Here is a 121,896-nt window from a genome sequence, read left to right on the forward strand (position 1 = left end):
CAGGCGCCCCATGATGACCATATTTGATAAGCAACAAGAACAAAAGAATCAGATACTTGGCCAACTGTGTAGACAATTAAACTTCTCCGTGAAGTCCAGATGAATGTTTATCCTGCCCACAAGGAAAATGCATGAGTTTCCCTGAATGCCTTTATAAAAAGGGTCATTCGAAAGGCTGAGAGGTCAAAGGGTGTGTGCGGCAGCCAGAATCTAGCCTCAAATTCCAGCGTTGCCACTTACAAGCCACGTGACTTTATTTATTTTTTATTTTATTTATTTTGAGAGAGAGAGAGGTTTTCCTTGCTTGTGGAATGGACTCGGAAACAACAGGGCCTAGGTTCTGTGGTTTTTTCAAGACCCATGTTCGTTGATACAGACAAAGTATGTGGAGGTGGGCTGGCCAAGCTAAATCCTCTGTAAGTGCTTCCGGCCGTTACAGCTTTATCAACATGTCAGTAATTATGAGTACGTAGTACACGGGCTCTGTGACATGTGTTTCGATTCTCTAAGGTCATTTGGCTCAGTTGCTATTCTCAGCAAAGTTCCAAACGGCAGGAAGTGCTGGGTAGTTAAGTCATATTTAGAAGCGATGCCATTACACATGCCTGAGTAATGCATGAGTGCTAGGATTTATCGAGTTGATCTTGATTTTTCTTGGTAGTGTGATTTCAAAAGATGCACATACACAGACACATGCATACATACACATCTCATGCATTCATTTGTGCAAAGTAGATTTAAAGAAACTGCGACTAGCAGATAGCACTCTGCTTGAGGAACGGAAAAAATGGTGCTCGCATACTGAAATGGATTCTCTCGTTCGATTCTGATTACTCTGTGGTTATAATGTAATTTTTCCTGATACAGTCTTCTCCACCAGGTTCAAGTTCACAGGAAATTGCATACCAGATTCCTTGACATAAAGCGCCATTTTGCGGGGCGCCTGGGTGGCTCAGTTGGTTAAGCATCTGACTTCGGCCCAAGGCATGATCACATGGTTCGTGGGTTCAGGCCCCACATGGGGCTCTCTGCTCTCAGCACAGAGCCCGCTCAGATCCTCGGTCCCCCTCTCTGCCCCCTTCCACTTGCACTCTCTCTCTCTGTCAAAAGTAAATAAGCATTTTTTTTAAAGCTCCATTTTGATCAAATAATCGGTTATTTTTGGTGCTTTGTAAGCAAAGCCCACAAAACCAATATTTATTGTGCAAAGCATATGTATGCAAAGTAGCAAATGAAATACAATTTTCTATTCTGAAAACCACTAAACGATTTCTTGTATAAAAAATAATTAATTATAATCATTTTTCCATGACTAAAATGTATTTTAATTGATTATTTGATATTAATACTCTGAGGTATAATTATTAATAGAACAATGCCCACCTGGAAAAATGTTTGCTGAAAATAATGATATTTTCTGAGCCCACCCAAATCTGCCAAATGCTAATGCTTTCATTCCTGTCTCAGTTCATTAACAACATCCATTTACGATTATCCTCAACAAAGTAGACTTGGAGGGAACATACTTCAACATAATAAAGGCCATATATGAGAAACCCATGGCTAACGTCATTGAGCTCAATGGTTAAAAATTGAGAGCTCTTCCCCTCAGGTCCGGAACGAGGCAAGGATGTCCATTTTCACCACTGTTTTGTAACATAATACTGGGAGTCCCAGCCACAGTAATCAGACAATAAAAAGAAATAAAATGCACCCAAACTGGTAAGGAAAAATTAAAACATTCACTATTTGCAGATGACATGATGCTCCATATAGAAAACCCAACAAACTACTAGAACTGATCAAAGAATTCAGTAAAGTTGCAGGATACAAAATCAGGGTGCAGACGTCTGCTGCATTTCTATACACTATTTATGAAGCAGCAGAAAGTGAAATTAAGAAAATAATCCCATTTACAAGTGCACCCAAAGCAATACAATATCTAGAAATAAACGTACTCAAAAGGGTGAAAGACCTGTACTCCCCAAACTATAAGACGCTGATGAAAAAAACTCAAGATGTTGCAAAGAAATAGTCCACGTTCATGGGTTGAAAGAACAAATACTGTTAAAATGTCTATACTACCCAAGGCAATCTACGCATTTTTTTTTCTCTTTTAAATTTTTATTTAAATTCTAGTTAGTTAACGTGTAGTGTAGAATTGGTTTCAGGAGTAGAATTTAGTGATTCGTCACTTACATACGCCACCCAGTGCTCACTATGCAATCTACGGATTTATTGCACTCCCGATCAAAATACCACGGCGTGTTTCAAAACTAGAACAAACAGTCCTAAAATTCATATGGGACCACAAAAGGCCTCGAATAACCAAAGCGATCTTGAAAAAGAAAAAACCGGAGGTATCACAATTCCAGATTTCAAGTTATGTTTCAAAGTGGTAGTAATTAAAACAGTAGGGTACTAGCATAAAAATAGACACACAGATCAATGGAAGAGACTAGAAAACCCAGAAATAGATCCACAACGATATGGCCAATTAATCCTCGACAAAGGAGGAATGAATATCCAATGGGAAAAGGACAGTGTCTTCAACAAATGGCGTTGGAAAGACTAGACGGCCACATGCAAGAGAATGGAAATGGACCACTTTCCCTCACTATGTGCAAAAATAAATTCGAAATGGATTGAAGGCCTAAATATGAGACCTGAAACGATAAAAATCCTAGAAGAGGGCACAGGCAGGGAGTAAGGCCCCTGACATTGGCCATAGCAACATTTTTCGAGACATGTCTCCCGAGGCAAGGGAAGCAAGAGCAAAGATAAACTGTTGGGATTACATCAAAATAAAAAGCTTCTGTACAGTGAGGGAAATAATCAACAAAACTTACAAGGCGATCTACTGGATGGGAGAAGATATTTGCAAATGACGTACGCAAGAAGGCGTTCGGCTCCAAAATATATAAAGAACTGACACAACTCAATATCCAAAAAACAAATACTCCGATTAAAAAAAATGGACAGAAGCTATGAGAAGACATATCTTCAAAGACATCCAGACGGCCAACCAACACATGAAAAGATGCTCAACCCCACTGATCATCAGGAAACTGCAAACCAAAGCCACAGTGAGCTATCACTTCACACCTGTCAAATGGCTAAAATCAAAAACACAAGGAACCACAGGTGTTGGCGAGGATGTGGAAAAAAAGGAAGCCTCTTGCCCTGTTGGCAGGAAAGCAAATTAGTGCAGCCACTGTGGAAAACAGTATGGAGGTCCTTCGAAAAGTTAAAAATAGAACTTACCTACCACCCAGTGTTTGTACTATTGGGTATTTACAAAAAAAAAACAAAAAAAAACACCCAAAAATATGAATTACAAAAAAAAATACAGAAATAGGGATATGTGCACCCCTATGTTTACTGCAGCATTGTTTACAATAGCCAAACTATGGGAGCACCCCAAGTGTCCGTCAACTGAAGAATGAGGACAATGTGGTATATACATAAATGGAATATTACTCAGCCATGAAAAAGAACGAAATCTCGCCATTTACAACGACGTGAGTGGACCCAGAGAGTATCATGCTAAGTGAAACAAGTCAGAGAAAGCCAAATACCGTATGATTTCACTCTATGTGGAACTTAAGAAACAAATGAGCAAAGGAAAAAAGAGAGAGAGAGAGAGGCAAGCTGGGAAACAGACTCTTAACTATAGAGAACACACTGATGGTCACCAGAGGGGAGGTGGGTGGAGGGGGGAAGTAGGGGATGGGGATTAAAGAGGGCACGTACCGTGAAGAAAAAAATATAAAGCTTAAAAAGTAAATTGTTCACATTTATTGTATTCAAACTCATTAAGTCAGCAATTTTATCTCCTTGGTAAGGACCAGCTCTGAGGGAGCGAGTTCCCAGAGCTCTAATTGCGTCGCAGGCAAGTTGATCATTTCAGAAATGGGAAAGATGGCCATCTGCCCTCTTTGAGGCTTAACACAGGGGATCCTAACATCCCAAACTGGGTTCTTCTCTGGGGATGGAGGTTGGAAAACGCAGTTATTCTGCGGGCCGAGCTGGGCCGGGGCTCGTGTCGTTTATTTGGGGCTCAGAGTGCCAGCCGCGTCAGGTTCCACGAGGAATGACCGTCGAGCCCGTTCAGAGGAACCCCGACGTCCACCCTTGGAGAATCGACCTATGCCTGTGCCCCCTCTTGCTAACGTACCTTGCTCTGCCCTCCTGCAGCTCTTTCCTCTGGACCAGAGACTCACTGTGCCTAGTGACAACGGTCCTCACCAGCACACTGACGATGAGAAAAATGGCACTCACGGAACGGCTGCTTGAAAGGGAAACATGGGCTTTGAATTTCCTTCCAAGGACAGGGGTACCAGGAAGTGCGCGCGTAAGCCTGGTCCTAAACACGTGGAGGTAGAACCTACACTTTAGGGGCGGTGAGGAGGCTGGTGCGGGGGAGGAGGATGGCAGTTGGGTCCTGCCCGCCTCCCACTCAGCATGCAAATTCTCTGCATTATACTTTGTTTACTCTGCTATTTCAACAGTCCACTTGACATTCGTATCTATTAACTTTACTTTTTTTTTAATGTTTACTTATTTTTGTGAGAGGGAGAGAGAGAGAGCACAGGTGGGGGAGGAGCAGAGAGAGAGGGAGACACAGAATCCGAAGCAGGCTCCAGGCTCTGAGCCCGTGAGCACAGAGCCCGACGCGGGGCTCGAACTCACGAGCGGTGGGATCATGACCTGAGCCGGAGTCGGACGCTCAACCGACTGAGCCACCTGGGCACCCCTAATTTTCTTTTTTTTTTAATGTTTATTTATTCATTTTGAGAGAGAGAGACAGTGGGGGAGGGACAGAGAGAGAAACCCAAGCAGGCTCAGCACTGTTAGCACAGAGACCAACGTGAGGCTCGATCCCACGAACGGTGAGAACCTGACCCGGACCAAAATCGAGAGTCGGACGCCCACCCTCCCGAGCCACCCAGGCGCCCCGTATCTATTAATTGTCTTAAATGTGAAAGTCTAGATCCTTTACACGAAGGAAAAATCGAAACCGCAAAAAAGCAAAACCGAATTTAAGCGTAGCCATTTAGCAAATGTAGCACAGTAAACCTCAAAAACAAGCACCCTTTACAATTCCCACGGCATTCTAAGTCTCTGGCTAAGGCAAGTCGCGGTGGAAATGCTGACTGCCTTGACTGAAACACTCCAGCTCTTAGTGTGAGTCCTTCTAACTGGAAAATACAGGTCCTTTCCTGAACCGATTGAAGCCTGCCAACTGGGCCCGCCTTCCTTATAAAGCCTCATGGATCCCCTATGTTCTCCTCCAGGATTAAATAAGGTGTGAATGGGTCATGAGCGAAGTCCGTGTGTGGACCTTCCCTCTGCTACGAAATAGGCCTTTTTATGTTTCAGGGCAATCAGTGCAGTTTACGCACAGCAGATGAGGCAGAAACAACTCCTCTGCCTTTCGCCCAGTGACCCCACATCCCCGTCGGGTAGGTTTGGTCTGTACTTGTGGCTCACTGTGCGGGAGAGGCTCCGGGAAGGTGCAATGAGAATCACGTCTTAAATGCACGCTAGGGGAAACGGGGAGGCGTTTGCAGAGTCCGAAACTCACTCTCCTGTGTCTTGGAGAAACGAGACTGTATAAAAGCTGTCCTACCCTTCAAAGGCCAATTTAAAAAATGCGTTTTAGAGCACAGCCTTTGCCGCCACAGCCTGAAGTGCTTAGCTTTTGTGACCTGACTCTCGTCCTGCCTCAACAAGGCTGAGTGCGGAGAACGTCGGGAAGGCTCAGCCTGTGAGATTCAGGGGTCATCCGGCCCACAGACTGTGAGTCATTTTTGGTCCCTACGCTTCCTCAGAGGCTTTTTTAAGGAGCCGTGCCCGCAGCCTTAAAAAAGAGGAGAGAAAACCCCAGTTGCGATCTCCGGGCCCTCATTAAGGGCTCCCTGTCAGAGACGGGTTAAGGAGAGGGGAATAGGGGGTAATTTTCCTTTAAAATGGAGAGGAGTTTCTTTGAGAAAGGAAATTCCCCGAGGAAGTTGTTTTAAAACAAATAACTGTTCGGGAGGAAGCCGGCAAAAGGTGGGAAGCGTTTCTCTTTGATTCCCCAGTCTGTGTATTTGGGCTGAGACGCAGACAAGATTTTATGCACATAATTAACAGAATGTTAATGAGCCTCCTGGAAGGACCCTGGTATTTGGCGCTGAGTATTGTCAACAAAAAGGTTTTTGGTGCATTTTTTAATCCCATCAAGGTGCCTATTGGGGGGGGGGGGGGCAGGGGGCGGGGGCGGGGCTGGGGAGGTGGGAGATCCCAGGGCCTGGGAATGAATTTGTGGCTTGACTTGGGCCCGGTGGACGGCAGAGTGATTTAGGAATTATCTCCACATCAAGGGGGTCTTGTAAAAGGTGCAAACGTCTCCTTCAAAGTCTTCGGGTGGCTCTATTTGTTTAACGCCACCAGGAGAGCAGGGGCTCCCCAAGTTGAGTGGGCCTCACCTGGGGGGGGGAGGGCTTCCTGCCGCAACTGGGCCGGCGCCCCTGCTGATGCCACAGGCCCCGGGTGGGGCCCAGCCTCTGCATTTCTGAGTGCTCCCGGAACACCCTTGCTGCTGGTCCGCGGGCCACTCTGGAGGCTCCCTGCTCTCAGGCACCAGGGGTGCTTCTCAGATACCCTAAAGCTTTCATGTTCCGAAAAGGGGGCGCGTTTACCATGTGCTGGATAAGGAAAGGATGCTGGTTCAGAGCCCAGAGAAAGCCTATCTAGCACCCCCCGGGGGAGGGGAAGGGGGTGGAGTGAGGGGTGGGAGGACGGAGAAGCCGGTGGGAGGGGGGAGGAAGGGGAAGGGGGGAGGGCGGGGAAGCCGGTGGGAGGGGGGAGGAAGGGGAAGGGGGGAGGGCGGGGAAGCCGGTGGGAGGGGGGAGGAAGGGGAAGGGGGGAGGGCGGGGAAGCCGGTGGGAGGGGGGAGGAAGGGGAAGGGGGGAGGGCGGGGAAGCCGGGGGGAGGGGGGAGGAAGGGGAAGGGGGGAGGGCGGGGAAGCCGGGGGGAGGGGGGAGGAAGGGGAAGGGGGGGAGGACGTAGAAGCCCGGGGAGGGGGGGCGGGGGAGGATCCCCGCGGAGGAAATCCACACCCGCAGCCCGGGTCGCGTGGCTGTCCTGTCTGCACCCAAGTGCTGCCCGGTGCAGGCAGACAGGCGGTTTAACCACAGGCTACACTGCAGGAAGCTGCAGCCGCACCGAGGAGAAACTCTAGTGGCTTGTCTCGCGGGCGTCCCCTCGTTCCTTCAAACCCACCTATGAAACGCCTCCCCTGTGGCCACGCCGCTCTCGGCTTTCGGGGACACGGCTGAACACGACAGATGAAGTCCTGGCCCCGCGACAAGGCAGAGCGGGTGGCCGTCCGGGTGGGTAGGGGCGTACCTGGTGCTCAGGAGGGAGGCCCGCGAGGGCGGCGGGACGGCGGGTGGCCGGAGCAGAGTGTGGCCGCCGGTGGCGAGGCGTCCACGGTGGTGCCAGCGACCGGAGCCACCGTCGTCCAGGGGAGAAGCGACGCCCGCCTGGGGGACGGCTCCCGGGGCGACCGAGTTCCGCGGGCGGCGGGGCCGCGAGGCGTGCACGTGGACAGCAAGGGCTGTCAAGGGGGCCCCGAGGTCCCCTGAGCCCAGGCACGCGCAGCCACAGCCCCAGAAGTCAGCGCAGGAGCCACGGCGGGACGAATTCGTTCCTTAGCGCCCCCAAACAAAGTGGCACAGTCCGGGTGGCCGGGAACAGCAGGAGCACATTCGCGGCAGCCTGGAGACGCGAGTCTGAAAGCCAGGGCCGGGCTCTCCGCCAAGGCCCCGGGTGGGGGGGATCCCGCCTCCCCTCGCCCGCTTTTGGGTCCCTGGGCTCTTCCCGAAGTCTCTCGGTCTCTGCTCTGGCTTCACGCAGACGTCTCCTCCGTGTGCCACCCCCCCCCCCCTTATATGAGGACACAGTCATGTTGGGTTTGGGACACCCCTCATCTTATTACGTCTTCCATGACCCTATTTTTTCCCCATTGTTTAAAGCAGGATCTATGCCCAATGTGGGGCTTGAACTCATGACCCGAGATCAAGAGTCGAAGGCTCCATTCAGTCGAATGGGCCAGTTAATAACCGTGAAATCTGTTGCCTGTGACACAGGCTTGGGGTCCCTTAAAGTGTGATGCCTTCCCCCCTGCCTCACAGACACGCCCGGCCCTCTCCTCTCGGGAAACAGGACCATTTCAGACATATTCCAGCTGCTGAATACGCTGTATGAAAAAGAAACGCAATGTAAATACACCCGAGGACGCCTTCCCAGCGATAGGCAAAAACCCACGGAAGGATTCAAGCGGGTTCTGGAGTTTGGGGGTGTTAAGTGTGAACGTGTCAATAGTCTGTGCCAGTCTGCTGCCGGGACCCTGCAACGGCTCCCCATCTGACCCAGAGTAAAAGCCAAAGTCCCTCCTAGGCCCTCTGGGCACGCTGTCCCACCTCTGTCCCCTGACCAGTCCCTCTCCTCCTCTGAGCCCCCTCCTTGGAGCCAACCCTGGTCATCCGATTTGAAATCGCAGCCCAGGGGCACCTGGGGGGCTCAGTGGGTTAAGCGTGAGACTTCCGCCTAGGTCATGATCTCAGCTTTCCTGAGTTCGAGCCCCACGTCGGGCTCTGTGCTGACAGCTCGGAGCCTGGAGCCTGCTTCGGATTCTGTCTCTCCTGTCTCTTCCCCTCCCCTGCTCACGCTCTGTCTCTCTCTCTCTCTCTCAAAAATAAATAAACATTAAAAAAAAAAAAGCCACCCACGGTACACTCAAAAAATGTGAACTTTAGTGTGTGTAAATCACACTTCAATAAAGTTGATTAAACATATGATTTTTTTTTAAGTAATAACATGCAATATGTCCCTATCCTATTCTACATCACAGGTGATCCTTCAGTTAAGAAACTTCTGAGATCTGTGTGGACAACCTCTCACTATAAAGAAATAAGGCTAACATCTACACGCAGGCACGAAACCCAGTCTTATTATTTTAGGATCGCTTGGTCACAAGAGGGAAGAATGTGAGGTCGTGCACAATTGCCATGGATAATTTAGAATTGCATTTGAGAATCACATTCATCCCTTTGACTTGATCTTGAAAAACTACATGTTTGGCTCAGGACGCACGCAGGAGAAAACCAGGTGTAGGCGTAGACTTCTGCTCATCATGGAGCATTTGGGGCAAAGGAGGAGGAAAGCCTTGAAGAAGTGTCCGCTTTCCAGAATTTAGACGCGCTTTTTAGTTGGTAGGCTGGAGACCTGCACAAAACTCAGCCGTGGTCCACTGAGCACGAACGCTCCTATCCAGAAGAAAAATACTTTGTCTCAGATCAAAAATTTTTTGTAGGGGCACCTGGGTGGCTCAGTCGGTTAAACATCCGACTCTTGGTTTCGGCTCAGGTCACGATCTCATGGTTTTATGGGTTTGAGCCTTGCATCAGGTTCTGTGCTGACGGTGAGGAGCCTGCTTGGGATTCTCTCTCTCCCCCTCTCTGCCCTTCCCCCACTCATGCTGTCTCTGTCTCTCTCAAAATAAATAAACTTAAAAAAAATTTTTTTTTGGTAAATCTTTTTCAGGGTTGGGGAATATCACTGTTATTTACATAAAAATAAATAAAGTTCAAGGGGCCAAATGTGTAATGGCGCTTTTGTTCTTTTTAATCCTTTCCCTTTGGAGGAAATTATTCTCGGTGAAGGTTCTCTCTCTCAGAAGAACGAGGATATTGGTTAACCGGTTCCATGAACCGGTTGTGAGTGAGCAGTGGCAGTGAGAATCTTGCTTGCTTGGGCACAAGCAAGCTGAAAAGTCCTGAGTTTATGCAGGAGACACATTCAGCGGACTCCCAACTCCACAACTTCTAGCAAAGGGGACAGACCACAGGTTCCTTGCTGGGAAGAGGCCCCAAATGTAGCACCACGTACGTAAGGGTCTGGGATAGCTGACTTCTTTAGGTGCTTGTCAGTTTCTCTTTTGACGTTTTGACCTGAAGCACTGAAATGCATCCCGGGTGCACCGTGGGGGTGTAGATCCAATTTTTCTTTTTTCCAAAGGATGGATGATCCACTTGTCTTAGTATCATTTCGTAAAGAGCTCATCTTCCCTCCCGCTGCCCCGAGGTGCTGCATTGGTCGCTCTAACTTTCCGTATGCACTTGGTGCACGTCTTGAGTTTCTGTTCTGTTCCAATGGTGCGTTGATGACACTCTGATTGCTTTATAGAGACTTTTAACAGGTCTTCGTGTCCGGAAGGCTTAGTCGCGTCCCCCACCTAAAATGTTCATTTTCAAGATTTTCCCGGTTATTCTTGTTTATTTTTTAATGTTTGTTTATTTATTTTGAGAGAGAGAGAGACAGGGTGCGAGTAGGAGAAGGGCAGAGGGAGAAGGAGAGAGAGAATCCCAAGCAGGCTCCACGCTGTCAACGCAGAGCCTGACGCGGGGCTCGAACCCACGAACCATGAGATCATGACCTGAGCCCAAATCAAGAGTCAGATGCTTAACTGCCGGGGCCACCTAGGTGCCCCTCTTGTTTATTTTTCCAAATAAGCTTTATTATCTTTTGTGTAGCTCCAGGAAAAAAAAAATTGCTGCTTTTCCCTTGGCATTACATAATATTTTGAAAGTTAACTAGGGAGTATTGACATCTCTATGTGAATCTTCCTACACAAAAATATTGTACATCTTCCCATTTATGAAAGCCTGATCTGGTGTCTCCCAGTAGGTATTTAAGGCATTTCATATATATACGGGCACGTATACATAGTTTATGCATATGTAATTGATATATTTATACATATATAATTTGTTTTCTAATTAAACTTTACATTCTGAGATTTTTGTAGAGTCACATGTGGCTGTAAGAAATGGTGCAAAGAGGGGCACCTGGGTGGCTCGGTCAGTTAAGCATCTGACTTTTGATCTCAGCTCAGGTCATGATCTCGCGGTCTGTGGGTTCGAGCCCCACCTTGGGTTCTGTGCTAGCAGCTCGGAGCCTGGAGCCTGCTTGGGATTCTGTGTCTCCCTCTCTCTTTGCCCCTCCCCTGCCTGCTCCCTCTGTCTCAAGAAAGAAAGAGAGAAGAAAGAAAGAAAGAAAGAAAGAAAGAAAGCAAAGAGATCTGTGTACTTTTATCCAATTTCACCCAGTGATAGCATCTTTCAAAACTAGGGTTCACTGTCCCACAACCAGACTATAGACATCGATAAAATCAAGATTCAGGATGTTTCCACCTCTACAAGGGTCCCTCCTGCTTTCGCTTTACAGCCTATGTCCCACCTGCCCCGCCCCCTCTGTAACCCTTGGCAACCACAAATCTGTTCTCCATTTCTATAATTGTGTCATTTCAAGAAAGTTATAAAAATGGAATCACTTAGTGGTGTTTCACACTTAGTGTAATTCTCTGGAGATTCGTGCAGATTATTGTGCGTGTGTGTGTGTGTGTGTGCGTGTAGTTCATGCCTTTTTATTGCTAAGACGTGTCCCGTGCTTGGATTGTTTAACCACTTACCCCCTGAGGCACATTCTGGTTGTTTCCAGTTGTCAGCGGTTCTAAATAAAGCTGCTAGGAACATTCCCGTACAAGTGTTGGTGTGGATGTAAGTCTTCATTTCTCTGGGTCCTATGGTAGTTGCATCGTACAGTTGTTACGATCGAACTGTTGCATCGAACTGTTTTCCAGAACAATGCACCATTTTAGATTCCCAGCAGCAACGTATGCGTGATCTCGTTCCTCCACATCCTCGTCAGCACCTGGTGTTGTCACTATTTTTTATTTTAGCCATTCTGATCGTGTGTGGTGCGACGTCCTTGTGGCTTTCGCTTGCAATAACTCAATGGCTGACGGCAGCGAACATCCTTCCATGCACTTACCTGCCATCTGCGTATCTCCTTTGGGAAAATGTCTCTTCGTGTCTTTCGCTCATGTTCTAATTGGGTTCTATGCTTTTTACTGTTGAGTTTCTGGTCATTTTTATACATTCTGGATATCAGTCTTTGGTCAATAGGTGATTTGCGAAGATTTTCTTCCGCTCTGCATTTTGTCTTTTCGTCCTCTTAACAGGTCTTTTACAGAGGAAAAGGCTTTAATTTTGGTGAAGTTCAACGTAACGATTTTTCTTTCCCTGGATTGTGTTTTTGCTATCGAGTTTAAGAAATCTTTGCCTATATTTTGAATTATTTTCTCGTAGGTTTTCTGCTAAAAGTCTTCCAGTTTTACGGTTTCCTTTTAAGGAACCTATTTGAGTTCGTTTCTGTGGACGGTGTGAGGCCAGGGTTGGGCTTCTCTGTTTCTGCCTGTGCTTGGCAGATCCCTCCAGTGCCATCGCTGTCTTTCCTCCGTTGAATTGCTCTTGAACCTTGGTTAAAATCAGCCGGGACATTTGTGTGGGTCTGTCTCTGAGTTCTTTAGTCCGTTCCATTGTTGTAGTGTCAGTCCCTCCATAGATACTGCAGAATCCCGATTACTGTAGCTTTATACGTCTTCCAGTCCATAAATGTGGATGTCTCCCCATTTATTTATGTATCTGCATCGTGTAGTTTCAGCATACGGATCTGATCATTGTTTTGTTAAAAAGTATTTAATTTTTTGGAGTGATTATAAAAGGCAAATAGAGACACTTTTATTTCTTCCTTTCCCATCTGAATATCTTTTATTTCCTCTTCTTGCTTTATTGAGTTGGCTGTATGTGGAACAAGAGGGGTGAGGGTAGACATTCTTGCCTTGTTTCCAAACTTTGAGGGGAAGCATTCAATTTTTCACCATTAAGCATAATATCAATGATGTGGTCCTTGGAGAGATTTTTAGTAAGGAAGTTCCCTCTATTTCTATTTTTCTGACAGCTTTTATCATGAATGGGTGTTGAATGAATGCTTTGTCTGCATTGATCGATATGATCACATAAGCTCAAACCTGCCAACATAGCTAATTAAATAAATGGATTGATTTTTTCAAATACGAAACCAGCCTTGAATGCCTGGAAGAAATCCTACATGGTTGTGATGTATTATCTTCATGCTTTGCTAAATTATATTTTGTTAAGGATTTTTGTGTCCATATTCATAAGGGATGTTGTTAGGTAGTGTGTTTTTTTTTTTTTTGTACTGTCTTTGTTTTTGGTATCAGGCTAAAACTAGCTTCATGAAATGAGTTGGAAAGTGTTCTTTTCTATTTCCTGGAGAAAAATATATAGAGTTTATGTTAATTATTCTTCAAGTAATTGATAGAATTCTCCAGAGAACAATATTGGTCTGGAGACTTCTTTTGGGGGGAGTTTTAAGATGGCAAATTCAATTTCTTTGATAGCTATGGGGCTATCAAATGATCTGTTTCATCTTGAGTATGGTAGTTAGGGTTTTTGGAGGATTTGGTCTGTTTCACCCAAGTTGTCAAATTTATGTGTGTAAAGTTGTTCATAGTATTATCCTTTCATCAGGTTCTGCAGTGACATCCTGTGTCATTTCTGAGATTAGTGATTTTTTTGTCAGTCTGACTAGGGTTTGTATTAGTCTTCAAAAACTCAATTCTTTGTTTCTGAGATTTTCTGTATTATTTTTCTGTTTTCAAGTTAATTTAATTTTTGCTCATCTTTATTCTTTCTTCTGCTTGCTTTGGGTTTATTTTCCTCTTTATTTCTTAGGTTCTTGAGGTGGGAGCTTAGGTTATTGATTTGAGACTTTCTTCTTTTCTAATAGATGATTTATTGCTATACATTTGCTTCTCTGGATTGCTTTAGCTGAGCAACGTTGTTTCCCACAAATTCTGATATGCTGTATTTTCATTTTCATCCAGTTCAATGTACTTTTTTCCACTGAGACTTCCTCTTTGGCCCGTGGATTTTTCACAAGTGTGTTGTTTTTGCTTCAGAGATTTTTCCGTCATGTTTCTGCTGTTGATTTTTAGTTTGATTCTACTGTGGTCAAAAATGAACTCTGTATGGTTTCAACGCTTTTACATTTTTTGAGGTTTGTCTCGTGTCCCAGGATGTGGTCTATCTTTGTCCATGTTCCATGGGCACTTGAAAGAATGTGTAGTCTTTGCTGTTGGGTGGCGAGTTCCACAAACGTTAATGAGAACCCGCTGGTTGAAGACACCGTTGGGGTCTCTTCTATCCTCAGGACTTTGCGGTCTGTTGTGTTGTCAGTGTTGATAGAATCATGCTGAGGTGTCCAAATACGATCGTGGATTTCTCTATTTCTCTTTTCACTTCTATTCATTTTTCCACATACTTTGCAGCAAACCAAGGAAATTTTGAAGATATAAAGATAAAAGCAGAAATCAATGACCGTAACAACAGAACAATAGAGAAAATCGATAAAACAAAGAATTGTTTGTTCAGAAGATCCCTACGTTGACAATTGACAATACAATCTCCAGGCCTGTGTGGTTGCACTGTTACATGCGCATGTTCATGATGTTAGGACTGCAGGTCCTCTTGGTGGACTGACTCCTTTATCACAACGTAACATCTTTGGTAATTTTCTTTGTGCTCATGTCTACTTTACGTGGACATTATCATGTCATATCATTATCATGACTGCCCCTGATTTCCTTTGATTAATCTTCGCACAACATACCTTTATTCCATTCTCTTACTTTCAAGCTGCCAATAGTCTAATATTTAAAATGAGTTCCTTGTAGAAAGCATAAAGCTGGTCATGTTTTAAATTCATTCTACCGCTCTTAATTGGTGTAATTAGGCCATTTACATTTAATGGAAATTATTTAAAAACAATTTTTTTTAACATTTATTTATTTTTGAGACAGAGAGCATGAACAGGGGAGGGTCAGAGGAAGAGGGAGACATAGAATCTGAAACAGGCTCCAGGCTCTGAACTGTCAGCACAGAGCCTGACGCGGGGCTTGAACCCACAGACCGCGAGATCATGACCTGAGCCGAAGTCAGACGCTTAACCGACTGAGCCACCCAGGCGCCCCATTATATTAGGGCTTAGTTCTGTCACTTTTCTTTTCTCTGTGCTCTCTCCTTGTTTTCTGTTTCTCTGGTTCCTTTTCCCTGCTTTCCTGTGAATTATCTGAACGCTTTTGGATTTCTAGTTTAACTATAGCATTGTTGAGTGGATAAACTTGCTTAGCTTTTTTAGTGGCTGTTCTAGGTCTTACATTATATACACATTACTGGCCTTTATACTAATTTGAGTGAAGTAGAGAGAACTTACCTCCCTCAAACTTCTTTCTGCTCCACTGCTTATGAATTAATCATCTTAAATATTTCCTTTATATCCATTTATAACCATATGAGACAATGTTATGCTTTTTTCTTCAACCGTCAAACATAATTTAGAAAACTCAAAAAGAGAAGGAAAGCCTACTATATTCACCCAGATTTGTCTTTCTGTGCCCATTCTTCTTTCTTGATGTCCTAAGTTCCTTCTTTATTATTTCTTTTCTTTTCAGGGAACTGTCTTTAGTGATTATTTTAGGGTCTGTCTGCTGGTGACAGATCTCTTTATTTTTCTTCTTCTGAACATGTTAATTTCCCATTCATTCCTCAGAGATATCTTCGCTGGGTATAAGATTCTGGGTTGACAGTTCTTCTCTTTCAACGTCTGAAAACATTGAACCACTTTCTTCTCACCTTTATGGTTTCTGACGAGAAATCGATTGTCTATTACTCTCATTGAGGAGCACTTGTCATTTTTCACCATGAAGCATGATACAGTAATGAAGTTAATATTCTTTTATTCTTATTTTCTGTAGAGTTTCTTTTAATCGAGGAATAAAATTTGAGTTTTTTTCAGATTCTTTTCCAATATCTATTGAAATCATATATGATTTTCTCATTTGAATTAATAATATGGTAAATTATAATAGTGTATCTCACAATACTGAACCATTTTTTTCCAAGTAAAATTCCGGCTTGGTCCCGTATTACTTTTATATTCTGTTTATATTTTAATGAATTTTACTAGATAGAAATTTATTTAGGATTTTTGAATCTATATTCATAAGATCAGTTCTTTATTTTTGATCTTTAGGTAAAGTATCTTTTCCAAAATCAACATTTTTCTCATCTCAAAAAATTTCTTAATGCACTGAATCAGTTTAAATAGCAAAAAGATGACCAATTTTATGAAAACATGTTAAAACTGTCAGAGTGCATTTTAGGAAGATAGTTGTTTGATTAACTCTTCTATTTGCTCTGCCTTTTTTTTTTTTTTTTTTTTAGTTTTTTGTTGTTTTTTTTTTAACGTTTATTTTTGAGAGACAGAGCGCAAGCTAGGGAGGGGCAGAGAGAGAGGGAAACACAGAATTCGAAGCACGCTCCAGGCCCTGAACTGTCAGCACAGAGCCCAACGCAGAGCTTGAACCCATGAACCGTGAGACCATGACCTGAGCCGAAGTTGGACGCTTAACCGAATGAGCTACCCAGTGGGCTGGGTTGAGCCACTCAACCAGGTGCCCCTGGTTACTACTTTATATATGTGTAACAAACCCCTCACTCCATGCAGATGCTCCGAATGTTTACTTTAGAGTTGTATGTAGTATGATGAAACATTCTTTAACCAGTGGGCTAGCCTAAGGACATGCCTTCCGTGGTGATGGCTGAGGCACAGAGGGCATGCCCAACCACCACGTTGTAACCCCAGCATGCCCGACGGGTCTGCCATGATCCCATCAGCCAGAGAAAATCACACAGCCCAGCAGAGTCTCCACCGAAATGAGAGGAGGTGCACAGGGACACAGCAGGGGCAGGAGGCGGGGAGGATAAACAGTTCTCTCTACCACAGAGCTCTTGTCCCTCGTAGTGGGAAGAACACTTAGAGATCAGATCCGTGTTCCAGGATGGGTGCTCATTGCTACGGGGGTGCCCTTGCTCCTTGGCCCCTTTCAGCGGACTGAAGTGAGAAAGCACATCTGGAAAAGAAAGCATGACTTCACATCCATGTTTTCAGTGTGAACGTGCCATTGAAGGTTCTGCATAGGCATTTGTCTACTTGTATTTTCTCCCTCACGCTAAAATCCTTGGTTTACAAGAACATTAATAAAATTACTTCTTTTTTTAAAAAGTTTATTTATTTTGAGAGAGCGCAGAAGTGGGGGGGAGAGAGAGAGAGAGATTGAGAGGGAGAGAATCCCAAGCAGGCTCCACACTGTCAGCACAGAGCCCAGTACGGGGCTCAAACTCATGAACTGGGAGATCATGATCTGAGTCAAAATCAAGAGTCAGAGGCTTAACTGACTGAACCACCCAGGCGCCCCTAAAATTACTTCTTTTTTATAACATGCATAAGATAATTTTAAAGTCATATTTCTAATGTCATTACGAACAACAAATTACTATGTAAAGTTTAAGATCTCTTTGCAATTCCTTTTTTACTAGACTATATTCCACTGTGCACGTACAATAATACAAACGCTCTGCTTTAAACGCCCGTGAATTAAACATTCTCTCTCCGGTTACATTATGAATGGGATATACAGTTAGGTTCCCTCATCTGAGTTTTCAATTTCAGGGATTTTTTTTTCTGTTAGTCGCGTGATAAAATTACATTGTTCGAAACTCGAGGGGGGTTAGAGGATCAAGGACTGCAGTCTCCCTTTCACACGAGGCTTGTGTTCCCCACGTGGCCACTACAGACAACCACCTGCCCACGACGTTCACCTGTTTCTTCCGGTGCTCGCCTGTCTTCTTCTCGCCTACAGTACACGAGATGGAGCATCCCATTTATTCTGTTTCGACCCTGGCCTTTTGTTGCCTGATGTGACCTTTCGGGGACCTTACTGTGTCGTGCACAGAGGTCTTCCCCCTCTTTTGGGAGCTTCACCTCCAGCGCTCCATTCGGGGAGATAGATTCCGGGCGCTTCCAGCCTCGCGCTGCCGCAAACAATGCTGCGGTTACAAACAATCCCGTCGGAGGGTAATTTATTGCTCTTTAGAATAAAATCGTGTTTTTAATCTGAAACCGACCCCAGCCCATCTCGCCTGTTAGATGAGATCATCTCTGAAACCTCATTGAGATGTTTCCTCCTGTATGAACAAGTACGTTGGTTTTATAGGATACTATTCATCCTGAGGCCTCAGAATGACTCCCCTGCTCTACACTGCTGAGCCCTTGCTGTGTCTGCGGGTTCGTTTTCACGGTCTTCTTATCCTTGGAGTGTGTATGTGTGTTTGCGTGCGCTCGTGTGTGTCTGTGTGGATGCTCGTGTCTGTGTCTGGCTTCTGTTTGAGTGTGTGCCCGTGCGTTTATGTCTGTGTGTGTATCTGTGTGTGCGCGCTCATGTGTCTGTGTGCACACTCCTGTATGTGTATCTGTGTGTCCTTGTGTGTGTGCACGCTCCTGCGTGTGTATCTGTGCGTGTGTTTCCCCACATGTGTCTGTGTGCACGCTCCTGTGCGTCTGTGTGCACGTATGTGCCCATGTCTTGTGCACGCTCCTGTGTGTATTTGCGCATGTGTGTGTGTGTGTGTGTGCACGCTCCTGAGTGTGTATCTGTGTGCGGAAGTTTCATGTGCCAAGGGCAGAGGTGGTGAGGAGGCTGTGGTGCTGGGGGGTGGCGGACCTATACTTTTCCCCCCAATACGGGGCACGTGTGGGGGCACAGCGGGTGTTCACGGGAGCCCCTGCTGCCCGCGGTCCGGTCCGGGCCCAGACGCTCCTCGGCCCCGGCGCTGCTTCCCCTTTCGTCCCCTAGAGGGCGCCGTAGGACAACGAGCCGCAGCTCACTGCGCTGCTGGGCTCAGGTCTCCTGGGAACAGGGAAATAATCTACACACGGGGGTGGGGGTGGGGGTGGGGGGTCTAGGGGTGGGGGTGGGGGTGGGTATAGGGTTTTTCAGTATTTTGGGTTGATTTCGGTTGGTCGTCTTCTCTTTTGTGACCGTGGATGGCCGAAGCTGTGTGAATTTTTCACATGCATCATGTCAAAGAAAGTGACCTTTTTCTAAAACTTTTATGGGGCGCCTGGGTGGCGCAGTTGGTTGAGCGTCCCAGCCAGGTCACGATCTCGCGGTCCGTGAGTTCGAGCCCCGCGTCAGGCTCTGGGCTGAGGGCTCAGAGCCTGGAGCCTGTTTCCGATTCTGTGTCTCCCTCTCTCTCTGACCCTCCCCCATTCATGCTGTGTCTCTGTCCCAAAAATAAATAAACGTTGAAAAAAAAAATTTTTTTTAACTTTTGTTAGAAATTGCGAGTTGACGCCCTCAAAGAAAAGTTTGGATTTTGTCAGACTGTAGACTTTTGGTTTAAATGCCCTGTGGCGGTGCCTGGGTGGCGTCTGACTTCAGCTCAGGTCACGATCTCACAGTTCGTGGGTTCGAGCCCCGCGTCGGGCTCTGTGTTGACAGCTCGGAGCCTGGAGCCTGCTTTGGATTCTGTGTCTCCCTCTTTCTGTGCCCCTTCCCCACGTGGCACTCTCTCTCTCTCTCAAAAATAAATAAACATTAAAAAATAATAATAAATAAATGGTCCCGCCATTTGCAACAGCATATATGGAGCTAGAGAGTATACTAAGTGAAATAAGTCAGAAAACGATGAATACCGTATGTGGAATTTAATTTACACTCGTATGTGGAATTTAAGAAACGAAAGAAAGGAGAAGACGGAGACAAAAACGGACTCTTAATTAGAGAAAACAAACTAATGGTCACCAGAGGGGAGGCGGGTGGGGGGGCGGGTGAAACAGGTGAAGGTGAGTAGGAACACACTTTTTTTTTTTCCTCTAAAGTTTATTGATTTAGAAGGAGAGAGGGCGAGCATGTGAAGGGGGCAGGGGCAGAGAGAGAAAGAGAATCCCAAGCAGCTTCCTCCCTGCCAGTGTAGAGGCTGACGTGGGGCTCGAACTCAGGAACCAAAGTGTGGGATCACGACCTGAGCTGAAATCAAGAGTCAGGCACTTAACCTACTCAGCCACCCAGGCGCCCCCAGGAGCACACTTATGATGAGCACTGAGTAGTGTATGGAGTTCTCGACTCACTGTATCGCACACCTGAAGCTAATATAACATTGTGTGTCCGTCACACTTGAATAACAATAAGTACAAAATCCAAAAAATTAAGATTTGTGACATCCTGAGTCACACATCTTTTTTAAAAGTGTTATCAAATTTTGGATCAGGTGAATTTTTACTCCAAGACGTGTTTTGCTTTGTGTGTGTGTGGTTTTTTTTTTCTCCCACAACTGTGGCCGGGAGAGGGGTTGTGGTGTTGTGTTTGCCTGTGTGCAAACTCACAGCCCAGGGGACCAGCACGCAGGGGGTAACCACGGCGGGTGCTCCCCTGCCCCGCGGGGAGCACTGCAGGCAGATGAGGGGTCCCTCTCTCCCCAGGCTCCCGCGGGCTTGGGTGCCAAGCAGGAACAATGAGGAAGGTTGTGTTGAGACAGGAGTGACAGAGAACCAGGCCACGGAGTCAGTCTTTCCAAGAGGGCGGCACCCAGGCGGCCCTGTCCCTCCCGCAGAAGCCAGAGCTGCACCGGGGCCCTCCGCAGCCACCCTGAGGCCCTTGCTCCTTTCTTGGCCTCCTCTCCTTCCTGGATTAGGGAGCCTGGTGGCAGGGCACAGAGGTGCTGGGCGGGAGAAGGGGGGAGCCCTGGCCCTGGCAGGTGGCCGTCAAAGCAGGAAACCAGCCTAGGGGGCTGGAGACCCGCAGGAAAACGCTTGCTTCGTGACCTTGTCCGTTTCTCTTGTCTTCCCCCCACTGGTGCCTGTATTCATCTTCTCCTGAGGTGAGCAGAATATGGGTTTTTAATTGAGATACACAGTTCTCATGCCATAAAACTCCCCCTTTCAGGGTGTGCGGTTCATGCACAACCATCTCCGCAATCGGTTGTGGAACATTTTCACCACCCCCAAAAAGAAGGCCCCCACCCCCTAGCGGGCATTCCTGATTTCCCCTCCCCCTGGCCCCTGGCGTCGACCAACCCGCTTTCCGTCTCTTCCAGTGTTCGGGGCTGAACTGTGTCCCCCTTCCATTGGTATGTTGAAGTCCTGACCCCAGGACCTCAGCACGTGACTGTATCTGGACACAGGGCCTTTAAAGAGAGGATTCAGTTAGGGGTGCCTGGGTGGCTCAGTCGGTGGAGCGTCGACTTCGGCTTAGGTCATGAACTCACGGTTTGCGAGTTCGAACCCCACGTCCCGCGTGGGGCTCTGTGCTGACAGCTCAGAGCCTGGGGCCTGCTCCGGATTCTGTGTCTCCCTTTCTCTCTGCTCCTCCCCTGCTCACGCTGTGTTCTCTCCCTCTCCTTCAAAAATAAATAAGCATTCAAAAAAATTTGTCTTTAAAAAAGAGGGGATTCAGTTAAAACGAGGCCCTTAGGGCAGGCATTCCTTCAGTCTGAATGGCGCCCTTGCAAGAAGGGAAATTTGGACACACAGAGAGACAGCAGGGAGGTGCACACGCTGAGAAAAGATGTGGGCACACAGCGAGAAGGCGGCCGTCCGCAGGCCAAGGAGAGAGGCCTCAGAGGAAACGAAGCTGCCCGCCGCGGATCCCGGACTTCCGTCTCCAGGGCAGTGAGAACACGACTGTCTGTTGTGTAAGCCCCCAGTCTGTGGTGCTCTGTTAGGGCAACCCCAGCAGCCTGATGCCATTCCAGTTCTCGACTTCGCACACGAGGGGAATCTGCCAACATGGAGTCTGGCTTCCGTCGCTCAGCCTCGTGGTTTCAAGGGTCATCGCTGTTGTGGCATCTGTCAAGTACTTTGCACCTTTTCACGGCAGGATAGGCTTCCGCTGTATAGAAAGCCCACATTTTGATTTTCCATTTATCACCTGATGGATGTCTGGGTGGTTTTCACTGTTAGGAATAATGCTGTTGCGAAAATCATTTGCAAGTTTTGTGTGAACACGTATTTTCAGTTATCCTGGGTGTGTATATATATATATATATATATATACCTAGAAGTAGAATTTCTGGGCCGTGTGGTAATCCTATGTTTAACTTTTCTTTTTTTTTTTTTCTTTTTAGGACAGAGAGAGACAGAGCATGAACGGGGGAGGGGCAGAGAGAGAGGGAGACACAGAATCGGAAACAGGCTCCAGGCTCTGAGCCATCAGCCCAGAGCCCGACGCGGGGCTCGAACTCACGGACCGCGAGATCGTGACCTGGCTGAAGTCGGACGCTCAACCGACTGCGCCACCCAGGCGCCCCCTATGTTTAACTTTTCTAAGGAACTGCCAGACCCTCCCAAAGTGGCTGCACCATTTTGGATTCCCCAGTAACGGACAAGGGTTCCAATTCTCCGTACCTCACTTCCAATAGCTGTGCTTTTTGCAAGCAGCAGGCACATTCTCACTGGTTGTACAGCCCGCTGTTGAATCCGAGTATCGGTTTTGTGGTCCGTCCGTGTTGGCATGGTTGAGACCGTCTAGGTGTGCATATGTGCACGTGTGTGCCCGCAGACCCGTGTGCATGCGTCTTCTCCCACGTAAGCAGATCATCCCCCCGGGTCGTGAGCGATGTCGTCATTCTAACACGTCACGCACAGAAATACAACCTACTTACGCGTAATTTTCGGTAGTTTTAGAAACACTTGACTCACTTATCTGGCTTGGTGGTCTCTTTCCACCCACGTTGAGGTTCACAAGGCCAGGGATTTGTACGTTCTGTCCACGGCTCGTATCCCTACGACCAGAGCACTGCCTGGCACACAGGAGGCGCCCAGTGAATATTTGTTGAACTGAATGTGTATTATGATGTCCAGGAGGGGCGAGAACGACTGATAAGCTGGTGGCCCCTGTGATGGTCACTTTAGTCCCAACAGAGCAGAAAATGAGTGGTAGTATTTCTCCAGCACAAGTCCAAGTGATCCAGCCGTTATGAGTGTCTTAAATGAAATTGTTCTAAATTTGATAATGAGGGACGCCTGGGTGGCTCGGTCAGTTAAGCGTCCGACTCGTGGTTTCTGCTCAAGTCATGATCTCCCGGTTCCTGAGGTTGAGCCCCGCACTGGGCTCTGTGCTGACGGTGCGGAGCCTGCTTAGGATTCTCTGTCTCTCTCTCAAAAATAAATAAATAAACTTAAACATTTTTGATAATGCAATAATACCATTGAAATCGCCTTGGGTCAACTTGACTCTATGCTTTTAAAGCAATTGTTCAGAGTGCTTGAGATCTCAGTAGATCTCTTCCCGCTGCGCCTGGGCTTTTGCAGGGTGACAGAAGAGAGGGCTTCAGAACGAGAAAAGCTCAGCGCGGAGCAGAGGGAGGTGTTACACGGGATTAAAGCATACGTGTACACGAACCCTCCATTTGAGGAGCGGTGATGTCTCGAACAGGGTCACGGAGTTCCACAAGAAGCAGCAAATGTTATCACGTTGGACCCAAACATCCTTCCTGGCGCTGCGTTGGCCCTCGGTGGGGTCTGGTCCAAACGTGACGGAAGGAAGCACGGCTCAGGCATGCAGACTGTCGTTTTTACCTCCCCCCCCCCGCACCCCGCTCACACACCAGCCACAGAAAACAGAACTCACCTTGAAACCCTGAGGTCTTGACGTCCCGCATGCTAAAACCAAGACGCAGCTTAAAAAGGGAAGATGTGACAACTACAATGGGATCGTACACTTAGGGGTTGAATTGTACCCACTGAAAACCCGCACGCGTGTGTCTGCACCCCCAGCGCCTAGCATGCGACCTTATTCGGAAATAGGGGTTGCTGAGGATCGAATTAGTGAAGACGAGGTCATGCTGGAGCAGGCTGGGCCTCTGATTCGCTGTCCCTGGTGTCCTCAGAGACCGAGATCTGGACGCAGACGCACACGGTGGGGGGGGGGGGGGGCACCCTGGGATGAGGAGGCAGACCCGTCACTACAAGCCGGGGAACGTCACAGGTGCCAGCGGCCCCCCAGACGCTGGTCAGAGGCCTGGATCAGTTTCTCCCCCAGCCTCCGAAGGAGCCAACCCCCGTCCACACCTGGGTCTCCGACCTCTGGCCTCCGGAACCGCGAGTCGGAACGTTTCTGTGGTATGTTCTCATTGTTCCCTGCCCGGCCCCCTCGATGCCCGTGTCCTGTTGCTGAAACTTGCAGCCCAGCCCAGCCCTGGGTCCGCCCCGCCGACCACCGTGTCCAGCGCGGCGGGTGATCAGGTGGCTCGGTCGACGCCCTCCACCCGATCAGGAGCCCCCGCTGCCCGGCGAGGCTTCTGACGCCCAAATCCGCTCCACGCAGAGGGCAATCCGAACGTCCTCTCTCCTCCTGAAGTTGCTGACCGCACGCCCTCGCTTGATAACGTGGCCTCACCCCCGTCACCCCGCAGAGGCTTCGAGTCTGTCAGTCACCTGCTCTGACACCTGTGCTCTCCTCCACCTCCCCGCCTGCTGTCCTCTCGCCAGCCCTCGGAAGCTGCCCCCTGGGACGCCGGGGACCTCCGTGCCGCTAAATCTCTGGGTGCTTTTTGGTCTGCGTCTTACGTTGGCACCTGGCGCCTGTATCCAAACCCCCAAGCTCTCTTCCAGTGACTTCTGCTGGCTTCGTCTTCTCACGGTCCTTGGACGTCTCCTCCGCATGCTCCCGCCCGTGCCCAAGCCTCCCGGGGACACCTCACACTGTCCCTCCTCAAGGTGTCCCTGTCACCAGGTAGGAAGTCTCATCGGGTGTCTCCTGCGCTTCCGACAAGGAGCATGGCCCCAGCTGCACGTGTGAGCGCTCCCTTCAGGGACCGGCACCCCCAGTGACACAGCCCCCCCCCCCCACAAGTGACACGGCGGCGCGGCCGGGAGCCTGGGACTCTGCTGGGCTTCCCCTCCCCTCCACGCCCCCGCCGGTGCCAACTCTTGCCACTTGTGCATCTGGACTCTGCGACGTGATAGCCCCTCTCCCCACCCCCACCCCCACCCCCCCACTGCCACCGCCTCTGTTCAGGCCGCTGCTCACCCGGACGAACCTCCCACCTCGGGTCCTCCGGCCTCTGAGCCAATCACTCACTACACACGGTCCCTGAGCGGTGTCTCTGGGAGGTGACCTCATCGGATCACCGCCATATTTAAAAACACTCCACGGGGCGCCTGGGTGGCTCGGGTGGTTGGGCGTCTGACTTCGGCTCAGGTCATGATCCCGCCGTTCCCGGTTCGAACCCCGCGCCGGGCTCTGCGCTGACGGCTCAAGCCCGGAGCCTCCTTTGGATTCTGTGTCTCCCTCTCTCTCTGCCCCTCCCCCATTCGTGCTCTTTCTCCCTCTCTTTCTCTCTCTCTCTCTCTCTCTCAAAAATAAGTAAACATTAAAAAAAACCCAAAAAACCACACCACGGCGTCTTGTTCCCCTGAGGACGGAGCCCACACACTGCAGCGCGACCTAGAAGACTCTCCGGTCTGGCCCCGACTGCTTCCCAGAACATTCCTCTGCCCTCCCCGTACGCAGCCTCTTGTAGGTCTCTTCAAACATGCCCTTCCGTCTCCCTCGAGCAGAACACATCCACTCCCTCCTTGTTCCCCACCACCTCCACCGTCACCTGGCTTGCGCGGACCTGTGCACTGGCACACCTGGCCCCCATCAGAGCACAGACTCCGTGACTGGGGCCCTGGTCACAGCCCCCCGCCTAGACCTTTCCAGAAAGGCCTAGTGTCTTCTGTTCAAATTCCGTATCTCCGCGCTAATTTTTTTTTTAATTTATGTATTTATTTCGACAGTGTGTGCGCAGGAGGGGAAGGGAGAGAGAGAGGGAGAGAGAGAATCCCAAGCAGGCCCTGTCAGTGCGCAGAGCCAGAGGTGGGGCTCAGACTCACAAACCGTGAGCCCCTGACCCTGGGCCGACATCGAGAGTCAGACGCTCAACCACCTGAGCCGCCCAGACGCCCTTCCAGGTTAGTTTTGCAATCCAGTTTTGGGCCATCTCCTTGGGTGCCTTAGTGCAACTTCACAAAACGGTGTAACACAGGCCACGTGAGAGTCACGTGAACAGCCCACCGCCTCAGCCCCCGGTGGGGGGGGGGGGGGGGGCAGACGACTGATGGGGCATCAGGGGACCCAGCAAGCCTCTGCATAACGGGGCCCATTCCCGGGCTCCACGCCCTGGGTGCCGGGCTGTGCCGAGGCCCAGCCTGCCCCTGCACCACCCACCCCCCTCACCTCCCCCCCCACCCCCCCCCCAGCCGCCCCCCTCAGAAGCTGGAGGCAGAGCCGGGAGAGACCCGGAGAAAAGCCAGTGCGCTAAAGCCGACTTTGGAACGTGACACGGCCCTGGGCGGAGGCCAGCGCCTCGGAAACGGAGCTGGAGTCCCCCAGACCGCGGCCGGGCCCGGAATCGGCCCCTGGGGCACCTGGCGGGCGGGCGCGGGCCTGGGTTCCCGCCGGGACGCTGCTCCTCGTTCTAAAGCCAAGGACGCCTCGTGCACCTCCTGGAGAGGCAGGCCCGGATCACGCGTCAGCTCGGCTCCCGGCTTCGCCTCTTGGGGACGGGAGTGTCCCGCCGGGGCCCAGGCCGGGATGTGCTCAGAGGTTCCGAGAGCACAGGCCGGGCCTGAGCAGGGCGGTCGCGGGCCCCAAGGGGACGTAAGGCACAAGCAAACCAAAAAGGCTGGCCCCCGGCCTCGTGCGTGGAGAGGGTCTGCCGGGCAGAACCCAGAGCCCGGAGCAGATTCTCTCTCTCTCTCTCTCCTGCATGTTATGCGCTCTCTCTTTCCAAACAAAAAAACAAGGGGCGCCTGCGGGGGGGGCTCAGTCGGTTGAGCCTCCGACTTCAGCTCAGGTCACGATCTCGCGGCTCGTGGGTTCAAGCCCCGCCTCGGGCTCTGTGCTGATGGCTCGGAGCTGCTGCGGATTCTGGGTCTCCCTCGCCCTCTGCCCCTCCCCCACTCGCTCTCTGTCTCTCTCTCTGTGTCGAAAACGAATAAAGATTAGACAAAATCTAAGTCAAATAAAAATAATAGAAAATAATAAAAATAAAAGCATTATAAATCTATTTTGGAGCCTGATTTTAGGTCCGTTTTATTTCTTTGCTTGCTTATTTCCCCAAGGCTATTGTAAAGGCCGCCATCCCCTGTGGTGCTTCAAGTCTTTCACGGGACGAAGAGAGAATCACGTTCAGTGTTCTTTGTCCCCGCTACTTTATTACGTGACAAATCTTTTTTTCATGGTTTTTTTTTTTTTTGGTTTTTTTTTTTTACTCTTTTCGAAACGTACGTATTTATTTCTAGGTTTTTTAAGCGGTCGCTACACCTCACGTGGGGCCGGAACTCACGACCCCAAGGTCAAGAGTCGCACGCGCCACCGACTGAGCCAGTGGGGTTTTTAATCCTCTTCTTACTTTATTACCTTACTGTTCTTTTCCTTCCGCTCCAGCGTAGACACACGATGGGACCCTGGTTTCAGGCGTACAGACGGCGGCGCGACAAGCCGTACCCGACGCCGTGCTCACCACGCCGCGGCTGCCGCCGTCACCTCACGGCGCCAAGACGACACCGACTGTCCCCGCGCTGTGCCTCCTACTCCGGTGACTTCTTCAGAAGCACCCGAGGACTGTGCCGTCTTCCACGCGGCCGAACCCCGCACGCCCCCCTCCGCCTGCCATTAGCGTCTTTGAAGCGTGTCATTTGGAGACGCTGGGGCTCGGGGCGCTGGCTTCAGGGACGAGTCACCCGTCTCCAGCAGCGGTCGCGACGCCCGGAGACACGAGCGACTCGAGCGCGCGTGGCACAGGCCCCTGCACGCTGCCGTCTAAGGGACTTCCGGTCCCCCCCCCCTCGCTTCTTCCCTTCCCCGGCCCGGGGGGCGGGGTCTGAGCTGAGCCGGGGCCGGGCCTCGAACCCGCAGACGCGCGGGCGCCTCGGAGGCGGATCTCGGGCCCGCGGTGCGAGCGTCGGGGTTGAGAAACGGGGCTCGGCTCCGCGCCTCGGAGCCAGTCCCCCGCTTTCCAGAACGTCTGCGGGGCTCCCTGCCCGCGCGGGGCGCTGCCGCCGGGAGGGGACCGGCCGCCCGCCGAGGTGGCCTTTGCCTCGAAGGACAGCGTCACGCGCTGACGACGCGACTCCCGCCTGCGGCGTGCCGCTCTCGGGACTCGGGGAGGGAGATGGCAGCCGTGTGTGTGTGTGTGTGTGTGTGTGTGAGAGAGAGAGAGAGTGTGTGAGAAAGTGTTATGAGTGTGTGTGATTGACAGAGCGCGTGTCAGAGTGTGGATGTGTGAGAGTGTGTGTGAAAGAGTGTGTGAGAGTGTGAGAGACTGTGGGAGTGTAGGTGTGAGTATGTGAGAGTGTGTGTGAGTGAGCCAGAGTTGTGAAATAGTGTGTGAGAAACTATATGAGAGTGTGTGAGAGGGTGTGTGAAAGAATGAGTGTGCACGAGAGTGCATGTGAGTGTGGGAGTGTGTGTGGGACAGTAAGTGTGTGAGAGACTGTGTCAGAGTTGTGAGACGGTGTGAGAGGGTGTGTGAGAATTTCGAGTGTATGTGAAAGAGTGAGAATGAGTGAGTGTGCGTGAGTGTATGTGTGAGAGAACGTGTGAGTGTGTGGTGTGTGAGTGTGAATGTGAGTGTGTGAACATGTGTGAGATTGAGTGTGTGCGAGAGAATTGTGAGTGTATGTGAAAAAGTGTGAGTGTGTGTGAAAGTGAGAGTTGTGAAAGCTTGAGAGTGTGTGTGTGTGAATGTGCATGCGTGTGAGAGACCGTGTGACGGAAAGCGTGGGGGGGGGGGGACACGAGGGACTCCGCATGAGGTGTGGGGGCATCGCCGTCTCTAAGCAGCGAGCGCTCCTCCCCCCACTCTCCCCCTCCCTCCCTCCCTGCTCTCCCCACCCCCTCCCCCTCCCCCCACCCCTCCCTCGTTCTCCCCCCTCCCCTCGCTCCAGCTCTCTTCCTTTCCCCCCTCCCCCTCATCCCCCCCACTCTCCCCCTCACTCCCTCCCTCGTTCTCCCCGTCCCGCTCTCCCCCTCATCCTCCCCCCTGCTGTATTCCCCCCTGCTCTCCCCCTCCCCCTCCCCTCACTCTCCCCCTCCCCCTCCCCCTACCTCGTTCTCCCCCCTCCCCCTCGCTCCAGCTCTCTTCCTTTCCCCCCTCCCCCTCATCCTCCCCCCTGCTGTATTCCCCCCGCTCTCCCCTCCCCCTCCCCTCACTCTCCCCCTCCCCCTCTCCCCACCCCTCCCTCATTCTCCCCCCTCCCCCTCGCTCCAGCTCTCTTCCTTTCCCCCCTCCCCCTCATCCCCCCCACTCTCCCCCTCACTCCCTCCCTCGTTCTCCCCGCCCCGCTCTCCCCCTCATCCTCCCCCCTGCTGTATTCCCCCCTGCTCTCCCCCTCCCCCTCCCCTCACTCTCCCCCTCCCCCCACTCTCCCCCTCCCTCCCTCCCTCTCCCCCCTCCCCCTCGCTCCAGCTCTCTTCCTTTCCCCCCTCCCCCTCATCCCCCCCACTCTCCCCCTCGCTCCCTCCCTCCTTCTCCCCGCCTGGCTCTCCCCCTCATCCTACCCTCTGCTCTATCCCCCCTCCCTCCCTGCTCTCCCCCCCACTCTCCCCTTTGTCCTCCCCCCCCTTACCCCTCCCCCTCCCCCTGAAGGACCCTGTCACTACGTTCTCCGGATTCCACATCCAAGCTGCTCCTTGGCTCCGTGTTAGGCAGGTGCCACGTTAACTTCCCGCTGGTGGCCGGCGGCTGACCTGGGAGGGTCACCTCTCCTTCATGCCCCCACTGAAAAGTGAGGTCAGTGCCATGCAGCTGCCGCTCGAACTGCTCGCAAAGCCTTGTTGTCGCAAAGAAAGGCGGCATTGTCGTCGATCTTGTTTGTCACACCCCAACTCGCCGCGCTCTTGCCGATCTGCGCCAACTCTCATGTTTTCACCTCACGGAATCGCCAGAGACACGCTGCACGTCGCTCGGCGCTTCTCAGTCCGACCGCCCTCCGGCCCGGCTCCCAGGGCAGGGGGAGGCCAGGCGGGTCCAGGCAGGGGCCACCGGCGTGGAAACCAACGGACTGACGGTCCGGCAGCCTGGGCATTTGGGCGGCCTGGCCTACAAGTGACCTCAGAGAATCGGCACGGATGGTTCACGGTGGACGAACTTACTCAGGCTCGGGAGCGGATGGAGGGAAAGAGCAAACGAGGAGAGAAACAGAGAAAGACGGAGGGAAGAAAAGGAAGGAGCGATAGGGGAAATGGAGGAGAGTACAGAACAAGGTTTTGACATTTGAAGTCAAGCTTATACTCTTTTGCGGTAATTATGTTTCTTGGTAGAGGTTTGTTTGTTTGTTTTCCGCAAAGTAAGTATACAAAGGCCGTGGGCCCGTCCTAACTCACCATGCTGTGTATTTCCTACAACTCAAAAGTTTGTCGCACTAATTTATAAAAATAGGAAGAAAATGTTTAAATCGTATAAGCTCGGGGCACCTGGGTGCCTCAGTCAGTTAAGCGTGTGGCTCTTGATTTCTGCTCAGCTCATGATCTCATCGTTCATGGGTTCAATCCCCGCATCAGGCTCTGGACAGGCATCGAGGAGGCTGCTGGGGAGTCTCTCTCCCTCTCTGTCTGCCCTTTCCTGGCTGATGCTTGCTCTCTCAATCTCTCTCTCTCTCTCTCTCTCTCTCTCAGGATAAATGAACTTAAAAAATTGTGTAAACTCAATTTTGAAAAGAAAAATAGAAATGGAACGGCCTTTCTAGAGACAAATGCTTTCACAACGTACATAAACTTCCCAAACTGGAGGAAATCTTCCCAGAATTTTTTCCAAACTTTGAGGTGACTTCCTTGGGGTGATTTTGAAATCCTAAGAATATTAGCTATTATGCCTGGACGTCTTTTTATTTCATTACTTTTTTTTTTAACTTTTATTTATTTTTGGGACAGAGAGAGACAGAGCAAGAACGAGGGAGGGGCAGAGAGAGAGGGAGACACAGAATCGGAAGCAAGCTCCAGGCTCTGAGCCATCAGCCCAGAGCCTGACTCGGGGCTCAAACTCAGGGACCGCGAGATCGTGACCTGGCTGAAGTCGGACGCTTAACCGACTGAGCCACCCAGGCGCCCCCTGGACGTCTTTTTAAACAGAAAAGGAAACGAAACACTGATACTCCAGTGTCTTCCCATTAGCAGTCAGATCCTTCAAGGGAAGGCCGTGTAGGTCAGTGTCGGCGTGACCAAAATTGTGTAGAGAGCCGAGGACGAGACGCCGCTTTCCCTCCAAGAGATGGGAAGCCGTGGACAGATGTCAGACTGCGGCTCAGCTGCGTGACTTCATGCAAGGACCTTCCGGGGTCTGCACCCCGGTGTCCTCGGGAAGAAAGAAACCATGCTTCTGACCGTGTCTAGACTTACTCCCCGAAACGATATCGACCCGACGGACGTGCACTTGGAATTCTCAGGCTCCACGCGTTAGCGAACCCTTCGTCCGGCTCAGCCTGGAAGCTGAGGAGGGGAGGCGGCGGACCACCCGGAGGAAGCGGTCTGAACCCCCACCCCCACCCCGCTCCCATCGGGCGTGTTCACGGGGGCGGCCGCGTCCAAACCTCAAGTCTGCCAGCGTTGGTGGTTCACAAATTCAGCTCAGTGAGTCTGGCCAGCATTTTTTAATCCAACAGAAGAGAGAAGAATGTGACATATGCTAAGTAACATAGAGCGGAAAGGAGAAGAGATTGCACTTCACACAGCAAGGGGAAGCGTGGTTTCGCTACCAGTTTTGCTTCAGACACACACACACACACACACACACACAAGTGCGTGTACTTCTTACTGTAGGTGGCGGCGGCGCCAGAGGAAATGAAAGGACAAGCAAAGGCACTCCTTCCAGGGACGAGGGGGCCGAGGAGGCAGGCCACCAGCCCCGGAGGGCTCTGGGAAGGCTGGGATCCCCAACCTCGGGGAGGTCTGTGTACCTGTCTTCAGGATGCGAAGAAGCCTTTGCTACCTGCGCACCAGTCGCACCAGAGAGAGAGGAGGAGGTGGGGCTGGGGGGGGGACCGCAGGGGGGACCTCGGAGGAAGGCGCGGTCCTGGGGGCTGGAGCCCTGGGCGGTTTCCTGGAGGCGAACAAAGTGCCTCCGATGGTGACCCAACCAGAAGTGCTCTACCAAAGGCAGTCGAGGCCAAAGGCAGAGGTCGCTTTCAACACAGAAATCGGGGCTGGGCAGGTGCAGAGGCGACGCTCGCTGTGTTGCTATGGCAACCTGGTAGCGCTTCCGCCTTCTGCAAACAGCGTCGCCGTCGCCATGCCTACCGGCACCTGCCACCCAGGCAACCCCCCCCCCCCCCCGCCTTGCATTGTTCCTGTGCCACAGAGCCCGGGGAGCCCCCCAGGCCTGCAGGGGGGGCTGGCAGCACCCCCACCCCCACCCCCGGCTGAGCGATTTGTTCTGCCAGCGGGCACAACTCAGCTCTGGTCTTTGTTGCTGTTCCGTGAGACGCTCGTCTAGAGGAGGGGGCAGGGCAGACAGAACGGGCAGACGTTCCTGTTCCCTTGGTGACAGCCCGAACCTCCGTTCGGGAGAGGGCGGGGCACTCGGGAGGGGTGCCCACACCTCCCGGCCGAACTACAAGACCCATGGAGGGGGGGGGGGTGCGTGGCTGGCCCCAGGCGCTGCTCCACGTGGAGGAAGGGCCCTCGAGGCTGCCTGGCAGACGGTGGCCTTGTGACCTGGTCCAGCTCACAACGGAGACGGGATCTCGGGTCAGATCCTGCTTCCTCTCCCCCACTACCTGAACTTGACCCTTCAGTCACCGAGGAAGTAAAGGGAGGTTCTTAGGGACAGGAGTGGCACGGGGAGAGAAGACTGTTCAAGAAAACCCAGCAAAAGCCAGTGTTCTCTAAATCCGTGGTATTTCCCCGCAAATATTCACCCCAGCCTCAGTAAGTTCAAGGGACCCTTTTGGACTAGAATGAGGATGATAATTAGGAAGCAACCTATGTTCAAAATGGGCAAACACGGGAACGGACGCTCCCCCACAGCGGATCTAGGGACAGAGACGGCACTCAGCGGCACTGGTCGTCGGAGGGAAGAAAATCAAAACCCCGGCGAGATGCTCCCTGGGACCTGCGAGGAGGGCTACAATTCTGCAGGTGACCACACAGAGCCTGGGCCGGGATGGGAAGAAACTAAAACTCGCATCTACCGGCGGTGGGGGTGTAAGTCAGCACGACCCCTTCGGAAGCCGGTCTCACGGCTTCTTAACCAGATAAACATACATTTGCCCAAGAGCCCCCTTTCCACCCCTAGGCCTTTACCCAAAAGAAATGATGTGCACATCACAGAAAGGCGTGCACAGGCGTGTTTACGGCAGCCTCAACCGTGACGACCCCAAAACTGGAAGGAACCCCAAGGTCTACTGAGTTGGGAACGGGGAACCCAAGGGTAGGGGGGCCGTCTGAAGGAACACTGCTCCGCGATAGAGGGGATTCACGCCGCACCTGCACAAGGCTGGTCCTCTGAGAGGAAAAAGAACAGACCAAAGCCTGCCTAGAGGAAAAGTCGCTTGCGTAGAATTCTAGAAAAAGGCAGGGGCACCTGGGTGACTCAGTGGGTTAAGCGTCCGACACTTGATTTGGCTCAGGTCACGATCTCAGGGTTCATGAGATCGAGCCCCGTATCGGGCTCTGTGCTGATGACTCAGAGCCTGCTTGGGATTCTCTCTCTCTCTCTCTCTCTCTCTCTCTCTCAATAAATAAATTTAAAAAAAAAAGAGAGAGAGTTCTAGAAAATACCAACTAATGTCTCAGCGGTTGCTTTGGAACGATGAGGGGAGAGAGCCAGAAGAGGGCGGGGGAAGATTCCCAAAGGGGCACAAGGAAATTGGGGGGTGTTGGGCATGTCAGGCGTTTTGCATGTGGGGACCGCTTCACAGGTGCATACAGAGCCCAGACTTACTGGAGTAAATGGGTTTATGCGGCTCACTGCCCGGCAAGGGTGCCCCAGAAAGCTGTAGGACACACAGAACCCCCTTTGCCTCCGCAGGTCCCCACCTGTCACCCGCCCTGTTCTCTCTAAAGGTGGCATTTGTCCTCATTGCCATGTGGCCACCGTGAGCTGATCTCTGTCATCCCAATTCCCAAACCACTCCTGGGGGGGGGGGGTCACTGCTCTCCTGCAGGGTGTAATCGGGCTGCCACTGCGGGCCGCGCCCCCCCCCCCCCAGCCGGCGGCCGCTCCCCTCCCCCTCTCTCACCGCCTGCTTCTCACAAGCCGGCCTTCTGTTCTTCTGCATTGTCCTTGGGGGCCTCGGCCACTCCTTCCGAAGCTGCCCCAGGACGCTGATGGCTCAGCGCCCCTCCCCGCGCCCTGACCTCTGTCCCGACTCCACATCACACCCAACAAGAGTCCCCAGCAGCCCCTGAAATCCCAGGGCCTCAAATCCGCCCATTCGCCTCTCCCGAGACTCCCCTCCCCTCCCCCCGTACATCTTGAGCAACGTCACGCCGTCCTCCAAATCCGAGAGCCAGGGGGGCTCTGACGCGTCCCCCCGCATCGACGGCCCGTCCCCAGGCCCGCGAGCCCCACCCGCCGGGGGTGGCCGTGCCAAGCCGCGGCCCCACGTGCGCGCCACCTGCCGCCCCAGCCCTCGGCCTGGCCCCCTGCTCCCTCACCTCCACCGGCAGGGCCGCGCCTCTGAAAGCCAGATCTAGTCCCTCTCCGTCCCGGCAAACCCTCCCGAGGCAGCCGGGCCTCCCTGTGTGTGAGAAGCTTCCGGAAGGATCATTCAAGAGGCGGTGCAGCCTCCCGGGCCAGAGGTTTGGCTTCAGTCGCTCCGAGGGGGGGGCTGAGGAGCTGACAGTTTAACCAAACGCCCGGTGCCCGATGTGGGAAGGGGGCTGAGGAAGGGAAGTGGGAAGGGCCTGGTGAGAAACCCCCCAGACGGTTTTGATTTGGGGATAAGTGGGGGAGGGGCGTGTGCCAGGGAGCTTGTGGGTGGAGCCCGGGGATGCTGCCCACACCCCTCCGGGCCCAGGGCAGCCCCACCCCTGTCACAGCAGGGCCCCTCCAGCCTCGGGGGTCAGTGTGCTGGAGAATGAGGGGTCCTGGGGCAGGATGAGGCCCCGAGTCCATCCGGGACCCACAAAGCCCCTTGTGACCGGCCCTCCTAACTTCCCACTGTGGTGCCCCCCAGAGAGGAGACGCCAGAGGGTCCCAGGAGCGTGCAGCTTTGCACACTCGTGTGCTCCGGTCCCGCACGGCCACCCCCCATCCGAACCCTGCACCTTTGTCAGCTTTCAACCGGCTGGGGACCCACGGTTGCCCAGTCGGAAGCTTCTGCTTGGATATGATTTCTGGGGCTGGGGGGGGGGGGGGATACGCAGAATGCCGCGGCCTCGACGGGGTGGGACCGCGGTAGTGATGGCATCGGGTGACGCCCCGTTGTGACTTTGGCCGCACCTGCTAACCTTCCCGCGCCACACTCTCTAGACTCCTAGCAGCTTTCCAGGCTTCTTCGAATCAGTTGTGGGTTTGTTTGTTTTTTTTTTTTTAATTTTTTTTTCAACGTTTATTTATTTTTGGGACAGAGAGAGACAGAGCATGAACGGGGGAGGGGCAGAGAGAGAGGGAGACACAGAATCGGAAACAGGCTCCAGGCTCTGAGCCATCAGCCCAGAGCCTGACGCGGGGCTCGAACTCACGGACCGCGAGATCGTGACCTGGCTGAAGTCGGACGCTTAACCGACTGCGCCACCCAGGCGCCCCAGTTGTGGGTTTTTTGTTCGTTTTTGTTTTTGTTTTTAGCTTAACTTATCTCAAGAGTCTAACTGGCTCGATCTCCACCACTTAGTGTGTCTGGCATTAGAAAGGACTCCCCCCCAATTTTGTTGACCAAATATGGGGAGTAAGAAGGACAACAAAGACGGCATTGGGAACATAAAGCCAGGGAACCCTGAATGTTCCAGCTGAGCGGCAAGATGGGCCTCACCTTTTCAGAGGACAGCGGAGGGCCATGCACGGGGCAGGACGTGTGTGGGCAGAAAAGGCCACCACAGGGCCTTTGTGGAGCTAACTGGATATCTTCCAAAGCTGACAGAAAGAAGGGAGATGAAGTCATGAATGGCAAACGGCGTCCCGCTCACTACCCAGCTCCGGGGCCAAAACAGACAAGCCCACACTTGTCACACACATGCAAATCTCTCCTGGCAAGCCAGCGAGCCCGGACGGGCGCTACAAAAAATGAGTCATCCTGATTGGAAACAACAAAGGAGAACAACAAGTCAAGTGGGTTTAGAGATAGAAATAAAGCCAAGCCCGGACAGAAGGTTCAACGCAAACACGTGCTGCGCAAGCGAGTAACTTGGGTCAAATCATTCCTTCGGCGGGCGTGTCAGGATACGAGCCGAGCCTCCTACTCGTAAAAAGGCGTGTGTAGAAGGTTCTACACATTACACACATGTGCAAACACAGAGACGCCCGCTGGCGGGCACACCCGTCTTCGGACCACGGCGCTCCGCGTGAGCACAAGGACATGAGGACAGGGCTGGACAGTCAGGGTTTCCGACTTTCACGGCCAAGCGAGCAGAGTCGTTTAGTATCTGTTGAGCCTCATCATTGAGAAGCTCGGTTTGTCTTTTGGATGTCTGTTTCATTTCATTGAAAGTGTGATGCCACAAAAACCACGATCCTCAACCGCAGATAATTTGAGACGCAAAGAAAATCTATAGAATAATTGGCCGAGCTGTGGAAGGAATAGTTGGTGAAAAATCGGTCGGGTCAGTGCGTCACGTCTAACATAACCTTCGCTAGAGGGACAAACGCTTCCCACGGAGGGCCGGAGATGGGCGAAGCCCACGGCGGTGGAGACGGTCCTTCCTTTACCATATTCGGCTGTTCCCGCTGTGGTTATTCCCAGCGTTCACGGTCTGTCCTACCCGGTGTCCCACAGGAAGTGCCCCCACCCTCTGGTGGCAGGTGGGGGCTGGGCCAGCAGGTGCCCGGGCCATCGTGAGGTTTCTCCAGAGAGCTTGTCCCTGCGCCCCGAGGCCCCGCGTGGACAGACCCCGGGAGGAAGTGTGGCCGGAGCTGAAGGGTTCGTCCCCCAGCCAGCGGGGTCGGCCTGGGCCCCGGGCTCTCCCACGGGGGAATTGGGTTGGAATGCTGGTAAATCGCAGCCTGGGAAGTCACACAACAGAGGGACAACAGCGTCGGGAGCGCAGCCAGGAAGAAGCCCACCTCGCCTGGACCGAGGACGAGGAGGTAAAACCAGACAGGAGGAAGTGAGGGTGCAGCGGACGCGACCCCGAGCTGGAGTGCGCCAGGCGGGCCAAGGGGTGCGCGTGCGGAAGGGGCCAGGAGGTGGCCCGCAGCCGGGTGGGGGGTCGCGGGGGGTGAGGGCCGTGTGGGCAGGGCACCCGCTCCTACGTGCTGGTTCCCGCGTGGCTTTTACCTTCCGAGTAGAAATGAGCCATCGGAGAGCGGGTTCTCGGCACCTGCCGGCCGGTGTCCCTGGAACAGAGCACCTGCCCGTACCCGCCTCCTGCGGTGGGAAAAGAGGCCCGGAAGCAGACACCGCTTCCCTTACGTCGGTGACCCCGTCCAGGGCACGGCCTCACAGGTGTGTGAGTGGAGGGCCAGGCGGCCGGACCAGCCCTCACCGTGTCCTGACTCACCGGCAGAGCTGAAGACGCGGGTTGTCCGCCTTTCCAAGAATTCACACGCGTCCACGTGGCAGGACTGTAAGTGCCTTCGGGGACGTTGCTGGGAGGTCTCCGGCCCCCTCGGGGAAGCGGGCCCTGAGCGGCCTTGCACTCAGAGGCCAGACATCGCCCTTGAGGGTGACAACTCGGGGGAGGAGGGGGAGAGCGGGACGTTCAAAGCTTGGCTTCGTTGAGAGGAACCCCAGAGGCCCATGACGCGCGTCAGTGTTTGGATCTGCCACGGAGGCCCGTCGGCCCTGGGTCTGGCGTGAGACTGCGGCTCTCCGCTGGCCAGTGAGTCTGGCCGGCTGCCCAGTCCCAGCCTCCCAGCACGGCCGCGCCCCCCTCTCTGCGAGCGACGAGGAAACAAGACGCTCTAGGGCGTTCCCAAACGGGGGTCCGTGAGTGCTGCCGGGGAACCCCTGACGGCCGGACGTCCGCGGTAACTGTGGCTCAGCACAGCTGGGGGCCAGTGGCAACGGGGGACCCCGGCAGGGTCTCGAAACCCTCTCACTAAGGAGCAGCCCGTTCTGTGGGGGCCGAGGAGCTTTACAGAGGCGACATCACCCTGTTCCTTGTGCCACAGCTGCCCTCGCGTTGATGGGACTCAAGCGCACGGCCCCCTGGGGCGCTGGGGGGACACGTTCCTGACCCCTCAACGGGGACTTTGATGTGGCAGGTTTGGGGCAGGGTCGGTGCTGCTGCCCACGCGGAGCAGGGCTTGGAGCAGAGTGGGGCACCGGCTGTAGACTCTGGCTGCACGTGAGGGTCCCCAGGGAGTGTCACCAAAACGCCTAAGTCAGGGGCGTCAGTCATTCCCGGACGTTCTGATTTACTTGGTCAGGACGGTGCCCTCACCCTGATTGTTTTTTTATGTTTACTTATTTATCTTTGAGAGAGAGAGAGAGACAACATGCACAAGCGGGGGAGGGGCAGAGAGAGAGGGAGACACCGAATCCGAAGCAGGCTCGCGGCTCTGAGCTGTCAGCACAGAGCCCCACGCGGGGCTTGAACTCACGGACTGTGAGATCGTGACCTGAGCGGAAGTCGGAGGCTCAACTGAGCCCCCCGCCCTCACCAACTCCGGTACAGACTCTTAAGGGTTCATCCTGTCCACACCCGGAACCCGCTGGAGGCAACTCGGCTCTGTCTGGTTCAGTAACGTGCGGGGTGCTGTCCCCAGTGTTGGAGACGGTTCATGTTACCAAAAGCCAGACGGCAGCCTCCCGGGATGTTCATGTCAGGAATTAACATCTCTCCGAACTCCTTCCATTCCCCCCAATTACACAGAAGACCCAAATTGGCAAGGTTTCTCCTCTGTAAACGATGAGGAGGAAAGACACAAAATTTGCATGGATTTTAAGTTGCTTCACTGGAGATACATTTCAATATCTGGTCCATGGAGGGGTGGGGGGGGGGGCGGGTTGCAGGAAGAAAGGGTTTAGTCCGGGATTCTGAAGGCAGAGTTGTGTTTTCACTGTTTTGTTTTTAAGTCTCCCGGGGCAGCCAGGGCCAACACGGAAGAGCTCTGAACTCCGGCCCCGAGAAGGAAAAAAAAATCATTTAATGGTACTGCCACTTAAAGACCATTTTAATGACAAAAACTACACATTATCACCAAGCGTATTTAAGAATGTGAGAAATCTTCTCTCTTCTGAGTCCTTTTCATGACAATTGGAAGGGAAACAGAAAAAAAATCCACAAGCCACCAAACAATGTAATGTTTGTTCCCCCCCCCCCCCCGTGGTATTTTGAATAAAGTGGCCTCACAGGCCTGCCAGCGATTTTAATCTCTGCTAAGTCCCTAGAGAAGCACTCTGGCCGGGTCCTGCCTGGGCCCACTCGGGAGCCAGGTGGCCTCCCAGGGGGCTGGTCCTCCTCCCTCCTCTGCTCTCTGTGTCTCTCTTCGCCCACCGACCCAGCCTCGATGCCCCCTGCTGCCCTCCCCGAGCTCTGACGCCAGTGCAACCGGTGGGGTCCCTGGTCCTGGCGGGCCAGGCCCCGCGCATCTCCAGCCAGTTGTTACAACAGGAGCCAGCGCCCTGTGCCAGCGTCCCCGGTCACTGTCCTTCATGAGCTACCAGACAGCCACCTGGGCTTGGGGGGGCGTGGGGGGTAGGGCATTGCGTGTTGGCCCTTGCCGTGTGATTTTTCTTGCTCTATTTTATCTTTAACGTTTTTCTGTTTATTTTTGAGACAGAGAGAGAGAGAGAGAGAGAGAGCAAGCGTGGAATCCGGGGAGAGACAGAGAGAGAGGGAGGCAGGGGATCCGAAACAGGCTCTGCGCTGAGAGCAGTGAACCCGATGCGGGGCTCAAACTCACGTGAGATCATGACCTGAGCTGAAGTCGGACGCTTAACGGACTGAGCCACGCAGGCGCCCCTCAAATTAACGGTTTTAAGGTGCCTAGTTCAGGGACATTAGAATAGTTATCATGTTATACACCTCAGCCTAGTTCTAAAACGTTTCCATCACCTCAAAAGGCAACCCCATCCCTATTAATCAGTGGCCCCCATATGTCCCTCCCTGGCCCTGCCAGCCAGCAGTCTGCATCCTGTCTGCCAATTTACCTATTTTGGATATTTTAAATAAAGGTCATCATAAGATATGTGGCATTTTGTGTCCAGCTTCTTTCACGCGATGCAACGATTCTGAACTTCATCCGCACGGTAGCAGGGATCAGAACTTCATTTTTTTTGATGGCTGATATGTTATTGTATGTTTGGACCACAATCCGTGTGTTCATTCATCCACTGATGGACGTTTGGGTTGTTTCCATCTTGTGCGCGTACATCTAGTAGGTTACGTACCTGTTTTCCGTTTTGAGGGGTATTTACCTAGGAGCGGAATTGTCGGGTATCGGTAAGTCTATGTTTAACATTTGAGGAACCACCAATCTGTTCTCCACATTGCTGAACCATTTCACTTTCCCAGCAGCAATATATGAGGGTTTGCCTTTCTCTATATCCTCACGAACACTTGTAATTTTTCTTTTCTATTTTTTAGAGTTCATCTACTTATTTTGAGAGAGAGAGAGAGAACGAGAGAGAGTGGGGAGTGGGCAGAGAGAGAGGGAGAAAGAGAATCCCAAGCAGGCTCCCTGCCAAGCACAGAGCCTGACACGGGCTCACGAACCGTGAGATAGTGACCCGAGCCGAGGTTGGACGCTTAACCGACTGAGCCCCCCAGGTGCCCCAGGAGTCATTTTCTGTGTTTATTGTTCCATTAAGTCACACCATTCCCTCCCATAGGTGCTTTCATGGGTCTGGATCCTGGCACTGGGAGGGTAGCCTGGGCATCCCTGGGAGGGGGAGCTGTGAGTGAGTCCAATCCCCGAGAGGGCACCACCACCCGGTGATAAGGAAACACAACTGGAGTCCCTTCCTTTTGCCCTTAATGTGTCTACTCCAGCCAAGTGTCACCGAAACCCAAGCTGGGCTGCCCATCACTCTGAAAGGCCACCACTCAAGAGATGAATGTCGACTGGGAAGGAATAGGAGCTTTACTCTGGAGGCTGGCCCCCTGGGGAGAAGGTGGACTCTCGTCCAAAGGCCAACTCCCAGTTTTCTGACTGGCCCAGAGATTTTTAGAGGGGTTTAATCAGTTCAGGGAGGGCAGTGGTCTGTGACATTTCTTGACTACGTGCAGACTGATGATGTCAGCTACAGAGTTATCTCGGTGCTCCGAGGTTGTGCAATGTCTAGTTCCTTGGTGCCTGGGGCGGGGCCTGGCGGGGGAGTGGGGGGGTAGGTTGGGCGGGTTGTGCAAGGAGGTCTGGTTTCTCGGTGCCCAAGGGTTGTGCAGGAGTGCTCTGTTCTTTCCGCAAAGGAGCGCGAGGTCTACGGATGCACAAAGGGATATCGGCAAAGTCATGTGCATGACCTTAAAGAAGAAAAACATTTTTTGCTAACAGATCGCCAGGCTGATCAGAAGGCCAACACAGATTCAAGTGGACCCGCTGGCCTCTGGGGCCTAGGGATGTTCTGGTCCTTCATTCCCCAAGGCCAACGGTCTGCAAATCCCAAAGAAAGTAAATGAGTTGTTACGGATCAAGGGCCGTAAGTCAGCAAGCGAGGAGTGTGTTCCCTTGAAGCAAGGTAACCCTTAAGACCAGACGCAGGGCTGCTATCAATCCCCACTGTTGATCTCACTGTTCTGTAACTATGGGATTAGGCGCAAAGGTCTGTCTTCTGTAGCTACTTCCTGCTGATCAGGAGGCGTAGGGATTTGGGAGCGGAAGTTGTTACAGAGTGGGCGAATCTCGTTTCCTGCGCTTGCTGCGAGGGGGACAGTAAGGGCATCTCCAGGCCATTACCGATGGCATGGGCTCCTGCTCGTCAGATGTAAAAAGTCAAACACCAACCAAAGAGAAAGGGAATGAGAAACACAGCCATGCTTACTACGTTATATTTCCTCTTGGAAGGAGTTGGATGTAGCCAGCTGCTAAAAGAATTTACGGAGAGGGCATCTATAGCTGTGATATGTTTACGTGAATTTTTCATGACTTCTGTTATATCTTTCAGGTAATTTGGACATAGACGGCACTCTGTTTTAATGAGAGCATGAAAATGGGCCTTCTTCAACTACAGTCAGCATACCAAGGGCCAGTTGGTTTTGGAGAGCCACCTTTCAAATTTGTGGGTGACTGTGTGGCAGATTTGGTTACAGGTGGCCACTGGATGCTCGGGTCAAGCCTCTAGTTGCAATTGGACGTAACAGAGGTAGTTCCTGGGGAGAATATGGCTAAGAGATCAAACCACCAAGAAGCTCTTTTCGTTTGATGTCTACTCTTAACGATATCCCAATTATGAGGAATTTCTGGCAAGTGGGAGAAGATGTCTGGGCATATGGGTGTCCCCAAGGGCATCATCCAATCCAACCATAAGGAAAGTGGGACCACCTACTGTCTCCACAAGTCCATTGTCAACCCAGTGGAGTGAGGTACACTCGGGCTTTTAAGTGATTTTGTCATCGTGGCCGCATCGATGGTCAAGGTGAGAGTTGAGTTACACAATTGCTGGGAGTCCATCCTATCGTTTCGCTGGTCACGTAATCACATGCCCGTGGGAGCTGTTACTGTCCCCACAGAGCAACAAGCACAACGACTGTCTATACGTGACCTACTGTGTCCATTTCTCTGAAGTTAACATCGAGTTGTCTAGCTTAGGGAAACGACATTCAAAGAGAGTTCATCAGAACAAGAATTTAACATCCCCAGAAGTGTGTTATTAAACCATAATAACCACTCTCACTTCCAACGATAGCCAAATTAAGATTAATTCATTTGAAAACAAGTCCAGTTTTAACAGACTTGGCCTAATTATTTATATAAGCTCAGCAAGAACAGTGATTGACCATGTAGATTCTTTAAAACTTGTTTTGCTGGAACTCTTCATAAGGAATCTCCGGATTGAACTTTTAATAGATTCTTGAGGCCAAAAGCCAAGTCAAATGCTTGCCATCACACTTGCCTGCAACACCTGTAAATTTGGGCAAATTCTTGTTCTTGAGGTCCCCAAATATCCTGAGGTTCCAGCACCTGCCAGGAAGTGACGCTCTTTACTCACCTGGTAAGGTTGCTAGAAACCCTGGAAACCAGGTATCAGGCCAACGTTTCCAAGGGGCTTTATTGGTTCCATGCTTCGTAAAGTCAACCTTAGTTCCCTAAAGCTGTCTGGTCATATGTGAGTCTATGAATGTCACTCTCAAATATGACATTCCAGTCAAAGCCTTGGTAAAGTCACCAATGTTCCCAATGGTGTCCTGTGACAAGGAGAACAGATTCTTCTTGAACTTACATAGGTAACTATAATCACCATGAAAGAAAGAATACTTCCTGAGAGTTTCTGAATTTCAGAGGACTCAGGTAGGGAGAAAAATTAAATGCTTCAATTTGTTCACAAAAGAACAATTTATCGTATTTCTGTAAGCCATAGGTAAGAGAACATTTCCTTGAATGTGGGAGAGAAAACATTAGAAAACCAGCAATATTTCAAGCACGACTCATAAAAATACCATCATCTTCCTCAATCCATTCAGCCCCATGTTACTAATAATTCTTGTTCTGTTTGAACGCAGTTTTTTCATAAATTCTGGAAACTTTCAGCTTAGTTTTATGTTCTTGAAGATCCCAAAACAATAACTATAACAAACAATAACTATAAATGACAAAAAAAAAAAAACCCTAAAAAATAGCCCCAGCTAAAGATCTGACGAGAGCTCGTTCTAATGCAGATGACAAGGAAATCGGGTTATTTCTGTGACACATGGCATTTCCATAATTCAAGTGGTGGCCTTACACCAGCACATACTAACACGTTAGCAACTGCACCTAATTCCTAAAACAGTGACGGTGTTTACCCATGCAATCAAACCCAAGGTCTATCATCGTCTGGTTGACAATGCTTCCCATGTCCTTTAACATACCAAATAAACAAGCCCAATGAGTCAAAAAGATTTCATTTAGAATCTGAATCTTGGGAATTTTGTTTTTAAAAAAAACAAAAAAAACAAAGGAGGCGATGGCGATCTGGCTGTGACATCTGTCACCGCATTGATCACCAGGGTTCATCTGGCTGAACTGGCGGGCGCTCTCTCAGTGGAAGAAGATGATCTTCCTTCCCCGAGACAGGAGGACTGTTCTTTGGTCAAGGGTATACTAGCTGTGCCCCCTGCTAGACCTCCAAACACGCCCTCGATGTCCGTTTGGGGGAGAACGTAGGGTAGTCAGGCTTCCAGGACCCCAGCCTGACGGTGGCAGGCTGCCTTTCTTTAAATAAATAAGTAAAACCTCAGAAAGTTGTGAAGTGCATGCCAAACGAGGATTACAGCTCATTGCAAAACTTAAAACTTAATCATTTGTTTAACCAAAGTAGCAAAAGAGACTCCAAAGGCAACTACCTAGGGTTACATAGTTGTGCGTAAAACTTGACTCCTTTAGGGGCGCCCGGGCGGCTCGGACGGGTAAGCCTCCAACTCTTGATTTCGGCTCAGGTCATGATCTCACGGTTCAGGGGATCGAGCCCCGCGCTGGGCTCTGTGCTGACAGCGCGGAGTCTGCTTGGGATTCTCTCCCTCCCTCTCTCTCGCCCCTCCTACGCACGCCTTCTAAATGACTAAATAAATACGCTAAGAAAAAAACCTCAGCTCCTTTAACACTGAGAAATTTTAGTTCTCTTTAGGAACCAAACATCCAATAAAGACAAAACATAGAAACTTTGGTATTCCGGCCGAAGAAAAGAGAAAGGCTTTGTTTACAATTTCTTATCAAGTGCAAACCAACAGTCCAAGGACACTTCGTCTTTTGAACCGAGAGAAAAGCCTCTACCAGTAGAGTTTTTGAAATTCATTCATTTCAATCTTAGTCCTGACCACACGTAAAATTCCTTTCCAACGCTTTCCCTTTGCAAGACTTCTACAACTTTCTTTTGCATTCAGATTCTGTTCTAAGCCTTCTCTCTAGATAACCGGTCTCATTTTAGGACAAAACTACTTCCTTTCACCTCAACAGAAATATATTCTCATTTCTTATACCTTTCTTACTTATCTCCTACTTTCCTTATCATTTCCACCAGGCTTCCCTACACTTAGCAGAATTTTAATTCTTGGAAACCTTAGTCTCCAGGGAAAACTAGTAACCAGCTGTGAAGTGTTTGTTTAAATTTTTTTTTTTTTACATTTATTTCTTTTTGAGAGACAGAGAGAGACAGAGCACAAGCGGGGGAGGGGCGGAGAGAGAGGGAGACACAGAATCAGAAGCGGGCTCCAGGCTCCGGGCTGTCAGCGCAGAGCCCGACGCGGGGCTCGAACCCACGAACCGGGAGATCATGACCTGAGCTGAAGTCGGACGCCCAACCGACTGAGCCACCCAGGTGCCCCTGAAGTGTTTGTTACACCAGGATTCTTTAGATGGCAAAGTTATGAATACATTTCATAGTTTTTAGGAACATGCATTTTTCATAGTACGATCTTTCAGTAAGGACCCAAACATTTTTATTTTCTCTGCAATAAGTCAAAAGCGGGTAATCCCTGGGGCTCTTGGGTGGCTCAGTCGGCTAGACATCCAGCTTCGGCTCAGGTCATGATCTCACAGTTCGTGAGTTTGAGCCCCGTGTCGGGCTCGGTGCCGACAGCTTAGAGCCTGGAGCCTGCTTCGGATACTGTGTCTCCCTCTCTCTCTGCCCCTCCTCCTCTCTCTCTCAAAAATAAACGTTAAAAACATTGTTTTAAAGCAGATAATCCATATGTTCAATAATTCATGTTTCAGCATTTTCAAGACTTAGCTATCCAATGAATTCAACCCAGTTTATAGTCTAGCAAAAACTCCAAGTTTTAGATTGCCAAAGATTTTGAAAGCTATCTTAATAATTACCCAGGAGAACTTCATGAGACAAAAGGAACCATCATTTGAAGCCACCTTTGCTGACAAATCGCAGTCGAAATAACATGAGCTTATTTGACTTTTAGTGATCCTTGGCAGAATAAAGGTTTTATATCCAATGCCAAGAACTCTAAGGACATGTCTATTTCAGTTAAACTAACAGCTTTGAACTAGCCTGAACATCAAATACGTTGCACCTGCGTCCATGACAGTCGCTCCGTTGTTCCCACTGTCTGTTGTGTCTGGGGCACCTGTGGGGAGATGTGGCAGTTTCAGTCCTGGGGGAGCCCCCGGGAGCCTCCGTGCTGATGTGGGACTTGCCTCGGTTTGAGCCGTATAAGGAAGTGGTCCAACAGCTTGAGGGCTCTCGGCTCCTCAACAGTGATGGTAGGAGGGTCAGGAGCTAATGATGCCAGGGGGATGGCACAGGGGGCCCGTGACACAAGCCACACCTGCAGTGGTGCAGGAACAGGAGTTGGGGAGGTGGCGGCAGAGGGGACAGGGGTGCCGCCAGTGAGGCGGGAGGGCAGGGGGGCGGTTAAAGTCTAGACGAACATTCCATTTTCTCTGTTTCCTGTCTCCCTTCCTGCAAAACAGGCTTTTCCTCCAATTGCTTTCCAGCTCTCTGCACCGTTTCTGGGAAATATGTCCTCGTGGACTTTCTTTGGGAACCAAAGGTGCATTCCCCATCCTCCCGGCCAAAAGCCCAGAACGAACACGAAAGACCCAGAATCATGACCAGCTGCAGCTGTTAGCATTTGCTTCCCCCCGTAAAGTGGGGGTGGGGGGCGTTTCACCCGCATACCTAGGCCAGGTAGTGTAACGGTAGAAAATAGTCACCCTTTTCGTAGTCCTGGGCTTTGGGTTATATTCTTCCCATGTGTTCAACATATGGCCCTATGGGCTGTTTGGTGGGACAGAAATAGAACCCGCATTGTACACAACCTTAACACAACACAATACAGCCCCCTCACACCCCAAAACAGACCTGCTCCAAGTTCCAAATATGGCGGCTACTCCGAGCGACTCACCTGGTCCAGAAGCAGCTCGGCCAAAGGCTCCTGTCCTGTCCCCTCAAACCGAAAGGCCAAACTAGCAGTTGGTGTGGTTGGTCTGGAATCAGCAGGCAGTTTCCTCAAGACAAGCACAGCAGCAGGGCCGGGCCCCCCAGGCTCCCTTCCAAGGCCAACTAAGCTCCAGCTTGTCTCCCGTGACCCTCAGAGCGACTAGGCTGGACGCAAAGAGTGAGCCCGGGCTTGCGGCCTGGCCTTCCGCTTCCTCTGCCCAGGCCCAGGCCCGCTCGCCCCCCAGCCCGGCTCGCCGCATGTGTCACCGAAGCCCATGTTCCGCTGCCTGTCGCTGTAACGGCCACCACTCAAGAGAGGAATGTTGACTGGGAAGGAATAGGAGCTTTACTCTGGAGGCCGGCCACCTGGGGAGAAGGCGGACTCTCGTCCAAAGGCCAACTCCCGGTTTTCTGCCTGGCCCAGAGATTTTTAGAGGGGCTTAATCAGTTCAGGGAGGGCAGTGGTCTGTGACATTTCTTGGCTACGTGCAGACTGATGATGTCAGCCACGGAGTTATCTCGGTGCTCCGAGGTTGTCCAAGGTCTAGTTCCTTGGTGCCTGGGGCGGGGAGCAGGGGGTCAGGTGGGTGAGCTGTGCAAGGAAGTCTGGTTTCTTGGCGCCTGGGGTGGGGTCGGGGGAGGGGGAGGTTAGGCGGGTTGTGCAAGGAGGTCTGGCTCCTCGGTGCCCAAGGGTTGTGCAAGAGTATTCTGTTCTTTCCACCAAGGAGCTCAAAGTCTACGGGTGCACAAAGGGGTGTCAGCAAAATCACGCGCATGTCCTTAAAAAAGAAAAACATTTTTTGCTAACAGATCACTGGGCTGATCACAAAGCCGAGGGGGCTTCAGACAGACCCGCGGGCCTCTGGGGCCTGGGGATGTTCTGGTCCTTCACTCCCCAAGGCAAATCTCAAAGACAGTCAATGAGTTCTGTTACAGATCCCAGGCCCTAAGTCAGCAAGCGAGGAGTGCGTTCCCTTGAAGCAAGGTCACCCTTGAGACCAGCCGCAGGGCTGCTAAAGGAGGTCAGCAGCTGTGCTGACGAGAGGCAGGGGTCCTGAGTTATTCCGCCACAACCCCGGTCCAGCCAGCTCTAAGGGACCAGCCAGAGCAGAGCGCTAACCTAGTGGAAGAAGAGTAAAGCCGCTTGGTAGGGTATCTCTTCACCGATTTCACAACTCCGAGCCCCCTGCCCTCCGTCCTCGAAGCCCATGGCACATACAAGAGGCAGCAGTCGGGAGCAGGCCTGCTGAGGTTCAAACCTCAGCTCCCGCCCCTGCTGCTGGATGACAGTGGGCAGGCGGACCAGCCTCTCTGGGCCTCAGCCTTGAAGTAAACTCTGTGTCACAAAGACGTCAGGCTAATTGCATGGGTTCATATAGGTACCGTGTCAGAGAAATAATTATTCTGCCACTTGTTAAAAGACGGTAAGGAAGACTTTATTTTATGCATCAGTTGCCCAAACTGTCACAACAGCAAGAGAGAGCAAGGTCAGCGCCAAACAGAACAAAGACGGCTGGGGTCACGGCAGAGGGGCGGGGTGGGGCTCAGTGCGTGGGGAATCATTGGGGAGACGTCACAGGGGTGATCAGGCATCGAGGGAGGGGAAACTCTCCAAACGGAGCAGGGCTGTTGCCACAATGGGGCTGGGCCGGCCAAGGACAGGGCCCAAGGACGAGGCCTCATTGAAAAGAGGCTCAAGTCCGGTCAAGGGGAAAAGTCCACCAATGAAAAGGGTGTAGGGACAGAGGTAGGGACCCCGTGGTCCTTCCTCGGGAGGGTGGAAGGCATAGAATTCCTCGGGTTTCGCGACCAGCTCTGCCACATAATAGACGTGTGTGGGCAACTTCTGAAACCTACCTGCCCCGTACCGAGCTCATGGGGGTCCCTGCAAGGCCCTGTGTGACCCGCCCCATCCCCGCGCGTCTCCTCTGGGCTCGCGGCCCAGTGGCACCCGAGCTTCCTTGTGGCTTGATCTCCCCGCTTGGCTGACCCCCCTGCCTGACCGCAGGCCCCCCACACCCGAGCGGCCAGCCCCCCGACTTCTCAAAGTCTCTGTTGGGACTCAGCGTCCCGGTGGTGCCGACCCGGCTACCCGATCCGCTGCCACAGCCTGCTGCCCCCCGCCCCCCTCGATGGACCCTTCGATCTGCTTTCTCTCTCCCACTGCATGAACCGCCTTCTAACACATCGGGCCATCTTCCTCGTTTGTCACCGTCTCCCACCACCAGGATCCAAGCCCTGCGGGGAGGCCAAGTCTCAGACCAGGGCCGGCCCGTGTTGGGCACGCGGTAAGTGGATGACCGGGGCTACGTGTGCCACAACCATGCGCGTCGGTGCCCAGCACAGAGGGGTGCTCCGCGGCCGAGCTGTAGTGGCAGCCGGCAGTCAGGCCGCCCTTCTCTGGTCAAACATGCCCGGGCCCCTCCCCCAGCAGCGTGTGAGGTCAAACCGCAGCCCCCGTCTCCCCCAGCCCCTGACGGACCCCCCTTCTGTCCCCGCAGCCCGCCCGCCCTTTCCACGGCCCGCTTGCCCGGCCTCCCCTCCCTGCCTTCTCACACCCCACGGCCTTCTCAGGACTGTCCTCTCTGCTCAAGTTGGAGCAGACTTGGCTGCTATTTCTAGAAACCAGAGAATCCTGAACATAGATTCTGCTTTCTCCTGTTTCTCTACTTAAACTCTTTGCGGGGTGATGAAGACCAAGGTTAGGAAGTCATTTTCGCTAACTTAGTACGTGGACTGAGCCCCCTGGATGTGCTCGTGTGTGGTTCCTGCCCAAATAACACTCGAACAGTCCCTTCCTAGAACTCGTGTTAATTACGGGCAGGACCCAATACCAAAGAAGCAATGTTAAAAATCCCCCGCGTCCTTCCCAGCATCCGTGGCCCCTCGCTTAGAGTCTTGTCAGCCAAAGGACATCGACTTGCGCGTTTCTGGTTGCTCCTGGCACGCCCCGTGAACGGATTTTCCAGTCACCAGCTTTCCTGCTGCTTTGTTGGGAAATCACCAGATGACCATCTTATCAGGCCGCCTGATACTTGCGGTAAAGATGAATGGAAAAGGTCATCGCAGAGTAAACAGGGCGAACGTTCCATCATGAGCTGGACTGCTAAAGCCTCCAGGGTGGCTCCAGCGGGGAGGTGACGCCTGACCTTGCAGGTGACAGTGATTTCTGCTTTTATTAGCTCACGCGCGCGCACCGGCAGGGAGAGCTGCTGGTGGCTGTAAGTCTGGGGTTTGGGCTGTAAGTCTGGGGTTTGTAAGTCTGGGGTTTGTAGCCAGAGATGACAAGGACCTGAGGGGAGGGCTGGGGACAGCCCTCAGGTGAGGAGCCACACACCTGTGCAGGACAGACGCCCAACACGAGCTCCTGGATTGTCACCTTCCCTTTAAGATCACCGGAGAACACCCACGTTCTGCAGTATGAGCTCAATATGAGTAACGGTACGAATAAATGAGTTTACGGGAGTGAAGCTCAAACGGGCTTCAAACCTTACTTAGCGGGGAGAGTCAGTAACAATTCTGTCAGTCCTGCCACTCGTGGAAAATCAGGAGGAGCTGATCCAAACTGCTCTATCCTTAGAATTAAGGATCAATTTTTTTTTTATTTGACACAGAGAGACAGAGAGAGAGAGAGAGAGAGAGGACCTTAAGGAGGCTCCACGCTCCGCACAGAGCTCCATGTGGGGCTCGATCCCATGACCCTGAGGCCATGACCTGAGCCCAAATCAAAAGTCAGACACTTAACTGATTGAGGCACCCAGGCACCCCAGAATTAAATATCGATTTAAAGATGAACCACTTCCGTGTTCGAATCCTCACATATTTAATTCCAGGTGCATAATGCGTGAGGTACTTAAGTTTAAATCTTCTTTGCCCGCTTACAGACACCCAGAAAAGGGGAGACAAGAGAAAATCAATCTTTTCGACCAAGATTACAGTGATGATGGAGAGCCTTCTGTTCTCCTTTGCTCCCCTGTGATCTTTCACCTTTTAAACTTTAATTTAAATGTGAAATAATTTTATTTTTATTTTATTTTTTAAATTTTTTTTAACGTTTATTTGAGACAGAGAGAGACAGAGCATGAATGGGGGAGGGTCAGAGAGAGGGAGACACAGAATCCGAAACAGGCTCCAGGCTCTGAGCTGCCAGCACAGAGCCCGACGCGGGACTCGAACTCACAGACCGCGAGATCATGACCTGAGCCGAAGTCGGCCGCTCAACCAACTGAGCCACCCAGGCGCCCCAATAATTTTAAATAATAACCTAAATTTTACTATTATATAGCCATGGAGTTGCTAAAATGCTACTAGAGATGTAGTACTTCTATTTATTATGATTTATAATATTTTTACTTGATCATAAGCTTCCGTAAGATACTAAGTTGTTTGAGAATAAAAAGAAAGGGAGTAATGACCTGTAGCCAAATCAGTTGATATACAAATAGAACGGACTTCCTGAGAATTCGGAGGGAGCTGAGGAAGCCACCTGAGAGGTTTTCTTCTCTATTTAACAGTCCCTCGTGTGTTGGTTTTGACGATGCCTTTAAGGGAGAGCCATCGTATACCTTGGCGTATACCTTGCCCCCCTGCCCCCGCCCCTGGCTCATGTTTTGGCAAGGTTTTTGTTATTTTAAGAAATTATTATGTGACCAGGAAACAGAGAGAATTCCGAATAAAGGCGATCCCTTTCTCATTTTGGGTTTATCGTGCACTGAAGTGATGCTTACTCACTCTTAAAGGAGCCAGAAGAGGTTCCCACAGAAGAACCCATAGAGGGACTTTAAATACTTACAGCCCGCAGAGGGAAGGTGCCCACCCCGGGCCCACACCGCCCAGTCTGTGGGAGGGTCATCTATTTATTTCTTCCGACACGATATTAAAATCGACATGGGGCAAGAATCTTAGTGAACCAGATGTCCCTGGAGAATCCAGAATTTGTGGCTATGAGGAAGGTGTCGCTTTGCATTTCCCTCCATCCAGGGATGAGAGGAGACATCAAGAGGTGATGTGAAGGCGCCTCCAGCCTGGGTGGTGCTGGCTCCTGCTGATGGGTGCAGATGGGTGGGGGGAGCAGGGTCATCCTGGCTGAGAGATGGGGCCACACAGCGGGTACATGCCCGTAACACCCTGATCCCGGGTGCCACGGGGAACAGCTCCGGGAAACGGTGCTCAGACAGTTTGTTCTCAGGAAACCCGTGGGCAGGTCCACCTGGGGTCACGGAGCTTGACAACCACAGGTGCGTTTGTCCACATCCTTGGTGACCGCTGGTGGGTGGGGCCCGGGGCCCCTCTGTTCACCCTGGTAAAGTCAACGCCTTTTGCTGGGCAAGTGGCTGAGGCTTTTTTTCTAGTATCAGATGAATATTTTCTTAAATACACTCAAAAAAATAATTTCATTTGTCTTCTTTTCTCTTAGATGCAAAATGCATAGTATAGCATCACAGCCAACGAGGACAAGAGTAAACCCAGTGATGACTGGAGAAGGTCGGAGGAACCCACTCCAGATTCCTCTTGGCTCCCCCGCGAGGAGGGCCTTGGGGCACCGGGGACAGGGACTCCTCACTTTTTCTTTGTATATCTGGTCTTTCAGGTCACATGTGGAATTTATAATGAAAAAAAAAGGCTGATAAAAAACACTTTAACTGAAAATTATTTTACTGCGTGATGCCCCACGTTCAGTTCCATGTGGCAGAACTTCCTGTCAAGTATCTGGGGTTGTTAGAAATTATGTGAGATGGCTTCCGGGCGCTTCCGGCGCTCCTGTGAACAAACTTGTGCCATGTCAACACAACCCGCTAAAACCATCTTGCTCGTGGTTCAATGATCTCAAAGAGCAGATCCTCGGAAGGTAGCCCGCTCAAGCTTCCCGAATCACATCCGGACGTGTCTCCCGGCGGCACCAGGGCACCATTCCTGGTCCACGTCTGCGAGGCTCTTCGCCAGTCCGAGCGCTGGGAATTCTTGACCTCTCGATTTGCTGAGCGAGCCAACACTCGACGTGCCGCACCAGACTCAGTCAGTCACGTTCTGGAAGCAAGAGGAGGCTCTCCGGCCCCAGTTGAAGGGACGACTTTCGTTGTCTGCAATTCCACGTGGAGATGTTAATGGTTCTATCAGAGCTAAAGAAGCTGGCGTACCTCACAGCAGGCAGGGCTCTGAGACACGGCCAGACAGCGTGACTGGACGTTCCGTGGAGCCCTGGGCACGTGGGGACATCCATCGCAGCAGGGTCAGGACACTGTGCAGGAGCTACTGTTCACACGTCTCCTGGAAACAGGCTTCCCCTTCCCCTCCCCCAGGGCAGCAGACACCCAGGACACCCTAGACAGAACGGTGACAGTGCGACAGCCAGTGCCCCAGCCAACCCTGGTCCTTCCGTTCCCATCTCCCCCATCTGCTATCCTATGCCCCGCCCCCCAACCTCTCCAAATGCTTCATGCCCTCTCCTCTCCCCTTGGGAAAAAAAAAAAGAAACCCAACAACTTACTCTGGAGCAAATGCCGCCCCCACCCCCTGCCTGGTGGTCTTGCCTGCAGAGCCTTATAAATACCTGTGTTTCAGGGCAAAGCTAGAATCTTCAGGCCAATCCCCTCCCCCACTCATGCTCTGTCTCTCTCTCTCTCTCTCTCTCAAAGGTAAATAAACATAGATCAATCAATCAATCAATAATTAAAAAAGGGGGGCACCTAGGTGGCTCAGTCGGTTGAGCGTCCGACTTCGGCTCAGGTCATAATCTCGCGGTTCGTGGGTTCGAGCCCCGCATCGGGCTCTGTGCTGACGGCTCAGAGCCTGGAGCCTGCTTCGGATTCTGTGTCTTCCTCTCTCTCTGCCCCTCCCCCACTCACGCTCTGTCTCCCTCTGTCTCAAAGGTAAATACAGATTAAAAAATAAATAAAATAATAAAAAGACTCTTCAGGCCACTGACAACAAGTGTGCCCACAGTGCATTCAGTGACGCGGGAGCCACAGGAAACAGGCCCCCTTCCCTGGTCCCCAGCTGGACACAGCCGCTCTGGGGTTCCGAAAGCACAGGGCCCTTTCTTAGGCAGCAGATCTTCGTGGAACTCAAGGCTCTCTCCCCTTGTGCCCCAGCTCCTCAGTGATTCCCCTCCGGGAGTGTGCTGGCAATTCCAGAACAAAGGGACGTGTGACTAAAAAATACACACGGGAAATGATACCGATGTGGTCGGTTCTATTTCGCCTGGACGTCCACACACTTTTCCCATTCTTAGGCATGGGGTCCCTTCATTTTGTGCTGTGTTGCTGACATCTTGGCCACATTTTCCTAAAATTCTGGCAAACATTCCGTTATTGGTGGGAGACTGGGTGTAATTTCTTCCAGACGCACTAGGCTCTCAGCACACACAGGCGTCCCTGGGAAAAGTGTGGGTGGCCGGAGATAGGTAGGGGTGAACAGCGGAGCCTGCGGCTAAAATCATCGCGGTCATCCAGTGCCGCGGCTGGGGCAGTGCGCTTCCCCAAAGGAGGAGGGGACCCCAGGCACCGTCCGTGAGCCAGCCATTGTCGTGTCTGCACCCCCTGGGCCAGTCCTGGTCTTGGAGGAAACTTTGTTCGAAGCTGCTGTTGCCTTGAGAGTGATGATGGTGTGGGAAGTCTGTGGCGTGGCCCCACAAAGCAGCAGGGCTTCCGCTCCGGGATCGGTGACACTGCGGGACACCCTGGTCACCGTGGGACACTGAGGGACATCGGGGACACCATGGGGCACCGTGGGACACCATGGGACACCGTGGGACACTGGGGGACACCCTGGACACCGTGGGACACTGTGGGACACCAGGGACACTGGGGACATTGGGACACCGTGGGACACTGAGGGATACCCTGGACACCATGGGACACTGTGGGACACTGGGGACACCATGGGACACCACGGGACACTGGGGGACACCCTGGACACCATGGGACACTGTGGGACACCAGGGGCACTGTGGGACACTGGGACACCGTGGGACACCAGGGACACTGTGGGACACTGGGACACCGTGGGACACTGAGGGATACCCTGGACACCATGGGACACTGTGGGACACTGGGGGACACCATGGGACACTGGGGGACACCATGGGACACTGGGGGACACCCTGGTCACCGTGGGACACTGTGAGACACCGGGGATACTGTGGGGCACCGTAGGACACTGGGGGACACCCTGGTCACTGTGGGACACGGTGGGACACCAGGGACACTGGGGACACTGGGACACCGTGGGACACTGGGATACCCTGGACACCATGGGACATGTGGGGCACTGTGTACACCATGGGATGCTATGGCACACCATGGGACACTATAGGATACCGGGGATATGTGGGACACTGGGGGACACCATGGGACATGCAGGACACCCTAGACACCATGGGACACCATGGGACATGTGGGACACCCTAGACATCCTGGGACACTGTGGGACATCCTAAACACTAGGGGATGCTGTGGGACACCTGGGACACCACGGGACACTGTGAGACACCGGGGACACCATGGGACCTGCAGGACACCCTAGATGCCATGGGACACTGGGGGACACTGGGGACACTGGGAGACGCTGTGGACGGGGAGGTAGAGAATTCCCATAGATGCAGGAGAGACTCTTCTCACTGACTCGTGTGACCACGCACATCAGGCTCTCTTTGCAAAAGGAGAGTATTTTTCCCACGCCCCGGTGACTGCCTGTGATACGAAGTTGCATCTGCTATTTTGCTCAAGGAAATAGAGGCAGAATCCTCTTTGCATCCAATCTGACGAACTACATCACAGAGTCAAAAACTTCCATGTCTCGGGTGTGAATACCGGCCGTTTTTGTTGCTTGGCAAACTAGACGCGGACGTCGGAAAGGATATCTGCTGAAACAACGCAGAGACAACATTGCTCAGCACCTGCTCTGAACAACACTGTCTGTCGCCAGGAGGCTGGAGGCTGTGCCCTCAGTCGTTCAGTCCATGGTCTTGTCCGACGGCCATTTCAAAACCTGATAGCCCTTCTGTTATTCCCGGTCTCAGCCATTTGGGATTTTTTAAAAATTTCCTTTTTCCTTGGCGAGTCTCGCTACAGGTTGCTCAATGCACTCGAGTCTTTTAAAGGAACCAGCTTGGGGCTCTGCTAATTTTCTCTGTTGTTTGTGTCCTGGTTCATGGACCTCTGTCGTGGTCTCTGTTCGTGAGGAGTTTTAAACCAATGTTCCGCAGAAACTCCAAGCTTCCTAAAACCCACCTTGAAGGAGGTTCCCAGAAGTCATGCTGTGCACAAGTCCTTGCTGTTTGCTCATGGTGGCCCCCACGGGGTTCAGCTGGCCCGTTTGCAGAAAGGTGGGGAACCAGAACTCAGGTGGACCTAGGTGTGATGCCCAGCTCAAGAGCGGGATCGTCGTGAGCTCTCGGCGCGAGCTCCTTACCCTAAGACCCCTTCTGCCTCTGGAACTAGAGGGAAGCTGGCTGTGAGGACCAGTGTGCCCGTGCGGCCAGCACAGCATCTCAGCCCCCCTGCAGGTCGGAGGAGCCAGGCGGACACGGGGGGGGGGGGAGCTCCCTGTGGGAGTCACGAGGGGCGGCTCGCGCAGGCTCTGGGACACCCCTGTGCGTCACCGCCAAGTGGAGACCGCTGTAGGGATGAGGCGGGGGAAGCTGACACAGCACATCGGTTTCCAAGTGTGGGAAGGTCTGGAGGAGCGAAGGGGAGCACAGTGTCATCCCGAGTTGCCCACCACGGCCACTGCAGGACGGTCGGGGCTACGGGGCTACAGCAGGCCACGGTGGCTGGGTCCCCCAGCTGCCGCCTGAGCAGGAGCCCAGGACCCCCCGCACGCCACTGCTGTTACTGCTGGGGTGCCACCAGAAGCTGGAGGAAACCGTCCCCCCTCCGTCCCCTCTTCAGCTGTCTGCAGCACGGCCACCCTCGACTGGGAGACGCGGCCCGTGTGATGCCTGAGGCCCGACGGAGGGGATGTTGCATACGCCGGGCGGGGATGGTTCTCAGCCCTGTCTGTCTGTCTATCTGTCTGCCTGCATACCCACTGGTATTTCTGTTCTAGTTCCAGCTGCTCTAACTGAATACCACGGGCTGGGGCAGGGGCGGGGGGATGATACACAGCAGACATTGATTATCGATTACCCTCGGCTCTGGAGGCTCCGAGTCCCAGATCCAGATGCCGGCAGAGTCGGCATCCGGTGACAACTCGCTTCCTGCTTTGCGTCCTCATGGGGGAAGGAGCAAGGGAGCTTCCCTGGGGTCTCTAAGGGCACACACGCCATTTGTGAGGACCCCATCCCATGACCTAATCACTTCCCTCGGGTCCTAATACCATCACACCCGGGGGCAGGTTTCAACGTGTGGATTCCGGGGAGACACAGACAGTCGGCATTCTCTCTCTACCACGTATCCCTCTATCGATCTATCGATCTATCTCCTCTCTCGATCTGTCATCTGAGGATGTCTCACCTACTCACAGAGTTGAGCTGTCAACGGGTCCTCATTCCTGCTCCATTGACTGTTGCTTGTAGGCGTAATGAGAACCTTCTTGAATCGCATAGTATGTCACAGACGAAGGAGTCCGTGATACAAGCATCAGCGTCCGCTCATTCATTCTACAAACTCTTGACATTCGCCACCCAGGACATAAAGACTAAAAAATGAAACACGGTGCTTCGCCCACAGAACTGGAGAGAGGGTGTGGGGCGCGGACGAGGTTCCCTTGGAAACATTCAGCATTCAGTACCGGCGAAATCGCGCAGAGTTTCTCAAGGAGACCACTCGCAAGTGTTCGGCGTTTTCAGAGACACTACTGAATGTGATTTCAAGTGTGTCTTCCTCTTCGGATTGAGTCGCATCACGTCAGGAGCAACCGCTCACACAACTGCTTCTCCAGCAACGTGCGTGGGTGCACGTGTGTGTGCGCACGCGTGTCTGGGTGCCTGTCCACGGGCACGTGAATCCACGCGTGCGTGCACGTGTGCCTGTTCAAGCGTGCCTGTGCGCGCAGAGGTGCAAACCCAGACAGGAAAAGGAAGGGTTCCGGGCAGCTGAGCCCGGCGGGCCCCCCGCAGACTCCACAAGAGGCCCGCAGCCCTCTCTCGTCGCCTCTTCTCCTCGTGTGGCGGCCTCCACCCACACAGAGACAGGCAAATAACTGGGAATCAGCCAGAAACAATGGGCAGTAACAGCCTCGCAGCAGCAGATGCCCTGGAAGAGGACCTTTAGGAACAAGGAAGGTAGCCAGGAAGTGGTCAGAAGGAAGGAGGGGAGAGGTGGGAGAGGAAGGAAAGTGGGATGAAGACAGTGGAAAAGAGCGAGCGAGTGAGGGCGCACCCCGGGGGAGGGGGACAGAGCCCGGCAGGGCGCCCCCAGCGTGCAGGGGATGAGCCCAAACCAAACCACGCCTCCCCCCCCGCCCCCCGCACATCACCTCCCACCACCAGGCACCCACCGCCAAAGACCTCATCAGGAACCTCAGGACAGGAGTTAACACAGAAACAGGCACAAAAACAGAGAGAGAGAGGTGGAGGGCAAAGAAAATCTTTAAAATGTTAGGTTACAGCCCAGCTCGAGCCCTTCTGACCAGTTGGGCAAATCTCTTCACCTCCAAATCCTTGTGTATAGAAATACCAAGAAGGGACTGTTTGTTTTTCTCCAGACTTCAGTTAAAATTTGTTCTCTTACATCTTTGTGCTTCCCAGAGTTGTATGTGTGTGCGCGTGCTAGGAGGGAACCGATGATCCTTTCCTGCTGTCATATATGTAAATGACCTCGGGGCACCTGGCTGGCTCAGTCGGTGAAGCGTCCGACTCCTGACTTCAGCCCAGGTCGTGATCTCACTGTTCGAGGGTTCGAGCCCCGCATCAGGCTCTGCGCTGTCTGTGGATTCTCTCTCTCCCTCTCTCTCTGCCCCTCCCCTGCTCACTCTCTACGTCTCTCAAATAAAATAAAGTAAAATAAAATAAAATAAAATAAAATAAAATAAAATAAAAGCTTAAAAAAAAACAAATGACTTGGGGCACCTGGGTGGCTCAAGTCAGTTGAGCGTCCGACTTCGGCTCTGGTCATGATCTCACCATCGGTGAGTTCAGGCCCCACATCGGGCCCTGTGCTGACAGCTCAGAACCTGGAGCCTGCTTCGGATTCTGTGTCTCCCTCTCTCTCTGCCCCTCCCCTGCTCATGCTCTGTCTCTCTCTGTCTCAAAAATAAAACATTAAAAAAAAATTTAAAAAGAACAAATGACCTTAAAAAGCACCCCAAGTCATGGAACATGTTATACACTGAATGATGTCCCCCCCAAATTCAGTGCTGTCCAACCACAGTCATTGCTCCTGGCAGATGGTCTCCTAAATTATGGCTTTTAACAGGTGGATTCACGCACTTAGACAGGGAGTAGTTCCTAATTAGTCTTGCATCTCGGGTACCCCCCCATCCAGTGGAAACAGGGTAGATATTTGCTGAACGGATGAATGAATTTTTCTGGGTCTCCTGGAATACTATCCTGCTCAAAGTAAAACGTTCTATAAATGTTTATTAGAGTTGGTTCATAAAATCAGGAAATACCGGACAAACGTGCACCATTTGGAGATGGTTTTCAGTACGAAACAGCGGGCGTCTGCGGTCCTCACGGCTCGCCCCCTGCCCCTCTGGGAACATCATGGCGTGTAGGGCTATGGAGTACGTGTTTCTGGGAAGCACTGATGATGACAGAGGTGGATGAGGGACCATCTGGGACATCAGTCGGCCGGGGGACGGCAGGGACTCTGGGAGAGGAGGGCTGAGGCAAGGCCCCCTCGGGTGGGACGTCCAGCGTTCCCGGCGTCATGGTTCCCGTGGGCACTCTGAGCCAAGTGGCGACACTCACCGGTGAGGACTTTCATTAGTTTGGTCACCATGTTAAGCTCCCTCCGCCACGAGGAACATGCAGCTGGGAAGGGGGTATGACCCCTAGAAAATGACTTTTTCTGAAATTGACACTTGGGGTCTCTTAGGACAGAACACGATTGGTACGTTCCTCGAGTACCGCCCTGTATTTCCTGCTATAGAGCAGTGGTTCCCAGACCCGGGTGCGCACCAGCTCCTGCTGGACCCTGTCTCACATCTGCTGAATTGGGGTCCCTAGGTTTGGGGTCTGGATCATCTGTATCTTGAAATGTTTCCCCCAGTATCTCAGATGTAGCCCGCTCGGCAAGGACGGCAGGCCCTAGGAACTGACCTATACGGTAAAAAACAATGGTTCTCAAAGCGCAGCCCTAAGATTTTGAGGCCCTGTGAGGGTCTTGGTTTTTATTTCTAATGCAGAAAGTGTTGGACGGTATAATCCACATGAACAAAAGTTATGCGGCCTCCCTGAAAAATGTTTAAGAGTATAAAGGAGACTTGAGACCAAAAAGTTCAGGTATTGATATAAAATTTCCTGGAGTTTTAGGCCAGTACTTGCTGATCTGAAAGTAATTCCTAAAGATTCTCTCCCATTGTTGGCAGGGGTCCAAATAACCCACCTGTCCCGGGGGGCGGAGGGGGGGGTGGTCCAATGGGGGAGAGGATGCCAATGCGAATTCTCCCGCTGGCTTTTATCAGGAACAGATACCGCCATGAAGCACATCTCTGCATCTTCCAGAAGCTGCATTGAAAGACGCTGCCCATCGCATTGCATATAATACAAATATATGCGGGGCGCCTGGGTGGCTCAGTCGGTTAAGCGGCCGACTTCGGCTCAGGTCATGATCTTGCGGTCCGTGAGTTCGAGCCCCGCGTCGGGCTCTGTGCCGACTGCTCAGAGCCTGGAGCCTGTTTCCGATTCTGTGTCTCCCTCTCTCTCTGCCCCTCCCCCGTTCATGCTCTGTCTCTCTCTGTCTCAAAAATAAATGTTAAAAAAAAAAATTTTTTTTTTAAAATTAAAAAAAAACAAATATATGCATCACACGAAAATTCCTTTTCTCCAAGGAAAACGTTGATCTCCTGTAACGAGCTCGTGTTCTTGTTATTGGATATCGAAATTACGTAATTCACGATTTTCCATTTTGTCTTTCCTACCGGGAAGCAAGGCGGTGCGTTTTGTATTCAGGACGTAAATCATAAATAATTCTGGAATAAGAAGGTAAAACACAGTCGACATTTTTAAGCTCCTCAGGGAACTAAAAGTGTAGCCCCCACCCCGGGTGTGCATTAAATGGTTAGAGAGAAAACCCTCAGAATATGGTAACCAAGATGGGCTTTGATTTTGCACAGACAAGTGCCAGAGACTTATGTGTTAGAACGAGTGGTGAGGTTTTCCGTCGTGGCAGTGATAGTTACCCTGAGCTGGCGACGCGCAGGGATTGTCCCAAAGGCTTTACACACACGTCGTCATAATCCTTACCAGGGTCTGCGATGGCATCTTATGACAAAGAAGTCTAACGAGACACGGCTGACGCAGGACACAATCAGGATGGAAATTCTCTGTTCGACCTTTACCCACGGGGAGGGCTCTTCTCCTGCACCACACTGGGGAGGCACTCGGTCTCTAGGCTGGACTTGGGGCCACCCTCGCAGGCCACGAGACCAGCGATGCGGGTCTGAACCGGGCCCCTCCGAGCACCCCACAGGTTACCAAGACACCTGCGTGCCTTACTCACAGCGCACACGGGTTCTTACTGTTCTTTGTGCGTAGACGTAGTTCAGGACTTGCTCAGGCAGGTATCTCCATGCTTAGAAACACAGGCACGAACGTATAGCTTCAGAGTAAGTTTTCTGTGACCAGAGCCCATAGATCATCCACCCTCGACGGAACTGCGCACTTTCTAGGGAAGCCACGAAACCAAAGGTTCTGGCGTTTGGCGTCTCCTTTTTCCAGAAACAAAGGAGATCGATGTAAACACCTCTCTTGAAATGCTCGGGTATGCTTTAAATACATGGGATTAAGTCATATTCGCTCAGTCTCCGGCATGTTACGTGCACTTGGCTTAGACAGTGGTGTCCCACGATCTGTCCCCACAACACGTAGTGAAGGCTCAGCCTCCGCAGAGGGGTTCCCTTGTCCCTGCTGTAGGACCGTGCGGTGTTGGGAGAATTTGACAATAATACCACGGCGTCTCCAGAGAGAGCGTGTTCCCAACTGTCTTACTTCCACGGACTCCTCCTTTTATTACTTTTTTCTCTGGGTATCCCAATATTCTTTTTAAAAAAAAATTTTTTTAACGTTTATTTATTTTTGAGACAGAGAGAGACAGAGCATGAGCAGGGGAGGGGCAGAGAGAGAGGGAGACACAGAATCGGAAGCAGGCTCCAGGCTCTGAGCCATCAGCCCAGAGCCCGATAGGTATCCCAATATTCTAAGGACAAACCACATTTACTAGGTGACATCATCCTTTTTGGTGATCGAATAGCTCTCGCCATTATTCAAACTGACCCTTCAACTTCTGATCGGTGTCACCTACCATTTTGAAATCACTTTCAGCAAAAGAAAAGTGTTCCAGTGAACGTACAGGAGTTCTTAGTCTGGGGTCCGTGAGCTTCCTAAAATACATGCAAATTTTTGTGGTCACGGGGTACATCTTGGGAGCGTATCTGGAATATAACGTGCGTGGGGTTTGTGACCCAACACAAAGTTAAGTATCATTGCCAAATAGCTTTCTTCCAATAACGTTTGATCACGGGGCACCTGGGTGGTTCAGTCGGCTAAACGTCCGACTCTTGATTTCAGCTAAGGTCACGATCTCACGATTTGTGAGTTTGAGCCCCACGTAGGGCTCCGAAAAAACCTGGTCATTGCCAGTAGTATTTAAAGCCAATGAACATCTACCAACCCCCCGAATCCCAGGCCCTCCAGGCAGGATGGGGGCAGCAACACGGGGGGACCACCTCACATGAACCTTGGTAATCTCTTCCCGACCAGCTTTTAATATTTAAAAAACAGTTTTTTTAATGTCTATGTTTTTGAGAGAGAAACACAGTGTGAGCGGGGGAGGGGCAGAGAGGGAGACACGGAATCCGAAGCAGGCTCCAGGCTCCGAGCCGTCAGCCCAGAGCCCGACGCGGGGCTCGAACTCACGGACCGCGAGATCGTGACCTGAGCCGAAGTCGGCCGCTCAACCGACTGAGCCTCCCAGGCGCCCCCAGACCAGTTTTTAAAATCCTCCCCCCAAAGAAAACACAAGGCATTGCATTTCTCTTTTATTTCAACATTAAGAAATTGCAGCACAGTGACTCCGAAAACTTTCTCAAAATGTCCGTAACAACACGACGAGACATCCAGTGTCATAGGTAGAAGTTCCGTGTCTTCGAGGGGCATCAGCCGGAGCAACATAAACGTTCTGCTCGTCTGCTTTTACAGTGAAGAACAAGGCACACAAAACTCTGTTTGACAAATGCCATTGGGAAAAAGGGGCACAGTACCAGACTGGGGCCGGTCAAGAGAACGGGGGCGGGGGCGGGGGCGGGGGGGGGGGAGGGGACCCAGAGAAGGAAGAGGGTGAGGAGAGGGAGAGACAAAGAACAGGGACACACAGACCCATGCACTGTGACCGTGACGGGACGAGGGACACGCACCCACATGGGCAGCCACGGAAAGGTGCTTCGAAAAGTCACCTACTTTGCGAAAGTCTTTAAAACGTTACTGAACTCAACAGAAACCTGGGTCTCTCGAGTCCTGGTATCTGCTCAGAGGACACGCGAGAGCAGTTAGCACCCTGCCCACGGGACCACCACTCACGCTCACTCCCGGGGCTGGTTAACGTCCAGAACCAGCGCTCCGTCCCCGACCGAGAGTCCACGGCCACGTCCCCGTGTCGCCTCAGCCGGATTGCCACCTGGGCCTCTCTGGTGCTGACGCGTTCATTTTCCACGAAAGACAACTGAGCTCTATGCATCCAGGCAGGAGTCGGAAAAGACAAGCCAGTCGGTGGGGAGGGGCTTTGGCTTTGCAAACTCCTCTGCTGGCTGACCTCGCTCCTGCCGGATTAAACGCTTCCTGTTTGACCAGGTTTGTGTCTAGTGAGAGAGAGCACGACAGAGAGAGTGGGGGCAGAGATCACAAGCACAATATAACACTGGCTTTTAAAAATGTAAGGCTTCCGTGTAAAATATAATGAAGACTTCCCACATTAAAGCCCAACGAGATAAACATTCAACTACTGACTTTCACACAAGTCAAAAGGTGAGGTAATACATTGCTCTTCTATGACCAGCTTTCTCTGATTACGACTTTTTCCCCCCTCTTTCTCAACCTTAGAGTTAAGCATAATCAGATGCATGGAGGGAGTGTGTAGAAATCAGCCTGGAGTTAGCAAGAAAGGGTATGGGCGGCTCCCAAAAGGCCGAGGAGTTTTAACCCTTTATTCAAAGGATAGGCAGAGATTTTCTCTTTTAAAAAAAATGAGTATACACAATTGTACAAAGCCACCGTGTCACCGATTTTTACCCGGTGATTAAAGCCGCTGGAAACGTAACATCTGCCCCCAGGGACCCCCCCCACTTCCTCCCTCAAATGAATTGCCCGCCTGGCCCGGAACATGTTGTTCTGCGTCCGTCTGTCCGCACACGGCTTTTTGCCTTCTCCCCTCCCCCCCCCTCCCCCCCCCCCCCCGCGGTCGGCCTTTCTGCAGCACAGAAGTCACATTGCAGGTAGTGCTTCCAGGAAACACAGCGACCTTCAGCAGAAGCTGACCTTCACCCCCGCTCACATCTTGTCCCGGCCTTTCAAGTCCACCCCCGTCGCTGTGCTCCAGGGACACGTTTGTGTGCGTGATGGGGTCTGTGCGTGTGCGTGTGTGGCCGTGACTCTGTGTGCACGTGGGTACGTGAGCAGGAACGTGGTTTTAAAAAATGTTTAACGTTTATTTATATATGAGAGAGGGGGAGGGGCAGAGAGAGGGAGACATAGAATCCGATGCAGGTCCCAGGCTCGGAGCTGTCGGCACAGAGCCCGACGTGGGGCTCGAACCCACCAGAGGGGAGATGGTGAGCTGCGCGGGAAGTCGGACGCCGGACCGGCTGAGGCCCCCGGCCCCCCGGAGAGCTAAGCGTTCGTGAGAGAGCTCTGTGGGTGTGGGTGTGTGAGCACGCGTGTGACTGTGCGTGGGCAGGCAGGCCTGGCTGGCCGAGGGCGCGGGGCGGCACAACAGGGCCCTGGCAGAGGCCTGCAGTGTGGACGGGCAGTTTCCAACCTCGGCCTCGCTCAGCGGGTAGCTTCTGGTGTTCCCACCCTTCTCCCCTCCGAGCTTGAAAATCAGGTTAACTTGAGTTTCCCAGCTTCCCAAACCCTAGATGCGTTCTGTTTCGGAGAAACGGAATCATAAATGCGGCCCCAAGGCCAGCTCTGCAAACAGCCAGCCACCCTCACGGGTGCCCTCCCCCAGGCTGTCGTCCACAGGGAGTGACACAGACAAACCACCGGCCCAGCCAGAGGGTCTCTGGGACCCACGGGAACCTTAGGGGTGAGGAACAGGAGGCATTTTCACCCTGAGCCCTAAAGGCATCTGGGGGGCCAAGAGGAGGCCAGAAGGCTCTGGAAGGCAACACCTGGGGGGCGGGGCCGACCAGGGCGGGAGAGGGAAAGGGGTGGCTGACCCAGCTGGGGGTACGGGGCAGAGCCTGGCCAGGACTTGGGGCCGGGGGGGGGGGGGGGGGGGGGTGGTCAGGGAGGCCGTGTCCTAGGCTAGCACCCCCTCCACCCCGGGCTCACAGGGGCCCAGGCAAGGCAGACGAGGCTGTGCGTGTGCCGCCAGGGTGCCCCGGAGGAAAGGCTATTTGCGCGGTCAGCCAGGGGCATCCGGTCCTGCCCACCGGGTGCGGCGGGTTCACAGGTGCCGGAGGGTGGCCGTGGGCGTTGGGGGTGGGGGGAGGGCAGGCTCACAGGGTGCGGCCACGCTTCCAGGAGGTGGGGAGGTCCCTTCCCCTGCTCACGGGCATCCAGGGGGTGGGCACAGGTGCGGGGGTGGGGGACCCCCAGGCTCACGGGCATCCAGGAGGCAGGCGCAGGTGCGGGGGGGGGGGGGGCACCTTCGGGTCCGCGGGGAGCCCCCACCCCCCACCCCCCCTCCGGCTCACAGCGTGCTCAGGTGCGGCAGCGTGTCCAGGGGCCGCGCGAGGTCGCGCGCGGCGGCCGCCGATTCCACGCCGCGCAGCCACTCGGTGCACCTGCGGACCAGGCCCTCGTCCACCGCCCGGGCCTCCTCCTCGTACTCCACGTCGTCGTACCGGTGCCGCTCGTTGAGCAGCGACACGCGCGGCGCCGGGCGGCGGCCGGGACCCGCGGGAGAGGGCGAGGGCGGCGGGCGGCAGGGCCGCGCGGGCAGCCGCCTCTGCAGGTGGCGCCCCTGGAGCAGCAGGACGGCCTCGGGGGACAGGCCGGGCGAGAAGCGCGCGGCGGCGGCGGCGGCGGCGGCGGCGGCGGCGGCGGGTCCTGTCCCCGGGGCCGCGTCCCCCCGCGGGGCTGTGGCCGGAGCGGGCGGGCCGGGCGGGGGCGCGCGGGGGGCCGGGGCCGGGGCCGCGCCGGGCCGGCGACCGCTTCAGGGCGGCGGGGGGCCAGGAGCCGGACAGCGCGCCCTCGGGGGGCCTCCTCCTGTCCGCGGCGGCGGGCGGCGAGGGCGCGGGCGCGGGCGGGGCGCGGGCGGGCGCTGCCCTGCGCGGGGCGCCGGGCCTGCGGGGCGGGGGGCGCGCGGCGGGGGCCCCCGGGGTCGGCGTGGGCGGGAAGGGCATGGTGCCACCGAGCCGGCGGGTCATCGGCGCCCTGGAAGGAGACGGGCGGCTCTCAGTCGCTGGGGCGCGGGGGCGGGGGGGCCCGGGGCGTCCCCGCGGGTGGCCGGGCTCGGCGCCGCGTGCCCCCCGCCGCACCCACCTGCGTCCGGCCGCGGCATCGCCGGCTCGCTCACGTCCCGGCTCCCGGGGCCCTCCCCTCGCTCGGGGACAGTCACCGGCCGCCCGAGTCCGGCCCGGGCGGGGACGCGCCAGCAGGAGGAGCCGAGCGTCTGGCTGGTGTCACGACCCGACTGTTGCGTGCGACCGGCCACGGAGCCGGAGCCGGGACGGCGTGGGGCGGGACCGGGCGGGACCGGCCTCCCCCGTCGGCCCCCACCCCCGACAGGACTCAATCAACCCGGGGCGGAGGCGGGAGGGCCGGCTGGGTCCCGAGTCCTGGGCGGAGTCCCTGCCGCTTGGAGGGAAAGTCCTGGACAACCGGTTGGCGCCTTTAAGAGGGTGGGAGTTGGGCCGCGGGGGACTCGGCCAGGCCAGGCCGCCCGACCCGCGCCCTGGTGTCAGAGGGGAAGGCCGGCCGCCCTCGATGGCGCTGGGGAAAAGGCATCTCGGGGGGTCCTCTTAGTTCCCCTTTTACAATGCTGATGCCACCGCTGAAAGGCGGTCCCCTGAAATTCGAGCCCTAGCTTTATCAACGGGCAAAACAGGCCCGTGTCAGTGATGCCATGACAATGACAGAGGAAACGGTGCACACGGAGGGATTCCTGGGCGCAGAGCTATGTACTTACTGCTGTAACGGTGGTTCGAGCGAGTGACACATCGTGACTGTCATCCCATATTCGAGGAGGAGACCTGGAGATGACGTCACACGGCGACACATCACAAGTCAAGGCACCACTCAAGGAGAATTATCCCCCAGGAAACACTCTTCCATGGGAGGTGCTTTCAGGCCTAACCGGGGACGGGACCAGGTTGTGCGGCTATGGCCCAGGTCAGCCGAAAGCATTCAAGTGTGGGTGAACTCCAAGTGCCCTGTGCCAGTGGTCGCCCCCCCCACCCCCACCCCAGCAGCACCTCCCGGCCGTGAGGGCACTGGCCGCGTCCCTGTCCCTCCTGCCCCCGTGTCAGGGCACCAGGCAAGAGCGGAACTCGGTCGGTGGCCAGAGCCGGTCTCCCCACAGCTGGGGGTGGAGAAGGGGGCTGAGGTCCCATAATCTCCACCTGCAACCGAAAACCACATCTACATACGTGTTCTCCACAAAATGTGCAAACGCGGCTTCAAGACAGGCTTCGATCTCTCAAACGTTCTCCCCGTCCCGCCGGGGCCTCAAGGTTAGCCTCCCGCCGCCCGCTGCTCAGGGGTCGGGATGTTTGAGGCAGGTTGGGTCATAAATCTCTGCCGCAGGTGCTGAACGCGCCTGTGTGTTTTATTCCAAGTTTCTGTATTTCTAGAATACAGATGCGGGACCGGGTAGGCTAGTGGTGCAGCGGGTGGACAGCGTCCCGCCGGGAGAGCCCGGGTGGGAGGGCGGGCGGACACAGTGAAGACAGGAGAGGACGGGGGCACAGGAGGACTCGGAGGGGAAGGTGACACCCAGGAAAAGCAGCAAACTGGATCCTCCCGAGACTGGAGCAGGGGCCCCAGTGGCATCCGTGACGGGGTCCTAATTCCGAAGTCCCACAGGACAGTCGCAGGTGAGCAGGCGGAGCTGGCGATCCCATAATCGCCTGCCTGTGTGGCTTCTGTCACCATTTCCCTTCTGCTAGGAACTGGGGGCTGAGTGGGATGGGGGAGAGGAGACAATCCCAGCAACAGGATTCCAGACACAACCACATCTGAGCCAGCACCTTGAGGAAGGGAAGGAAAGTCCTGGGCAAGGGTGAGGGGCTGTTAGCCACGTCCACATCCACCGTAGCAGAGATTAGGCATTTTCCTCCAAGAAGAGACAGTGAGATTCATCAGACCGCTGCACACGTCGGACGAGACTGTCCCTGGGGTTCTCCAGAACCCCCACATCCTGTCCCAGCCCAGAAGCATGGGGACTTGGGAAGCTGGAAGTCTCTGCCTGACCTCCGAGGAGAAAGTGAGTGCCGGGCGCCTGCCATCGCGTCACCTGCCCAGGTCAGAAGGGCGCTCCTCTCCTGTCTTTCCTCAAAGGCCCGGTAAGCACCCCTGCCGGGGGCGATGACTTCCGGTACCTGGTGGTGGGCTACTGGCCCCGGAGCGGCAGAGGAGTGAGTGTCCCCCACAGGACTCTGCTCTTCAGACTCCGCTCAAGCATCCAGGTGACAGCATCCCTGCTCCCTGCCAGCCACCTCTTCTACTCGAACCCTTCGGCCCCTGGGAAACTGGAGGCTGGAAAGAGTGGCCTGGCCTGGCGGGGACCGTGGGAGAGCAGCACGCGTCACCTGCACTGTCGCGGCCCGCTGGCTGTTACAGAATCCGTTATTACAGTCTGTGTGGTTGAATCGAGCCGCTGGTGACAGTTACCAGGAAGGAAAACCACACTAGGACAGCCAGCCAAACTTCCCTCCAGAATTGGGGACGCGACAGAAAAGCAACTACAGTCAAGAAGTAACAGCCAGCTGTAACTTGGTCATTTGCGTGGGATTTTGCGTGCTGGGCCCAGAACCCAACAGTGGGGCTGTAGCTATGTGTGAAACAGGAAAACAGGAGGACCAGAATCCTGGGATCGGGTTATCAGTTTCACACTGTATTCCTGGGGTCTCCGGACTCTAAAACCCACGAGTATGTTTCATCTGGAGGTCACAAAAGTTACCTCCACTATAAGCTGGTCGATTTGCAAGGTCAGTTACGCAAAAGCCCATATACGTACTCAGAACTGTCCGTATTTTTTGCCTCTGCTGTCTCACTTTCCAATTACGTCGATGCTCCTTTTTGAAACGTTACACTTGGCACACTGTCACATCAGCGTCAGGTGCACAGCACAGCGATTCGACCCGCCTGTGGGGGATGCTGTGCTCACGAGCGTCGCTATCACCTGTCACCAGACGATGCCATGACATTTGTTTGATTTTCAGATTCTGAACAAACGCGAACACGGTGTGGTCTACCATTTGAGAATTCATGGTCATTTTTTCTCCCACTGTTGTATCAGAGTTAAGTGTAGGAACGCGGACTTTTTGTTATGACAACCCTTGAAACTGTTTCCAGAACAAAGACGTATGCAGAAAATATTTAAATCACCAAAATAAAGAAGCAAGACGATATCCAGGCCCCACTAAAATCAGCCCAAGTGCTGTGCAGGTTTGAAGGGAAGGGAAAACCGTGCAGCCCGCGGCGTGCTGAGCCTGCTCTGTGGGAGGCTGGGGTCCCACAGGGATCCCCCCAAATCCTGAGTACAGACACACTGCGCTCACCAGCTCATCCCCACGGACGCTGCTGATTGAGGCAGCGCCGGCGATCACACCATGGTGCCCGGAAACCAGTCGCTATTTTAAGAAACTTCCTTTTTCTCACGAGCTCATCAGTGTCTCGGCTTTACCTCGCTATGACGACTTCGGCGCACGTTCAGAAAAATGTCCAAAGGCAAAGAGATCGATGCCCTGCTTTTCCAAATCACACCTTCTTCCCACATGCTGTGCTTTGGTCCCGTGTTTTGACTCAAATGACTTCACGCGAGGGGGCGGTAAATCGTCCAACAGCCAGAACCAACGTGGAGTCTGAATTTTAAACCGCAAGAGGTCTCCTTCTGGCTGTTACAATCCTCGTGGACCCCTGAGACACAGACAACTTGGTCGATAACCAGAAATACGCCCATTCCTTCTTCTCACAGTGGTCTGTTACCGTGACAGGGTCTGGGGGTAGAAAACATTCAGGAACCTGTTCAGACACTGTTTGCTTTAGAGTCCTTCTTCCGTCAACGCTAACATAATGATCCACTTTATCTGGATTTTGCTCCACTCAAACCTCGCGAGCTTTAGGAGAGAAGAACAGGAAGGACCTGTGTTTTACGGGCGACCGACCAAGATTTCCCCAGGAGCTTCACGACCAGCCACACGGAGACCTGCCGGGTCAGGGAGGCCCCAGAGCCCTCTCCCCTTGCTGCCGTGGGGCCTCAACGCCTCCCTGACACTCCGAGGACCCGCTTCTGTTTTTATGGCCCCTCTGGATGTTAACCTCAGTAGAAATTCCAAGTGACTTAAAAAACGTGTATTAACACATCTAAAAATGACAACAAACTCGTGACATTAACAATACACCCATTACGTTGGGGCGCCCGGGTGGCTCAGTCAGAAGAACACATGGCTCTCCATCTCGCGGTTGTGAGTTCAAGCCCCCCATCGGGTGTAGACATGAGTAAAAAAATAAACTGAAAAACGAACAATACACCCATCGCGTTAACATGTTTTTAATGAAAAATAACGGTATTTGCTAAAACCAACAAATCAGAGATGAGGGGTGGGCTCCGTGCTGCCGGGTTCTCATGTGATCACGCGTCCGCAGCCCCGTGACTCCGCCGTGCGTTCACGGTACCACGAGTGGGAGCACAGGGTCTTGGGATTAGCGCCAAAGCGGGCCCCAGCAGGGTGTCCGGGACCCCACTTTGAGAATCGCCACACTGCCTGCCGTGTTGCACCAGGAACCGGCCGCTCGGGATGGCGAGCCACAACGGTGGCTAGGGGGTGAGCTGCTTTGAAAGCGAGACTTCACACGTGGCTCTTTCTTGCAACAGCCTGGAAAAGCCCGAAGCAAATCAGAACAGGACGGTGCGGGGGGAAAAGACACAGGCTTCCCTTAAAACGATAGGCCTGAAGCTGACACCGCACCTGTTCCTTGCCGCGCTCGGCCTCGCAGAGAGGCGCAGTGGCATTTCAGAGGACCGTGGACACCCCGAAGGCTGGTTCACACACCGGGAGCTGACGGAATAGTTGGAGACTCACGGAACCGTTTGCTTTGCCTTGCCCTCTGGGGACAGCCCTTTGCCAAGGTCCCTGAAGGATCCCGGTGGTCACCGTCGCACGCAGGTTACCCAACCCCCCAGCCCTGTCACCGCGGCCGTGACGTGAGCCGCACGCACAGCCCCGCGCTGCAGCAGCGCGGGGTGGGCTCACGCGGACTCGTGCTCCGGGAGCCGTCAGGTGGGGCCCGGTGACGTGCAAGGTCGCGCAGAGAAGTGTGTTAAGAGCGGCCTTCCCTCAGTGTGCATGCTGGTGTCTCGGGCCGGCTCTGCCCCCGCGCGTCCTATCAAGCAAATAAACTATCTTCTATCAAGCAAATAAAGCATCTTCAGACGGCAGCGGGGTGGGGGTCCCAGAGGGGAGGACCCGGCCCTGGCGCACACGGCCACGCGGACGTGGAGCGCCCCCCCCCCCCCAGCTCTCTGCGGTGACCAAGTGGCCGACAATCCCGGCCAGGGTGACCCACGCCAGCTCATGCCCCTCCTCGGTTCAGCCAGAAGGCCCTTCGCTGCTTACGCCCGTCGATCTTAATGTTTGGGGACCCCTCTGCGGGGCCAACAGCCACTGCACCTGCCAGGCCAATCTGCTCTCGGGGAGGCGGAGGCGCTGGCCCGACACATGCCCGCCGGTCCCCCCCACCAGCGCTGGCGGAGCTGGGGGGACATACGCCCTGAGAACAGGAGGGGCGGCGGGGGGCACCGGGGTGACCCTCCCAAGGACAGGGCCCCGCCCACACACCCTGACCTGCACTCTCTGGGGTCATAAGGAGACTCCCCCTACCCTTCACCCCCCCCTCCAGCCAGGGCTCCGCCCCGTCCCACTCACCCTGCGGGCTGTAGCACCCCGCAGGTGTCCCCCCTCCCCCTGCAGGGCCCGGCTGTCATCCGCGGGGCGGCGGGTCCTGTCCAGCGAGCGAGGAAGTTAACAAGATGCACCTCACCTCGCCCGGTCCTTCTCCACCACCCCGCCCCCCACCCGCACGTGCCCGGGGGACGCCCGCCACCTCCGCCGCCTGGGCCGGGACGGAGGGCCACCCGGGAAGCCCGGCAGCTCCAGGCGAGGCAGCGCCCGCGCCATCTCGGTGGGCGGACCGACCGGGCTTCTGCTCTGTCCGCAGGCTGAGCCCGCACCTCCACAGCAGGAACGTCCGCCCGAAGTTCTGTGTTCCGTCCTGGGACCCTGTGCACGGACACGGCAACGGGGCCACGTCACCGTACCGCCACCCCAACGGGGGCCGCCGGCTCAAGGCCGATCCTTCTGGCGACGCAGACGGACTCTCTGTGGCTACCGTCATCTACCGACACCGAGAATAACCCACTTCTCTGAGCTCCACGCCTCCAGGTCACACCCCCGCCCCTCAGCGAGCCTCCTGCACAGCCCGCTTCCCGTGTGGTACACACCACGCCCTCCTCCCCTCCCTCCCTGCTCTGCACGCACCTCTGACCTCTGACCGTGGTGCAGCGAGCTGTCCTCTCCGCCCTCCCACGGTGTCCTGTGACTCTCTGTAACCACAACCGCCAAGGGACTGGGACCTCTTGGGGGGCCGGGGGAGGTGTCAGGCGGTCGCCCGTCACCGCCGCCTGGTGCTGTGTTCCCACCCTGACCTGCGGTATCCTTTAGGGCGTGGGGTCTGGCCCTGGCCTCGCTCCCGACCGCCAGCCTTCCCCAGTCGAGCTCCGATCCGCCCTGTCCCCCCCCCCGTGCCCCCCCCCCTGCAAAGGCCGGGGCATGTTTTCTGGGTTAACCACTGAAGAGCTAACTCTCCCACCACCCGCTCTGAGCCCACATCGTTATCAAGGATCGTCACACCAAGGCCAAGGGCCGTGCTGGCCCTTCCCCTGCGCTGCTGCCTGTGGGTCTGACCACGGATCCACACGTGGGGTGGGGGTGGGGGTGGGGGAACAACCTCAGAACAGGAGTGGGGGGCTGGGCTTCACCCCCCCCCCCACCAACCATTCTTCCAGCGCAGGGGTGAAAGCAGCTTCCTCCTGGGGCTGCCTCACCTACCCTCACCTACCCGACTTGCCCCGTGGACACTCCTCACACCTCTGGAACCGTCCCCCACGCCCCACCCTCCTCCTCAACTTTCTGGTGTGTTTTTCGGTCTGGATGACACCCTCTTCCCTGCCGTCACCATCACAGTCCTGTGATCTTGTGCAAATGTTCACAGCATTGTTAGGACAGAGACTGTCTCTCATTCATTTTTCTACAGAAACACTCTGTCCTGCCAGAACTCCATCAGTGTGCCCCCCACCTAAAACGTTATAAATTTGATCCAGAAAATATTCTTTGTCCAAGTGTGGATTTATTTCAAAGTTGTCAAGATTTATATATTATTTTATTACATATGAGAAGCAATTTTTAGCTTAAAGTAAAAACTTTCACATTTAAGGTGTTTTTAAAAAAAAGATACTTTAAAAACAGACATTTTTAAAAGAGCTTGCGGCACAGTCTTAAATATTCACATCTTAGATGCTGCTTAGAAAAGGTTAAAAAACCAGGGAAAAAATCATTTACAATTGGCAGAGATTAAAAGCTCCTAATCTGCGGGGAGAGCATGTTAACGACACATCATGAATTTCACGTTACGAGTGTTTAACAGTTTAATCGAGCGTGGCCTTTCCGCCAGCACACAAAACGGTCACGACGGTCACGGCAGCTGTAGGGGGAGTGATTACTGCATCGGGAAAGGCGTACTTCACCAAAAACACAACATCAGTCCTTCCAATGCTCTTTTCAAAGAATTTCTCATTTTCAACTTAAGAGAGAAGAGCAGCATTTAATTACTGCATCCCTGGTTGGGGGGGAAAAAAGAGGAAAAACAATATAATAACCTGCCTCAGTAGCAAACGTGGACAACACATTCCCGCCAAGAGACAGACACGTGAGGACCTTTTACAAGAGAACTCAGTGAAGCCATCAAAACATTTTCTAACTAAAACTCTGCTGAGTATCACTTGAAATCAGGAACTGAAATTTCAAAATAATGTTTTAACGTCTGAAATGGCATTTATTTTAGGAAATCTTTTCCAGCACACATGCTAATCTTAATGTAAAGAAATAAACATAAATAACCAAAAACAACCTAACAAAAGAACCAAGTTTTAAAACAATGAACTGGATTTTAAAAAGCAAAACGTTTATAACGAATCCTCAGAATTCAAAAAAAATAAAATTCACAAGACTTCGCCTTTCACATTTTCTTTCCAAAACAGTTTGTTTAAACTATCACTCGATGCTTTTATGCATTTAAAATTACTATTTGTATACGGATTGTTAAAAGCATGCACCAGTCAGGGCGCCTGGCTGGCTCAGTCAGAAGAACATGAGACTTTGGACCTCGGGGTTAGGAACTTGAGCCCCACGTTGGGTGTAGAGATTTTTTTTTTTAAAAACCTTACTAAATAAAAAAATTAAGGAAAGCACTCACCAGGGGACTAGAGCTGTGTGAGCAGATTCTATATGCTGCCCTCAAAGGCAGAGGGTTAATTAAGCACTTTCTAGTAGCCTGGCCATGGCTTTGAACTCCGTCTTACAGGGGTGGTTATCACTTCTAGGTGACCTGTCCTCTTGCTGAGAAACGGCACGACATCTCCCAGCTGGGGCCCCGAGGACAGGCGAGCTACCTATGGTCCCCCTGCTGGACAGCCTGCCCACCTGGGTTGACCCCGTTTGGCACTCATCAGAAAGAATCATCCGTTTGAGATGAATAAAAATCGTATTTCTACAGTTTCCTTCATTGTTCACATTAGGCATACGAGTTTGCTGTTTTTCATATGTAACCTGTTCCCAAATTTCACCCAGAAGCAAAGTTGTGCCTCAACAGAGTACTTTTCTGAACCGGTCAGGTTTAAGGTTATAATTAGGTTTTTCCCTCCACAACTAAATTAGTACATTTCTCTGGAAAAAAATGCAAGAAAATGGTAGTTACTCTTGACACATAAAATAAATATGTTTCTACTGGCTTCAAACAAACACCGATGTATCACACCTCAGTTTCTCACTAACTTCCTGTTTTTTTGTTTTTTTGTTTTTAATGTGGACTTTTGTTTTACCGGTGTCTGTCCATCCCATTTACCGAGTATTTGCAGCCAGGGAAGGATCAGGAATCTTTCGTCAAAATTTCCTAACTGTAAATGTTTAATTGGTAAAAACAGGAGGTTCCAACCTGGTTGCTACACATGTTCTGAATGGTTTTGCTTTATACGGCAAACTTCTATTGATCTTATTTAAAAAGTAAATAAAGTGGGGTGCCTGGGTGGCGCAGTCGGTTAAGCGTCCGACTTCAGCCAGGTCACGATCTTGCGGTCCGTGGGTTCGAGCCCCTCGTCGGGCTCTGGGCTGATGGCTCAGAGCCTGGAGCCTGTTTCCGATTCTGTGTCTCCCTCTCTCTCTGCCCCTCCCCCGTTCATGCTCTGTCTCTCTCTGTCCCAAAAATAAATAAACGTTGAAAAAAAAAATTATAAAAAAAAAAAAAAAGTAAATAAAGTAAATGGGAGGGGGGGCATGCGGAGAGAAAGCCTACGAAAAACAGCTTTTTACATCATATTTGAATGCGCATATCCTAAAATTCACGTAACTGTGTCAAGATCAGCAGAGGACCAGAAACGACAAGATGGAATTTGAACAGTCTCACCTTGCATACGGGATGTACGACAGGCTGTACCTGCAAGAAAAATTCAAAGATGCTGAGACGATGCAGACACCTGCCGCTCTTCTTCATGCCGAGGGGCCACACTCCAAGACCGTAACAAACAAAGCTGCACGATACTGTGCAGTAACCCTCAAAGCACAGCCCCAGACCAGTAACGGCAGCTTCAGCCGGGAACTTGTTAAACGGGCAAGTGATTGTTCCCCGCCCCCGCCTCCCGAACAAGAAACTCTGTGTTTTCAGGAGCCATCTGTGGGACTCGACCGCCCGCTACAGTCTGGGCCTGTTCCGGTAAGAAGGTCACCCTTTAAAGTCTTCTCGATCAAAAGAGTAAAGCGAGAATAAACGGCATTGCCCTTCAGGGATACATCAACCATCACGTACAGATGATGCCACAAAATGCAACCTCTTACAGAAAACAGGCCACGGCACGGGATTTACATCTTCCCACGGTTCCCCGAACAAGAGTGAAGCCATGCACAGAGAAGCGCAGGTAACACCCGTCGAGGCCGCGACCAGTGGAGGGGAACAGGGCGCAAGGAAAGACTGATCTCGCAGGGGCGACGTCAGAGAGGCTGAAGGCCACGAGCCCGGGCAGGGTGGCCTGACCCCTGCAGGGAGCGCACGAACTCAGCTCTGAAGAAGGAAAACCCTCTGACAGATACTGGATCTGTGACAAACACGGACGCGTGTGAGGAGGGGCGCAACCAACCGGATCACACACTCACCGCGGGGGAACTGGCCGCAGCCCAGACCCTAAAGAGGCTTCCCGGAGGAGGGGAGCGTGTGGCCGGGAGGGAAGGGCGAGGCCGGATACTCGGAGGGACAGGTCACCACAGGCAGCGGGAAGGCCGAGAAGCGGGATTTGCAACCACGGGCAGCGGACTCTGTGGAACCACGTGGGTTTGAACTCATTGGGTCCACTTAAATGTGGATTTTTTTTTTTTCCCCCAATAAATACAACTGGGAAATTTTTTGGCTGGAGATCTGCACCATTTTGAAAAAACCTGGCAGATGAAGCCCGCGGCCGAGGAATACCAAAAAGAATTAAGGAATAGGTATAATCGTAAGGCCACACTACGGGACACATACAGAAAATGCGTATTAACCGACTGTTTCTGTAACTGGCGAAGCTTCAACAGTAGGCTCTTGGTAGTTAAGTTCTGGGGCAAAAGTCATACAACAGATTTCCCACGGTGGGGGTTGGTGGGTGGGGGTTGGTGCCCCTCGTGCCGAAGGTCAACTGTATTCACTGGCGGTTCAGATGGGCCGTGCCAGATATCACAGGGCCACGTTCAGCAGAGGGAATTCTCCCTTGTAACTATCGGGCAACACGGAGCAAAGAGCCAGTATTCTCCCGGGCTTCTCCCTGACATGGCCTCGCTCGTACGCGTCCATCTGGTATTCCCTACATGTGCTGTCGTTTCTCTTTCTCAACGAAGAAGTAAGGGCATCATTGTGCAACAGCACCCCACCCCCCACTGGTGCGACCCCACCCCTCCCCAGTCGCCACCGAGCGACGTGTGGGTCCCACGGGACACTGCAAATCGCACTCATCTGACCTCTCAGGAGGTCCGTCCCCTCCAGGGCACATGCTTCGAACCATCACACGAAAGGCTAGACGTTCCCAGGCTCAAAGGCTCCATAAGAAAATGCTTATCGAGACTTAGGACATTTGAAGTTTCTCACCAGCCTAAGCAAGACTTACCAGGTCATCGACAAGAACTGCAATATGCAGAACAACAAGGCCAGGCCCTTCTTGTGCCACTAACAACAGCAAAAACAGACAAACAGCAAGTTAGGAATCTTTAAAAATATTTTTCTCGAACAGGTTTCAATTCCTCCCCTTCGAAAAGGCAGACAGCTTCATCTACGTTATTAAGTTTTACCGTGACAAATTTGAGACCCGGTAGATCCAAACTTTAAATCTCCACGAGGCGTCTTTCCTTTCTAAAGTCTCTGTATCAATTTAGACGCTGGGAAATACAGGGCACCGAGTGAGTGTCCCCGAAGTAACCACGCGAGGCTGCACGCGCCGGTGCTCTCCCGCCAGCTCTCCAAGCCGACGCCTTTACTAAAATCAACCCTGAAAACCCCACGGAGCTATCCGATCTCTGTCCTGGGTGGGATGTGCACCCTTTGCTCCTTTCTCTCTTGCTCCTGGAGTTATTTTTTGAAGAAAAACGGCATTTTACCGTGATCTTCTAGAATAACGTAAAATTAACAGTTTCGGTTTTAAAATGGCCTATTTTTAGAATTCCTTGTCCATTTTTATTTTTGCTTACTTCTTTATTCATTTTAACTTACTGCCTATAAATAAATAGGCTGTTAGACCAAGGCCAAAACTCAATGTTCCATACAGATATGCAAATTCTGTTTAAGAACATTCTTTTAGGGGCGCCCGGGTGGCTCAGTCGGTTAAGCCCCTGACTTCGGCTCAGGTCATGATCTCACGGTTTGTGGGTTCGAGCCCTGAGTCGGGCTCTGTGCTGACAGCTCAGAGCCTGGAGCCTGCTTTGGATTCTGTGTCTTCCTCTCTGCCCCACCCCCGCTCGTGCTCACGCTCTCTCTCTCAAAAATAAACAAACATGAAAAAAACTAAAGAACATTCTTTCAGTCATCATTGAGAAATGAGGTGTAAGAATTGTCACACAATTAAAGCTCAGTCCATTTTGACACAGAATATTTCTAGAACATATATGCTACTGTTTTTTTTTTTTTAATGTGTAGTTTTCTTGATAGCTCACGAACCACCTCAAATCCCTAAGTAGATGGGGGGCGCAAATAAATAAAGGGAATAAAGACTCAGGAGCACTGGAAAGTGTGCTGAACTTCAGGCTAATGGAGAGCTGTTCACCTTAACAGTAACAGGTATATTGAAGTTCTTTTGCCTGCCCGCCCTTTTTTTTTAAGCGATTTTACATCTTCTTAAAAATTAATTAATTAAAGTAACCTCTGCACCCAACGTGGGGCTCAAAGTCACAACCCCAAGATCAAGTCGCACGCTCTTCTGACCAGGCCGGCCAGGTGCCCCCTTTTGTTAATTTGTTTTGGTTTGTTTTCTTGCCCTTTCTTCTCATTAGTTTTGACATCTTGCGACTCGAAACGCACTCCCTCATCAGCGGCCTCCTCTCCGCCGTAGGGGATAGGATGGCCCGGCTCGTGAGCACCGCAGACGAGAGCAGACAGACCCCAGCAGGAGCCCCTGGGAGCCCAGGAGCCGTCAGGGTCAGGTCGGTGTGCTCCAGAGGCAAGCAGGAGCCGGCCTGTGTTGGATGGCGGGGTTCATCGCGAGTGTAGCCACTAAGCTCATGTCACGATACACAATGTTAGGGACACCCAACCTCTGTGGGCTTCAAGAAGCAGACTTTGAGCTCCTTTGGGACAGCAGGGTGAGCATGACGGTGAGGGGCCAGTTAGCAGAAAGCAGGCGCAGCTGACATACTTACCCAAAGAGCAGCGCACAATGTAAGTATGAAACACAACTATAGGAAAGGAAAGAAAAAATTGCAAATGTGAGTCCTTTCAAAACCTTAAAAAAAAATCATAAACTAATCTGCATCATTTGCATGCATAATAAAACTAGAGGACAAGATCAGAGCCGCGGCCAAGTCTAGCCGCATTCCACACTGTGTGCCAAGTTCATCCTCCCCTCGAGTCCGTGACTGCAGTGTTCCCAGGCAAACTGGAAGCTCCTAGTGAACAATCCGTTGATCAAATCAACGGAAAGGATGCTTGAGGAATGGCTTAGTGGTATCAGCTGTTCTTTTAATTTGATCTTCAATTTTTCCAATTCTTGTATAGTTAACATCTATGTTCTATTAGTTTCAGGTGTACAACGGAGGGACTCAACCCTTCTACACACGACTCCGTGCTCGTCACGACACCCACCCTCTTAATCCCAGACAACAGCCGTTCTTACGCGCGCTTGTGTTCGTGTCTGGTGACAGAAAATCGCCAACAGAGAGCTTAGTACGACTGGGGACGCCCAGTAATTCTACTTTACTTAACTCTACGGAAGGAATCTACTGTAATGATTCCCATGCAGAAGATGACAGCACCACTCCACATCCCTGGGTCCCCCAAGGGGCAGGTGACAGCAACAGTGACAAGCAGGAGGCTGGCGGACAGAGAGCCCTAGGCTTTGACGCTTCGAGTGCTAAATCAGTCATTCGGTCCAGACTCCAGTAATCTTCTCTTGAAAATGAGGACGCTGTCTACCCACATGCTCTGAAGGGCTCGGGCAATGAACGAAGCAGAACTGGTCTGTGACGTGCTTGAGGTGGGGGCTGGCACTGAGGAGACGCCACGTGAGTGGCCGGATGGGCGCACGGCCATCATCAGGCAAAATCTTACGTGAGCAGCAAATGAGACCACACAGAACAGTCGGGTGGACATGCTGACTGGAGTCATCACCGAAGTTGTGTCATATAAATACTCAACGGTCTCTTCTGGGAAACGGTCTACATTTCTAAATGTTTGCACAGCCTTCTCCACTTGATGCTTATACATGACTAAGACGGGTTCCAGGAGACTCTACGCAAAGCCAGTCTCCAAAAAATCCTAGTAAAATATAAACTTCTCACGGTCTAACAGCATGAGGTAACTTTCCAATAACCTAGACAAAGTTGAGTTATTAATGTATGGCTATACATGCTAACACACGAAATTCTAACTGGAAAAATCGGAAATACGGTCCTAAACTATGATGACAGTGAAAAAGGACACGAACGAGAAGTTAGTCTGAAACAGGTGTTCCCTCTGGTACCGAGGTGGGAGGAGACACACATTATGGTTGAGAATGAGCTGCGTCTAGAAGCTTAGCACTGGTTACAAGGACAAACCGGCCGATACGACTGACCTTACACTCCACAACGTGCGTTAAAGAGGCAAGAGGAAGCTGCCAGAGACACAGACGAACACGCTGGGAGCCGGGGGCTCAGTGCACACAGGGACACTCGAGTTCCTCGGCCCGGGGCCCCAAAACGTCAGCCGAGAGCCCAAAATGCGCGACGTGAAAACGGTTACCCGCCCCTCGCCCGGTTCACAGATAAAGAGAACGCCAGGTGTCAGGGTGACGACCTGGCAGCCGTGCACAGTCCGGTGACAGGGACCCGGCACACTCACAGGTCCGGCCACAGAAGCCACGCCGTTGGGAGTACAAACGGTGACACGGGAAGGCACCAAAGCCAGACGACCGGCTACGTCAGTTGAGCCCAGCGACCCCGAGAGGACTCCAGTGGCCCCGGAGGAGACCTGTACTCCAGCCCCACCTCCCCGAGAGCACACACATCCGGTAAGAGGCGCTCCGCGGGGCTTGGAAACAGCGTTCAAGCACCTCCCAGCTCCGCTTTGAACCCACGGAGCTCCGGAGCACGTGCAACAGAAGGCGGGATTTACCGAGTCGGCCAATTAGGCGATGCTGTACCATCTACCTCCTGCAGACACACAGGCTTAGGGATGTGAGGATGACATACAGGCAGAGAGAGAAACAGAAGAGTCCAGACAGAAGGGCGGGCGACCGTCTGCAAAGCAGTAACCAAGACTCGTCCAAAGGCTTGAATTGTCAGCGTTTACTTACAAGCATGATGATTGTCGCCAGCAATCTTGTCGTTTCAAACATTTTCTTCAGCTGCTTCATGGGTCCCATTAAAAAGCACGTACTATTTGAAACAAACAGGAGCAGAGATGAATCTATAATTTGTCTGGCCATATAAACAAAAATGCTTTCAAGAAAAGACATTCCATGCTGGTTTACAAATAAAAGTTTCTCACTAAATCACTTACATTTTTCTTTAATATTAAAAGGAAACCTTTGTTTTTTTTAAAACTTGTTTATTTAAGTAAGCTCTAGGCCCAACGTGGGGCGTGAACTCATGACTCCGAGATCAAGAGTCACGTGCTCTACGGACTGAGCCAGCCAGGCGCCCCAAAAGGAAACTTTAATCTAGTTTCCTATGACACACATAAATGCCTTTTTACAAATTACTGGCGGTCAGAGGGATCCTGAACTCACAGGTGACCTGCTTCCAATCTGCGCCAACTCAGTCACTACCCTTCCTCATTTCCGCCCGTGACGGGCCAGAGCGATGAACGATGCCCTCCGGACACAGGTCCGTTTAAAGCCCCCAACAGCGGCAACACATACACGTGCTGAGCTGGGCTCTGCTCAGACCGGAGCCTGGAAGGGAAGGCCTGCAGGCACAAGCCCAGGAAAGCGGGCTGAGCTTGGTCTCAGCTACACAGCTTCACGTGACTACCTCTGATCCAGAAAGTTCCGGAGGCGACAGAAGGTCACCTGGGAAAGCTAACTCCTGCCTCTGACACCTACTTCAACAGACCTCCAAACACCCAAACATGCACCAAAGATCCTCAGACAGGAATTTGCGAAAGCCCGATCCGAAATGCCACTGGGCTCGCTGGTGCTCGCCACCATTAAGGCCGGATCTTCGGGCTGGTCGGCTGGAGGGCCGGTCCTTTCTCTCACTAAGACGAGGCTTCACAAGCAGGGAGCGGGGCTCCGGAGGACGGTCTGGTGGGAAGTGCGCCTGGTCACCTCACTGGGCACACCCCCGGGGTAGGGACTCACCCAGCTCCAAGGATCACACACTGGGGTAACGGAGAGAAACACCCGGCAAGTGCCCCAAATGCTGGCTCCCCCTGCCCACCCCACTCCGCCACGCCGCTGGCCCACGGCAGGGAGCGATGAACGTTTCCTGAGCGAACATCGACCGTGCAGCTACAGAAGACCCTCACAGGAAGTGCTCACCGGGAAGGAAGGCTGCGCTGGCGACAGCAAAACCCAAACGACCCGGAGAGCCCGGCTTCTACACGTACCTGGCCAGCGCGGCGATGTTTCCGAGCGTGTAAAACACTGCGAAAAGCTTGATGCCCCCGGGAAGCCACAGTAATCCAGTTCCCTGAGTCAAGACAGATTTTAAAATCACGACACCACCGTGACAGCTTGAAACACAAACGCGCTACGTACGATCGTTACATAATATGCGGTTTAAGTACAAATGCGCCAATGCAGACTTTTTGTAGTTCTAAAAAGGCAGTTAACTTTCCTTGTCATCGACTCTGAGCCTTCTGCCTGTTTTGCGGGTCGGTGCGCACAACTTAGCGGTAACACAACCTCCCCCGCGCACGTGAGTCAACCTCACTCTTATGTCAACAGGCCTCATAAACGGCAAGTTAAACAAAGCATCTCGATTCCTGACCCTACAGCTCTTTACACACATGGGGTTTTCTTTTTTTTTTTTTTAATTTTTTTTTCAACGTTTATTTATTTTTGGGACAGAGAGAGACAGAGCATGAACGGGGGAGGGGCAGAGAGAGAGGGAGACACAGAATCGGAAACAGGCTCCAGGCTCCGAGCCGTCAGCCCAGAGCCCGACGCGGGGCTCGAACTCACGGACCGCGAGATCGTCACCTGGCTGAAGTCGGACGCTTAACTGACTGCGCCACCCAGGCGCCCCTACACACATGGGGTTTTCTTAAAAAAAATGATTTTCGGGGCGCCTGGGGGGCTCAGTCGGTTGAGCGTCCACCTTCAACTCAGGTCATGGTGTCACAGTTTGTGAGTTTGAGCCCCGTGTCAGGCTCTGTGCTGACAGCCCTGAGCCTGGAGCCTGTTTGGGATTCTGTGTCTCCCTCGCTCTCTGCCCCTCCCCCGTTCATGCTCTGTCTCTCTCTGTCTCAAAAATAAATCAACATTTAAAAAAAAAAATTCTTTTTTTAATTATTTTCACAGCCCCTAAACCCCATGAAATGTGAACGCCTCCCCGTCCTGATCTCCTCGCCCCTATTTCAGGCGACATACATCCCGTGGAAACAGACTCACTGTGATCGACTACAGGCTGCTCGCTGCCACTACACGGGGTCATCGGTCTGACAAAAGTAAAAGCGATCGGGCAACACGAAGCTTTAACTCACAAGGATAGAGAAGAGAATGCCGCACACGAAGCAGATCGCAAACCACTTCAACCTGGTGTTGAAACTAAGGGACGAGGCATCCAGGACCTTAAAGAGGAAGGGAGATCAGAACACATTCTTAACCTGCCATGAACCAATCTGATTCTTTATGCTGAATTATGGCCCAGTTTCATTTTAACCCATACGGGGAATTGGTCTTATGCTGCACATGGTCGGGCCTTGGAGAAGAGCCACAGTCCACGGCTGCCAAGGGAGACGTGAACATGACCTGGGACTCACATGGTCCTGAGAAGCCGAGAGCCCTGCCCAGGTGTGAGAGCAGCTGTGACAGCAGCCCTGGGCTCCGGGTTCTCCAGGGCCTTACCTGGGCGGGACGCCAGGTGCACATGGACGTGGACCAGTGGACACAGCGTATGATGCGTGTTATAAAATACTCAGTGCTTAAAGAAACAACACAAGCGGACTGTGGACCGATGATGCGGAGACGGTCCCGGCACGCAGGGCTCACCGCCTCCCCGCATCCCCGCCGGAGGTCGCATACGGCAGGCTCCCTGATGCAGAGCCTGAGACAGGGATCTGGTACACGAACTGCTCTCAGGAGAAACCCCGTAGAAAGTCGGGGGGCTGGACGGGGAAGGGGGACCTGATGTGGCGTTGGCTGGAGTTCAGCCCCGGCCTGCAGCATCACCCTGCACCTCAGTGTCACTTCTGCCTCGAGGCAGGGGGCCGGCCTTCCGGAACCCACCTCCCGTCAGCCGGTCCCTGGCTGTGGGCAAAGTGGGGTGACTGCAGGATCTCCAGGGTGAGCTGCTGGGAGATGGGTACACCCGCCCCGCGACGGGGACCTGGGCAGCCAGCAGGGATGATCATTTCCATGCGTTGTAAAAGTTCACTTAAAACCAACTCAGGAAAGCCCTCACCCATTATTAAAAACACATTACTGGAAAGATCATTTATGCTAGAGCAAGAGCATTCCTGTATGCTGTGCAAATTCTGACCAAACGGTGAGGGAAGAGAGCGGCAGTGACCCCGCTCCTGACACACTGATGGGGGGGCGGGGCCAACACACTCTTGCAACTTCTGCCCCAGTGAGGCTGGGGCGGGACAAAAGCGGCTGCCTCAAGAAACTAGAAACAGATCTTGAGGACTCATGTATCAACATGTCATGTCTGACTTACGTTACCGTTACCGTATATACTCAAAAATGAGACACGCTTAGTACGTATTCTCGAGAATAATGAAGCAACACCAGAAAATTTTATATGCGAAAGCTCAAAATACCTTTGGCTACATTCCTTACCTCAACAGGTTAGTCTGGGAGTCCTTATGCAGCATGAAAAGTAGATAAAAATAACTAAATAAAGATTGTAAATGTAACACACATCACTTTTTAACACATGTAAGAAATGTTTTTTTCAAAAATTTGCTTTAATTCCCATTCTTGCTTCCAGCAACGTCCCCTGTTTACAGAATCGCTCCACTGTACGTGAAGGCTAGACCGGCCGTGAAAACATCCGAACCTCACGGGACCAGAAGGGCGCCCGCCAACAGTGTCCCTGCGACACAGAGCACAACAAAGCCCAGAGGTGGAGCACGACACGGGAGGCGGCCCACGACACGTGCAGGGCAGGGTCCTCCGTGAGCCCGACTTCCGAACGGTCAGGGTGAGGACACCGTGATGCGGGCGCGTGTCGTTTGCACTTTCTCTACAAGTTTAACTCACCCCACTGTGGCTCTCCGGTCGGCTCGGCTATTTGCACAACAGGAGGCGTCTCCCCCTATTACCATTTCCACGGGGTGATCTTAAAACCGAAACCGAAAACGAGTTATTTCTATTCGTAAATACGGAATACTCAACCCGCGAGCAAAGACCGGTCTTGAGCTCAGCGTAAAGAGCTGAAGGTGAGCCGACGGCGAACACAGGCAACAGGTGTCCGGCGACTCTCCTGAGTGGGATCGTCACCCCACCTTCCTGGGCGCCCCGCGCCTGACCCAGTCCCCTCCCCTGACTGGCAGGCTCATGCGTCAACGGCCACCCCTGCCCTCCCCACTCCCTTCACCTACTGCTCTCTGGTCATCCTCTCCCACTCGGGACCTCCGATCACAGGTCCCACCCTGCATCCCGGCAGAGTGTTGGATGCTTTCAGCATCCACACGGACGGCCCGGCCTCCCTGCGCCTCGCCCCCTAGTCCCCGTGACCTCTGCCCTCCAGTGCACTCAGTGAGCCAGGCCACTCTCACCACCCGGAATCAGCCCACGTCCAAACGTCAAGCGGCAGCTGCCGGCCCCCGACGGTGGCCGCGCTGATTCAACTGCTCGTGTCCCGGCTGCACCGCGGCCTCTGGGTCCCCTTAGCCAGCCCCCCGGTCCTCCTCCTCCCTTCTGTTCTGCGGAACTCCCGCGCCACGCGGCCTCAGGAGGGCCTTTCGAATCCCCCTTCCGCCGCACCCATCTGGCAAAATCCCACCGCGACTCCAGCCTGCCGTCCTCTTCCTCTAGGCAGTCCGACGGCAGGACGGGGGGCTCCCAGCCAGGTGCTCAGGCCATCGGCACCTTCCGGCGGGCCCTGCCTGCCCGGCAGCCTGACGTGACACAGCGATGTCTGTCTGCCTCTGGCTCCGCGGCCCGCTGACTGCTCAAACTTCCAGTCTTGCCCTGACACTTCCAGCGGGCAGCTCCCCGTCTTTCACAGGAAACGGAAACCATCAACGCGCCCTCCCTCCACCGTTTGCCGCCGAACCGCCGCGCCGACCTCGAGAACCTCTCTCCTTTCCCTCGGATCACCACGGAGGTCGGTGCGCCCTGCCCTAGAGCCCAGCCCTCCACCTTCTCTGGGAACCTGCACGGTCAGCTCCGCACCCCCAAGAGTGCCCCGAGTTCTCTCCCTGAGACCATGTCTCTCCACCTGTCCCCGTGATTGGGCCTCTCCCGTCCTGAAGAAAAAGCTCGCCTGATTTCCCTCCGGCCTCTGCTCATCCATTCCGCAAATACCTATGGAGTGCTCCCGGGTGCCAGCTCCACGGGCCGCTCAGGGTCTCGCCCTCCCTGCACCTGCGCCCCGCACCGCTCCCTGACATCAGGCTCCCGCGAGCCCTTTGCGTGCTGCTCCCTTGACAGTGAGTGGAGCCCCGGGCAGGGCCGAGTCCCTGGGGGAATGGCCCAGAGGGAAGCCAGCCCTTCCTGGGTTCCAGCCTCCTGCTGCGTCTATCGCAGAAAGTGCTCCAAGGCAGGAAGTGCCCTCTCTCGTGGCCTAGTGCTTTAACCGGCTACTGGGGGCGGGAGACTGGGGGGGGGGGGGGGGGATGACTTCAAACAAGCAAATGCCCAGCGAACAGAACAGCAGGGGCGGGATGTGCTGCAGGGGAAATCAGGCAGCTCCCAGGCTGGAGGGCAGGGAGGGCAGCAACCAGAGCGGGTGGTCCTGCTGAAGGCCTCTGGGGACGTGCCTCGAACTCTGGCCTCCACCCTCTAGACCCTCAGCAGGATGATGGGGCAGTCCCAGATCTCAGATCCCTCCTCCACTGTCTGGCCACCTCCCATTCTGCCCTGAGCCAATTCCATCAAGTCCTCCAACCCCGGCTCCTAAGCGCCCGCCCGGCCACACTCAAGGGACACCACCCTAGGTTTCACCAGCAGCTCCTGGCATCCTCCCCGCCCCCCCACCCCAGCCGTGCCCTGACCGGCCCGTTCCCCGCTGTCTGCACTCACCAAGGGGGGCCCCATCTTCTCAAGAACCCCCCCTGCCGGTCCTGATAACTAGGGGGTTCACTGCCACTCTCCTCCCTTCCTCAGCCCCAGAAACGCCTCCTCCAAGATCCAGCCATCACGCCAGGCCACCTGCTGCTGCTTCTCACTGTTGTCACGACCATCCCCTGGGTCACCCCCATCACTGCCCCATCACAACTCTTGCTCTCGTAAGGACTCTGCACGGGGCTCGCCACCATCCCCCCACTCCTGTCTGAACTCCTGGTGACTTCGTCACTGCAGTAAGCCAGCTTCCAAACTCTAAGACTCTTGGTTTCTCGAGCGTCTCTCCTCCAAAGGTCGAATTCTGCACCTTACGTCAACCAAGCCCCTTCTCTCTGGCAATAAATGCGCCACGTGTCGACAATCTCCGTGACCTCAGTTTCAAGCGTCCTCCTTCCGATCACCAGCCCCTACCCTCCAGCACCCCCCCACCCCCACCCTGGCTGCCCTCCTATAATCACTCGGCCCTCTGTCCCTCTGACGCATTCACTGGGCAAAACGTGAACCCTGGTGAATTCCAACTCTGCCAGCCCTGCCCTGCCCTCCTGCTGCTGAACGTGACTCCCGCTTCAAATTCAGGACCACTGCCCACAGGTGGGGGCCCTGTGCTGCGAAGAGTCCCCACGCTGCCCCCCCTCCATTCGTTTTCCTATTCTCTAACCAACCACTTCGCACCTCCTTGACCTTCAACGCTCACCCCCTCCAAACTTCCACCTGGCAACCTCATTTCCGGTTCCAGTGTGGACAGCTAAGGAGTCGGGGGAGAATCCTCTCCCGCTCCGAAGGCAGCGCCTGGAGCTGTGCCACACGCTCTCCCCGCTCTCCCCCCGTCGCCCGCACACCAGCCTGTGTGAGCTGGCCAAGGCCGGCCCGTTCTCTTGTGCACACGTCCCATCTCCTGGGATTTTCCCAACCACTCCTGGACGGCACCCCAGCAATGATCCCCTCTCTTGCCTGCATCGTCAGCTTCCCCCGTTTCTGGACTATTCTCAACATCTCTCTCCCCTCTAGACTGTGGGCTCAAGAAAAGGGGCACTATCACCTCCCTGTCCCCAAGGCTTAGAGCGGCTCAGTACAACAGAACTTTCCGCCACGAGACGTCCCACTCACGTACTGTCCTGTACAGCAGCCACTAACACGTGTGCCTCCTGAGCACCTGAAATGTGACCCGTGTGACTAAGAAAGAATTCCAAATTGTATTTAATTTCCACTAATGCAAATGTAAAAAACCACACGCAGCTCTGGGTCCTGTACTATATAGCACAGACGTGGGGCATAAGGTGGGGAACAAAAGAGTGGCTCGATCGATGAGTTGGGTGAGCCATTACTGCCCTAGTGGCATTTCTCACACTACCTACCCCTCGTGGATTCTTGTGTTGCCACTGTGATTGGCCCAACTGGTCACAGCGTCCCCTGAGAGCCGAGGCTTCTCTGCCAGCCCCTGAGCCCCCACAGACTAGCCTAGAACCCTGGCCACAAGAAGTGCTGAGTGAACACGACAAGGAAGGGAGATGGGAATGGAAAGGGACTAACAAACGACCCTCGGGCAGCACTATGGGGTTGTAAGTGCCCCACTCCCGGGACAGGCCAGTAACGGCTCGTCAGCATGCGCGCCACAGAAACACTCACAAAGCAGTTCCTGCTCCGAGCTATTTTTAACCCTCTCGCTAGAGGAAGTAACCCTCATCAAGCCTCCCGGCTCAGAGCGCAGAAGCAAAGGATGTTTTTGTTTTACGTTTAACCTTGCGGCAGGGGCTCGATACCCTAACGGACAACTTCTAATTCCGCGTATTTCGCTTTTTCAACGACCTTCCCCGCCCCTCTCCTGCGTCCCTACTCCCAAAAGACACACGCACACACGCACTCCCAGCGCCTCGTCCGCCTCCACGGCGGACGCACGGGACTGTAAGCTCTGGGCTCGCTGCGGCTCGCAGGACAAAGCCGCTGCCCACCTGCTGGCGCTGCCCAGCCGGGTTCAGGGTCCAGGCCGAGCGCAGCAAACCCAGCGGAGCTGGGCTGAGAGCGGCTGGCTGCTCCGGGGGCGCGAAGACGGGCAGCAGAGGGGCTCCCGAGGGTCAGAAGGCCAAAAGCGGGGCGTGGGGTGGGTCTCAAAGCGAGCCTCTGCACACGCCACGAAAACCGGGGAGGCTCCCCAGAGTCTCCCCGGGAGGCGGCGGAGTCGTCCCTCCGCAACGCGGCCGGCACAGGACCGCCCCCGCCCCGCCCGGCCCGCTACCTGCGCGGTGAGGCCCTGCTCCTCGTCGTCCTGGCCGCTCAGGACCCGCCGCAGCTTCTCCATGACCCTGCTCCGCCGCCGCCCTGGCGGCTCCCGCTTGCCGGCCCCCCGTGCCCCGCCGGAACCCGGAACCAGGAAGCCGGAACCCGAAACCCCACGAGACCGGAAGTCCGGGCCGCCCGCTTCCGGCGCGCCCGCGCTGCTCCCCCGCCGCTGCCCAGCAGCGCGCACATGCGCGCCGGCGCCCGTCTGGCCGGGGTCGGGGGTCCGCGCCTGCGAGCGGCGGGCGTGGGCGTCGCGGCCGTCGCTTCCCTCCCCTTCCCTTCCCGCCGGCCAGCCTGGCGGTGGCGGTGACCACCCCCCTCGGACCGCGGCGGGCGCCGCCTCCCTTCACCTGGCGGCGGGTCGCGGCGGACGCACAGCCGTTGCTGTAGGACGAATAGACCCGCGAACGCGGGTCCTCGCGCGTGGTGTCGGCGCTCCGCACCGCAGACCCACGGCAGGTGCCCCAGACCGGAGCCCCGGCACTGCGGCCCCCACGTCCAGTCTTGGAGCCCCAGATCTAGTACTGCCAGCCTGTCCCCCAGCGCTACAGCCCCAGCGTCCGGTACTGCAGCCCCAGGGTCTAGCGCTGCTGCCCCGACACCCAGTACTATTAAGTCCTGCGTCCGGCACTGCACACCAGCATCAAGTGCAGCGGCCCCAACATCCGGTGCAACAAACGTGATGTTCAGGCCTGACCCCCGGAGACTACTGAGGAATACTGGCGGGGGTTCAGTTCTGAAGTGGACATCTCCTTATTGAGAGTGAAGTGCTCCAAATATCTGCACTTGGGACGAGTCAAGGAGGGAGGGAGGGCCGGCTTTGGGGCACCCGGTTCTGTGTTCTGACCGCCAGGTGGCGCTGGGGCTCAGCTCTCTCCCAGCCCCATCTCCTCAAGACGGAGCACCTACTTTTCAAGGTTAAATGAGAATAGATGTACTTCGGATCATCTCAGTTGAAATAACAGGAGGATGTGCCTTCTTCCTTTTTATGTGTAAGAGGTGCTCGTGTACTCAGTTTATCTTCCAACCAGGAATTTGAAAGAGCGAGACCCTACTCAGGAGAGCAGGAGATAATCCAACCCATCTGTCCGGTTTTGCATAAACACTGTGAACCTCTGAACAACTGTTTACTGTTCTCTGGTTGGTCCTGGGTAAATGAACACCAGCAAACGAGGAAGTGGCTTTTTTTTTCTTGTTCTCCACCATGGATATTTTAAAGAGAGATTAAAAATTAGGGCTGCCCGTACAACATGAATTTCAGGGTATCTTGGAGTTTTCCACAAATATACTACCCTAAGGTCACCAAGGGATAGCTTTTGCTCTTCGCTTTGCCAAGACCATAATGGAAGCATCTGTTATTTTGTTTTGTTACATCACCCAGATTCCTAAGAGCTGACAGTTAAACGGTGGACGGACCCCTGAAGACTTTTATTACCCATGCTACTGTCTTCAGTAGAGATGTTGTCTAATCCCAATGAGATAAATACAGGTATTATTAGACCGCTAAAAAAGCAGATCTGGGGCGCCTGGGTGGCTCAGTCGGTTAAGCGTCCGACTTCGGCTCAGGTCATGATCTCGCAGTCCGTGAATTCAAGCCCCGCGTTGGGCTCTGTGCTGACTGCTCAGAGCCTGGAGCCTGTTTCAGATTCTGTGTCTCCCTCTCTCTGACCCTCCCCTGTTCGTGCTGTCTCTCCCTGTCTCAAAAATAAATAAACATTAAAAAAATTTAAAAAAAAAAGAAAAAGATCATATACTGCTCTGAGAAAACGGTCCAATGCTCAGTATTTGGGGGGCAGAAAATACTTCTATTTGGCCTATTTCTACTAAAGTGTGAGATCTTATCTTTTTGTCCTTAATTTTAAAAGATCGGAAAATAGATGATAAATGTCTGCTGTAAGCTAACAAATCTGTACACTTCTAGTCAATAAAAAGGTATGTCTGTACATTGTTCAGAGACTTCGATTTGAAGCGTAGTGACTTTAGTTTTCCATATGCCAAAAGAGGAAATAAACCAATATCTCCGGTGATGGAGAGAAAGTTTTCCAAGGAGATACGGGGTTGAACCATGTAAACCTGGGAAAGCCCAGCTACTTTTGACCTAAAAAGGGCAACTTCCTGTGTTTCGACCTGTACCTGGGCGTCAGAAATTTCACTTAGGAAACAACACTGGAGGTTTAAGAGTGTGGTTTGGGATCTTTGACTTCTCGTGCCTCATGAGCCAAGCCTAGTTTCCTGAAATATTCTGCACAAAGTTCATTGAAAGTACAAACCTTAAAAGAAGTCCTACATCGCTGAGTCCAGGCTCTGAAGCCAGCCTGCCCGTGTTGGAGTCCCAGCTCCCCCATTTTGTTACTTCGGGACTTTGAACCAGCGACTCAAGCCTTTCGCTTTCTCAGGTGTGAAACTCAAGGCGATAAGACAACAGCTCCTCCCTTGCAGGGTTGTTACCGGGATTAAAGAAAACACCGCAGCCCTAGATCCTCATTCTTCGTGGGTTCTATACTTGCAAATTCGCCTACTTGCCCAAGTTCCTTGGCAGCCCCAGAATCAATGCCTGCACACGTTTTCATGGTCGCTGAAGGACATGCGCAGAACAGTGAAAAGGCAGAGTCACCTGGGGTGCGTGGGCCCAGCTAAGAGGGAGCGAGGTGACGCCCTCCCTGCCTTCTTGTTTCGGCTCCCGCCGTACTCGAGTGCCGTTTTTTGTGATGTAACAAAACCACACAAACCTGCCGTGTTTTTCACTCTTCTGAATGGCCCCACGCCTAGCGCTAAGGGCCGTCTAGTGTCCGCACAAGAAGGCCTCGTCTCCCAGGCTGCTTTCCCAGAGCCGTGCCCCCAAGGGGCCCCGTGCACAAACCACCACCCCTGTTCCCACTGACTTTGGTGATGTTGGCTTGGTTCCCAGAGGGCTTCTTAGGGCAGGAGCATCAGAAAGGGTGTGGGGACCCTTCCCCAGTGGCAGCATGCCAAGCATGTTGAAAGAAGATACTTTAGAACCTTTGAAGTGTCCCACTCCCATCTCTTAAGACTGCATAAAGCACTTGGCAGAAAGTATTGAATGTGTCCGACAGTCTTAAGTGTCCAGGCAGGAAATGACCCTTGAAATTGAAATTCTAAGCCCTGAGCAGTGAGAAGCAGCTTAGAAAGAGCGCAGAACCCATAAGTCCGGGAAAGATCTCCTAATGTCTAATCACGGGTCTTTTCTTTATTTTTTTATTAAAAAAAAAATTTTTTTTAACGTTTTTTATTTTTGAGACAGAGAGAGAGCATGAACGGGGGAGGGGCAGAGAGAGAGGGAGACACAGAATCAGAAACAGGCTCCAGGCTCCAAGACGTCAGCCCAGAGCCCGACACGGGGCTCGAACTCACAGACCGCGAGAGCATGACCTGAGCCGAGGTCGGACGCTTAACCGACTGAGCCACCCAGGTGCCCCTCACAGGTCTTTTAAAACTCTCTCTCTTGAGCTGATTTCAACCACTTCTCTAGACATGGTAGCAACTCCGGACACAACTAGTAACATCGAGTCTTCCTTAAGGACTGAGGCCCCGGAGTGCTTTGTGCAGAGAGAAAAGCAAGTCTGTTGCTATAGTCGTCTGAGCGCTCATGGCAGAAGGGGCTGGGGTCAGAGGAGAGTGCGGGGGGCCAGGGGAGGCCTGGGCACAAGGGAGCGCGGGGGGGGTGGCAGGGTGCTCGGACCAGAGGAAAGACTCCAGTCCAAAGACTCCAGTCATTGCTTACGAGGAACATGTCTGAGACGAGAACAGAGGAGACACGCCTTGGGAAAAACAGCCTATGTTCTAATAATGCTCCCTGGTTGTCCGACAGACCTCGATTCTCCCCATGGCGTTTCCCAGCTCCGTTCCTGACAGCCCCTAGAAAGCTAGCTGCCCGGCCACCACTGCCAGGGTGGTGACACAAGGCAGGTGCGTGGGGCACAGAGGGGTAGCCCCACCCCCACGCCTCCACCCAGTCAGCAGGGGCAGAGGGGCGATTCGGAGACATACCTGCCCCAAGGGGAGACGGACATGGGGCCGATAAGCCCCACGGTTTGAGAAGGTGATCCCAGAGCGGCCGGTGTCACCCCTGGCGGGTACGTCCAGTCCCTCCCCACCTGTAGCCCCTCTCCATGCCCTGGCTGCCGAGGGCCTTCTCTTTCTTCAGTGCGGAGGTCCTTTTAAATCTGTGCCTCTCATTCCTCTGCTTAAAAACCTTCAACAGCTTTCTCGTGTTTTTAGAATAAAGGCCACGGTGATAATCATAAAAGACATAATAAGTTAGGGGCACCTGGGTGGTGGCCCAGTGGGTTAAGCGTCTGACTCCTGGTTTCGGCTCAGGTCAGGATCTTGGGATCCACGAGTTCGAGCCCCGCGTCGGGCTCTGCGCTCCAGGAAGGGCGAAGGGCTGGAGGTGGGAAGGCACTCGGCACGTTTGAAACAGAAGTCGTGTTAAGTTTGTTCGGCTGGTATGTGCAGCACAAGGGGGGAGAAGGGGGTCAGGAGGTCGGAAGGAGGTGACCGCACCGTTACCTTTGAACGGGCTCTGGCAACAAATACCGCCTGCGCTGCCCCCGCCGCGGAAATTTATATCACGCAGCTCTGCAGGCTGGACGTCCAAGCCGGTCCCCTCCTCCCTGTGTCCCCAGGAGGCGGGGAGAGAGGAAGCTCTGGTCTCTCCCTCCTTCTATGAAGGCATCAGTTCCATCAGGAGGGGGCGCCACTCTCATGACCTAATCTAACCCTCATCTCCCCAAATACCATCGCACTGGGGATTAGGGCCTCAGCATACAAAGCTTGGAGGGACATCAACATTCAGTCCATAGCAAGCATGTTAAGGATCTGGGATTGTGACTTCCGAAAGATGGGGAGCCATTGAACTTGTCACGGCAAATGCGAAGGTGACACGTCAGATTGGCTATTCGTTTATTTTTAAGCAGCCTCCACACCCAGCCCGGCGCCCACCTTGGGGTTCCATTCCGCAACCCTGAGATCGAGACCTGAGCCGAGATCAAGAGTCAGATGCTTAAGCCACTGAGCTACCCAGGCGCCCCCAGATGTGCATTTTAGAAAGCTCGCCCACTCATGCTTGACAAGTGGGTCTCAGAGGGCAGGTATGGACGTGCGGAGATCTCTTCGGGTTTTTACGGTGGGCCCGAGGAGGGTCACGGTGCCTTAGACTAGGATGGCGTGGAGATGGGCAGAGCAACCAGTCACAGGACTAAAGGAGGGATCCATGGCCTCGACTGAGTGCAGAGAGAGTGGCAGAGGAGGGGCGTGGGGGGGGGGGGCAGGAGGGACGTCTGCACCGTCTGCACCGAGGAGAGGAGCAGTGAGCAGAGGGCAGGGAAGCGGCCCAGTGGGCGGCCCTTTGTCTGGGATGAGCGAGTGGGCGGGACACCAGCCACCGAGGCGCCTCTGTAATTCCGTAGCTCTCCCTGCAGAGCTAATGCCTATTCGAATGGCCCAAATAAACCAGGCATTTCCTCTACCGTGGGCGCTCGGGGAGCGTCACTCCATTACTGAGCAGGAGACCCAGAATCTTTGCTGACGTCCAGCGACGCCAGATTTGCCGTGACACCCCTGTTCTCTGTCATTTGCTGAGCCACGTAAATCACAGAACGGTGAGTGACTGAAATGTTTTCCCCAAGGATCTGCTCTTTGTTGAAAATGTCCTGCTCCGTGGGGCGGCTGGCTGGCTCAGTCGGAAGAGCCTATGACTCTGGATTTGGGGGTCATGAGTTCGAGCCCCACGTCGGGCTCTGTGCCGACAGCTTAGAGCCTGGAGCCTGCTTCTGATTCTGTGTCTCCCTCTCTCTCTGCCCTTCCCCTGCTCACGCTGTCTCTCTGTCTCTCTCTGTCTCTCAAAAATAAATAAATGTAGGGGCGCCTGGGTGGCTCAGTCGGTTGAGCATCCGACTTCAGCTCAGGTCATGATCTCGCAGTCCGTGAGTTCGAGCCCCGCGTCGGGCTCTGTGCCGACAGCTCGAAGCCTGGAGCCTGCTTCCGATTCTGTGTCTCCCTTTCTCTCTGCCCCTCGCCCCGTTCATGCTCTGTCTCTCTCTGTCTCAAAAATAAATAAACGTTAAAAAAATTTTTTAAATAAATTAAAAATAAAAATATAAAGACACAGGATGACTTTTTAATGCCTAGCAGGCACTATATCTTTCCAAGAAGTTTTTACACCTCGATCCCTGATAAGAGAAAATGCCGTCCCTAAATCCCATCTCTCGGGAGAGGGAACCTCGTACCCTAAGAACAGAACTCTGCTCCTTGCTTTCTCTCTCTGACAACAGCTGGTGTTGTGAGACAGAAAATCCCTGTTGTGGTCCCGGCCAAGCGTAGCTGCTGGCCATTTACTAATGTTCTTTTGAGGCCGTCGGGAAACTCCTTTGTGGTCCATGAAAACAGGGGTCCGGGACTCATGCTTGGAATGAATGGACCAGCTCTAAACAAGCGTTGGACGTTGGTTGCTTCAAACCAAAAATATACTTAGCATTTCGTTCGTTTATTTCTCCTGGTCCATTTGCTAATATCCCTATTAGTTCTCGGAAATGCGACTTTAATACTGCACCAACGAGTCGCATGTGTTTCCCTGGTAACTGCGCTGGAGCTGACCAGGATGCAATCTGTAGAGGAAAAGTGCGGGTCGGCAAGGCCAAGTCTCGGCCTCGTCACGAATGACACCGTCTTGCCTTCAAGGGGCTAGTGGATTAACACGCGTTTGCCGTGTACTCGGTACTCCGGGGAAGAAAAAGGTACCACCTCGTCCTCAAAGAATTTACAAGTTAAATTTCGAAATAAGATTTCACGGGGACGGACAGAAGCGACCTGGCGTGCACTGGGTTCTCACGTCGCCCATTAGACCCCTGCTACTGAGACTGTGGCCCCGACGGCCCCCCCGGTTGGCACCTGGAAGCTTGTGCGAAATGCAGTCTCCGGAGCCTGCCGGCCTTACGCGTGAGAGCCTCCTGCTCACAGGACCCCCAGGTGGGAAATCCGCACGGGGAACGTGGGACAGGCGCTGGACCCCCCTGGTGTCTCCACGGATGCTCCCAGAAAGGGAGATGCCAGGGCTATCTTATTCAGGAAGTGGATTCTCGTACGAACAGATCTTAGTTCAAAATCGGTTTCATCTCCTGCTTTCTCCGTCTCTCTGGCTCCTCTGCTCTAACCCGTGTCCCGTGCCAGTGCCCAAGTGACCCGTGGAAGGCAGGTGGTGGCCCCTCGGCCTTCACGCCCGCCTGAGACTCCCTTACAAACGGGCCAGGTCCTTCCAGCCTGCCCCAGTTGGGTTCCACAGGACACAGGCAAGCAGGACGCAGGACCGGCACCCGGGGGAAGGTGGCGGGGCCGAGGTGGGCAGGGGGACACTGGACTACAAATAGCCACCCCAAAGTCTTCCGGCCTACAGAGGCCGCCTACCTGGAGGGGGAGGTCCAGGCCCTCATTTCTGCATCCGCCCATGATGCTCTGGGAGCAGCCTCTGGCAGGTTCTAGAGAGAAGCTCGACCGGCTTCAGGTGGCTCATCCAAGGTTACAGGTGAGAGGGGACAGCCTAGTGACCGAGGACAGAGGACAGGGAGCACCGCGGCGCTGCCCCCTGTGAGGTCAGTGTGGGAGCTAAGACGAAGTCGGTAACTGCCCTGACTGGGGCTGGGGCCTTGGGCTGGGGCCGGGGAGATGCGCGTGGCCAGAAAGCTTGATCAACCGCCTGGGGGACTTGCAAGGGGCACGTGGGGCTTCTGTGGCAAGTGCTGAGGACAAAAAGCGTGGACGGACGTATACCAGCAGCCTGCACGTTCTTGAAGCTGAGGCTGGAGGCCAGGAAGTTACTTCAGGGACAGCTTAGCAACCGCTTGTTATGATGTTGGGGGCCGTCCGTCTTTGAATCCGACTGTCCTTAAACATGAGCGGTCCAGTCCATTTTCCCGTTTTCTTCTCGGTAAATTGGGGATCGTAATAGAACTGACATCCCGGGAATGTTGCAAGGATTAAACGTGACCAGTGGGGATCTCAGAACGACGCCTGCTTCGTGTCACATGGTCCAGCAGCGAATGATGCTTTCGATAAACCCGTCGTTGGATAAACCCCCACCTGTGTGGCAGCGTGGTCACTCACTTCTGTGATCGTGTGTGGATTGTTTTGTTCTGTTTGCTTAAGAAGAAAATTTTTTTAATGTTTATTTATTTTTGAGAGAGAGCACGAGCGGAGGAGGGGCAGAGAGAGAGGGAGAGAATTGGAAGCAGTCTCCATCCAGGCTCCGAGCTCTCAGCACAGAGCCCCGCACGGGGCTCGAACCCACAAACTAGGAGATCGTGACCCGAGCCGAAGTTGGACGCTCAACCGACTGAGCCACCCAGGCGCCCACTTTGCAGTTTTTTTGCTGGTTGGGAGGCAGGCAAATGACTCCAGAACCTGTGTCGGTGGGCCTGGGTGGGAGGCGGAGAGGACCGGTTCTCAGGAGTCCTCCCCGGTGGGAACAGCCTCCGAGCTGCCCAGCTGTCTTTCCCATTCATACAGCTAAGGAGGCGGAAGCGAGGTACGGGGTCGACTCTTGCTTTTTGCATCGGGGTCACTTGTTAATCGCTCTTGCCACGGGGTTGGGCGCAAACAAAAAATGCAGGTGGTACAATCTCAGCACCTTCCCTCGGGCTTTGCTCCCCCTCCCCCGCCCCTGCACTTGGCCCGGACCCCGCACCTGACATGTCTGCGAGCTCTCTGCCCTCCATTCTCATAGATGCGTTAGTAGAAAAGACAGATACTCCAATAGGAGGGCATACGTGTTTGGAAAGGTGTCTGTATACTTTTTACAACAACGAGTAGCTGGACGTGAGCCATGGATCACGCGTGACCTCAGCTTTCCAGTCTTGTGAGGCCACAAGATGGCGTCACGTAGCCACAAAATAGTCTCCGACCTGGCGAAAGGGCAAATCTGTCCCTTGTCTGCGCTGTTCAACTGCCACCGGCTCGTTGGAAGCCCAGGGAGGTCCCTTCCCGCACGGGCCAGTGTCCCTGAGAGGCCTCAACTGACAGAGGGGGACAGCGGAGTTATCCCTGCAGACAGGTGGATGGTATAGATTTTATCCTTCCTTCCTCCCTCCCTCCCTCCCTCCTCCTCTCCCTTCCTCCTTCCTTCCTTCCTTCCTCCTTTCTCCTTCTTTCCTCCTTCCTTCCATCCTTTCTTTCTCTCTTTCTCCCTCTCCTTCTTTCTCACCCCTCCCCTCCTCTCCTTCCTTCCCTCCCACGTTTCTCTCTTTCCCTCTCTCTCTCATATTCAGAAGCCTCCACCTCCTTTATTACTCTTCTCTGTGGCCGGAGGAAGAGCAGACCCCCCCCTCCCCCCCGGGGAACACCTCTGTGTCACAGGCTTTATGGAAGGACATCTCCATCCTGGCTGTGCTGCTTTGACAGATGACAGTTCTTTTCCCTGACTAGTTGGTGTCCTCTGAGTTCTGGTTAGGGATGCCTGCTGGATGACGGATGCTTGGGATGCGGGGAAGAAAGGCAGAAGGACATGGCAGGTAAAATTACCTTTCCTAATAGCCCACAGCCCATTGGCAAATACCTGAGGCAGGCAGAGAGTAACGTTTCTCCGGGAACTCCCTGCAGTCTTAACGTTAATGCTTGGCCAACCTTAGCTTGACAATAGCTAGGCCTCCACAGCCTGTGAGTCTTCCTTAGCCTATGAAAGCCTCCCTGGAAACTTCCCCTGGACTTTACCTCCCCCAGCCCCACGGCACAGCCCCATAGCATAGCATAGTCTCTCCTCATGATCCTGGGCCGGCTCTTCCTGCCCACGGGTCCTGTCCCCATGCTCTAAGAAAATCACCTTTCTGCACCGAAGACGTCTCAAGAATCCTTCCTGGCCACCAGCTCTGGCCCCCACCACGGCAAACCCCCATCACGTGCACTGCTCTCGCGGACCTGGGCTGAGACCAGCATCCCAGCTAGCGCGGTGGCCGTGGCGGTCACCACGGCAGAACTTGTCGATTTGGCGAATGGTCCACGGTGAACACTGGGAGCTGCCATTCAGGGCATCGCTTAGGGGTTAGCCGGTAGCTTCTGGACTTGAAGAGCCGGGTTCCAACCCTGAGGCCGTGCTGTGTGAGTGGTCTGACATGCTGGTTCCCCTTCTGTCTCCGCTGTCCTTACGTGGAAGCGGGGACATAAGACCTGCAAAGGGCCTAGAGCACCTGAAGCGCGTCGCATACGATGGTTACCGCAAGGCCGTCATGCTAGGAGTAGCTCCCCTTTGTCCTGCAGGATGGCTCCTTTCGGAATAGTTTTGGCCTCCCCCAAATGTCGCAAACGTAAGTAGAGTTTGCTTCTGCCTTTCCCTTCGTTGCCTAACGTGAACCTCCTACATCACGGGACCGCAGGGATCTGGACCAGGAAGCTAACGCTGATGCAGTACCGCCCGCCAATCTGCAGGTGGCGCTCTACCTCTGCAGCCGTCCCGCCCGCGCGCCGCTGGCAGGTGCGGGCCTGGCCTCCACTTTCTGTTCGGCCCCGGGGTCTCCAGCCTGGGGCGGCTTTTCAGTCCTGAAGTTTCACACCCTTAACGCTTTTGCAGATTAGTGGCCCGTGATTTTGTACCTGCCCCTTGTTTGGGGGATGATCTGGGATTTCCCCATGATTCGGCTGAGGTCGGGCCCTTCGGCAAGAGTGGCGCCCGCGGGCTCCTTGGCGCGTCCCGCCCGGAAGCGGGGTGTGCAGAAATCTCGTTACAGATACGGCTGACTTGGATCCCTTGGGTCGGGGGCCATCCGCCAGAGTCCTTCACCGGAGCCTTGCTGTTTTGCCCTCTGTGACCGATGGCATCTGTGAGGAGATTTACCGAAGGTGTGACTACCATTTCGCCTTGAGTTTCCCATCAATGATGATTGTGGCCCACGCCCATTACGACCGGCGCTGCCTACCGGAAACTTCCATCAGCCACTCAATACTTGTGACACGTCTTGGGCGCCTGGGCGGCTCAGTCCGTGAGGCGTCCCACTTCGGCTCAGGTCACGATCTCGCGGTCCGTGAGTTCGAGCCCCGCCTCGGGCCCTGGGCTGACCGCTGGGAGCCTGGAGCCTGTTTCCGATTCTGTGTCTCCCTCTCCCTCTGCCCCTCCCCCGCTCGTGCTCTGTCTCTCTGTGTCTCTCAAAAATAAACATTAAAAACTGTTTTAAAATCTATCTCGGGGCATTCTAAGGAAGAGCGGCCCCTCCTCCCCCGAGTACGCATGCATCCGTGTGTGTGTTCACTCATTCATTCCGTTCGCTATTCAGTTAAAGGACTGTGGACTTCTGGCTCTTTTACTCTGTGAGTTAGGAATTGCCATCGTTACTGGTTTTGTTGCTCAGATTTTCCCAGACTGGGAGCGCCGCAAGCCGGCTCTCGTGTTCCTCCAACATGCCCTCATCGTTTTTCGAGGGCTTCCTTCATTTCTGGCACCAGATGTGCCGGACTCACCGTGCGTTTCCCCACCCCACCTGGAGTCCGCCGTTTACCAGGGAGCCCCGGTTTCTTTTCCTGGAAATTCATATTTATGAACGGATGTCTGGCCGAGTTCTGGGTGTGCACGTTACCCCTGGGGGACCTAGCCTCTAGGCCACCTGAGCGGGGGGAATCAGATACACGTGTACGTGTGTGTGTGTATGTACACAGATCACGTTTATATGCATAATACATAATACACGATAAATACATATATAGATGTATACACTCACATCATGAGCTCTTTCTTATGCCTCCCACCTCGCCTTTTTTGTGTCATCTGTTCTGCAAATAAGAAACCACAGCATAGCTAGGTATTTGCATAGCTAGGTATTTGCTAGATTCAACGCCGCATCGTTTCAGAATTTCTTGCCCGCACCGTGGTGGAAAACACATTTCCCACTGAGAGTACAGGATTTGTGTGCAGCTTCACAATGGGCAGTCGGTACACCGTGCTCCAAACGGATACAGGTTAGTTATTTTCTCCCCGGCCTCCATGCGGTTATGTGCACGGAGGGCCATTTAGTGCTACCCCAAATGGGGTCCCCCACGGCCCGGCTGATCTGAAGTATTTATTCTGGGGAGAGTTGTTCTAAGAGGACCGTACCCAAGCACACTCAGCCTCTTTTCCTCCTTTCTGTCCCCCTCCTGCCGTCCGCCCCACCCCCCCCCCACCCCCTGCAGGTAGGTTACCGCATTAATTCCTGGTTTATGCTTCTTGTACTTCTTTTAAAGAAAAGATCAGATGCATGTATCTCTCCCACGGCCTTCTTTCTTCCACGAGGATGGCGTGTTGGCTTTTTTCACTTAACAACATATCCTGAAATCAGACAATATCAGTTCTTAGAGACTTTTCTCTCCCCCCACCCTCCAGCTCTCTTTTCAAAAATATTTTTTTAGGGGCGCCTGGGTGGCTCAGTCGGTTGAGCATTCGACTTCGGCTCAGGTCATGATCTCGCGGTTCATGAGTTCGAGCCCCGCATCGCGCCCTGTGCTGACGGCTCAGAGCCTGGAACCTGCTTCAGATTCTGTGTCCCCTTCTCTCTCCACCCCACCCCTACTTGTGCTCTGTCTCTGTCTTTCAAAAATGATTAAACATAAAAAAAATTTTTTTTAATTAAAAAAAATTTTTTTTTCATGTTTATTTTTGAGAGAAAGAGAGAGAGTGAGTGGGGGAGGGACAGAGAGAGAGGGAGACACAGAATCCAAAGCAGGTTCCAGGCTCTGAGCTGTCAGCACAGAGCCTGACCTGAGCCAAAGTCGGACGTTTAACCAAGTGAGCCATCCAGGTGCCCCTCTCTCTTTTTTGTTACAACAGCCAAATACTATGTTATGTTGCAAAGTTTTCTCAATGACTACTACTCTTTCTATAATTTTTCAAGACAAAACAATGCTGTAATGATTTTTAAAAATCTTCTTTAATGTTTATTCATTTTTAAGAAAGAGAGAGACAGAGTGCAAGTGGAGGAGGGGCAGAGAGAGGGAGACACAGAATCCAAAGCAGGCTCCAGGCCCTGAGCTGTCAGCACAGAGCCCCACACGGGGCTCGAACCCATGAACTGTGAGATCATGACCTGAGCCGCAGTCGGATGCTCAACCGACTGAGCCACCCAGGCGCCCCAATGCTGTGATGGTTAACCTCATGCACGTATATACATAACTTGCAATTGATGGACTTGTAAGTTCTGTACTGCTGTGTAACAAATGTCTCCAGATGTGGTAGCTTAAAACAGCGACCATTGACCATCGCACGGCATCTGTGGTTAAGAGTCTGTGAGCAGCGTGGCCCGGCCGTCGGCGAGGGTCTCCCCTGCGAGGCTGCAGACAGGCCGGAGGGCAGGGCCGCGGTCTCACTTGAAGGCTGGGCTGAGGAAGGACCACCCTCCAGCTCACATGCGTTGCTGTCGGCAGGAGGTAATTCCTCACCGGGTGTCGGGCTACAAGCCTCAGGCCCTCGCTGCCTCGAGGCCAGAGGTCCCCTCCACTCCGTGGTTGTCTGTCCACAGAGCCGGTGTGGTAGACACAGTCTGTTTTGCTGTGATCCTGTAATGGACTGTCCGTAGCTGTCTGATCACCCTGAATCCCGTGTCTCTGGAACAATCTCCTGGATTCCTTTCTTCTCTGACCTGGGTGCTTCCTTCAAGAGCATTTCCCACGTGTGGCAATTGTTTGAGGCCTTATGTGAGTGAGAAAAATATATATTATACTCTCACATCTGAATGACAATTTGGATAAAAATTTAACACTCAGAACTTTCCTTTTAACACATTACAAGGATTATATTCCGTTATCCTCACATAGCATTTATCAATCTTTTTAGCCCTTGGTAGGTAGAGTGAAGAAATAATTCGTCATTTAACCAGGACACTTTTGAGTGAGCGGGACGCTACTAATAATTAAGCTTGGACAGGAGGTGCAAACTGGGAAGGTTGTAGGTAAACTAAGACACGTGGTTTATTTATTCATAGGTTTAGTCACCCTATTTATAGATGGTCTATTCCTTTTCTCTGGAAGGTTTTAGAACTTTCCTTTTGCATCTGATATTCTTGGGCTTTGCTATACTACCCCCATGTGTGGTTTTTCTGTCGTCCCTGCTTGGCCTTCTGTGCGTTCTTTGTGCTTGAACAACTCCCTCCTTCTCTCCTCCCTCCCCCCATCTACGTTCCAGTGAGTTCCGCCCTAATCCCTCAGGCTTTTATTGTAGCCAAAGGCGGAGACACACTTATCCTGCCAACAGGAGCCATTCAGTCCATTTGAGATTTATCACTGCAGATTTTAAGGAGGCATTCCATCTTGTGTCTGCGGTAGCTTTAAGTTTTGAGCACTTGCAGGAGCTAAGGCATGGAGAAGAGTCTCTGGGCCCGGGCCTCTGGTCTTCCCTAAGAAGGCATTGCATTCTAGTAACTGTAAAAGGTATTTCCAGATGCCCGTGGCCTCTGCTAATTTCTGGTCGGGAATGGCAGACACGGGGAGGAAGAAGTCGTGCTCCTGTGCGAGGTCGGTCAAGTCCTTAATTGTGGACGCAACGTGCTCTGGCCAGTGTAAGCAGAAAAGGGTTGACTACGGGCTGTGAGGTCAGTCACAGGGTGGTGTGGAACGGGAGGAGCGCGGAGACGGGGCGTGTGTCCCGGGCCAGCCTGTGACCCGCGCCCTGGACGGGGAGGACGAGCGAGCCGGCCCCAGGGTCCCTGCCAGCTCCCTGCCTGGCGGCTGCTGCCAGACCACATGTGGTTTTCAGGCAGGAGCTGCATGGGCCAGGGAGGCAGATGCTCTAGGAGAGCCCGCCTGGGGACGCTCGCCTCCAGAGGGAAGCAGGGCGTGGGAGCGCCCGGTTGGCACCTGCCTGGCACCGGGGAGGCGCCTCGGGAGGCAGAGCCGATAAACAGGAAGTTTGGGAACTTCCGAAAATACGCGAAGGCTGTTTGAATCCTTCTGGGCCTCGGTTTATGACAAACATTCACTCCCCACGATCCCCCAGGGAGCCTGCCGACCAACCACAGAGATTTCGGAACTGCCTGTCGGCTGGGTGACCCAGATAGACCCAAGATGTCACGCCTACCCTGAGACATCAACACGGAAAAACAGTTCCCTGGAGGGTTTGTCTAAGTCTCCTTTCCAGACGAAAAGGAAGACCTTTAAGTCTTAAATGAAATTTGCAGGGGCACCTGGGTGGCTCAGTCGGGTGAGCATCCGATTTCGGCTCAGGTCAAGACCTTGTGGTCATGAGTTCGAGTCCCGCGTCGGCTCCTGCTGTCAGCCTGTCGGTGCAGAGCCTGCTTCCGGTCCTGGTCCCCCCTCTCTCTGCCCCTCCCCTGCTTGTGCTGTCCCCAAAATAAATATTAAAAGAAAATAATGAAATTGGCAGAGTTCTCCCTTACGTGTCCAGCATTTTTCAGACTGCTTTAAAAACATTGTAAGCTTTCTATTTACTGAGACATCACCTCATTGAACCAGAGGGCTTTCGGATCAGTCTAGAAAAAGCACTTGCTGAGATGCCTTCCTCGCCCCTCAGGTCTGACACACCCCAGGCGTTTTTTTTTTTTTTTTTTTAATTTTTTTTTTTCAACGTTTATTTATTTTTGGGACAGAGAGAGACAGAGCATGAACAGGGGAGGGGCAGAGAGAGAGGGAGACACAGAATCGGAAACAGGCTCCAGGCTCTGAGCCATCAGCCCAGAGCCTGACGCGGGGCTCGAACTCACGGACCGTGAGATCGTGACCTGGCTGAAGTCGGACGCTTAACCGACTGCGCCACCCAGGCGCCCCATCAACGTTTATTTATTTTGGGGACAGCGAGAGACAGAGCATGAACGGGGGAGGGGCAGAGAGAGAGGGAGACACAGAATCGGAAACAGGCTCCAGGCTCTGAGCCATCAGCCCAGAGCCTGACGCGGGGCTCGAACTCACGGACCGCGAGATCGTGACCTGGCTGAAGTCGGACGCTTAACCGACTGCGCCACCCAGGCGCCCCGACCCCAGGCGTTTTTAAAGACTTACTCTGTGCAGCAACTTCTGCAAACTATGACAGAAAATCATCAAGTTAGGATTCTTTTAAAAAATTTTTAAAAATATTTATTTCTGAGAGAGAGAGAGAGAGAGAGAGATTGAGAGAGAGAATGAGCAGGGGAGGGGCAGAGAAAGAGGGAGACAAACAATCAAGAGAAGGCTCCAGTCTCCGAGCTGCCAGCACAGAGCCCGACGCGGGGCTCGAACCCACAAACCACAAGATCATGATCTGAAGTTGGACGCCCAACCGCCTGAGCCACCCAGGCGCCCCTAAGTTATATAATTCTTCATTAGAAAGGCGTGTAGGAGGAAGTGGAGTGTGGTTGAACCGAAATGCAGAAGAACTTGAAAGACTGGGGCCGCTGACCGCTCTGTTACTGTGTTGATAGTCTCCGTTTTCTGTGTTCTGTGCAAAGTGCCTCAGCCACTGGGGAGGAAGGGGCCACGCGTGCCCAGGGCGTGCTCCCGGATCGTCTGCCTGAGTGCTCTGCCCTGGGCTCTGACACGTTTCTCTCGGCCAAAAGCAAACGCTGCGGTGAAGCTCCCTACCGCCCATGTTAGCCTTGCGGTGGCCTCGGGCCGACCCTTCCCCGGGCTGACGCCCAAGTGTGGCCAAAAGCACCGTCACTGTGACGACTGATGAGTTCTGGCCCAGACAAGTCAACTCTACCTTTTCCTACTTCGTTTCTAGTGCTGTCACCGACCTACACAGTTCAACTGTCTACTCTCGTCCCGATGTGAAAGTTCCACCTCGTGCCCGCCCTTTCTGACTTCTGTCCGTAAATGCCCGTGGCACCCACAGTTTCCACGGACCAGGCTATGTACTTCCGCGCCGAGGCTCACGTCGTGTAAATCCGAACAATTCTCTCTGAACAGCCTCCTGTCTTTGTGGGAGTCCGTTTAACCCTGCTCTGGGAGATTCTAGGGAGATGGACAGAATCAAACCTTTTTAAAAAAAAATTTTTTTTTTTTTAACATTTATTTCTTTTTGAGATGGAGAGAGAGCAGGAGCGGGGGAGGGGCAGGGAGAGAGGGAAACACAGCATCTGAAGCAGGCTCCAGGCTCCGAGCGGTCAGCACAGAGTCCCATGCAGGGCTCGAACCCACGAACATGTGAGCCGAAGTCGGTCGCTCAACCGGCTGAGCCACCCAGGCGCCCCTGTACTTAAGACCTTTTAAGGACTATAGTTGTGTACTTAAAAATACAAACAAAAAAACCCAAGGCCACTGTCATAGTGACACCACTTTCGGCCGCACTTGGCTGTCAGCCTGGGGAAGGGTCAGCCCAGGGAAGGGTGCGTCTCTGCCTCTGGCAGACAGAGACGGATCAGAGCCTGGGGCAGAGCACTTCAGGCAAGCGACTCCGCGAGCACGCCCTGGGCACGCGTGCCCCCTTCCTCCCCACGTGGCTACTGCGCTCGTAGAGATCGCATTGCTCAGATGGGCCTGTCACCTCGAAGTGCGCTCGCAGGCTGACCCCCGATTTCCCGCACTGAGAAAACTGGCCCAAAGCTACCACGTCCTCAGAACTATCAGCCCCAAGAACTGCAAAAGCCTTCACCTTTAAAACAAACCTGAGCAACGGCAGTGAACTCGGGGCGCCTGGGTGGCTCAGTGGGTTAAGCGTCTTGACTTCGGCTCAGGGCGTGATCTCACGGTCTGTGCGTTCGAGCCCCGCGTGGGGCTCTGTGCTGACAGCTCGGAGCCTGCAGCCTGCTTCGGATTCTGTGTCTCCCCCTCTCTGCCCCTCCCTCACCCATGCTCTGTCTCTCTCTGTCTCAGAAATAAACATAAAAAAATTTTTTTTAAATAAAATAAAATCGAGTGAGAAAGGGAAGAGTGGAGCACGTATCCTGCCGTTTCAGTAGGGCTGTGTTTGTAAGTGAGCGTCCTGCTGATAAACAGAAATAGAAAACCGCCATTTAACCAGCACCACGCACCTGTTGGTTTCAGTGGGACTGTCCAGGAGGGGCTGCGATATGGTCCCATCTGCCGCAGATGGACCTTCCAGAGCCCCTGAGAGCAGTTCCGCCAGGTTCGTTAGGAATATGGCGGACGTTGGCTAACGGGCCAAGGAGCGTCACTTGCTGTGCCCGTAGGTAAAGCAGCTGTGTCCTTTCGTAGTCAGGCTGCCAGGGCTTGACTCCTCGTGCCACCCTCCCGCGGTTCCTGTCACCTCCACCCAAACCAGCAAAACCCTGGGAGTGCTGTGGGCCTGCCCGGCTCAGCTCAGCTCTCAGCAGGTGCCTGGGGGCTGACAGTGAGGCCGGGGCTTTCTGGGGGTTTTCCTGCCTGGAGCGGCCCCTTTCTGCACGGACCCCTGCCGCTGCTCTCCCCCAAGGGCTCCGGCGCCAGGTAACTCGGGCTTTGCTTTAGATGATGTGGCCATTATCTCTGAGGCCACCCAAGTGACTTCCAAGTGATGCAACGTCGACATGCCAGGGCCCACGCTCACTTTCTCACTAGCGTGTAAACGCGCCATCCAGACGGACCCCGCAACGCACCTGGGAAGCCAAGGTCCAAGTGGAAGAGGACGGAGACGAACGAGCCCAGCCTGGGTCCCGCCGGGCGGGCGTGTGGCCGAGGGCACGGTGCCAGCCGCCTGCGGAGGAAGGATTAGGAAACAAAAGGCCGTTGAGGGTCCGGTTTCCTCAAGCTGGCAGTGGCCGTTCTCGCCCTGAGCCGCCGCGCCAGGACCCCCGCTGTCTGTGGCGCGCGGTCAGGAAGCGCTCGACAATGGTCACCTCCGCCCCACGGGGTGGTCACAGCAAGAAGGGAGATGCCCGAAGCCACCACAGCTCGTGAGCACGGACAGCTGGTGCCAGCCTCACCTTGGAGGTTGGTCACAGCACACGTGCATCCGTGTACTCTGCTACCGGAAAACGAAAAGTACTCGGGAGCCCTTGTGTGTTGCCTTTAGAGATGGTCACGTGCAGGCATTAGACAGTCTGAGCGTGTATTTCTGGGCTTTTTCGGGTAACCGAGTTTTGCTTCAACCCCGTCCTGTCTCTGCGTTTCCTCGTGGGGCCACTACCACTTGGAGGGCTGACTCGTGTTGTGGTGACTGTACAAACGTCACCAGCAGTGTCTCCACCACACACGGCCCTGGGCACGGACCCGACGCCACCTTTCGTGAGAAGATCCCGCAAACGTCCCTAGGAGGCAGAGCCGTGCCAGTCCCCAGGAAGAAAGCAGTACGGGCGGGAGCCGGCCCAGGCCTCGGAGTCCTTGCCGCCTGGAAGGCTGCCACTGCCCGGGAGCAGAGTGACGGCTAACCGGTCGGTCTTCTCCTGACAAGGATCACCGACGACCTGGACGCCCACTTGTGGGAAGTGTCCTTTCTGCTACTGGTCATTTTAAAGCAACCAAGAAGCTTGAAAACAACAAGAACAAAAACACAAAGGAATTCTGCTCTGGAATGTACTTTCTCACGTCGGCGTTGATCTGGGTGAGATCAGGACCCAGACCCCCGCAGTGGAACGCTTCACACCTTCTGGTCTCGCCCGTACCCTCCTTCCGACCCGCAAGCACTCGGCTCTGCGCAGAGAAGGCAGACGGCTGGGAGCTTCAGACCCTCTGAGGGAGCCAGGGACAGGATCAGTGTCCCCTCCTGGTCCCTCGCTCCTTTCCCCAGGATGGTGAACCTCCCTGCTCCCCTAGGGCACCCAGTACCCCTTCCTCATGCAACTTCTGCATCGTCTGCATGGACTTTCATCCCATGTGTTCCTCTGTGTCCATCTGCAGGTTTTTTTTTTTTAATTTTTTTTTTCAACGTTTATTTATTTTTGGGACAGAGAGAGACAGAGCATGAACGGGCGAGGGGCAGAGAGAGAGGGAGACACAGAATCGGAAACAGGCTCCAGGCTCTGAGCCATCAGCCCAGAGCCCGACACGGGGCTCGAACTCACGGACCGCGAGATCGTGACCTGGCTGAAGTCGGACGCTTAACCGACTGCGCCACCCAGGCGCCCCTGCAGGTTTCTTTTTAATGTATTTGTCTGTTTTTCAGAGAGAGAGAGAGAGAGAGAGAGAGAGAGAGAGAATCCCAAGTAGGCTCCGTGCTGTCAGCACAGAGCCCGACGTGAGTCTTGAACCTACGAGCCATTGAGATCGTGACCTGAGCTGCCCAGACGCCCCTGCAGGTTTCTGTCTCACGTCAGGAACACCTGCTGGAGAAGGGACCATGCTGGCCCCTGCCTGCCTTCTCAGGTGTATGGGGAGGCCCACTGAGGCAGCCTGCGGAACTGTGTCATCAGGCCTCCTGCTCGCAGGTCTGCAGTGTCTGCACCACGATCCCCGAGGCTCTCGGGACAGCTGTCCCTTCAGAGGCGGGAAAGGCCCTTGCTCCCCAGGAGCACGTGAGACGGGAGGACGAGAATTCTTGCAAGGGACAAAAGAAAGAGGAAGATCCCAGGGGCGCCTGGGGGCGCAGTGGGTTGGGCGTCCGACTCTTGATCTCGGCTCGGGTCACGGTGTCACAATTTGTGGGTTCGGGCCCCACATCGGGCTCTGCGATGATGTTGCAGCCCCTGCTTGGGATTCTGTCACACCTTCTCTGTGACCCTCCCCCGCGTGTGTGCGTGCTCTCTCTAAATAAACAAAATTGAAACAAAACCTTTTTGAAAAGAGGAAGATCCCAAACCAGAACGCCAGCGGTGACTGGCACCGGAGGGCGGCCGGAAGCCCCAGGCAGGTTCCAGCTGGCACTTTCCACACCCTGTGGTCTGGGGTTCTCACAAGCGACGTTACCTGCACGACTGGAACCCGGCGCTCTCACTTCGCTAAGCCAGTCCGGGCTCTCGTCGCTGGGTCCTCTCGCCCGACCCCCGCTCGGGTCAAGTGCGGAGCAATGGGCCTGAGGGCACCCCGAAGGCGGCGCCCCCTCACCTCCAGAGGGGAAACGGGAGCACAGGTGAGAATGCTCTGCCCACGGTCTCGCGCCTTTAAAGAGAGTGACAGCGAGAAATGACTCCGATCCGCCTGCCGCTCTTTGCCACAGAAAGCGGTGCCGCCATCCGTGGGGACAGGTTAGCGCTGTGGCCTCCCCCGACCCGGCCGACTCCCCGGAGCGGCTCCTGAGCCACGGGCTCCCCTGCTCGGGCGCCCGCAGAGCTGGGGACACGCGCCTGTCCGCTGTGGGCTGTCACCCGACGGCTCTCGGGGGCACGGCTCGGCTCGACATCAGCTACCCCACGGCCTGCTCCAGGTGCCACCCGTGGCTGCACTTTCTAACGCCGCCCGGAGGAAAGAGCACATTCTGAGTGACCGTCGGTGCCTTCCCGACACCGGCCGTCCAGCTCGCCGTCCCCCGGCCGCCTTCCTCGTTTTCCAGGAGCGCCACTCTACGCACAACGCTCTTTCCAGGGACATTCTGGTTCTGCGGTTTTTTAGCCCAGCAAGATACTTAATATCACACTCATTTGACAAATATTTAAATCATTTATTGCCATTAAGTTCCAGCAGCTCAATATACACACTGCACGGAAATACACACTTTTTCAAAACATTGGCAATGGGATTGGAGTATGTGGCCAGCCGTCGGTCTCGTGGTCATTACAGTTAAGAATTCTGAGTACTTAAAGGCTAATAATTACAAACGATGTTCTCTTCGGTTTTTCATTAAGTAAATTCTAACAGGTACTATCCATATTACCGCAGATAAAACCATCATCGGGAATTACTAAATTGATCGCATATTTTGAGCTACTCTTTACGAAGAGAAGTGAAATATTCGATACTTGTAAGGCAGCAGAGAGTTGGCTTCGGGACTCTCAGCTATTTCTAGAAAAACTGGTTAGTAAAAATAGTAGCCAGCCTGTTTTCCTTAGCGAGCCCATCGTGAGGCGGACTGACTCAGCAGCGGCATAGCTTCCCTTCCAACAGCTGGTTTTTCATTTTCCCTTGTTATGCTGATGCCTTTTTAGTCATCCTGGAAATAAACACAAAGAAAAATTCACTGAGACAAATTTCACTGGGGCCTCCAAGAACTTGGGTGACTTTGAGAAGACACCTTTACATTTATTAAAACCGAAAATGTCGTGAAAACAGCAACATCCTACTTCCTGTCCACTTGCGTGTTTTAATAAGCAAACCTGCAGTGCACTCACTGTCTTCAATTCAGCAGCATATTTTTTTTTTTTCAACAGCGTATTTTTGCTCAGAGTCCAGCTTCCCCCACAGCTAACGCGTCATCTCCGCACACACTCACGCCCGGTGCCCCCGACGCCTCCAGATTTGAGTTTCGTTCTCCGTCATTTCTCAAAACGGAAGTGATGAGACCGGAAGGGGCTTACTCGTATTTGATAAGGCGACTCCCCTGAATGAGCTGGGCGACTTCGTTTGTGGCGTGGCAGGCGAAGAGAAGCCAGTTTCGAGGCTGCACCTTGTAGGCAAATCTCATGAACGTCAAGGAGTAACAGCAGAGAGCTGCCAGAAACATCAAAGCGAGGCAATGACTTACGGCTCGGCAGACCCCGAGCTGCGTGCTCGCAGGTCGGGGCTCAGTCACCTTGATCGGAACAGGAATCTCTCCTGCTAAAACTCGTGGCAGATGAAGAACGCCACCGCCTAAATGCTTCCGTGAATGGGAAGCTCATCCTACATTTTACTCTGCCGCTTGACGGGTCTGTTGGCTGCAGCGGCCAGTAGCTCTGACCACTTCCTGTCCCCTCAGGACTGTTTACGGCCCACCCCCACCGTCTGGAAGAACTGCTACTCAATCCCGCAACAACACCTTAAGGACAAGTAGCAGGGCTCCAGATACACTTAAAGGCACTTCCTCCAAAGAGAGGTTCGAGAGGACAGTTTTTAGTTGCGTGCCCATCTGAAAGGCACACAGGACCCCAACACTTTCTAGATAAATATTTCAAAACAACTCTGCTTTTTCCTCCCCACGGACAAGCAACGCCGTTCCAACGCCGTGTCGCTCTATAGGTCACTTGCGAACAGCGGAGCGTGGGAGCCGTATTCCGCGTGATTCTATGCGTGAAGTCCCCCCAACTGTTCACAGTCGCATCCTTACCAAATGTCATCCGCCCACTGATAATCTCTGGAGACTTTTTCATGTCATTGATGGCAGCAATGGGAAGACCCCAGTTGGCTACAGGGCCCCAGAAGTGCTACAGAAATGAGAGGAGGGAAAGGGAAGAGGAAGAGGGTAAGGCGGGCGTGAACAGCTGCGGCCCTCCGTTACGTGATAACGCAGATAACAGAAATGCGTGAGGACAGGTCTTCACCATCGCGTGCACGGCCCGCAGGCCGGTTAACATCCGGGCCCTGACTGTTCAAGGGTCAGCCCAGAAATGGGCCGCTCTTCAAAGGCGCGCCCAGAGGCAGAAAATATCTGGCAGCTTCCCACCAGGGAACCGAATGCCCCGCCCAGAGAACTTTCAATCCGATTAACTTCTCACCCCATGCCCTCCTGGCACAACTTAAACCTCATTACAACTATCCTCCGCAAGGTAATGTTTAAATCTATCAGCCCCTCGCCCCCTTCAAATGCTCATTAAGAGATCTGTCACTATCTCTTACCATGCAGATCCTAAATTGGGTATTTTTTCTGAAGAAAGTACCCTAAGAGGGGAGAACCTGCTTTTCAGCTCGTGTGAACTAGATTAAGATCAGAGAGCCTGGAAATCCGCACTCAGAACTGCCAGATGCTAGGAAATTAAGGTTGGAAACTACTCTTGATGGCAAAGCCCCCGCCTACGTGCCACGCTGTGACCACGGCCGCCCCGGAACCAAGAAGTTGCCCGTGTTTAACAGCAGCGGCACCCAATTTGATAAAACTGGCTGCTGGCTTTTCCAGCACATTAAAAATTGTTTTATGAATGTGCAATTTTCAGTACTTTAAAATATGAAAGAAACCACACGTCATTGGCTAAACACCCTTCTTAGTTTTCAGAATATTAAGCAGTAATCTGTGCAGTGCTGCCCGCTGGAGCATTGAAGACAAATTCAGGCTGCTGAATCCGTTTCTGACACTGACCAGGAGTCATTAAAACCCAAACTCCCATAAGCAGCGGGAGACCAGGGAAATCCAAGAAAAATAGAGGAGAATGACACCTGGCCGGACAGGAGAGCATTTTGCAGTGCTTACTTCGCATGGTAGGTCTGAAACAGTGGTGACGCATCAGAGCTCCCGTGGGGCCGGGACGCTAGGCACTGACGGTCTACAACCGAGTCAGGACCCCGCAAACTAGACACAGAGGGTGCAAACAATCTCCGGGGTTCTGGGCGGCTAACTAGTCCTCGTCTTTAGACCGGATGTTATCTGGGTGAGACACACCTCTAGAACCTTAACTTCCAGTACCTGGATGACGGGTGGCCGCGGTCCCTTCTCTCCCCTCCATCCCAGACGCCTGGTGACGGAGGGCCCCCAGCCTTCCGTCTCCATCTTCCTCCCTTCTCCACCTGTCCTTTTCCTGGGAGTCCCTTCATTTTCCAGCTACCGCCCCAGTGTCTTCCTTTCCTCCTTTCTTGACCAGGCCTTTCTCCACTTTGGTCTAGTTTCATCTTTTTCTAGTTAATCTTTCCACAGCTCCGCACTGCGTGGTGGCCCAGTATCTACTTTATCACGCACAGCCTCCGGGCTGGAACAGCCTGCAGAGTTCGCCTAGGAGGGGCTTCCCCCACCGGGCACACAGGCGTCTTCCCTCACGGCTGGGGCCACGGACAAGACCAGGACAGAAATCCCACACCTCCAGCAGCCCTGGGGTTGTCCGCACAAATGATGGGATTACAAATTCTGGTGCGAGGACTTGAGCATGAGGCAGAGCGCTGCAAGTCGAGGGCTATCTACATACTCGATTATGAACACTGTTTCTTAAAAAGAACACGAAAGGTAAAAATAATTTGAATACTCGTTCACTAAGAGATCTAGCCTTGGAAAGTCAGTAACGCACCTTCGCCTAATACACGCCTCTAGGTGTCACTTCCCTGTTTGGAAATACGTGTTTGGCCCACGCCCATCAGCTCAGCAGTCGAGGCACTGGTCCTGCCAGGGGTTAGCGCCCAGAGTGGACCAGGTCACCCAGGGGGACACCGGGAGAGCCACCAGGCACGGCGGCTGGATACGCTATCTCAAGCAAAGGAGGCCGGGCCTGCCGTCCATACCTCTGTTAGTGCAGAAAGTCTGCAAAAGCCTGAAATGAAGAACAATTTTCTTACCGTACTATTTGGTGAGGAGTCACCAAGGCGCAGACAAGAGACATGGAAAAAAAAAAGAGAGAGAGAGAGATCAGCTGCTTTGAAAGACGTCTGTTCCTCCAGGTTCCTGCGACCTCCCACTTTGCTCCGGTTCCCGCAGCAGAGCCACAGGTGAGCAAGCACACTCTTCTCTCCCTGAGACGTGGGGGTAATCCCAGCAACAGCGCTGACCTCCGTTTCACGACACGGTCTAACGCTGAAGCCTCAGAGCGAAGCTGTCCCGCAGAAACGTGATGCAAGTGACTAGCAGCAGCCACACGTTAATTTTAAGATTTCCAGAAGCCACGTTCACAAAAGTAAAACAAAGAAGTCGATTTTATTAAGTTCATTCTGACGTACCGGAAATATCTTAATCTGAACACGTAATCAAGAGAAACTTATGAATGGGCTATTTTACATTCTTTTTTTGTACTAAGCTCCTGAGATCCGGTGCATGTAGACATTCAGGGTGCACCCCATTTGGACTGTGGCCACAGCGAAAGCACTCACGGCCGTCAGGCTGGACGGCACAGGCTGAACGGGGGCGTTTCTCTGGAAAGGACAAGCAGGAGAGAGACGCGGTGACGCACAGCTCCGGCAACGGCGAGCTCGCCGTTAGGAACAGGTTATCGCCAGAAAGAAAGCCCCTAAAGACAGGCAAGTAATTTTACATTCTGTTCGCTTCTAAAACTCTGGAATGTCAATCAGTGCCCAGCATTTGCCACGCACTCAAAAAGTCTTTGTTGAATGAATGAATAGTAAAAACTTTCCAGTGATTTTTTTTCCTGAACGTTAAACTCGGTACCATTTAAAAATACATCAAGGGCCACCTGGGTGGCTCAGTCGGTTGAACATCCGACTTCGGCTCAGGTCATGATCTCACGGTTTGTGGGTTCGAGCCCTGTGTCAGGCTCTGTGCTGACAGCTGGGCCTGGAACCTGCTTCAGATCCTGTGTCTCCCTATATACGTATACACACACACACACACACACACACACACACACACACACACACACATCTATGTGTGTGTGTGTATCCATCCATCCATCCATCCATCCATCCATCCATCCATCCATCTATCCACCTCTCTCAGGAAAGGAGGTAAACCCCTAGAATAAATCTGCACAGACCGTCACTGACTCAATCATTAAAGCATAGGCCTTACACCTCAGAATTTACTTGTTCAATCTTAATTCATTCTTCTTAGCCGAAATTCAGGAGCAAGAATGAAGAAAGGAAAAACAAAAAGCAATTTCTTTTACTCCATCAAGAAGGTATATGAGAAAATTTTTAAAAATTAAAAAAAAAAAGACAGGGGTGCCTGTCCAGCTCCAGTTGGTAGGGCACACGACTCTTGATCTCGGGTTGTGAGTTCAAGACCCACTTTGGAGATTACTTAAAAAAAAAAAAAAAACATAGCAGAGATCCAGGAAGTTCTTGATTCAAGATCCTCGTTAGGGTAAGAAAATCAGCCGGAGAAGAGACAGAAGGCACCAAAAAAAGAGTATCAGAACCCAGAGGATTCAACATGGCATAATAATAAAGAATAAACGGGTCACGTACTTTTGCCAAGCATGATACTATATTGTCAAACAGCTACCAAAGCACAAAAGAGAAGAAATTGTCCAGGACCACGCAGCTAAAAATGACGGGCGCCAGGATTCTCACTCACTGTTCAAACTCATCACTTGGGTCTGACGTTACCATAAATCACATCTGACGAAAGCTGTCAGTAATTACTTAATATTAAGACCCTACTGAGGGGTGCCTAGGATGCTTAGTTGGTTAAGCGTCTGACTTCGGCTCAGGTCATGATCTCACAGTCTGTGAGTTCGAGCCCCACGTCGGGCCCTGTGCTGACAGCTCAGAGCCTGGAGCCTGCTTTGGATTCAATGTCTCCCTCTCACTCTCTGCGCCTCCTCTGCTCATGCTCTGTCTCTCTCTCCCTTAAAAATAAATAAAAACATTAAAAAAAAAAAAAGACCCTACTTAAACGTCCTCGTAATGCCTTTCATTTTTTTCCTTTCTATATCCAATCAAAGTCCACACTCTTGCTATGGCTACAGCTTATTCCTTAACTTCTGTTGCTTGGTGCAAAAAAATGAACATTTTAAAATACACTTGGAAATCCACATTATAAGAAAGACATTTCCATCTTACTCATACAATGTGACAGAATTTTATAATCTGTATGAAATAGGATTTTATATTTTTGCTGAAACACTCAACTGTGTTATTAAAATAATTTTTATGGGGCGCCTGGGTGGCTCAGTTGGTTGAGCGTCTGACTTCAGCTCAGGTCGTATCTCGTAGTTCTTGAGTTCGAGCCCCGCACTGGGCTCTGTGCTGTGAGCACGGAGCCTGCTTCAGATCCTCTGTCCCCTTCTCACTCTGCCTCTCCCCCACTTGCACTCTCTCTCAAAAATAAATACAACATTAAAAAAAAAAATCAGGAACAGTTTTAGTTTAGAAGATCTCTGTCTCCCCTCAGTAGGTCATAAAGATCCAGATCTTCCGCTGGTAGGGAGTGCAAAGTCACTGCGGAGGTGAGAATGTGCAGACCCTCATTTCCGATGGAAGAGAGAGGTGATGAGGTTTTCTTCCTTGGGCTTAATTCTCATTTGCAAAGCACAGCAGCTTGGGAGAACACACAGGGAGAGCTTTCCGCTGTAAGTTCTAGGGGGAGCAGGTTCTCTTTCTAGGAGAAAAAGCTCAAAGAAAGATCGCCTGGTGAGAGTTCTGATACCAGCCCTTCAGTGGCCCTCCACCCCCGGCTGTGGGGGGCATGAAACCCCACTGCTGCCAACAGCCGCAGCAGGGCAAACACAGCCAGCCTGGCATCTCGCTCCATCCAGTCAGTTCACAGAAGTCATTTCAGGTCAGGATCACAGAGCTTCACAAGATTTTAACCTTTTCCAGAACAGTATAGAGTGTTTCTGATCACACACACACACACACACACACACACACAGCGGAATATAAATTATGAATTGCATGGTGATTGGGAGTCTGAGTATTTATTTTCACATCCCTCATCCAGTTTAATGTTCTCAACAACCCAACCAGAAAGGGCATGATCATTAAACCCATTTCACAGGCAGGTAACCGAGGCCCACTGGGATTGGATTTGCTGGGGATCCCTTGAGTAGGAGTCACTGTTCTGTCTGTTGCCCCAGGAGACAGCACTCTTCCCCGGGCACTGCCACTGTCTTCCTCATTTAGTCAAGACTTAACTCAAAGTAGCACTGGAAAAAGTATACACACAGTAAACCACATGAAGTTAATCTCAGGAAGAAAGGTTAAACCATATCAAAATATTGAGTTAAAAAGTCCGGCTCTGGGAAACCTAACTGCTAGAAAAAAAAGACAGAAATAGAAAATAGTAAAAGTAAGAATAGAAATAAGTAGAAAAGCAGGACTCACTCCCTTGAAAATATATTTAAAAAACATTTTTTTAATGTTTATTTTAATTTTTTTTCAACGTTTATTTATTTTTTGGGGGACAGAGAGAGACAGAGCATGAACGGGGGAGGGTCAGAGAGAGAGGGAGACACAGAATCGGAAACAGGCTCCAGGCTCTGAGCCATCAGCCCAGAGCCCGACGCGGGGCTCGAACTCACAGACCGCGAGATCGTGACCTGGCTGAAGTCGGACGCTTAACCAACTGCGCCACCCAGGCGCCCCTTTAATGTTTATTTTTGAGAGAGACAGAGCACGAGTAGGGGAGGGGCAGAGAGAGGGAGACAAAGAATCAAGAGCAGGCTCCAGGCTCTGAGCTGTCAGCACAGAGCCTGTTGTGGGGCTCGAACCCACGAACTGGGAGATCATGACCTGAGCTAAAGTTGGACGCTTAACTGACTGAGCCACCCAGGCGCCCCGAAAATAAATCTAACAAACTATTCTTAGGTAATAGGACGTTACCTAAAAATCAGTATTTTTTCTTAAAGGTGTGACCACTTTATTCTCAATTATTCCATACAATTTCATCCTTTGCTGTGCCTAATGATCAGGAAGGCCCATCATCCAAAGCAGAAGACAGTAGTAAAAAGGTAACATTCCAAGAGAAACTTAACCGCAGGGCTGAGAACTGACCCTGGCAGGACTGCTTGCTCAGGTTTCCCCAACACGTTCCTCGGATAAACCACCCTGCTCCACAGCACTAAACATCTGTCCTCATTGATCACCGTCCTACTCAAGTACAGAAACTTCCTAACGGGAGAGCCGGGAGTGAAGCGTGTTTCCAAATTCATCACAGGAGAGACTGAATTGTACCTCTCACCCTGCTGCTCTGTAGAATCACAAGTAAACAGTGTTTGCAGAGTTCAGGACTTAAAACGGAATTCTTTTCACATTGGCAGAGGTTCAGCTGCCCTCACGCTGTACCTTTTGGATGGTTACAGGACTCGTGTGTCCTCAGTGGTCCTCACTTAGCCTCTTCGGCACGCTATTCACCATTGGAAAACAAAACAAAACAAAACAAAACAAAACAAAACAAAACAAAACAGGGGCGCCTGCATGGCTCAGGTCATGCGTGGGACTCTCGATTTCGGCGCAGGTCAGAATCTCAGGGTGGTGGGACTGAGCCCCAGGTCCAGCTGCTCACCCAGCGCGGAGCCTGCTTGGGATTCTCCCCCCCCCCCCAAACAAAACAAAACAAAACAAAACAAATCAAAACATAGCCCAACACCTAGGTTTTAAAATCACAAGACAGGAAAACCAAACCTTAAACTCCTAAATAAAGTATTGAAAACTGTTTCGGGGGCACTAGATTGGCTCGGTGGGTAGCGCCTGCAACTCTTGACCTCAGGAGTTGTGAATTCAAGTCCCGCCTGGGGTGTAGAGATGACTTTAAAAAAAAATTAAAAATCTCTAATATCTAGTTGATATAATATAATATAATAATATATAAAGCTTGTAAAGTTATACTACATGTTCTGAAATAAAAGCAAGAGTCTCAAGACTCGAGATGGAAATAGAATGTAGAAAGTGTGTCTTGGGCCCTTTCACCCGCAAATGCCCTTCGTTTCTAACTGGAAAGGAAGAGTGAAGGGAAAATCGAGTAAGGAAAAGCATGTCCTTGGAGACGCGCTGCTTTACTTTGGCCGGCAGAATATTCGTGCATTAAAATATTTGAGATTGGATTCCCTTCGCCGCTCAGACTGAAAGTCCTCCGAAGCCGGAAAACGGAAAGGCGCGCGGGACCCGGCACAAGCGATCGCGGGGACTCCAGGAGGGGCGATCGCGCGCACCTGCAGCGCACCTGCAGCAGCGCCCGCGTCCTGGACGCGCGCGCGCTCTCCCGGCGCCTCCCGCCGGCCCCTCCCAGCCCCACACCTGGGCGCCCAGCTGCCCCGCAGGTGCCGAGAGGCGACATCCGGCCAGGAAACCGCGCCAGGGGCCAGGGTCCTCGGCGCTGCGCGGCACCCGCCCCGCTACCCCCCACCCCCGCCGGCCCCGCCGCCCGGCCCCCGCGCCCTCGTGGCCCCGCGTCCCGGGCGGCGTCAACCCCGACCTCCGGGAGCCCTCGGGGGTTCCGGAGGTCTGGCCCGGGGGACTCGTCACCTCATGAGGTAGTCCCGAAAGTCCTTGCTCCGGACATAGTCCGCCGCTTTCCGCACCAGCGCGCCCGCCATGGCCGTGCCCGACACCAGACACCCCGCAGTGCCCCGGCCGCCGCTTCTCGGAGCCCAATGACACCCAGTCCAGCGAACAGCGGGAACGCCGCCCCCGCCCCCGGGGCCCGCGTCACGACAGCCGGCTCCGCCTTACGGCCGCGCCGCGCCGCCGGGCGCTCGGCCTATGGGAGGGCGCAGGGCGGGAGGCGGCGGCGCGGATTGGCTGGGCCTGCTGCCGTAAAACGGCCGGGGCCGGCCGGGGATTGGCTGGCGCTGGCTCAGCCCCGGCCGCCGCAGTCCTCTGGCGCGGAGGTGACGGTCGGTGGCGGCCGCCCGAGGGTCTGTGCCGCCGTACCCGCAAGGGCACCTTGGCCGGGCCTGGGTGCGCCCGGAGTGCCCGCGTGGGCGGCCCGGGTGCGCTCTGGGTACGCCCTGTGGGGGAGGCGGGACAGGAGGGTTCGGTTGTTCGGGTCTCTTTTTTAACTGTCCCCCCTCCCCCCTTTTTTATTTGCTGATGTTTGAGGTGGGGGGAAGGGCAGAGAGAGAGGGAGACAGATGATCTAAAGCAGGCTCTGGGCTGCCTGCGCAGAGAGCGGCCGAGAGCCTGACGCGGGGCTAGAACTCAAGCACCCGAGAACATGACCTGAGCCGGAATGGGTTGCTTAACCGACTGAGCCACCCAGGCGCCCTGGTCTTTAAAATCTTCTGTTAGGGGCCCCAGATGAAAACCATCGGCCCTCACCATGCCTTTTGGTGAAGGTGTAGGGGACGGGCGGCAGGCATTCTCTGCTAGGAGCCTAAATTGGATGTCAACACTGCTGTGGGCGGTTGGTGGCGTGGATTGACGTTGGCTATGGACACGCCCTTTGGCCCAGCCGGCCCTTCTCCAGCGGTCCCCCCCACCCCCACCCCCGACAGGCAAGCTTGTGCAATTTCAGATGCACAGCATTATTTTTAATATGTCCACCCACAGG

The 121,896-nt window shown here is 53.3% G+C and overlaps 3 protein-coding genes and 5 long non-coding RNA genes across 11 annotated transcripts; 2 read left to right on the top strand and 6 right to left on the bottom strand.

Moving 5' to 3' along the window:
• Window positions 1-39,869: 39,869 nt before the first annotated feature.
• Window positions 39,870-43,247, bottom strand: LOC122489047. Its single transcript, XR_006298810.1, has 2 exons — window positions 43,054-43,247; window positions 39,870-40,323 (listed from the first exon to the last, which is right to left on the bottom strand). It is a non-coding gene; the product is annotated as an uncharacterized LOC122489047 (long non-coding RNA).
• A 19,815-nt stretch (window positions 43,248-63,062) lies between these two features.
• On the bottom strand, window positions 63,063-67,637 carry PRR18 (proline rich 18). The gene is given in 3 exon segments (XM_043592732.1): window positions 63,063-66,381; window positions 66,383-66,631; window positions 67,386-67,637. Coding segments are annotated over 3 exon segments (777 nt in total). The 5' UTR covers window positions 67,478-67,637; the 3' UTR covers window positions 63,063-65,945.
• A 3,317-nt stretch (window positions 67,638-70,954) lies between these two features.
• On the bottom strand, window positions 70,955-71,598 carry LOC122490172. Its single transcript, XR_006299105.1, has 2 exons — window positions 71,389-71,598; window positions 70,955-71,295 (listed from the first exon to the last, which is right to left on the bottom strand). It is a non-coding gene; the product is annotated as an uncharacterized LOC122490172 (long non-coding RNA).
• Window positions 71,599-71,688: 90 nt separating this feature from the next.
• LOC122490173 lies at window positions 71,689-72,750 on the bottom strand. The gene is made up of 3 exons (XR_006299106.1): window positions 72,651-72,750; window positions 71,987-72,190; window positions 71,689-71,803 (listed from the first exon to the last, which is right to left on the bottom strand). It is a non-coding gene; the product is annotated as an uncharacterized LOC122490173 (long non-coding RNA).
• Window positions 72,751-73,805, top strand: LOC122490174. Its single transcript, XR_006299107.1, has 2 exons — window positions 72,751-72,861; window positions 73,733-73,805. It is a non-coding gene; the product is annotated as an uncharacterized LOC122490174 (long non-coding RNA).
• Window positions 73,806-90,241, bottom strand: SFT2D1 (SFT2 domain containing 1). 2 transcript variants are annotated; one of them, XM_043592733.1, is made up of 8 exons: window positions 90,091-90,241; window positions 84,107-84,193; window positions 83,009-83,091; window positions 81,753-81,834; window positions 79,621-79,656; window positions 77,880-77,938; window positions 76,157-76,186; window positions 73,806-74,314 (listed from the first exon to the last, which is right to left on the bottom strand). In XM_043592733.1, exons 1-8 carry the CDS (start codon window positions 90,151-90,153, stop codon window positions 74,275-74,277), a joined length of 480 nt encoding a protein of 159 aa, XP_043448668.1. In that variant the 5' UTR covers window positions 90,154-90,241; the 3' UTR covers window positions 73,806-74,274. The 2 variants fall into 2 exon arrangements, with proteins under 2 accessions (XP_043448668.1, XP_043448670.1); XM_043592735.1 differs by lacking the exons at window positions 73,806-74,314; window positions 76,157-76,186 and adding an exon at window positions 76,193-77,058 and having other exon boundaries at window positions 90,091-90,232.
• Window positions 90,242-95,502: 5,261 nt separating this feature from the next.
• Window positions 95,503-112,534, top strand: LOC122490176. The gene is made up of 2 exons (XR_006299108.1): window positions 95,503-95,755; window positions 112,268-112,534. It is a non-coding gene; the product is annotated as an uncharacterized LOC122490176 (long non-coding RNA).
• Window positions 111,541-121,060, bottom strand: MPC1 (mitochondrial pyruvate carrier 1). Of its 3 annotated transcripts, none has more exons than XM_043592736.1 (5): window positions 120,870-121,060; window positions 115,236-115,293; window positions 113,143-113,239; window positions 112,415-112,547; window positions 111,541-112,050 (listed from the first exon to the last, which is right to left on the bottom strand). In XM_043592736.1, the coding sequence occupies exons 1-5, from the start codon at window positions 120,938-120,940 to the stop codon at window positions 112,026-112,028; spliced, it is 384 nt and encodes a 127-aa protein (XP_043448671.1). In that variant the 5' UTR covers window positions 120,941-121,060; the 3' UTR covers window positions 111,541-112,025. The 3 variants fall into 3 exon arrangements, with proteins under 3 accessions (XP_043448671.1, XP_043448673.1, XP_043448672.1); XM_043592738.1 differs by lacking the exon at window positions 115,236-115,293 and adding an exon at window positions 119,492-119,495 and having other exon boundaries at window positions 120,870-121,058; XM_043592737.1 differs by having other exon boundaries at window positions 115,290-115,293; window positions 120,870-121,055.
• Window positions 121,061-121,896: the final 836 nt, after the last annotated feature.

Source organism: Prionailurus bengalensis, chromosome B2 (genome assembly GCF_016509475.1).
Source record: "Prionailurus bengalensis isolate Pbe53 chromosome B2, Fcat_Pben_1.1_paternal_pri, whole genome shotgun sequence".
Classification (NCBI taxonomy): Eukaryota; Metazoa; Chordata; class Mammalia; order Carnivora; family Felidae; genus Prionailurus; species Prionailurus bengalensis.

Coding starts and splice junctions, on each gene's coding strand:
- SFT2D1 (XM_043592733.1), bottom strand. CDS start 90,153: ATGGAGAAGCTGCGGCGGGTCCTGAGCGGCCAGGACGACGAGGAGCAG. Junction 83,092..84,106: donor GCATTCTCTTCTCTATCCTT/GTGAGTTAAAGC, acceptor GTCTTGACTCAG/GGAACTGGATTACTGTGGCT. Junction 77,939..79,620: donor CATTGTGCGCTGCTCTTTGG/GTAAGTATGTCA, acceptor TGCTGTTGTTAG/TGGCACAAGAAGGGCCTGGC.
- MPC1 (XM_043592736.1), bottom strand. CDS start 120,940: ATGGCGGGCGCGCTGGTGCGGAAAGCGGCGGACTATGTCCGGAGCAAG. Junction 115,294..120,869: donor TTTCGGGACTACCTCATGAG/GTGACGAGTCCC, acceptor CTCACCAAATAG/TACGGTAAGAAAATTGTTCT. Junction 113,240..115,235: donor GACTTTCTGCACTAACAGAG/GTATGGACGGCA, acceptor TCATTTCTGTAG/CACTTCTGGGGCCCTGTAGC.